This window comes from Anopheles moucheti, chromosome 2, assembly GCF_943734755.1.
Source record: "Anopheles moucheti chromosome 2, idAnoMoucSN_F20_07, whole genome shotgun sequence".
Lineage (NCBI taxonomy): Eukaryota > Metazoa > Arthropoda > Insecta > Diptera > Culicidae > Anopheles > Anopheles moucheti.
The window spans coordinates 23,085,937-23,191,516 of record NC_069140.1 but is presented as its reverse complement, the minus strand read 5'-3'; the positions used below and the strand labels follow the sequence as shown (position 1 = coordinate 23,191,516).

General features: G+C 43.2%; 10 protein-coding genes across 14 annotated transcripts; 7 read left to right on the top strand and 3 right to left on the bottom strand.

Annotated features, from left to right (window-relative positions):
* The first annotated feature begins 834 nt into the window (after positions 1 to 834).
* LOC128298980 (ras-like protein 2) lies at positions 835 to 5,616 on the top strand. Its single transcript, XM_053034808.1, has 3 exons — positions 835 to 1,167; positions 2,884 to 2,971; positions 3,412 to 5,616. Exons 1-3 carry the CDS (start codon positions 1,060 to 1,062, stop codon positions 3,819 to 3,821), a joined length of 606 nt encoding a protein of 201 aa, XP_052890768.1. The 5' UTR covers positions 835 to 1,059; the 3' UTR covers positions 3,822 to 5,616.
* A 5-nt stretch (positions 5,617 to 5,621) lies between these two features.
* Positions 5,622 to 7,265, bottom strand: LOC128298976 (venom protease-like). Its single transcript, XM_053034802.1, has 6 exons — positions 7,202 to 7,265; positions 6,866 to 7,125; positions 6,490 to 6,806; positions 6,348 to 6,423; positions 6,192 to 6,276; positions 5,622 to 6,126 (listed from the first exon to the last, which is right to left on the bottom strand). The coding sequence occupies exons 1-6, from the start codon at positions 7,263 to 7,265 to the stop codon at positions 5,687 to 5,689; spliced, it is 1,242 nt and encodes a 413-aa protein (XP_052890762.1). The 3' UTR covers positions 5,622 to 5,686.
* A 2,293-nt stretch (positions 7,266 to 9,558) lies between these two features.
* LOC128298977 (45 kDa calcium-binding protein) lies at positions 9,559 to 10,747 on the top strand. Its single transcript, XM_053034803.1, has 3 exons — positions 9,559 to 9,818; positions 9,890 to 10,565; positions 10,643 to 10,747. The coding sequence occupies exons 1-3, from the start codon at positions 9,559 to 9,561 to the stop codon at positions 10,715 to 10,717; spliced, it is 1,011 nt and encodes a 336-aa protein (XP_052890763.1). The 3' UTR covers positions 10,718 to 10,747.
* Positions 10,748 to 11,026: 279 nt separating this feature from the next.
* Positions 11,027 to 12,082, top strand: LOC128298978 (nuclear speckle splicing regulatory protein 1-like). Its single transcript, XM_053034804.1, has 4 exons — positions 11,027 to 11,172; positions 11,228 to 11,339; positions 11,409 to 11,622; positions 11,695 to 12,082. The coding sequence occupies exons 1-4, from the start codon at positions 11,056 to 11,058 to the stop codon at positions 12,080 to 12,082; spliced, it is 831 nt and encodes a 276-aa protein (XP_052890764.1). The 5' UTR covers positions 11,027 to 11,055.
* LOC128298974 (3-oxoacyl-[acyl-carrier-protein] synthase, mitochondrial) lies at positions 12,076 to 13,681 on the bottom strand. Of its 2 annotated transcripts, none has more exons than XM_053034801.1 (2): positions 13,568 to 13,681; positions 12,076 to 13,503 (listed from the first exon to the last, which is right to left on the bottom strand). In XM_053034801.1, exon 2 carries the CDS (start codon positions 13,479 to 13,481, stop codon positions 12,093 to 12,095), a length of 1,389 nt encoding a protein of 462 aa, XP_052890761.1. In that variant the 5' UTR covers positions 13,482 to 13,503; positions 13,568 to 13,681; the 3' UTR covers positions 12,076 to 12,092. The 2 variants fall into 2 exon arrangements, with proteins under 2 accessions (XP_052890761.1, XP_052890760.1); XM_053034800.1 differs by having other exon boundaries at positions 12,076 to 13,490; positions 13,568 to 13,669.
* A 34-nt stretch (positions 13,682 to 13,715) lies between these two features.
* Positions 13,716 to 14,725, top strand: LOC128298979 (ribosomal RNA small subunit methyltransferase NEP1). Its single transcript, XM_053034807.1, has 3 exons — positions 13,716 to 13,993; positions 14,059 to 14,302; positions 14,372 to 14,725. Exons 1-3 carry the CDS (start codon positions 13,844 to 13,846, stop codon positions 14,695 to 14,697), a joined length of 720 nt encoding a protein of 239 aa, XP_052890767.1. The 5' UTR covers positions 13,716 to 13,843; the 3' UTR covers positions 14,698 to 14,725.
* Positions 14,726 to 15,060: 335 nt separating this feature from the next.
* Positions 15,061 to 16,091, bottom strand: LOC128303578 (histone H2A.V-like). Its single transcript, XM_053040575.1, has one exon. The coding sequence runs from the start codon at positions 16,068 to 16,070 to the stop codon at positions 15,690 to 15,692; it is 381 nt and encodes a 126-aa protein (XP_052896535.1). The 5' UTR covers positions 16,071 to 16,091; the 3' UTR covers positions 15,061 to 15,689.
* Positions 16,092 to 16,382: 291 nt separating this feature from the next.
* Positions 16,383 to 41,626, top strand: LOC128297063 (homeotic protein female sterile-like). Of its 4 annotated transcripts, none has more exons than XM_053032622.1 (12): positions 16,383 to 16,455; positions 19,453 to 19,524; positions 21,941 to 21,998; positions 22,110 to 23,264; positions 23,390 to 24,476; positions 24,661 to 24,831; positions 25,808 to 25,927; positions 26,134 to 26,259; positions 34,103 to 34,185; positions 34,933 to 37,370; positions 37,505 to 37,673; positions 37,756 to 41,626. In XM_053032622.1, the coding sequence occupies exons 3-12, from the start codon at positions 21,957 to 21,959 to the stop codon at positions 37,819 to 37,821; spliced, it is 5,457 nt and encodes a 1,818-aa protein (XP_052888582.1). In that variant the 5' UTR covers positions 16,383 to 16,455; positions 19,453 to 19,524; positions 21,941 to 21,956; the 3' UTR covers positions 37,822 to 41,626. The 4 variants fall into 4 exon arrangements, with proteins under 4 accessions (XP_052888582.1, XP_052888583.1, XP_052888580.1 ...); XM_053032623.1 differs by lacking the exon at positions 16,383 to 16,455 and adding an exon at positions 16,844 to 17,774 and having other exon boundaries at positions 24,661 to 24,819; XM_053032620.1 differs by lacking the exon at positions 16,383 to 16,455 and adding an exon at positions 16,844 to 17,774.
* A 295-nt stretch (positions 41,627 to 41,921) lies between these two features.
* LOC128297168 (DNA repair endonuclease XPF) lies at positions 41,922 to 45,444 on the top strand. The gene is made up of 6 exons (XM_053032759.1): positions 41,922 to 42,163; positions 42,250 to 43,011; positions 43,097 to 43,251; positions 43,327 to 44,378; positions 44,452 to 44,673; positions 44,746 to 45,444. The coding sequence occupies exons 1-6, from the start codon at positions 41,922 to 41,924 to the stop codon at positions 45,442 to 45,444; spliced, it is 3,132 nt and encodes a 1,043-aa protein (XP_052888719.1).
* A 38,621-nt stretch (positions 45,445 to 84,065) lies between these two features.
* On the top strand, positions 84,066 to 84,642 carry LOC128298281 (NPC intracellular cholesterol transporter 2 homolog a-like). Its single transcript, XM_053034026.1, has 2 exons — positions 84,066 to 84,278; positions 84,365 to 84,642. Exons 1-2 carry the CDS (start codon positions 84,101 to 84,103, stop codon positions 84,640 to 84,642), a joined length of 456 nt encoding a protein of 151 aa, XP_052889986.1. The 5' UTR covers positions 84,066 to 84,100.
* Positions 84,643 to 105,580: the final 20,938 nt, after the last annotated feature.

Genomic DNA, 105,580 nt, shown 5'->3' with positions numbered 1-105,580 from the left:
TCTCCAAACTTCGCCCTGCGGACACCAATACGGTACAATACCATAAAAACACAAGCATAATAAGCTATGATACTATGTTAATAGCTAGTATTACCCATGCTGTTGTGTTTTGCTATGCTAACCGGCCCTTCAAAAAGAAGTGAAACTAAAAGCATTAAAAATGGCCGATGTATTATCAAATAGGTTGAATATACCGAAACATTGCTTGTTTTGCTTGAATATGGTCGTATTTTATTAAAATGTCAACACCTGCAATGAAATTTAAATGAAATTTGAATCCATTTTAATGAAATTTGAATTAGAAACTTACTGTGCAGTAATTTATTGCAGAGTAATTAAATTCGAACAGTCTTCGCCTGCATTCATGCAATGCCTGGCGTCAAATTTTATGCTTCAAATAAGTCATTGGAAAACAATTTAGTTTTTAAGCACTATTTTGCGTAATGAAATAAATAAACAATTTAACATCAACGAAATTATTGACGTAAAAATAATGTATTACAACAAATGAATTAAATAGCAACACCGCAAATGGATCACCATTGTTATGCAGGTCACTGTAAATTTTGTTCAACACTTGTACGCAACAACGTTGTGTACAACTGTGTGCAAATGCAAAAATAGGTTTAATTGGATCTTTTATACCTTACACTGGTTAACTGATAATTTTAGCGAAATAATTAGGAGAACGGCTGTTATATTTATTGTGCACATTTTAGATTTGTATTTTGCAAATAATTTGTAAAGCCAAACACGTCCTTATAAACACATGCAGGTAGATTCGAACGTCAGGCGACCGATTCGGATTATCCGTGCTCGCTCACGGACGAAAGAAGTGGCACTGTATTTTGTTTCCGTTTTGTTGTTAGTAAACGCACCGTCGGTTATTGGTTTTATTTCGATTGTTTTACCCAGTGCACCTGTGTATTCCCCATCCCACAACCCGTGTTTCGTGCTTGTACGCACCAAGTGTGCATGTAAACCAGTGTCGAGCTGCATTCGCGATCACGCCCCGCACAATTTCCATTCCACCACCCAATCGGGTAGGGCTGTTCCAGAATGTCCCGTTACAACCAAACGCATGCAGGCTACGCACAGACCTTCAAGCTGGTCGTTGTGGGTGGAGGCGGTGTTGGCAAATCCGCTATCACCATCCAATTCATTCAGGTATTTTTAGCATTAAGCTAAACATTGCGCCTATCGCAACGATTCCACCCACTAGCAGTCCCGTAAACAGTGCACCATCAACAGTGGCAGCATCTTTTGCGCAAGTTTGTCGGAAACAAGTAGCATCTGTTTTGTTGCATCCGGAAGATAAGATCCACCTTGGATCATAAGGCACGGACGGAACAGGTCGGCTGCGAACGAGAGTATTTCGCTATCGCAGATTTGCTCACCGTGCCTCATTTGAAAGGAAATCGATTCCCTCGGTTCCGTCCATTCACCCCACCTGCTCTCCGACCGGGCGAACAATCTTCGCCCGCGTAATCTCGTTCCCGTGGCGCGTGATCGCGCGACAGAGACAGTACATGCAAATACATTTCACGCGAACCAATCATAAGCTGTAATTCACCGCATAAGTTAAGACGACGTCATCCGGCAACGGTGCGAACGGACCCCGTTGGCAGTGGGGTTGGGCCCCCATCGCATACCCTTCGCTAACCGCCCACATCATTTTTGTTCAATTTCGTCACTCTTCGCGATCGACACATGCTGATGGCCAAGCCAAAGGCAGATCAGCGATACGATTCGAGCAACCATTGATACTACCAGCGGTTGCTTTGCTTTCATCGCTCTTGGGATGGGGTTTTGTACGTGTGCAACCGAAAGCGAAACATTCTAAGCGCGATCGTTGCGCTCGATCATGTCACACCTCGGAAAGTGGCACGCGAAAAGAAATATGGGAAAATGATGATGCTGTCCACCCTGACCATGAACAGCTCGGGGGCGATCAAAACGGTGCGCTTTGACACGAAACGAATGGTGCTGCTGGCGTGTACGAAACCAACGGGGGGCCAACGGATCGCGAGACCTTGTGCAGCAAAAAAGCCATCTCCTTGTGCACACACGCTCATATGAAACCTTGAAAAACAGATGCTAATGAATAGTTTTATGTAAAGGTTCACGGTAAAACCACATTCACTGTGCAACAAGTTGTATCTATTCTTAGTGATGCACCCGTCATATGGTACTTGGTGTGTAATAGAAGGACGTGCTATTCGTTTTGCTGTCCCTTTGACTTAATCTTTCGGAGCATGTACCTTTAGAATTATATTGAGATTTTGCTAAACTACTCATTGTCCACCAGAACAGAGCTAAAATCTTGACCTACTAATGGCGTTCTGCTTTACACAAATTCGGGGTTTACCTTTCAACAGTTGTACAAACATGACTTGAACAACTCATTACACGCACACCATCGATGAGTAATGCGAATGAAAGTGAACGGCCGTTCTATAAATATTTGCAATAATTGTTCATAAACGCTATAAATAGGTACGCCGTTTGGTGCGAGAACTCCGGCACTTCACGGCATGGGGTAGCATGGGCAATGGAATGTGTGGCTGTGAAAATGTTAACCTAGCATGAATTATGTTTCAATCTTCGTGAACAGATCTTCGATTCTGCTGCGGGATAGGATGGGCTGGGAACTGAAACGATGCGGAATATAAATAAGATATCAAATACGCAAACACAAAGCTGTTCTGTATTGCGGAATAGCGGAATCTTCCATGAAATATTTTCCTTGTGGCTCTAATGTCCTGTTTTTCTTACTTTAGTGACTTTAGTTTGGAATATTTTAATGTTTGCTCAAATTTAAAAGTGATCTTTTCTACATAATATGTTACTCACATTTAATTGAATTTCTTCCTTTTCCTTTAGAGCTACTTTGTGACTGACTATGACCCTACGATCGAGGATTCCTATACCAAACAATGCGTCATCGACGATGTACCTGCAAAGCTCGATAGTAAGTTTGAATATATTGTTTAATGTGTGATGTGCATTCAACATGCTCGAAAAATGGGATTTTATTTAAACGTCCAATACCTTAAGCTTTCAGGAATAATGTTTAACAAAAATCTAATCAATATACTCTAACAAATAGCGAAATTATAGCCTAAACAATAAACTCATCCCCACGCGAAATACATAAGATTCTGATGATATTTGACGAAACGATAACTAAAACTTTAAAACCTGGTGACTAAAACCGCCCTTCAGAAGGGCCTGTAAAATCGTCAATTATAGCATTTTTTCCACTTTCAGACAGAATTACACTCTATATTCTATCTTTAAAACAGTATTTCCTTTTAAAACAGTTTCGAGCGTTTAAATGTATATTACCTCTTTAAAAATATTAATCCTTAAAACATATCCACCCTAATGCATTAAATTCTATCTCACCAGTTCTCGATACGGCCGGCCAGGAAGAGTTCAGTGCGATGCGCGAACAGTACATGCGTTCCGGGGAAGGATTCCTGTTGGTGTTTGCCGTAACCGATCACGCCAGCTTTGACGAGATATACAAATTCCACAAGCAAATACTACGGGTGAAAGATCGTGACGAGTTTCCAATGCTGATGGTGGGCAACAAATCGGATCTCGATCACCAGCGTGTGGTATCGCTGGAGGAGGCACAACAATTAAGCCGGCAGCTAAAAATCCCGTACATCGAGTGTAGCGCGAAGCTGCGCATTAACGTCGATCAAGCGTTTCACGAGCTCGTGCGTGTTGTGCGAAAGTTTCAACTGTCTGAGCGGCCGTTGGTGGACGAAAAGGGCAAGCGAAAGAACAGGAAAAAGTGCTGCCTGCTGTAATGTAGCGTGAATGCCTGTTCCATCTGTTTTTACTACCACCACCATTTCCTCATCACTGTACTAGCAGACTCACCCTAGGCTCCTGGCCAAGAATCGTAATCAATGCAATTAATGCATTTTCCGTAGTCAATTCTTTTCAATAATGTGTGCGTACGAGAACTACGTGCGGATCAAACAAACTCGTGCAAAAATGCTAAACACTCGAAAAAACAGAACCCTCTCATTAACCCATGTTTTTAGCGTGTAAGCTACTAAATCGTTAAAGTGCATGGTCACGGATAGGGATGTTTTAAGTGCCAAAGTGCCCCACTTCCTGCTGTAAGCAGGAGCGTAATATATTCATTGTTTGTTGCGGATGGCATATGGTGAAGTTAAGCGAACTACACACTTAAGCCGTGTATTAACTGCCACCCTAACGTCTGGTATTTGTTGGGTATGCATCTGCATTCAATTTTTATTAAAAGCCTTATTTTTTTCTTGCGTGTCTCAAAGCACCGTAATTTTATAATATTAACTATTGGAACGATCGCAACGAAAGCAAAACCAGTCGCCATTGGACGTTGTGCCATAACAGAGCAATAATCTGAAGTTTAAATTATTTAACGTAACGTACAACGTTTTGCACAAATTTACACAATGCAGCACAAGAGATATATTTGCAACTTCGCATGATTTCAATATATATTACACCGTTGATAAGGTTGTAATGTAAATTTAATCCAATTATAAAACAAACACAGATTTCTTATTTTCTTTCTTTTTTGTTGATCTGTTTTGAACGAAGGATGTTTGTTCAATTAATTGTTTTAGGGAAAAAAGAAATCGTAGCGCGAATAATTTGAACGATTAGTAATACTAGTGTTTTCATGTTTTAATAAGCAGCGTGTGAGTGTTTTTTACAGCACTAACTCCAATGCAAATGGAAAAGAGAAAGAGAGTCAAAATAAACACAACAGATATCAATGGCAAACACGCATATATCATCTACGAATTTGAAGGCGTAAATGCGTCACCTATATTTAAACGTATCGAAAGACTTATTCGTAGCTAACTAAGTGTTGAACATTTTGCGACGGAAACGTGGTCGTGGACGAGCTTCATATCTAGGCAGTTAGAACATATACGACGGTTGAAACATGTTTTAGTGTAGAATAGTATGCGTAACCAAGCGTTAAACGGAACAGAAGAAAAGGGGACGTTAGATTCCGCACTGCAGCAAAGCGTTCTGCCCGATCGGTACTGCTGATACGCTCCCTGCTGTCTGTAGCAGGAATCGCAGTTGTAACAACTGGTAGGTGAATAATGATAACAATCGTGTAACATTCGCGTAACTACAGCCAACAGAAACAAGTGTCTAATTAACCAAAATAATAACGAAAACGTTAATGATTAGCTTTATGTGTGCTTCGACAAATGTTGCGACAAATGAAACCTTCGGTGTACCGAGAGAGCAAGGGGCGAGAAGATGGAGCAAAACAGTACGTTCATATTTTATCCACAGTGCGGTCGCACGGGTATAGCTTTGCATCGTAATGTGTTTACACATTAATTTAATCTCTTATTTAGCTAGGAGAGAGAGAGAAAAAAACAGAACAAATCAAATCGGTTCGGTGCTATATTTCCTTCCGCTAAACACCACTTTTCCTTTATAAAAGAATTTCTACGTAACCAGTGATCATAATACGAACTTTATGTTTTACTTTGTAACGTTTCGGCTTTTTTGTTTTAGTGTATCATTTGTCGAACTCTTTGTTAATCAAATATATTTACCGGATTTTAATCTACTAATGTTATACGCATTCAGTGTTCAAGGGGTTTTTCAATTCTTCGTTCACATCCAAACGGAAGGCGGATTGGTTGGTTGTTTAATTTTTCCCTATCTGTTCCACGATCCAATCCACGAATGTGACCACCCGCGTGTACACTCCGGGTAGCTCGGCCCGAGCACACCCGATACCGTACGACACGATGCCGATTTGGAAGTAGTGGAACTTCTTGTTGACGAGATACGGCAACATCAGCGGACCGCCACTATCGCCCTGGCACGAATCCTTACCACCCTCCAGAAACCCGGCACACAGTACAGCATCGTTGAACTGTTTCTTGGAGAACAGCTTCCTTACCTTCTTGTACAGCTGGCTACATTCTGCATTCTCCAGTATGGGAATCTGTAGCTCCTGGAGTACCTGCGATTCGAAACCCGTTTCCTTGGTGCGGCCCCAACCGGCTATGAATGGGTTGTAGCCGGTAAAATCTGTACTGCGCACCGGTTCGGCCATAGGCAGACAGATGGGTTTGATTTGATCTGCAAAACAGACGGAATTTACTGTGAAGCACAATGATCGGGTAACATCAGATCATGGTAAGTACCGTTGAAATCCACCGTATGTGTGAGGTACAATATGGCTAGATCCGAATGTCCATCAAACGTATCGTAAGATGGATGGGAGATGTACTGCAAAGGAGAGATCGTTTTTTAATGATTGAAACTACAAGCTTTGCTCCGTGGATGATCGCACACCGTACCTTGTACACCGCTACATCAATGTGTGCTGACTCCGTTTGATTGCTCGTATCGTGTTCTCCTAGCCGCACCAGGGACCTGCAATTACACGTAATAATTGTTTGACATCATACTCAAATCAAGTCAAAGTTTATTGCAACTTACAGTGAGCGTAAAATACAGTGGGCCGCAGTAAGAACATGCCGATCGGTAATAAGCGAACCTCCACAAGCGAAATCAACGTCGCCAAAATCTCCCGTGTAACCGACTAATGCCATCCAGGGCCATCCGTTCAGTGCGGCCGGTACACCACCGACAATTCGATTGTGCTCAACATCGCTCACACCGCAGCCCCGCTCTGGGGTAAGCAGAACCGCCGGACTGTCGAACTTTGGATCACTTGCCAAACGGTTTTGAAGCATTACCGGTGTCGTGGTGCGAATCGTTGTCGAACGGACCGTGGTCGAAACGGTGGACTCTGGCTGCACAAGAACTCACACTGAGCATCAAACGCATCTCAGTAAACTTCCGCAATACATACCGTGGAGGGACTGCTAGTCTCGGAAGCGACAGTGAAACTTTCGAACGATTGTGCTGTCGTTGGTGGGGCTGCTGGTGGTAAAGTAGTGCTGGAAAAAGCTGCTGCCGAGCAGCAGTAATTGACAAACCCAAAGAAACTCTGACATCCCCGTCCAGCGCCACCGAAAAACCCGAACGGATTAATGTTCAGCTGGTAAGGGATGGGACAGGATGATACGCATACACCTGCTGCACCTGAATTAGTATAGCACGGTTGACCACCTGGAGGAATAACAAAAAAATAAACACACACACCTCATTGTTTAGTTTCTTAACAATTGCGCTTTGATCGTATCACCTTGTGCGATCGTTTTGTGTATGGTCAAGAGCAGGATCACGCAGTATTTCGCAAATCCTGCCATTTTCGGCACCAACAATGCACGTAGCGGAACAAGAAGTTGAATCGGTTAGATCTCAACAGCGACTGGCAAAACACAGCGAAACACACCGGGTCGTTCTGTCCCCCACGAATAAAGACTACACTGACTGATAATCCAACCATCAAGAAGATCAGCACAGGTTCTCCGGAGCTGTAGGACCAGTTTTTATTCAGCATACCTCAAATTATAGCCATTTTTCCTTCATCTCAACACGTTTCGTGCTCATCGCTATCGTTAATCGTCTCCCGGCTTTGGGGGATTAATTTTCGCTTTTTGTAGAGTCGGATAAGTGCCTTTACGATCGTGCTTCAGCAGGATGGTTTACAACCAGTTTCTCATTGTTATTTTTATTTAGCTTTCTTAAAAGGCCCGTAAGTGAACAATGAACTTACCTGCCGTGGCTTATGATCGATAGAGTTATGTATTGGATATTTAAACTAACCACATTAATATCATAAATTGTTTTTCAAATCTGCTATTAAAGTTAAAATTTCAAGACGACGTATTCTTATCTGAAATATTGTTTTTGTCGCTTTTGATTGTTTGTTGTTCGCAAGGAGTGGAAATGTCGTAGGGTCAAATCGGGGGTTAACCAATTATATTCAAGGACAGGTCATGCCATTTAAATTTTGGCAATCGCTCACTGTGGTGGTGAATTGGTATCTGAAGATTATCATCTTGCAAAACGATGTCGTTTGAACTAAACGAAGATTGAATGTTGCGTTCATCAGTATGTGCGAATATTATTTGGCATCAAAATTTGCGAATCTACGTGCGCACTTGAATATCTAAACAGTCAGCCTTGCGTGTAGGACCCAGTAGCCGTGTGCTTCCCGGCTCGGTCAAAGTTCAGCACATCATACAGACAAGGCAAGGTCATTAATCCCTTTCAAAGAAACTCGATCCGAGACTGTATTCCTCCATACTCGGCTGTATCAAATCTCGCATAGGTTCAGCTCCACTTGATCTAAATCTCGTTTCGAAAAAGTCGTTTACGACCACTTTCCTGATGATCCCGGCATCCTCATTACGTGCTCCAGCTACCTTATGCTAGTTAAGGTTATACCTTCTAGCGATCGAAAATAGCCAGAGCGTTGGCATCCATAACACCCAAGAGTCAACGCCGTAGCGGACTAGAGGACGTATCAGAATGCGAAATATGTTGAATATCGAGTCTTGTTGAATTCTTCTGAATTGCAGGATTTTTTAAAACCATTCCTCATAACAATATGTTTCCGCATATCGTTGCCTATGTTGTTACCAGAAATTACGAGCATACCAAGGTATCAGAACTTCTCTCTAGCCTGCAGAACGGCAGGCACGTGCATTGCCTTCCGCGCAATGATCCTTGATCCATTTCTTACCGACCATTTACAGTGATCAGTGGCCAGTGTGCTAATAGTATGGTAGACGAAGTAAACGAATGTAAATGTTATTTAAACTTGGGTTATATATAACGGTTAATTTACTCAAGGGATTCGTCTGCCTTTATTTTATATTAATTGCATTCTATCATAGCATTTTAGCAATATTGCAGTATAAACAACATATAAATTACGGCCGGTAACCATCATAATACATTCTCATTCTGCAACAGCTATCATGATTAAAGCGCGAGCGTGTAAAACCTTCTAAAAGCGCGTCGTGTAGACCATCGGTCACTTATAACAACATTGTAAAAAAATCTCGTATAAGTTTAGCTGGACCATAGTGCACCGTGCAATGAACATTGCATACTTTCCGGGGTCGTTGAGTTAAAAACGCTTCGCGATTGTGTTGTATGTGTGTGTGTGTGGGAGCGCACTGGTGCAACTGCGTACGAACGCTTCGCATGTAGCATAGAAAATGCTTTCCATCGCTCACGCACCTCGCCCGCAGCCAGAAAGAGACGCATAGCAGTCACAAAGCATGCGAGAAAACATAAACATTCGCAGCTTTTCTGCAACAAACAAAACCAAAAACCAGCCAAAAAGCTTTCATCTGCCGTGCATTGTCAGCCAAAAAAGTGTGGGATCTATTCGACTTGTTGTGTTATGCTAAAATTTGGTAAGGTTAGCAACGATGGGATTGGTAAAACTGAACGGTGCAACCGGACCAGGAAGCAGATAACTTGTTCCGTGATCTAAACGACGTGGAACTCGCTTCCCTACTTTCACATTGCAACGTGTGCGACCGCAAACGGGTAGCATACACCGAAACGAGAGAAAAAACACACGAACGAAAGTAAAAGTTTCTGTCCTTCGTTTTCGAACGCGGTTCCGCTTTAAAACGTTCGATGGCAAAACCCGCAAAGTTCTTGCGTAATGTTCCACGCTGGTCGACGCTGTTTCCGGTGGTGCTGTATGTGCTATTCATCCTCTGCATCCTGGTGTTGGTGTTTTCCTCCCGAGGGCAAAGTGATGGAAAGATGCGAAAAGGCGAACATGGGCCCAACAGTGTTGTCTCCAACAAAAGCCCAAACGTGCCCCCGGCCCCGCTCGTGTACCGTAAGCTGGAGGAGAGTGTCGTCAAAGAGTTGTCCGCGGCATTCGCTAAGTAAGAAAATGTTCTTGTTTAGCTCTTGTTTAACTCGGTTAATGAGCTTTTGTTCGCCTTTTTCATTCCAGAGCCGATACGAATGGTGACAAGCATCTGACCGTGCAAGAGTTGGCAAAGTTTATAAATTTTAAAATTCGCGAACACATCGATGAAGCCATTCGTAGCAATCCAATCATGTTTGTCGAGATTGACCATAAACCGCGCGATGGTCTTGTGAGCTGGGACGAGTATCAAAGTTACTGGTTGCGTACCAAAGGCATCCAAGGGGACAGCCACATGAAGAAGGCTATGTTTGATAAGCTGGATCGCAAGATAAAGGAATCGATTGCACGAGACAAGGCGCACTGGATGGAAGCGGCCCGTACCGATCCGCTCAGCTTGACACTGGATGAGTTCCTATCGTTCCGGCATCCGGAATCTAGCACGGTTAATTTGCTGAACCTGGTTGACGACATACTGCGCCAGTTCGATGTGGACGGTGATGATCTGTTGACGGTGGAGGAATTTTCCGACGTTCAAACGACGGATCTGGGCGAGGGCAAAAAGTTCATCCTTTCGCAGAACGTACGCGAACGGAAGGAAGAGTTCGCGAAGGTAATCGACAAAAACCGCGACGGTAAAGCGGACCGAGGGGAACTGCTGTCGTACGTTGATCCACGGCATCCACGCTACGCCATCCAGGAAGCTTCGACGTTATTCTCTCTAGCAGACGCAAACAGTGATAAGAAACTTGTAATGCACGAGGTAAGAGAAAGCATTGGCATTTGTTAGGCGTCTCGGTATGCATTCATAGCTATGTTAACTGTCTATTTGTATTGCAGGTGCTGGCCAGCTCGGCAATATTCATATCCTCGAAGATGATCCATACGGCGGAAAGTTTTCACGATGAGTTTTAAAGAAGGTTCCAACTTTCGAAAGTGATGCATATCTGTGAAATAAATGTGTTATGTTTGTTTTATTTAAGCTATGGTTGAATGTGTCCCCTCTCCGATCCGTTTATTAACAGCATGAGCACATTTTTGATAGCTTTTCTTGGATGGCTGACTTCATATCAATTTAAAAAAGGGAATCTCCAGAACTTGACTTAAAATATAAATTCGAAAAGCAATTCCTACCCCTGTCCAACGAAATTGCATTTCGAAACTAGTTGTCAAAGTCAGCTGTATATTTGGGCGCATTGTTGTTGTTTACGCTTGTGGCAATAAACGGCGGCACTTTCCTATTCAGCAATGCCATGGAAACACGAAAACTCGCAATAGCAGAATTAAAATCGTTTATTAGCGAATCAGAGCGTAGAATCAAGAGCCTGCTAGATAGTATTGGATGGAGTAAAGAAAGTGTTCAACATGCGGTAAGTTGGTTTGCTCGCATATGGAAACAGCAGTTTGAGCATCTTCCTTTTACAGAATGGCATCAAACAAAAGGACGGCGTTGAAGAAGCGAAAGCTGAATTGAACTCACACGATACATTTCCTGCATCCTTTCAAGCTACGAACAGTTCTAGTTGTATTCGACTAGGTAAAGAAATCTATCAAGTTTTGCACCGTGATTTAAATTGATTTTCTTGTTCTCTTGAACGTTTTGCAGATAACCTTAAACAAGCGGAAGCAATATTGGAAGATGTGTATCTAAATTCATCATTTGAATTAGGCGTTCCGCTAGAAGAGCTTGTGAACCGCAACCCACCGTCAAACCTGGAAGATTTGCATGTAAATTTTACGCGAGATGAACGTCTGTCTTTGTATAATCATGTGCTGAAAAACACTACCAAACCACCCGATGTGCCGGAAATCAAGATAAGGTAACAAACAAATAAGATTTTAGCGGTTTCTGCTCAATATTTAATCTTTTTCTATACGTTACTGTCCCGTAGGTTTAAGCGTGATGCACAATCTGAGGAAAAGGTCGCTTCGCTTACAGAAATAGCAGCAATGGAACGTGATGCGCGAAGACGAAACCCGAAACATAGAGTGTCCAAAAAACCGTTAACGTACAAGGAAGAAGTGAGACATTTGATACAGGTACAAACCGATGCTTTGGCCCATCATTTCCGACAATCTTCACACACCAAACAAGGAAACGTTAAGAGCAATGGCAAAAAATCGAAACTCGCCCGTAAATCTCGTTCGCATTCACCCGACCCAGAACGTAGCCACAAGAAGAAAAAACGTCACCGAAGCCGTTCCCGTGAGCGTTCACAGTCGCGTGAACGAAAAAGGCATAAATCGCACAAAAAACACAAGAAAAGTCACAAAAGGTAAAAGAAACATTTTATTCGCCATACTCACCAATACAGAGGCAAGCATTGGTGCCACCGAAGCCGAACGAGTTTTTCAACGCGATTCGACGCCGATTACCTTCCCATGGTTCGGATCGGTTGGCCACATAATGCAAACCAGCCATATCATCTGTTACCTTCTCCAAGTTAACCGTCGGAGGAAGCACACCGTGCTTGCAGGCCATCACAACAAACAACGCTTCCAAATTACCTGCCGCACCCAACAGATGTCCATGGGCTCCCTTGGTGGACGAAACTGCCACAGAACCGATATGCTCGCCAAAAAGTGTTCTTATTGAGCGTGCCTCTATTGCGTCCCCGATCGGAGTGGACGTGGCATGCGCGTTGATATACCCGATGTCTGCTACCGTTCTACCCGCATCGGCAATCGCTCGTCTCATGGCCAGAAGAGCTCCCGTACCATCTTCCCGTGGTGCCGTCAGATGAGATGCATCGCCAGACAATCCGTAGCCGAGTATCTCGGCGTAAATTTCAGCTCCCCGTCGTTTGGCATGTTCCAATTCTTCGAGCACAAAAATGGCTGATCCTTCACCCATAACAAATCCATCGCGACGCTCATCGAACGGTCTGGACGATGCCATCGGCTCATCGTTAAACCCGGTACTAAGAGCCCGCAATCGGCAGAACCCAGCGATGCCCAGCGGACTGATGCATGCTTCCGCACCGCCACACACCATCACGTCCGCATCACCGTGCTGTATGAAGCGAAACGCATCGCCGACTGCATGAGCACCCGTCGCACATGCCGTCGAAACGGCATGGTTGGGCCCACGAAACCCGTACCGTATGCTAAGCTGACCGGCCGGCATGTTGGGTAAGATGCGTGGAATAAAAAAGGGACTGACCCTATTGTAACCCTTCCTGAGTGCCTCGTTTGTTTCGCATATGTCCATCAGATCCACCATACCCATGCCGATAGCCACGCCCGTCCGCTGGCAGGATTCTTCATCGTCAATCGCCGGTGTCCATGCTGCCATTGCGAGTGATTCCTTGGCGGCAATCAGTGCAAATGCGGTAGCTCGCGCCATGGTTTTTAGCTCCGTTTTGGAGAAACATTTCTCTACATCAATATGGCCCGTGTCGATCGTGCCCGCTACACGACACGGAAGTTTTTCGTATTGCTCTCCGACCAATCGGCCTATTTTGGATTGGCCTGACAGAATCGTTTGCCAAGCCGTTTCCACACTGCAGCCAACCGGCGATACAACTCCAAGCCCAGTTACCACCACACGACGTCTGGTCGGCCCGCTGTTTCTGGAGTAATTTGCAAAGGATATTGGATGTTCATGGTTCCGTAACAACAGGAAAAGACTTTTGCGTGCTCGTTGAAAGCAGTAGCTATGACCATTTGTACCCATCATCCTGGGGACCTGTAAAAACAGTCTCGAGAGAGTATATGCGTTAATCAGCAGCCGATAGTCTTGTAATTATGTAATGTCAGCCATACAATTTTTGTGTGCAGTGTGTGAGTACAATTTTACTTAAATTGCTGGTTTTATTCCCAATTTCTGAAAAAACGAACAAAAATTACCGAAATCAGGCCGTTTTCGTAAATAAACACAATCCACTGTCAAAATGCTGCCTGATCTGACAGCTCCATTCAGCAGTTGACTGTTTACAAAATCCGCGTGTTTTCTGTTGTTTAATACGAGTTTCAAGGTAATTCACAGGAATCTAGTACGTTCGGAAATAGTTCTTGTGCGGTGTAGGGTGTTAAACAAAAATGGGTAAGAGACGTTCTGCCGCTGGAGGCTCGGAGGCACAAGATGGAGAGTATGATTTGCCGGCAAAACACATGAACACAAGCCACATCCGGGCAAACGAGCGAAGGTTAATCATCGTTCTCGAAGGCGCACAGCTTGAGTCCGTTAAGGTAAGTGCTGCGAAGCTGCGGCCACTTTTCGTAGATACACTAAAGTTCTCCTTTTGCTCTTGCAGGTAGGACCAGCGTTTGAACTGCTCAACTGTGACGATCATATCAATATATTGAAGAAAAATAATCGTGATCCGGGAAGCTGCCGGCCAGACATTACGCACCAATCGCTTTTGATGCTGATGGACTCACCTCTGAATAGGGCCGGACTGCTACAAGTCTTCATAAAAACGGAGAAGAATGTGTTGATCGAAATAGATCCACAAACTAGAGTACCACGAACATTCAAGCGATTCGCTGGTCTTATGGGTAAGCTTTACAGATGTGGACAGGCTGTGACCACGCTAACTAACTGAGCATGGTTTGCTATACTTTCAGTACAACTGCTTCACAAATTTTCGGTAAAAGCCGCAGATTCGCAGAAAAAGTTGATAAGAATTATTAAGAATCCAATCACCAACCATCTGCCGGTAGGGTGCCGTAAGTTCGCCATGTCATACAGCGCTAATCAGGTGAAGAACGCCAAGGAACTGGTGCCGGAGAAAGATGAACCGATTACGTTGGTCATTGGTGCGTTTGCCCATGGTAATTTGAACTTAGACTACACGGAGGGTGCCGTATCGATCAGCAACTATCCCTTATCGGCCGCATTAACTTGTACGAAAGTATGTTCCGCATTCGAGGAAGTGTGGGGTATAATATAGTAACAATAAAACGCAGGATTACATTCATGACCGGGAGTTGTTGTGTTCTTGACGGAGTTTTATTCAAATCAATCAATTATTTTATCAAACAGACTTGGGTGTTAAAGTTGATCATTCAAAGCACAACCTCAAGGCGACCAAATAAAATCTTAAAAATCTTGGGACAAGCACTCCGGGGATCTTGTAACCGAACGTAATTGTTTTTAAGGCGCTTTCGTCAAGTTCTCAAAAATCGGAAGGGGCGCTTGATGAAAATTCTTTCTGTTAAAACAAACTTGCGACATGCAAACGTGTGCTGTTTCTACCACTGGTAGGGTAGGAATGGTGTCATGTAGCATTTTATTTCAATCACTCTTTCATTTCTACATATCTTTGTTTAACGTACTCGTTCAGTTTTCTATTAGTTCGCCTATTCAGAGTGTAACGAGTTATTCGAGTTACGGGAAAATTCATGATGCTGTTCTTCTATTCCTTCTTTTCTATGTTTTGTATTTTTTCTGTTTCTTTGCGCATCTAAACTAGGCTGATAAATGCAACGTACTCGTTCAGTTTTCTATTAGTTCGCCTATTCAGAGTGTAACGAGTTATTCGAGTTACGGGAAAATTCATGATGCTGTTCTTCTATTCCCTCTTTTCTATGTTTTGTATTTTTTCTGTTTCTTCGCGCATCTAAACTAGGCTGATAAATGCAACGTACTCGTTCAGTTTTCTATTAGTTCGCCTATTCAGAGTGTAACGAGTTATTCGAGTTACGGGAAAATTCATGATGCTGTTCTTCTATTCCCTCTTTTCTATGTTTTGTATTTTTTCTGTTTCTTCGCGCATCTAAACTAGGCTGATAAATATGTACCTAACTATTCCAAGCGCATCGTTCTTTCGTGCTAGTTACATTAGTGTATAGTATGTGTTAGCTTATTTTTGGAAGCGGATGCAAACCTTCCGTCAGGAAGGAATATGATGGTCAAGCATCCTGCGCACCAACTGGACCCTCCTTACTCGGGTACACCCTTCTTGCCAATCAGTGATTTGTGGATGTGTGGAATGACACCACCGCCGGCAATCGTCGCTTTAATCAACCCATCCAGTTCTTCGTCACCACGAATAGCCAACTGCAGATGTCTCGGTGTAATACGCTTCACTTTGAGGTCTTTCGAAGCGTTACCAGCCAGTTCTAGCACCTCGGCCGTGAGGTATTCCAGGATGGCGGCCGAGTATACGGCAGCGGTAGCACCAACGCGTCCGTGGCTTGTCGTTCGGGTTTTCAAATGGCGATGTATACGCCCGACAGGGAACTGCAATCCTGCTCGGGCGGAACGCGACACCGCCTTCAGCTTCACTTTGCCGGAAGCCTTTCCCGCTTTGCCAGCCGCCATTGTGTGGTTTAGATGTTGCAGAAGTTTACCCTCAGTAGTTTACCTTCCGAATGCTCTCGAAAAGATGGGTTCTCACCGTGGAACTTTTGGCGGTAATAACACCGAGCTGCTGCCCTCGAATTGCGCTTGGATACGACGTTTCGAAGAAACTGAACTGACAATTTCATTTTCAAAGCTGGACTATGAACCTGACCGTGGCCTGTATAGTCCAAAAATTCCACAATGCGCAATGACAGCTGTCATATGCCACCAACTGTCACTGAACTACACACACCCATTATATTGCAATTTCCGTCTCTGGATCGTGACTAATTTTTTGCTTCGCAGAAAAGACTGGTGAAACTTTCGATGTCTCTTTAACGGCACGCAGATAATCCGAAGAGCGGTGAATATCTTTCGTGGCTGAATTTGTATGCAAATGGGGGATATGCAGCGTTAACTAGCATAGACAGCCTCTCGGTGGGATGTGTGTGCTGGTTTCTGTTAGCAAAGTACTGAAAAGAAGACACCCCCTCGAAAAAACCTTGAAAAGACGCAAGTGCTAATGATTTTCTCGAGAACTCGTGGTTTCATCCCGTCGCTAACCTATTAGTTCGTCTGCTTCTGGACGAAGTGATTTACCATTTTGTGTGCAATAGTGTTACGATCCACTTGATTTAGCGTATGATTGAATAAAAAATAGTTTCAAAAATCTTGGAAGAGATTGGAGTTGGAAGCAAAAAAAAACCTTTGCGTTTGTGTTGTCTTCTTCTCTTGGACGTAATCGCTAAGAGCCATTACCAGTGCAAGTACTACAAAGCAGGGAAATCAAAGAAGCAGGAAGTGGTGGAGAGAATATCCACCCGATAGGAAGTGGGTGCTTATTTCCGCTTTCTAAAAAACCCCTCGAACGGAGCAACCACTGATGTGTGTGTATGTGCGCATTTGATTCGCGGTGTGTATGTGTGTGCGTGCTGTCGGGTCGGCTGGGAACAAAACGGATGAAAAATGCTTGATTTCGACGAGTAGGCAGCCATTTTGTTTTCCAAGTTGATGTGCACCACTGGCGCGAAAGAGTTGAATAGATACAAGGCAGTATTGAAGTAAAAACGCTAATTCCCACTAAAAAGTCAATCAACCGCTGCGGTCAAATGCGAAAAGAAGGGTCTAACTGCCGTGTAGTAGCAGCCTTTTAAGGAAAATCTAGAGAAATAAATGTCCGGGCGGCGGCGGCTCACTGGACGAAACGAATATCAAAGCGAAGACACCTAACACCCGCGAATTGCTTTGAGGCTTAAGAGCTATGGTTTTGGGTACGGCAACGTAGTAACATTTTTCCCGTGAGCCAAAAAGTCGTCGACGTCTGTTGGATGCATGGGCAAGTGACTTTTCGCAGTCTTGCTAGTCGAAATTAAGCGGCTGGAATTTTTCCGCTGACTTGCAAACATTAATGTGTGCTGCGTTCCACTAACACAACCAACCGCGGATCTTGCTCTCGCTCTTCCTCACGGAGCCGCGGGTAGTTCGTGAGAGGCAGCCACATCGCCGAGAGCCGAGTGCGAAAGAGCCAACAGGCTGCTGTGCGCGCGACGTGCAAGCGAGACCACCCGAAGCGTACAGCGGTCGTACAGTGAAGTTTTCTCATCGCCTCAGCAGTGGCTTGTGTTCGGCTCGGATCGCAATTTTCATCCCGAATTTATGCTGAAAATTGCATTGAACGCACAGGTAAATGGGCACAATCACGTCGTGAGCATCGGCTGTGGTCCAGTTCGATGCAGTACGGTACGATAATAGCCGGTGAGGTTGTGAAAAATCGATGCAAAGTTTCGCCCTCCGTACACCTTGGCGTAGCTGCAGTCAAAGGCGCCCTACTGTATAGAGGGAGAGAGTTGCCCTGGTGGTGTGTTGGTAAAGCGCGTATGCGCCGCCCGCCATATTTGGCTTGGGAAGAGAGAGAGAGAGAAAAATCATGCACTCTTTCGCATCGGGTTCTGTGATAAAATCGTGCCCATTTGGTGTGTAAAAAGGAAAATGCGTTATGAACATTCGATTGTGTTTCAGAAAATGTCCGTTGTGTGCGAAATGCCTACGGTGGTGTGGGTTGGTGACCACGACGACCATCCCAAACGAACCGCAAATACGCTGCTGAAGCAGCAGCAGTAGATGACATATTCCTGTGGCGGCTTTCTTTCTCTTCATGGTTTAGCATCGAAACGTGCTAGTGTGTGCGTGAGAGAGTAGTGTGTACGAGTGAACGCAAGTGTGTGCAAACGTATATGCGCGCGCGCGCGCTCGAGCACCTTGGTGTGAACGTTCCGAAGTGTGTATGAGTGAGTGTTTAATGAAAGGAAGAGAGAGAAAAAATGATGAAAACCTACGTGACTTCGAATCGATGGAACATGCTTTCGTGTGTGTGTGTGTGTGTGTGTGGGTTGAAGGTTGGCTACCATCAGTAGAGTAGTCTCCGGCCTGTTTGTAGCTGATAGTATGCTAGTGTGTTTCACTTCCGATTTCGCCTGGTTTTTTTCTCCGTCTCTTTTCTGTATGAAATGCGGGAGAATGAGTGCGTGTGCGTGTGTGTTGAAGATGAAAATCCACATTCACCCGTTGGTGGTGTGCGCGACCCGGAGCGTTAGAGATGAGATGGGGTTGGCTTTTTCGAACGGAAAAAAGGGCAATGGAACATTCTAGATGCGTAAAGGAACCACAGCTCTCTCGTAGGGACATTCTCGGGAGTCTCGGCATTAATGGGGTACTTTAAAGCGGACACAACGGACGAATTACCCATATGTTGTGTACTTGTCCGGGGAGATTGCAATAACGGAGATGTCCGCACTATTCGAGGTGGTGTTGTTATATAAGATTATCACGGAATCTCTAGACGTAGCGAGTGCCGTTTTTTACATGAGGACACACACAAGACTTTGTTCTGCTAGTGTAATTGCAAAAATTATGCAGACATATGGCTAGGATGTTCTCATGGGAAAGAAACATCAAACATGCACAGAGGAATGAATCGTTTTTAGGGAAATATTGATATGATGATAAACCTCATACAAGGATGGTTGTTTTTGTTGATGTTGTTTATTAGTGTCATCAAGGCCATTGAGTTGATAGAGCCGAGACGCACCAGACAGACACCTTTTCAGATCTGTCAACCATGAGAATACGCAGATTGTCTCTGCAATGTTGATTACAATTGTTAATTTTCTCTTTCTTCCTGGTCTATGATACTTATAAGCGAAAGTTGTGAAGGTTGTCAAAGTAATATCTCCCATTTAATTACTTTTCTACAATCAATACAAGTTTTGTTCTCCAATCTATCATCACCGCGAGTCTTCCAATGTAACGTCTTAAAATGAATGTATAGTTTCTAATTCACAGTTTTCCTATCTGTCCACAGGTTTCTGCAGAACTGTGAGGTGTTTGTGATGGTACACAGCTGACTGGACAGCAATCCTTGAAACCTTAAACGGTACGTATATAAGGTAAACATGTAGGTGCAACTTCGCGGTGATGATGGAAATATCCAACACAACACATTTTTCTAAAACAAACAAGCATCGATACTGAGATGGGAGCGTGGAGTAGATATAATGGAGACAAAGCTTTATCCGATAAGAATTTATATCTGGGGGAATGAACATATGTGAGATGATTGTTGCAACACTGTGAGATTTATGTATATATTAAGCGAAATAGTATGCCAAAGTATAGTATATGGCACGGAAGTTGGGAACACTTGATCCATGATATGTGCACTTGTGGAAATAAAGCAACATGCGTTGACTCACCACTTGCGCTTATACACATCCTTCTGTAAATGAGGCTTGTCCAGTCACAGCCGCCACTCTACAAACCGATTACCGGCGCAGCGTGTGTGTGTGTGGCGTCACAGACAGAAAGTACGAGACGAGTAGACACGGACGACAGGGGTCGTCGCGAATGGCTAGACATGGACAAGAAGAACGGTGTGTCTGTGTTCGCCGCGCAGCAATTGCGGTGCCAACGGTATTCTGTCTCGCGTGTACAGAAAAACGCACACACCGATCACACGTGAGGAAAGAGAGAGTGAGTGAGAGAGAGAGAGTGTGAGAGAGCGAGAAAAGACTGTGCGATGCTGGCGCCGCCGTCTGCGATCCGTTTTGAAAAGGGAGATGCCAACAGTTAGAGCACGCGTATGTGCGGGAGCGAAACGAAAACCGGAATGAAGAGCGCGAATGAAGTAGCTTGGTTTTTCGCTAGATGGTGACACCAACACACACACACGCACGGAGCACCGAAAGTACGCGAGAGACAATTCGAACAAAAGTAAAACAGGGAATGACGTAAATATGACGTATCCGTGCTGAGTAGACACGGTTATTTGAGGTAGTGCGTGCGTGCGTTCGTGTGCGTGTGTGTGTTTAGTGTGGTCACGTCTCCCGCCTGGAACGTTTGCAGTAGGCGAACACCACGGCCCGTGGTAGTAGCAGTAGCAATAGTGGTGGTAACGATCGAGACTGCACCGATGTGTAGAGTGTATGTGTTGGTTTGATTCCCTTTCGAACGCGCATTTACACGGGACAGCTCACAGCGTAAATAAATGTGTGTGCGTGTGAGCAGCGAGAACTGTTCAAGAAAAAGACGCTACAACGCCTGCTCTGCTGCTGCCGCCTTTGCTTGTGGTTGCACGCGGACGGACGGAAAATGTGTTGGCGTGTAAAAATGTGATATTTTTGTGGTTAAAATAGCTTGTTGGATGTAAAAACGGTGTGTACAGTGTTGCTCGTGCCTGTGGTGACCAGTGTAATGTGAAGTAAATTTGGTTCGAAGCGCTAAATGATGGTTAAATTGGATATATTTGTTTAGATCTTGACCTTGAGTGTACATTGATCTTTCGCGTTTCGCGAGCGCGCCTTGCTTTGTAGGAAGTGTGTGCACGGTACTTCCTTCACCATGGGTCGCCCATTTCCCCCATCGGGTGTGCCACCCCCTCGTGATCTTTTGTGTCTCGTTCGCGACGTAGTAAGAATGATCCGTTGAATGAGACATTTGCAATCCTGTGTGTAAGTAGTGTGTGTGTGCGTTCACAGTGCGTTTCGTGTGACGGTGTGTGACCGCAGCTGCTAAATTGCGCGCCCGTTTGTTCGATTCCCTTTTTCATCGCATCACGTTGGATCTTTTTCGCGACTTCGCGTACCATCAAAAGACAAAAGGAGGCAAAGTGTCGTTAAATTGTAATTGACAGGAAGAGAGAACTAACATTCCGTGGGGCGATGGTGTGAATGTGTGTTGTATGACGCCAAGGTGCGATGAGATGAGAACATACAGCAGGCTCTGATGTACCTGCGGCTGGTGATGATTGCTGGTTTCGGACTTTGAGTAAGAGAGAAAGAGAGACTTTAAAAAGGTGTACCCAAAGTATGTAATGACATTGTTGCATGTGTGTGTGTGTAAGTGCGTATAAGCATTTTGCGGAAGTAAAAAGTTCGGAAGCGCGAATACAAATCTCACCATAAATCTTTTAGCTTCTTGTGTTAGCGATTCGTTATGTATTTGCTAAAACCACCCTAGGGAACTTTAAGTTGCACAAAATGTATGACACCTTGAGGTTGCTTACTCCAGAAATATTGAGTCTTCCGTAAGCCAAATGCACTCCATAGCACTGTGTGTATACATGCTAAAACATTACCATCCAACATAACAGTCAATCCTCTTCACAAAGAGATGTAAGAGATATGAAACCATCACGTCGTTTGCCGCGCTTGCTCGTATGGTTTCAGCAATCAAGCGTTGGAGAAAGCTTTTAGCATGCGTAAACCTCCGATACAGTATTCCGCTAGTTTGTTATGAAAAATGTGGAGTGAAAACTACTATGATCTATGCGCTAACGAGGAATTCGGTTTCAGGCTTAGTCCAGATACTATGCAGCAAGGATCAGGATCGACAACGCCTACAGCGGTACCGGTAAGTACCATTAGTCCTAGTCCCGTTGATTCTAATGTGTTGGACTCTGTGAAGATGAAACCCTATCTAATTGTCTCTGTGTTTTTTGATTATCTCTACCACCGTTCACAGGCAAGTGTGCCCCCAGCGCCGGCATCAATCGACAGTATGGACGATCCACCGCCAAGGAATGAGCCCGTCGTCGAACCGGTAAATGGGATTGTGCAGCCGCCCGTAATGCCACCGACAGAGCGTCCGGGCAGGTTGACGAATCAGTTGCACTTCTTGCTGCGCACCGTAATGAAGGCAGTATGGAAGCATCAATTTAGCTGGCCATTCCAGCAACCGGTCGATGCGAAAAAGCTCAACCTACCAGACTACCATAAGATCATCAAGCAACCGATGGACCTGGGCACGGTAAAGAAGCGGCTGGAAAACAATTACTACTGGACGAGCAAAGAATGTATACAGGACTTCAACACAATGTTCACCAATTGCTACGTGTATAACAAACCCGGCGAGGATGTGGTAGTAATGGCGCAGACACTGGAGAAGTTGTTCCTAACCAAGGTGTCCCTCATGCCGAAAGACGAAACAGAGATGGAAGTACAGCAACCGAAAGGTGGCAAAAAGAAACCCCGATCGTTGGCACCACCGGGCACTTTGGTGGGCAATACATCCGTAACGGGGGCGGCGGCAGCTGCCGGCGTCGCACCGAATGCAGCCATCGTGGCCGGTGCGAATGCGGTTGCAGTGGCGGCAGCGGCAGCTGCTGCGGCCCGAGCACGACCCGGTTCGGCACTTGGAGCGGCTGTATCGTCCAGCGTTCCTCCACTCAGTGCGGTACCACCGGGGGTGGTGGGTACCGCATCGTCGGTGGTCGTACCGAGCGTACCACCGATTGGTACCCTGCCACCCCAGACTGTGCCTGGTAGCACTAACACCACCACAACAGCAGGACCCAACGCGGCAGTCGCGGCGTTGACGGCGGCAGCCGCAGCTGCTGCGGCTGCTAGCGCTCCGCACAATCCCATGAGCAGCAACCCGATCGGTGCGCCTGTAGTCAACAAACCGAGCGCACCAGCAAACCCGCCGTACATGGTAAACAGTTCGCAGGCCGGTATGGAAACCGTTTTACCTCCCCAACAACCAGCGAAGGTTAAAAAAGGCGTTAAGAGAAAGGCAGATACCACAACGCCGACTGCAACCGTATTCGATCCGCACTATGGCACACCGATGGACTCGAACGCTGCCAAAATTGCCACCCGAAGGGAATCCGGGCGTCAGGTAAAAATCGATGGAAAACAAATGGTTTTAGATATTGTTTTCTATTATAGTTTGAATGGTATATAGATATGTTTCGTTAACTTATTTGTTTTTTTTTTTAAATTTTATTAACCACAATATTGCAGGACATCGTACCCTATCAAACCTCGACCTACCCCATGTCTCCGATGGCGCACCAAGGAACGACCTCGTCGCAATATCCGCCGAAAAACAAGGAGAAATTGTCCGACGCACTAAAGTCTTGTAACGAAATACTGAAGGAGCTGTTCTCGAAAAAACACTCCGGATACGCCTGGCCATTCTATAAACCTGTCGATGCGGAGTTGCTCGGACTGCACGACTACCACGACATAATCAAAAAGCCGATGGATCTCGGCACGGTAAAACGGAAAATGGATAACCGGGAGTATAAGTCAGCGCCAGAGTTTGCCGCGGATGTTAGGTTAATATTCACCAATTGTTATAAGTACAACCCGCCAGATCACGACGTGGTCGCAATGGGCCGGAAGCTACAGGACGTGTTCGAGATGCGACTAGCGAATATACCGGACGAACCGGTAAACAATGTGGCTCCGCATCATCAGTGCAAGGAAAGCGAGCCATCGTCTTCGAGCGATTCCAATGACAGCGATGATGAGAGCGAGTCGGACGAAGAGTGCGCACAGAAATTGAAGTTACTCGAGAAGCAGCTATTCGAGATGCAGGAACGAATGCGGAAACTGACCGAGGAGGCACTACAGAAAAAGAAACAGAAGAAGAAAACGAAGGACAAAAAGAAACCGACAGTGGCAGGGCCGGGTGGTGGTGCAAGTGGCGGTGCAAGTGATATTAAGGGGATTATGGATCCTCACACCGGACTCGGTATGCCGCATGGCCCCGGCAAAGCAATGCATCAGATGGCAGGTGCAATGGGTCAACCACCGATGGGTGGACCGGGAACGGCACCCGTGATGGCAGCACCTGGGACCAAGGCAAAGGCAAAGGGACAGAGAGCTCCAAAGGCGGGTGGTGTCGCTGGTGGCGCTGCGCCCAATGCGCCTGCAAAACGTACTAAAAATGCGGGTGCCGCTGGAACTAGTGCACCGCGTGCGCCGAACAAGAAGAAAGCATCGCAAAATGTGTCCAACTTCGATTCCGAGGAGGAAGACACGGCCAAACCGATGTCGTACGACGAAAAGAGACAGCTGTCGTTGGACATTAACAAACTACCGGGTAAGTTGAAAGTATACGCTTAAGAAGTATCTCATGTAACCATATGGACGGTGCCAGACAAACACGACATCGAATAAGATAGTTTGAGTCTGTCTGATATGTCTCTCGGTTTCGTTTGTCATGATGCGTAATGCATGAGTTAGCGCTTGTGAGCATAACATTTGAACTATGTTTTCCTCAACAGGCGATAAGCTGGGCAGAGTTGTACATATAATACAAAGCCGGGAGCCATCATTACGCGATTCCAATCCGGACGAGATCGAGATTGATTTCGAAACGCTGAAGCCATCTACGCTACGAGAGCTGGAAAGCTACGTAGCATCCTGCCTGCGCAAGAAAACTCGTAAGCCTTACTGTAAGTTTCCAACTTAACAAACACTGCTACTGAGAAGAGATACCGATCACATACACATGACTGTTTATTTACATTACACACCTATTATGGATTCCTTATGTTTTTATTTTATTTCATTCACCTTACTCTTGGCCACGCGTGTTTAGAATCTTGTTCGCATAATGCATAGCAATATATAAACATTATCTTCACCATGCTATGGGCAATTTTGCATTGGTTGTCTTTCTGTTGTTTGCGTGGCTATAAGCGATGCATTGAACTATACTAGTTTCGCACTTGTACTTTTTGCGTTTTATCGTTCTTCTTTTTTTTATCTTCAACACATCCCTTTTTATATGTTTGTAGTAAAATCGCAAAGAGCATCGCAAAATTATGTCTGTAAAGTTTGATTGTTCCATTTCTTTAAAATCGCTATTACCGGGTTCAAAAATATTTAAGAATTCTTCTGTCGCGGGTGCTTTTTTACATGCAAAGATATGTCTGTGAATGGTTCACGAAACATTGTTTTCCAATATTTGCTATCAGTAGTGTCTGTTAATTGGAAGTTATACCCATTTACTACTACTTCTACTTGATTTCGTACTCTTTCATTATTAGTAGTTCTTTTGCTTAGTTTAACTACACAGGTTACATGTGTGTCGGAAAGTGTTAATGAAAATACTGTGCCCAAACGAGATGAGATTAATGATGCGCCATTTTGGAGTACGTCCATCCCGTTTGTTGTAACTGTATTGTCATTGATGTTGACGCACATATTTTTAAAGAGAATATTAATGTCGGTAGATTTACTGAATAGTTAGCGCTCTCTATCTATGTATGTCATATTATTTGCTACATCTATCGTAGCATTGTCGAGAGTAGAATATGATATATTTTTGCTTAGTTTCTTTGTTGAATAACCACCATTAACCAATTCGAGACAATCATTCCGAAATCGGCTACAATGTATCACAATGTTTTCCCTTACATTTTATAGACAAAAAAGTATCTGGTAAATCCAAGGAGGAACAGATGACGGAAAAGAAGCAAGAGCTGGAAAAACGGCTCCAGGATGTGACGGGTCAGCTTGGCACAGGGAAAAAGAACGCGAAGAAGGGTAAACTCATTTTACTTTGTCATATACAAATTATTTGTGTGTAGCTGTGTTAATTATTCCTAATTTTGCAACACGAACTCGAAGGAAATGAAGGAGGATGATGGTGTCGATTGTTTGCTAATATCAAGTGTATGCTTTTTCCCCCTATATTTTCTCTATTTTGTTTCCTCTACCATATTTATGCGTTCACGGATATCGGAATATAGACGAAGCCAACAAACAGGACGTTGCTCCTTCCGGAGGCAATATGTCCTCCAGCAGTAGCTCCAGTGATTCCTCGTCGTCGAGTTCAAGCGATTCCAGTTCTAGTGATTCCAGCGACAGTGAAGCAGGTTAGGCCAAATCTTCTTTGTTCTAAAACAAAAAAAAAACAAACAAACAAAATGAATCACAATTCTGTAGTATAAATTGATATAAAAGGAAAAAAGGAGAATCAGTGACAGCAAATAATAACTTAATTTTAGCACTTATAGTTGTTCTCAACTCAGATTAAAATTTCAAGTGGGAATATTGGGGGAATATAAGGAATTGTAGAAGAAAAAAAAAACAGCTAAAAATACAGAATCACACTCGCCCCTCTCCATGGCAGGATCGATTAGTAGATCGATTAGATTTGTTTCCGCCTGGTGATTTTTTTAAATCGGGAGTATTTAAGATTGGTTATTCTACGGAGGTATTTATATACGTATCTAAAGCAAAAGGATTGCTGCAAGGATCCTTCAAATTGTTCTTTCGGCGGTAAAGTTCAAACCATTTTGGTTGTTAGCAGATGCAGGCAGTGAGGCGAGTCGTAGTGTGAGAGAAACTTTTATTTCCATTTGAGCTAAATTAGTTTTGTTTGTTCTGCTGATCGAACGCCATTTTACACAAACAAAAAAGGAAAATTTGAATCTGTGTGTTTCTGCTGTGGAGATGGCCCTCTAATTCCTAATTTAGCTTCAGAGAAATGTGGTGTAGCACCGACATATGGATACTGGAAGGATTGATAGGGATCTATTCACTGGACATAACTGAATGAGGTGACACGTTGGTCGGGAGACATTTTTGCGTATTTTAATTGTCGACTCTTTTATATAACGGTCAAACTACGATCACGTAAACATGTGTGTAGTAGGATTATAGGAAGATATTGTATGGTGCCATTAGTGTGGCAGCAAATAATGCATAGGTAGGCAAATACATAATAATACATATGTATTAATCTTTTATCCGTACAAAACCTGTAGCTGTCGTCAACTTTACCGTCAGTCTTATTTGCCTCTACAACCATTGTAGATCCTGGTCATTACAAGCTATGTCATATGGTTGGCTATCAGTAACTTGAATGACCAATAGTTAACCACAACAGTAAACATTGAATGATAGCTTTATATATTTTCTTGGTTTTGCTATGTACCTGCTGGCTGGTCTTCATTTGTCTTGCCCCGCTGGCTGGTGTTCGTGGACCCTTCATATACTTCGCCAAGAAAAAGATACAATTAAAGTATAAAAAATCAATTCCAATCCTCTTTATCTTCATCTATCTTTCTTTTGTAACTACTGTTGTACTGTTGCGGTACCGGTCAAGATATTAATGCGTCAAACAAACTACAACTCTTTTTTTGTCCACAAAACATTTCTTGGCATTTTCATGCGATTGAAACATCTTGCGCGGATGTTTGACGAACACTGCGTTAGAATAGACTATGCACTGATAACGAGAAGTTCTCCTTTTGCTTGATATGTACTCCATCGAACTGAATTCATACAAAGCGACCCAGAAAAATCCGATCAAATTAAATAAATTTAACCACGCATGTGGTAATATGTTGGTTTTAGTTTGGTTGGGTACTTTGAGTATATTCTTTTTAACTCACAATAATTCCAATAAACGTTTGGACAGGGCTACTAAATTTTGAACGTGTTGAATAGCCGTTGCTGCTTTGAACAGTAAACTAAATAATTAAGATTTTTTATTAGTGCAAAGGCAAGCATTTCATTCAGTCAGCTAAGTTATGGATTTTGCTTTAAGTATTCTTATGTTGTGGGAAAAAAAATTAGTGGATATGTGTATGTGTTGTCTACACATTTCAACTTGGTGGTAGAAAATTGCAGTTGATTAAATCATTTTCGCTTCATATTGTGGCAAAATGGATATACAATTAGAGAGCCAAGCTGCTGATCTTTTACGAGAACAAGGAGCCGTTTATAATCGTGCAATAATTGAAATGATTGTTATGAGCTTCTGCGTTTGGTTTTAGACTGAGTAAATGATAGCATAATTTTCAACTTAATTTTCACTTAAAGGCAAAATTGATCGATTCCGTGTGCGTACGCGTATGGTCCACCCAACTATGCTCATTGTCGATTCGTTTTAACAGGCATGTGTTAGACTCAGGTTATAGGATGACAACTACAACGTTTTGTTTTGTATGCATCTGGCGTAAAATCAGTATCAACTCTCTGGGTACATTTTTCGCACATGTATTATTCCGTTACATTTTATGATGATCCACATCACCTCGGTCGGACTAAGCCTCTTGATCGCGTTCCACGCACACCAAACGGTGACAGGAAAGAGCATAGGAGGAGAGTAGCATGCGTGTGAAAGAAAAACGTAATTAGGCAAAATGCACAAACTCAGTCATGGTTCATTTCATCGGAAATTTTGAAATAAGGCGTAAATTGAGAGACAGAGGATCAATAGTTGATAATAGGTAGTTGGCCTAATAAACAAGGATCAGCATGTTTGGAAAAGATTAGTTTCCGTAATGGCCTTGCACATTGAAACATGCGGCGATCCTACAGGGTGGTGTAGTAAAGGGCAGCTAATTAACGAAGCGTAGAAAAGCGTTGTGCTCACAGGTATTAGCGCAACGAATTTATTTTCCTTCCGAACTTCTCCTAGCCCTTGGCAAGTGTGTGTTAGTTTTTTTTGGTTTTAGCAATAGACAAACAGCAATGGCACGCCACACTAACTAACAACAGAGTTGCAGAACAATTAGTTAGCTGGTTTAAGTTTGGTCGCGTTTTTTTTTATATGTTCTAGTTCTAATGATATTTTGTCACATCAGCAAAACCCTCCAATAGTGTTATAGTTAACGGTTAACCACTGAATGATATAAGCAGGGCGTATTTTTGAATATAATAGTATTGTGCGTTCAGGCGTCATATGTATCCCCTTCTCGGAGCTATTGTGTATATGATGCACAATGCGCATATATGTATCATAACATTTTTATGTCATTGTATTCTCCTTTATGTTACCTTTTATTTTGCTTTTCTACAAATCTTCAACAAATTTCTCGTGTTATAAATGTGTAATGTGGTGGGGCAGCCAACAAATGAAATCGTGTCACAATTCTATCGGTTTTCCTTCGCAATCGCGTTACCCGGCAGTGTTTTCATAAATTCGCTCGTGTTTTTCAAATCGTACAAATGCACAAAACAGCTCACAAAAGCAATAGAGATACAGAGAACCAAAAAAGGAAAAGTTCCGCGGGGCCGCGCATGTTTACAACCTGTTTTTACACACTAAATTGAACTCTACCGTGCCTACACCAGAACTTCCAATTGCGTAGAAGGTATGTGTTTATTGTAAATTCTTTTTACCACACCACTCCTTATAAATCAGTATGCGTTTATGTTATGTAGCAACATGAAGAAGAAGGTGAATATCTGGTCAGTGATTGTCTTTAATAGCCCAGCAAGGACGATTAGCGCGAACAGAGCCAGGACAATAGACAGATAATGCTTAGCAAAACAGAATAAACAACAGATAAAATGTATGTATAGTTCTTGTGCGCAATACCCTTTATATCTATCCTCTATCCTGTTCATGATAGCAATTTTTGGTGTTTGTCAGCTTTTTTTATGCTTTCTATTGCAATTAACACTTCTCACCATTAGGACGTGTTGATGAGTGTGGGAACATTGCGAATAGCTTAGCAATGGTTAAACAACCGTTTAGCACGATTTTTCGCGATCGTGAGCAGATGATCATTTATTCTCGATGCCTTTGAAATCGCTGGAATATTGAGAGGGGCGCGCTATACAATTGATCGGAAGATGGTGTGTTTCGTTCAGTTCATTAACGGCACACAGCACTCTCTCAATCATTGCAAGACGGAATGCTCGATGCAATAGCAAAGCAAGTAGAGCATCTTTGGTTTATATTACACTGTTTTATTAAACTGAAACCAATATTACGTACCTAGGAATGTATGAAAATAAGTTGTTTTTGAGGAAATTTTTCGCAGCGTTTGTCTATATTATTGCTTGTGTTTGTTACTGAAATGGGGAGATGTTGAAAAAAAAGATGGAAAAAAGAAGAGCAATATAGCGCTTCAAAGGACAATGGAAAACAAACCCATCAGGTACGAGCGAGAGTGAAAAAGATAAGCAGCAGCAGCAGCAGCGCAGCAGCAAAAAAAGGATCAGGTTTAGAGCGCAGACAATGTGTAACATGTGTAGAATGAAGTGATGATATGTGGATAAGCGCATGTTTAGCATTTGTTTTATATATTAATGTTACATTTTAGAGATGGACTAAACTGCGTAAACGTAAATATAAGGGATCAGAATGCTTTTCAGCTCTTTTTTTGTTGCGATCACATCTGAGATCGGGTTAGGCTCAACAAGTTCCATGGTGTTTGATCCCCTACCAAGTACTTTCAGATGGAAAAGTCATTTACTCACCGGCATTTGCTTGAAGAAGAAATAATTAAAGACAATGTTGATAATGGAACACGCTAAATTAGCACAGTTTTTCTATACGTTCTATTCGTTTTTTTTAATGCTTACTCCGTTGCTCTTTTACGATACATGAGCTATAATTGTTCAATTGCGGCGTTTTGTGGTAATGAGGGACAATTTTTCGCAATAGTTTTGTTGAACAAGCTTTTCGGTTCGGTTCTTAGGTAACATTAGGTAAGCTATGCCCCCGCTGGATGACAGAGTAGAAAACATGTTGTGTAGAAACTTGATGAAAACCTCATGTTTCGCTAATAATAGAGTTGTATCTTGTTTAGAGAATCGACGATTCGGCTGTCGGCAATGCCAAAACCCCATTACACATTGTTTGCACGTGAAAGAGCTAATATGTTGTTGGAAAAAACGAACAAACAACAAAAAAACGCTATCATTAATATGTTCTTATATCCATTGGAGGAGAGATGTGTTTTTACTTCGTAAATTTTAAGTTACGCTTGCGGTTCGGTTTTACGCTACTTACGAAGTTACTTTTTGTTTTTTTTTATTATTATTTCTGTTTTGGTATAAGGAAGTAAGTAGCGCCCGTTGTAATATATTTAAACCTAATGGCACGCAGGCAGGAGCGCAGGGAAAAAAACAGTGTATTTGTTGATTAGTTGCTCCAGATTTGTTTTTTTTTTCATATTGCCTCTCTCTCTCACTCTGTCTCTTGATTTACGTTATCATTTCCTACGGGGGTTGTAAGATTTTTTTTATTGGTGTAAAACGGACAAATAATGTGCTGTTAGCATTATTTAGCTCTGCTGATTTTTTGTTGTGATTGTACTAACTTATGCTTTTACACCACTAAGTTGTTTTCTACCTTGTACGCCCCCCCCATTTTAAATGCGTAAGCGATGGTTTTGATATGCTACATTCGCTAGCGACACGCGACATATAATGGAGTAATAAGGATATGAAACATACGCAAGCACTATGAAATAAACACGAGCACAACAGAGAAGAATATATTACATGGGAAGCGAGTTGGTTCCAGTCGTAGATAGGACAAAGAAATTGATTTTAATTTCTTTTGTGAAGATTTCTTCCATCTTGCAAAAAAAGAAAGAACACTTATGCCCAAATTATTGTCGATGGCACCTCTTTCCACTAACGCTAAAAACTCTCGATATTTTATTAAAAGGCGTTGCCAGCGGCTAACAAAGCAAAAGGAGGTAGTGCTGCTGCAGGGTTGCAAATAGTTCTGCCAGACAAATCCATTCACGAACGATAGACAAAATTTAGTAGAAGTTGAAGCAGTGGTGAGCATGATCATACATATATTGCCTAGGAGTGAAAATAAGAGTTAGCATATGTACATTTTATTTACCCGTGTGGCAATACGGCCACAATTTCGTCTGTGTGTTGTGTACAATGGTGTAAATTTTTTGTTCATCTCTTGTAAAACCATACTTTGGTTATGGTATTATGCGTGGGTAGGTTTTTAGTAAAAGGTACACGATCAACCTTCCCCCGACACGCCGCTGTTCATTGTTGATCAAAATATGCAGTAAAAAAAAGAGTATGAGTAGGTGAGATGGTGTGTGCGTGTGTAGGAGGATCGTCTAATGGATAAAGAACACATTCTTTTGAACTATTCCGTAATGAGTTGTAGAAAAGCGAAACAGCAAAAAATGTGTAATTTAAGGTGTTGTTTTGCCATGGCCGAACAAAGCAATTTGAGATGTGTGCTGTAAGATAAGGTGTGTAGTGCAACATGGAGGAAGGAATTGGAAGTAACAAGCATGTTAAGGTGTTGTGAGACACATGTGCGCAATGTGTAGTACGCGTGTGGTGCTCATTCCACGCTACGCAGCTTGGGGGTTCCAGTTTTGGGTGTGTGGTGTTGCTTTATTAAGAGTACAGTCATAATACAAACATAAGGCAAATATAGAAATAATATACGCGGTAATATAAACAAAAAAAAAAACACTGCACTGTATGTTGAACATGCATGCAAAACTATGTTCTTCGATTTTGAAAAATTGCGCTAAATTCAATAGCTGATACAGAAAACAACAACAACAATGTAAGGTGGAAATCCATCGAGAAACAAGGCTTTTCGCATTTATCTTGTATCATTTTCTGATTTTCCACAATTCGCTAATCGGGCGGATAGAAATGGAGGTTGCGTATGGTGGAGCTGATCGACAGCGTCGAATGTCCGATTAGAGCAAAAGTGAATCGAAAACGCATAGTTAAACAAGAATAGTGAAGTAAAGCAAATTTGAAGAACCTTTGTATGAAACAAATAATTTACCAGCAAAAATCTCCCCATCCCCCCCTATACACACTTGTGGTGTAATAAAACAGAGCGTTTATGGCACACGATCGTTCAATCTCTCATACCCCAATAGTAACTTGACTCAAAATTTTACAAACAAAAAAGATTAAAAATAGCAACTTTATTTTTTTTTGGCGATCGCTATTTGTTTTTCGATTCAGCATCAGCAGCATTATGCATGTCGCGCACTAGTGAAATGTAGGAATAAATTTTGTGCATTCTGATTCTTTAAAAGTCAAGTATTTTTCTCACTACGTCAACGATCGGGCATATTGATCCCTACAGGCACCCGGTGGTATGGTTCCGTTTGGGCTCTCAAGTTAGGGCTTAAATGAAAGCATAACCGTTACACACAAGCAACGCTGGGTAAACAGTGATGTAAAGAAGATTGGACCCCGCCCTCCCCCGTACATAATAAGCGTAACTAAAATTGCAACAAACAACAAAAGCTACGAAAAAACAAACAAACAAACACACACACACAACTAAATATAAATGGAAAATCAAGCATTATAATCGTAAAACTTGAACCTACTAAAAGAAAAAGAATATATATATATATATATAAGTAATAAAAATCGAAACGTAAAATGCTACATGGGAATCGTTTTCACTGGCCGGTGGGATAAATGTCACACGAACAAATTAACAGGTTGCGATCATGGGACAACACAGTTGTATCAATTTGTTGGTTGGTTGTACTTGTTTTCCACTTTCCGTATCACGAAGAGTTCTCTTTTCTCAGTTTCGCATATAATGGCATTGTTAGTTGAATACGATTGTTGTTGTTGGCTGCTGCTCTGGGGGATATGCGCTGGAGTTGTGCGCTTGGTTTATCATTCGTTTGATGAAGTATTGATGTTTAACGACGTACGTCCCACTGCACCGTCCCCCCACTATATTACACACGACATGAGAAATTTGTTGAAGAGAGAAACCGTCCGGTTAGAACGCCTGCGATGAGCGGGAAATGACATATTAAAACAAACGTTGCTATCGGCACGGATGGCGATCGTTGCAGGTATTTATCGACGGAATGCAAAGCATAAACGATTACAGAATTGTATCAGGATCGTTTAAAACTGCGTTTCGCAACAACTATGGTGCATCATTGACCAGTTCCCATTGTAAGCAGCACACTAAACGTTCTTTTATTGCAGAAGCTGGAGGGCGACCACCGCGAAAGAAGAAGAAGGATACCGCCTCTCCGATGGTGCCCGGAGGCAACAGTTCAGCTAACACGGTAAGTAATGCTTGTGTTGTGTTAGAGACAAACAAAAACTGTTTGATCCCCCGCCAGTTGATCAGTTGATTCCATACCATCCTCCACCACCTCAGTCTCAGATAGACGGCAAACAAATGCTTAGCTTGATTTTTTACGTTTTTACGGTAAAATGTTTGTTCTGTGTGTGCGTGTGTCAGTTCTTTCTACTGCAAAAGTAAGGAAACAAAACGTATCCTAACATCTATCCATAAAGAAACATATCTTGATGTAAACCATGAATATTACAAGTTTAGAACAGATTGTTTGAAATGAATCTTCTGATTTCCTCGTGCTCCCTACGTGGTTGCTCCCTGGCATATTCGCATATAGTTTCTAGTTAGTCATTCGTCACAATGTTTATATTTGAAACAATAAATAATTGTTCATTCATACAACTGTAATTGATCTACAAAGATTTTTTATCGTTAAAACGGCCAGGCCGTAGCTACTTATTTGTACCACGTTACCGGATAGTCAGTCCTAGCTACGGGGGGTTTGGTTCGGATAGGATTTTTCCTCGGTCCTATTGTGTGAAGACTGGCGTCGATCCATAAGGATCACAGAAAAAGAAATAGAGTACAAATTTCCCAGTCCACAACCCGGTCAGGTTTGCTCGGGTCAGTTTGCTAATGGTACATTGCCGCTCATAACCATGTAACTTCCTCCGTAGGGCCGAGCATGATGCATATTGACTCTCATTTGTTACCGACATATCCCATCTTCCAGTCCTCTGCTCCAGCCAACGCATCAACACTATCGGCAACGGCAGCGGTATCGCAGATGCTACCGAGTGCTGGTGCCGCCAGTAACACAAACACCACCTCCAACACCACTACTACCACGAACAACAACAATTCCAATACCATCACACCACTCCCGAACGCCGCCGCTCAGCAGCCCCAGCAACATCAGGCAGGCGGAGCCCTAAACCAAACACCGATCGTCGCTGGCCAGCAGCATCACTCACAAATGCACTTTGCGCAACAGCAGCAGCAGCAGCAGCAGCAACAACGGCAACCATCATCAAACCAGCAGCCTGTCATACCGCTACCACATTCATCTCACACTGCGTCCACGTTGGTATCATCAACTTCCTCCACTACCACCTCCTCCTCCTCCTCCTCCTCTTCTTCCGCATTATCATCGGGTGCAGGAGGTTCCGTGTCGAGTATGAACGTTGGAAGTGCAGGTGCCGGTAGCGGCAGCATTAATGCCACTAACAATCCTCCATCAAGCATCGCCGCTAACAACAACGGTACGGCCGTTTCATCCAGCTATGGTGCAAATGCCGGAATGATCGGTCTCTCACAAACGCTGGCCACCGGGCCGGCTGTGGGCGGGACGGTAGTTGACACTGTTCCAGGGCTGCTGCAGATACCTTCCCTGTCGCAACAGCAAACTATGTCCAGTGCCGCCGTTGGGCTCAGCTCACATGCGCTAGCGAATTCTTTAATGATGTCGGCAGGCGGTGCCGTTGTAAATAGTAGTAGCATCGGCGGCGGTGGCGGCGGCGGCGGCGTCAGCGGAAGTAATAACAGCGGCAATCCCAACCCGATCGGTAGTAGTAACAGCAACCAAATCTCTCTACCACCTCCCATACCATCACCAAACACCACCACCTCTACTACCAGCACGATGCTACCTGTGAATAATAATAATGCTTTGACCACCACCAGTACTAGTAATAATCAGAGCAATAGTGCTATCTTGAATAATTCCATCACTGTTACGCAGCAGCACCAGCAGCAAACAGGCGGAGGGCTCAGTACCAATGGAATCGCGACGACTGTTCCGGTCTCAGCCCATGTACCATCGTCGTCCGGCAACACGAATGGCAGCGATGGTGGTGCATTGAGCACAAGCAACGGGTTGATTAACAGTATGCTCGGTTTGCCTGCGTCGTCTCAGCTTGCCTCCAGCCTGGCTGCGATGGCCTGTATGGCGGGCGGTTTGCCGCAGTCCCTGCAGATGACGCAGAGTCAACCGGTGGGTAAATCGCAACAGCACGGTACAGCCCAGTCCCAACAACAGCAGCAGCAGCAGCAGCAACTACAACACGCACAACAGCAGCTAAACCAACAGTTCCGACTCGGTGGTGGTGCTGGTAACGGTCACGGTGGTCTCGGTGGCGGCTTTATCGATCCGCTAGAGCACACGCTGAACTCATTCGAGCAGTCCATTAAGGCAGAGCCGCTGGGATTGAATTTGTTGAACGATATGCCCGCAGCACTGAAGCAAGATCTAACGACCAGCATGCTAACGGCAAATATGGATCTGTGCATGGCGCACTTGCAGAATCAATTACATTCGGGCAACAACGGTTTCGTGAGCGAGTTTAATGGCAACGGGCCGTTGAACGGTGGTACGGGCGTTGGGATGGGTCTTGGTAGTGGTATGGGTCAGATGGTAATGAGCAGTATGGCATCGTCGGCCGCCGCCGCCAACTCGGCACTGATGGGTGGAAACATGCCGTCGATATTCGAGCCGCTGCAGAACTTTATGCGATCCGGTGGTGGACCCGGCCCTTATCATCAGACGAATGCGGCCGGTGCGGGAGCCTCGGGAATGGCTGCACTGGTCACGGGTGTAAGTAACAGCAGCAATGGTGCTGGGCTTGGTAGCAACAATGCTGCCGGTGTGATGCACGATCGATCGATCGATCTAACGCAGGCCGGTAGCGTGAACAACAACCAACTCGTTGGAGCAGGAGGAGCGGGTGTTGCGACCGGAATGTTACCAGCTGGCAATGGTGGTAATTTGATGACAATTAAAAAGGAGGAACCCGGCGTTGGTGGTGGCAAGTTTATGCTAACACCGAAACCGATCGAAGATTTGCTGATCAATCCAAATGAGAAAAAGATGGGCAGTACGCCACCGCCGGCAGATGCGAAGGGAAACATGGCGAACGCGTTTAACAAGGGTCAGGATTCGAAGAGTGTTTGGTCGTCGCTGGCCGCAGCCGTTTCGCCCCAAAATACGCCAACGTCGAACAAACCGAAGCCAGCGATGGACTCATTCCAGGCGTTCCGCAACAAGGCGAAGGAGAAATTCGACCGTTTGCAGCAGCAGGAGCTGAAACGGTCCCAGAAGGAGCAGGCGGAGAAGGAATTAAAACGTCAGCAGGAGCAGCAAAAGATAAAGCAGGAGGAGATCAACAACGGACGGTAAGTACATCAAGTCGCGCACAATACAATTGCATTTAAGCATTAGTTAGGTTTTCAGCATGTATCGGGTTCGTGAAAACTACGCAAAATTTCCCTCGAATGATTTCCATATTGATTCCGTTTAATGCTTTCAGCAAATTGCCAATAGAACCCGTCCAGCCACGAGTAGTGGAAGAGATCAAAACGTCGCCCCAAGGCAGTCCGTCGCCGGGCACACCTACCACACCGCACGCACTTGATCGTTCGGCCGCAAAACGGGCAGAGCTGCGCCGTCTGGAACAGGAACGTCGAAGGAAGGAAGCGGTAAGTGATTGGATCTCAAGCAGTAAAATATCACCAGTATCCTAAAATTCTTGTATCTTCCCTTTCGGCATGCCTCTTATAGATGGCGGGTCAGATCGACATGAACATGCAAAGTGATTTGATGGCCGCGTTCGAAGAGTCCCTTTAATGTGTCTCACTGTGATGATGCGTTCTGTGTGTATAGGAAGAGAGAAAAGGTTTCTTCCGCATTCGGTTTTCGTGTGATAAAGAAATCGACACAACTTCTGAGCAATGGAAATGCGAATGTGGGGGGACACGTTTCGATTGTCGATTGTCATCGCTGCAGCTTAGTGGATCCATCTGGCCTTTGGTGTATTACGTGTACGAAACGATATCTTACGTCAAGCTTATTAAGCGATGTGTTAAGCATCCGACGATAGCTGCTTGCATCAGTAATATTGAACTATTAGCGTTTGTTACCAAAAATAAAGGTAAAGGATAAAGCGTAACACACACGCGCAATACCACCGAATCGTAGGCATATTTGTTGTGAAGATACATCTAAACCAAAATTTGGAGAGATCCTCGGTAGAGCAATAACGCTATCCTGATCCTGATCGATACACGAAAAGCCATTAACTGATGAACGATCCTCGAGATGGGTCGATAATTCTCCTTCCATTTCCTCGTGTCGTGGGCACTAGGTTGTCTCAAAACGGTCTCACTGAATGGTCATCTCTTTGTCATGTTGTGTAATAGTTATCATGGCGCAAAAAACAAAATCTATTTGACGATGAACACAGTCAACGAGAAAAGGCGAATTTTCTTTCAAATTTTTGACGTTGCTCAGTATCAGTACTACTGGGCTTCGGTTTGGAGCTAGGTTTTGAAACGTTGGACACGCGAATGTGTTGCGTACCTAGTGTGTAAAAGATAACGCAGCATCCGTATATATTATACCCCCTAGAAATATTCTATAGAAACAATCAAATGATCCAAACGAGACGAAGGCATTGGACATGGATAGGTAGTTAAGCAAAGGAAAAAAAAGAAAACAAAAATAAACAAAAAAAAATCCCCCCGTAGTTGAGATACAACAGATAGAAATGAACCGCCAAACTCCCCGCGGTGAGTAGATATAGACATAACGGATCAAATGGTGTTAAAGGGTAAGATGGAGAAAGGAGCAGCAATGTGTGCATACTGTACTAGTGTATAGAGATACTTTATCAGTTGTGATATATAAATTAAAAAGAAGGAAAAAACAGTAACACATAACATAATCTTCGCGGATGAACGCTAAAAAGCATCCAAAACCCCTAACGTGTAGGCAATAGAAGGTGTCAAAGAAAAGTGGACAAACTATATATACACACACACACATACACACTGGCAGGTACGCAATATAAGTCTGTACATTGTGAGTTGTGTGAGTCATGAAGCAGGAAATACGAGGAAGTAGGCAGCAAGTGTAGATATAATTTTATCCAGAAGTAGAAGAAACTAAGTAGGAGAAGAAAATACTGAATAAAAGCGCGAATGGTCGTTTTTTGTAGGGCGCGCGCGCAGGAATCATTTTCCGAATACAAATCATCATTTGCAAGATACAGACCATTGACTGCATCTCTCGGCATCGACAAGATGATCGTTCACGAATGTAATATATTTATGTAAAATATACTCACAATTTTGACCACATAACACATAAATACCACCAAACATTCTCCTTCCGCAGTATGTTCTTTTACAGGTCGAAACTCACGTTTGATGAATGCAGTGCATCGCGCGTGTGGTGGGATGAAGCGATTTAAGAGTTTCGCCACGGTATAATGAAAGACATCGAGCAAGTGAACGAAATACTAAAAGCGGAAAGGAATTAAGGCAGTAGTCAGTCCGGAGAATTTGAAATTGAAACATTGCAAAAAAGTGAAACGAGGTGAAATGATTGGTGTATGATCAACTACTCTGTAGATCGTTGTTTTGTGTATTGTCATTTGCCTAAACATGATCATTCGTATTACCATCCGTAGATTAAGCAACATTCAACCCCAACACGCACCAAAATGGAAGAAATAAACATGGAGAGATTGAGTGCGCTTGCAAGTTTCTTCAACTTTGTCGCAAAGAAAGTGATGTATATAGAAACATTTGGCCGCAAATGTAACAAAAAACAAAAAAACGGAATGAGATGGTAGAGAAGCAGCATGTACGATGGATTAAAACAATCTTTTCCGCAGGCAATAACGGTCAATTTGAAGGGTAAGCGTATAGAAAGGCATATATATAGGTAAGCGTATTTATTAGCAGAACAAAACAAACCAAGAAAAGAAAAATGCAACCGAATGGCTCGCCAGCAGAAGAAGCAAGGGCGAGGAAAAGTATGTTGGGTAATAAACACTTCTTTTACGATTTTCTTTTCCTTGTCGCGGCGTTTACTATTTGATGTTTTTCGTTTGCTCGTTCCCAAATTTATCCCGTTTGTTTCCGTTTACCAGTAGTAGTTAGTGCAATATTATATAGACAACCTGTTTAACTAGCGTCCCATGTGGGGGTTTTCGTTCTGTATCGCATGCTGTAAACAGGGACAAGGATGCTAGTAAGTGCATCACTTAATGTAGTGTACTAATAGCGGAGTGTTGTGCTTCGTTCAAGTGCGTTGATTTGTATAGTCGTAGTTCTTACCTTAACGACTATTTAATTTGCACGACCGTCATAGAATTTTCGCTCTGGTTTAGCAGATTACCACAAAGCTAAGAAAATTTATAGTGATTACAAGACGAGAAACGAAATTGTATGGCGTTTTGCACGAGAAACAAAACAAAAACACACACACACAAATTAACCGTAAATGTTTAATTAGTAACCTTTAATAAACTAAGCGAGCGTGAGTGGGAATTGCGATAAGATATTACATTACTCACATCGGAACGAATGTAAAGAGAAGGTAAAACTACACAATTTTTTGCGGTGCAATCGACCTTAAATCATCTCACAGCATTATGATGAAGAACAGGCGTAATAACAAAGGCTACACGTGTTTAGTTCAGAACGATCGTAGATCATAAGCCGGTAGTAGTGTTACTGTTATCACCCTTTTGATGTGCAGCAGATCAGCAGGAAGAAACGTAAATATCTTGGTGACCCTTAAACCGGCCAAGCCATTATATGTATGTCAAACCTAACGTTGATCCACTAAAGAGGGCCTTGTCGATCAGTCGTCATTGTACAGTTGCGTTGTTTTAGATTTGTTTTCATTGGTTTAGTATTGTACTATTGCTTCAGCAGAAGGTGTTTAGTAATTTGCTAAGATTTGTTTTTTATTTTTCATAATTACATCCCATATACCCATAACTACAATCAACATCTTGAGTGTTACTACCCGTGCGATACAGTCGTTAAGAAGTGGTGCCCGTAATATGTAGTGTCAAAAAGAGTATTAATAGTTTCATAAGTTAAGTTACGAGGTTAAACAGCCTGGCCGGACTGTAGCGGGCCTGATTCGAAAAGCAGAAAACATGGAATTGCAAATGAGCGAATTGTACAGCGAGTGGGATGTAATTCGAATGAACGTTGTAACTACCATTGTAGGGTATCGATAGAAATTAGTCATGTAAGGATGGCGTACCGTTGGAAAAACAGTAATTTAAAATTTGCCACAAGCAAAACGCGCGGTCTACAACGACGAGATGGTGCGTCTGCTGGGGACACGCATAAATTAAGGATATAGTAAAATGAGCGCATAACGAAGGAAAGGAAAAACTAGCAGCCAATATTTTTTTCTATTACAATTTGGGTGGTTGGAGGAACGTGTGTACGTTTCATTGAAGAGAAATGTATCGAGGTATCGAGGGAGTCCCTCTTTTTGGCAATAGCGTATACATAAATCGACACAGTCGAGCGAAGAAACAACACTAAACTCTAGCACTAGATGTAAGAAGTTATGATGTGAATAAGTATAAGCTCTGTACACGGCAAACCTGTCCTTTGAAATACATCAGAAAGTCAATAAATTTAAAACTGGGTTTCATTGTCATCGTCATCATGTTTGGAATAGTTATTTCAAATGTAGGACCGTTATTTGGCTTGCTTCGTTTGGCTCTGCTGGTCAGGGTTTGTAAATCGAACGAAGCCGTCGCACGCAGTGGTAAATGTGCGTAAGAATTGAATGCAGCACGATAAACACGCTTTGTTTATATTCACGACCAGTTGTGCAGTAGCCTTCGAAAGCCGGTTACTTTCGGTTTGCTCTTCAAGTGATGCAGTATTAACGTTCATTTTTTGCGCAACATGGACGAAACGGTACTATCGAACAGCCTGGAAAACGATGAACTGGATATGGAGCTCGCTTGCTCTGCGGAACAGGCCGAACAGGAGGAGAAAGCCGCCCAGGAAGCCAAGGAGGATGAAGCCTTAACGGAGATGGTGAATGCAGAAGAGTTTCTGGCGTCGGAAGGTGTCCCGCTGCTCGAGTACGAAAAGCAGATGTTTTTCGACCTTTTGCATACGGATGCGTTGGTCGTTTGTGCGAAGTAAGTGCAGTTTGTTAGTTGAACGGAATGTAGATTTTTCTTCCATGGGAAGTAGTAAACACTTTTCCTGAATTCTTCACTTGCAGGGGCATCTCCTACGAACGGGCGATGTTGAATCTGTTGAAAATTTTCTGCGACACCTCTACGCTTGTGTTGGTCGTGAATTGTTCGGAAGCGGAGGAACAATACTACCGTACGAATCTGGAACATTCGGAGCACATTCACGAGTCGGCTAAAACGGCTGCGGAACGGGAACGGACGTATCTGCAGGGCGGCATTCAGTTTATAAGCACCCGCATTTTGGTGGTCGATCTGCTAAAAAACCGCATCCCAATCGAGCTGATAACGGGCATGTTTGTTGTGCGTGCACATGAAATTGTTGAATCGTGCCAGGAAGCGTTTGCGCTCCGTTTGTACCGGCAGCGTAACAAGGTGGGCTTTATTAAAGCGTTCTCTCGCAACGTGGAAGCGTTCACGTACGGGTATGGGCACGTGGAGAAGGTGATGCGCAATCTGTTCGTGAAGGAGCTGTTTATTTGGCCCCGGTTTCACATGACCATCCAGCGGTCGCTGAAACCGTACGAACCGGCCGTGGTCGAACTGCAGATACCGATGACACAGAACATGATTCTGCTGCAAACGAATTTGCTCGATCTGATGAACTATCTCGTGAAGAGCATTAAGAATTTGAACCGATTCGTGGAACTGCAGGAGGTGACGGTGGAAAACTGCGTTACGAAGAAGTTTCACAAGATATTGCAGGCTCAGCTGGACACAATCTGGCATCAGCTAAGCTCGCAAACGAAGTTGATTGTGGCCGATTTGAAGGTGTTGCGCAGTTTGATGATGTACGTACGGTACTCCGATGCTTTGCAGTGGGGTGTTTATCAAAACTAATCTAGTTCTCTTTTCCCTTTTTACTGCTAATTTCAGCTCCTGTCTCTATGGCGACGCCGTATCGTTCTATGCGCTTCTTAAGCGATATCGAACGACCGAATACGCGCTAAACAATTCCGGTTGGACCATACTGGAAGCAGCGGAAAAGGTGTTTACCATAGCAAAGGAACGTGTATTTAATCGGGAGAATGGTTTGTGTTTACAAAATTCGAGTATTGATTTATTGTCCTTCTTTACTTACATAGCTCATTTATTCACATTAACAGAGTTTGAACCGGAACTTTGCCCAAAATGGAAAGCACTTTCCGACGTGCTGCGAGTCGACATACCGAACGACATCAAGGAAATAGCACGCAAAATGCGCAAACAGGAAGAACGACATAAGTTTATGCAGCAACAGGTGAAAATATTGATTCTCTGTCAGGATTCGCGGGCCTGCTATCAGCTGAACCAATTCCTCACGCAAGGCCCCGAGCGTTACCTGTTCTTTCAAGCGATGAAGAACGATATATCCGTTGCGAAGCTGGCGGAACAGTTTAAGCACATCTCAACCGAAACGGACGGTGCAGCTTTTCGGATACAAGAGTTTGAACCGGTCGCAAGACCGAAACCAACCACTTCGAGTGCATCAGGCGCACAAAAAGAATCCACCAGTAAGGAACCGGTATCGGGAAAGGGTGGATTTTTACGTGAGCGGATCGCTAAAAAGCGTCGTGAAGCAGCCAAAGAAGAGGAAGCTCGTAAACAGAAGGAAATCGAGGAAGAGGAAGCCAAGGAACGGGGTGAAGGTGATGAGAGTGGTGCTAAAAAATCGGACATGGAAAAGGATTTAGCTGCGATGCGTACGGATGAACTGGACCATCAGCAATACTTTCGCGACTCGTATGTACTGACAATGTCCCAGCGTCCTCTTGTGGCGGACGAGCCGGATACTGATCAGTCGCAGTTTGATGTTACCATGCTGGAGAGTGGGGTGTTTGAATCGTTTGTCGAGATGGAACAGATGGACATAACGAGCGTGGTGAAGGAATCGAACCGCCCGTTGGTGTTTATACAGACGTTTAAAAGCGAAACGAGCGGGCTGGGATCGTTGGATCGTACGTTGGAACAGATACGGCCACGTTACATTGTGATGTATCACACGAATGTTACCGCCATCCGGCAGATTGAGGTGTATGAGGCACGGCAACAGCGGCAGCTGATGGCCCGTGTGAGGGTGTATGCTATCATTCACTCGAAAACGGTCGAGGAGCAATCGTATCTCACCTCGTTACGGCGCGAGAAACAAGCGTTCGAACTCCTCATCGAAACGAAACGGGTAAGGAGTTTTTATATAATTTTTTTGGACAGTTTCTTTTCATTATTTTTTATCGCTCCCATATCTCTTTTAGACAATGGTTGTTCCGGAGTATCAGGATGGCAAATCGGAGGACACGATCATGATGTTGCAGAAGAAGCAGGAAATCTCTAGCCGACAGGCCGGTGGTCAGGAGGTTAAAGATCCGTCAGAAATTGTAACACCGCGTGTGATCGTAGATATGCGTGAGTTCCGATCGGATTTGCCCTGTTTAATTCATAGGAGAGGCATCGATGTTGTGCCACTGACCATCACGGTAATTGCCAAAATTACACATTGGCGAATTTACCATTTTACTATTCACCATCTTCGTTTCCCTTTTTTGCAGATTGGAGATTACATTATCACACCGGAGATATGCGTGGAACGGAAATCAATTTCCGATCTCATCGGTTCACTCAACTCGGGTCGGCTTTACAATCAGTGCGTGCAGATGACACGTTACTACGCGAAACCGATTCTGCTGATCGAGTTCGATCAAAACAAACCGTTTCACTTTCAGCGCTACTTTATGGTTCCGAACGCTAGCGGTGCAGGACCGTCATCCGGTGGTGGTTCTACCTCCAACGAGGACATCATGGCTAAGCTGCAACTGCTTACCATACACTTTCCTAAGCTGCGGCTCGTTTGGTCACCGAGCCCCTATTCGACCGCGCAACTGTTCGAGGAGCTAAAGCAGGGCAAAGCGGAACCCGACCCGGATGTTGCCGTCAAGGTCGGTTCGGATGAGGCGGCAAACAACGATGAGCACGAAACGCTGGACGGGTTGGCGAATGTGGAGGTGCAAGAATTTCTGCTAAAGTTGCCCGGCATCACGGCCCGGAACGTGCGCCGTATTATGCGCCAATGCACGAGCTTACGCGACTTAACGCGGAAGACTGAGGCTGAGCTGGAGGAGCTGTTGGGTGGGCAGGCGTCGGCCAAGCAGCTGTGGGAGATACTGCACGTGGTGCACAAACCGGCCAAGCCGGATCCAAATGATAAACCGTATGGAGGGAAGTTTAAGCGTGGTGGGAAGCGGTTTTGATGGTGTAGATTAATGATTGTTTTTTTTATAATGTAAATAAGCCTTCAAATGTTATTGTGGTCATTTTGTCATAAGCATTAATTTGTATTTTTTTGTTTTCGTTAGAACGGTCTGTCCTTATCGACTTATTCTACCACGTAGCCGGATAGTCAGTCCTTGCTACGGGGGATTGGTCCGGATGGGATATTGGTCCGGTCCGTTCGTGTGAAGACCGGCTTCGCTACCATCATGCCACCGGGTCGCCCCTATTAATTTGTTTATCATTTTTATTATTGCATAATTATTTCCAAAATAATTCCAAAATAACGTAAACGCATTTTAGGTATTTTTTTATAGGCAAATCGTAGTTTTTGCTTATTCTTCCAGTTCCAAAGCATGAGTTGCATAGTTATGTTACGCACTGTGTTCATAAAATGTTGGGAAAGAGATGCGATGTGTTCTTTTAGTATTCGAAATAGCGTAGCGGCCTGTTTTTTAGATCAGAAACCCAACGAGGATGTCAACGAATGGAAAGAGATGAAGGACAATTCTCGCTCCATCCGACATACGTACACCATGGATCGAAGTCCAGTTTAAAAGAAAAATATATTTTAACTAATATTTATAGGATGTACAACAAAGAAACATCACGGAATTGAAATGTTTCTTCGAGAGCTGTAGCTCGCGATTTGACTGCTATGGCTCGTAGGCATTTTCCGCAAAATTAAAGAGCTCGTTTGAATGATGAACGTCCTCCTTGGAGTTGGAGGAGTTATTGATTCCATCGCACCGGTGCTCTGGAGCTAGAGAATCAGCCTTTTTCCGGCGAAAGGAAAAGAAGGATAACAGAAAGGAAAGCAAAACACACACGACAGGAAATAGGAAAATTGAACCAAATTGTGTATTCCTCCACTGCGCACCCTTTACCACCACACCGAGTCCCCTGTGCAAAACGGTGCCACCATTCATCGCGGTAAGCCGGAAATCAGAACCATGGGAACGGAAGGCCTGCATGGGTGTGCCGGAGGATGCTCAGTCACTACTGCTCTAACAACCAAGTTCGAGCACAGAATGAGGTGAAATTCTCTACCCCGAGGGTTCGGAATTCATCTACCGCAATGCATCGCTAGGGAAATGAAACTCCGATCTCCGGGGGTACTCAGCATCCCGATGATACACGGATTAATTTTCACGCCACGCGGGACCATCTCCTAGCCTTCGTCTAGTTTGGCGACGCCATGGGGAGAGAGTACTGAATTTGTTTATCCAAAAACAATTCACATATGATTATCGAGCCGTGCCACCCTAGCCCGGGGGAGGGGGGTCAGACACACTTATACCGATTCGTGCTTCTTCACCCATTCGGTGGCCAGGTCAAAGCCCTTTCAACGAGGCAAGGCCTGTGTAGAGTTTACCCCAAGCAGGGATGCTGCACGTCCTGGGGTGTCGTATAAAAATTTGATTATTTACATTTTTATTTGTTCTTGGCGTACGGGCCCCCACCGGAAGCTGCCGATGATGGGGTGGATGTTCGTGCACACAAAGAATTAAGGGTGGAAAATTCGTACAGGGCATATATAGCTTTCCGGTGTGCTACCCATTACCGCAAGGAATGTAACCGGAACCTGGCGAATTCCAAAAAAAAAAAAACATAAACGCCAACAAAGGGCACTGCGGCAATAGTACGCCACAGCGTTCGCGGTTGGTTTTTCGTTTTGGCCGAACCGAACCGACTGTTTGCTGTGCTTTTGTTTGCGATGGTTGGTGGAAGACATCTAGCAGCTCGAACCGATCGACCGGAACTGAGATTTTGTGCCGGTGAGGTGAAGGATGGTTCCTGCGCATATACGGGGATCTCTTTGCACACGAACCAAACCAACGTGATAGATGATCAGTGATGCGTATACTAAATGGGAAGAGGGGAGTCGCATTGGAGCGGGAAGTAGGAAAGGAATCTTTCAAACAACACCCTCAAATCTTCGTTGCTTTCTCCGGATGTCTGTAACTTCCCTATAACTCTCCCCGTTCCAACCGCACGGCGTGTGTGTCCTGTCGCTGTGATCAGGATGGAATAGTTTTTCCAAACCGGTGGAGTGGGTGAAAATGGGAGGCGGATCCCGACCCCGCCTGGGTGAAATATTGGTGTATATTGTTGTTTTATTGTGTTCCGCTTCTTCGCTCTCAAAGGTTCGTACGGTTCAGTTCCGCTTTTTTCCGGGGCATACGGCAATCTCTGCCATCTGAGTGCGTGCCTGCATCTCTCGTACACGGTCATGACGATGACTCATAACTATAGCAGACATATTCGTCCTGTATATGTGTGTGTGTGTGTGTGGGAGTTGAATGTGTGCTGCTCAAGGAATGTATGTCGGGAATTGGTTGTTCGCGTGCCAAATGGGCGATTATGGGGAATGTCCACTAATCAGATTGATGACGCCATTTGTTGCGTGTGCAGCTGTTAAGATAAAGACGGTAGGTACTGTAAATGTATATAATTTTTAAATTTATTTCTACCTTAAAAGAATGGATGGGGTCTTAACCGAGTGGGAACTCTTTCGAATGTGTGGTCGGTTTCTGGTTTATTTCAAAGTAGCACACAGTTCGCGTAACGGGAATTCCCTCTATAACATCGATTACATTTAGTATTCAGTGATCGATTTCTTCTTTACACGCTTCGAAGCACATTGATAATTGAACATTTTACGTTTATTTCGACAATTTTTACCAAAACTTATGTTTATAATATTAAAAAGAATCGTTTTGAATGTTTTTGGAATAAAAATGGAAGTTTAACAAACAAACAAAATCAGGCACTGTCGTAGTGCTTATCGGGAGAGAATCTTCTTGCGCAATTGGTTGATCCGATGCGTCTATGTGTGCTGCTATTAAGCGGTCGATAGATATACCTCTACGTTTCGACCTCTAACACTAATGATCGTACGGCGCTGATAGTGTGGGACGAACGGCATCGATACGCAGCCACACATGCGTGCATGATCCTAATTCTGCTTGTACGTACGGCTTGCTTTTGTCATCGTGCTGAGTTTGTGTTGATCTTATCGTGCTAATCATTTGTTCTGCATTATCTCTCTTGATCGTTGATCTCAATCCTAACAATACGATCGATAGTGCCTCAGTTCATTTCGGTCGGTTGTGGCACAATGTTGCGAATTTTAATTGCCGGTGCACTCTGTCTATTCGCGCGTTAGCTTGCGGGCATGGTTCTTAAGTGGTTTATTCCTAATAGTTTGATCATGCGTTTTAAAAGTTAATAAGTTCATTAAATTTGTCTATCATTGTTAGACAATAGTGGTTTCCCTGAAAAGGTGAAAGTGGTCTTTTTAAACCCACGTGCAAGTGGTAAACCCAATGATCTGGTACAGCGAAGTGTTGTATCGGAGAATGGTGGTTTGTTTTTTTGTGCATATTTGAAAGTTTTTGGCGAAGTGTTTTCAATCTTTGCGTATAGAAAGCCAAACGAATCTTGCGCAAATCAAGTGTGTCAAAAGCTCGTGCTTTTGGATGTGATGTGTTGTGCATTTTTTTTCTGTTAGACGCTTCCTTAGCGGCAAGGGAGCAAATGTGTCTCAGTGTCAGTGCTGTGTGAGTGTGTTCAGTGTCGGTGCGTGGCAGCTTCGCCATGTGCTCATAATCGCATCAGTGTTAAACGCATCGACCCATTCGACTCCATATCAGCCATTTTGTTCTGTTCGCCAGGGACGTGATCGATCGTAAGTACTTGCTTTTTATAGACAGGGGGTTAAACTTTTGGAAAAGAATTGCATGGTTTGATTCATCAACATTTAATGTCAGCTTGGCGTTTGGTGCAGGATGCGTTAGGATTGCCAAATCTTCTTTATACTTAAAAAAATCGATTGTAAGAGAGCTTTTAATTAATCCTAGTTGCTTCTTGGTGCAAAAGGACAATTCCCTTATACACCCACGCGTCGGGTGATTCGATTGAGTGTAACCTTTATTTTAGTCTAAATAAGTTAACGATCTTACTGCTGGTTGTGTAACCGGGATGACCTTAAACACATAAGCTAAAGTAGTATTAGTAGACATGGGGAGAACTTTACGCGAGCGTTCAGATGTTGAACATATTATAAAAATGTAATCAATTAATAAGCCGCCTTGTTTGAACGTACAATATTCAATTATGGAAGATAAGGAACCAAAGTGTATTTTATAAACTACTGCAAGGAAATGAAGAATTGCTTCAATACGAACGCGCCCGCCCGTAGGAAGTGTTTTTCTGACCTCACCAGACACCAGACACCTCCGACGGGGACTGGCCTCCGTCCACCGATGGCGATTAGTCACTCTGTAAGCAATTTGTTTTAATTTATGCACGACCCCTGCTCGGTATTAATCAAATTAACGCCAATTTTGAAGAGCTGCTAATGTTCGGACATTGTCCCGGATGCTGTGCTATCCGACTCGGATAATGGTTTAATTTGTGTTTCCCTGTCCCTGTCCTGCGGATGGATGGATGGAGATGGTTTTGATCGACGAAAAAATAAAGTGCGCCGCGTTACGCCACGTTCGGGTATCGACCGACTTCATTTTCCGATAGCTTCAACGTGGATTTAGAGTACGAGCCAGCACATTGGGGGGAAGCATGCGAGTTGTGAAGCGTCTTTCGTAACTTTAAGATCCGGTTTTCTTGGGCAGAATTTAAAGCATGAGTGCAGGCCACACGATGAACCCCCGGTGGGAGATAGTGGTAGCCCTATCGCTCGCGTTCGCAAAAGCAGTACAGTGATTTAGGAGCGTTTGAAGGGAGCAATAACATTGGTTTTCTTCAGTTGCATTAGCGCCATTAAGCAAAGCCAGCAGCAGTTCGTTCGTGCAGGATGTTGTGCGACGTCGTCTTTTTTTTTTCGTTTGATATCCCGTCCTCATCCAACCGTGCCCCGTGACGTCTTCGGTGTTTGCCGGATAGATGCTGCAGCCCCAATGAATGTCTGGCCATGAATATTAAAACGATTTTCACCGAGGCTAATTCTTATCGAAAGCGTTGGCGATGGGTTGGAATAGGCTGTAATTAACCCAGATCGGGGTCCACCGACACCTATTGTCCGGCGTTGTTCCAGGCGCCTAGGGTTTTCGCGCTTATCTGCTGTGTTCTGGATGCTGGGCACATCCTTGCCCGGCAAACTGCAAGCCGTTTTTTCCTACTGCTTTTTTATATCTGTTTTTAATTTTGTTTTTTTTTTTTTGCAACGAGCGTGCAATTAAATTCCATTTAATTAAACGTAAATTTATCCCCTGGCACGGTTTCCGTCGGTTTCCGCTTTGGGTTTGTTTTGGTAGGTGTAAAAGATGCTCCGGCGAAGCATCCGGAGCAGTTAGAATCAATATGGTAATGGGGATAGGGAATTTCAGCAGCAGTGGTTCTTACTGAATGGGGAAATCATTTGGAGAAAGTAACGTTATTTACAGTTGGCGGTTTAGTAAGCTGGGTTACATTTTGGTTAAAAGTTCAAAAGTTCGTAAGGTAAAATCACATTTATACCTTTTTTTTTAAAGCCACGTTGAAACGAAACAAATTATGAAAATTCTGTTTTTTTTGTGTTGTGAAGTCTAAACATTAAAGGTCGATCTCGGCTACAGTTATGAATTCTTACATCATACATCAAATAGAGTGTTATTTTTACAGAATGAAACGATGCAAGACAAAATATTTATAATATAGTACTTTAACTTCTTCTATCTTCGTCTTGCATAAGCTTATGCCCTAGCCACTGTAGTTTGTTATAGTGTATAAGATAAGAACTAAGCAATTCTAAGGGATTGTGAAAAACGATTACCAAACAATTTATTTATAATAATGAAAACTAATCTATAATAAAAATAAACATACATAGGAAACGAAATAATGTAATTGACATTTGTTTCTAACAATAAAATCCAATAGATCATCTAGGGACAGAAGAAAGAAGAACAGTTGTATAAAAGTAAGATCAAAGTATAAAAATTTTGCAAAAGTAAAAAAAACGGCTTTTCCTACTAAAAAGTAAAATAAAGGGTACAAAAGTATGACTAAAATCAGTCCTTCATGGATACAAATTGAAAATAACGAGAAAACATGTTCCAATTTAGTGGAAGCAAGGATTAAAAGACGCATCACTTGAGAGCCACTGACGTAATTATGCAAGTGGCGCATAATTTAACAGCGCAAAAGGAAACCGGACAGCACGTAAACTTATACGTACATTTAAAAACTGCGTTTTTATTTGCGAGTGCGTTCGTTAGTAATGCTTACTAATTATTTTACTTGGTAGGACGTTAATACGTCGTGCCGTTTCAATACGCAGGAACCAAAGGGAAGCATATTGCTTTCGGGCAAGTTCTTTCGCCTGCTTTTGTAAGGCCAATAAAATACCCGACCATAGTAACATGTATTTCCATGCGAGTATTTATTCTGCGCAAGTATGTGTGCCTTCGAGGCCGGTTTCAGATCTCATCGTTGTGTAAAAGCACTCCCACTGATTGGGTGGATCGTAAGATCAACGAAGGACAACGGATGCACTGGAACGAAATGCAAACAATGCATGTCCGTGTTGCCCGTGTACGCAAACATTCCTCTCGATGCATGTACGGATACGCAGCAACCTGAGAGCAGCAACTGCAACCGTACAAATTGCCCTTTTCAAGTTCCTTGCTGCTGGAACTTTCACGCTACCTCATCCTACCATATCTTCCCCTCACTGACAGGGCTCTTTATCATACAGGAATGCACAGTACAACTGCTGTGTGTGTGTGTCAGTGTTTCATCTGCATTTCGACTTACAGCACTCGGCATACTGTCCTCGCTTCTGCTGACTCGGCAGGAGTTAACACAATCAAATTTGCATGTCATTTTTCTTACGAAACTCGCATGAGCAGCATGTGCTGGCACGTGGAACCCGGTGGAAATTGAGATCCGGGCAGGCGGGGCATTACAGATAGTATCGTTAACGAAAGCAGAAGCAACAAAAAAGAATGGCCCGGGCCGCGCACGGTAATGCGTGTAGATGGTTTATTTTCTTTTAAGTTGCTCCTTCTGGATGGTTAAAGGTTCCGTAACGTAGAACGTAACGCTGGAAGTGTAAATGGGTTCCCATTTCGTCGTGCGTTTGTCCTCTCTTTTTGTCTGACTCTCTGTTCTGCTGGCCCGTGATCATTTTCACACCCAAAACACCCTTGGATGGGGAGGGGACGGGGTGGAATATGTGCAAAATTTGCATACAAACGTACTACTGCTGCTGCTACCACGATACGCAGCTTCTGCACACTTTTCCATCCCCAAATGGGTGGTGGGAAATTCCTGAACCCTCTCGTAAGTACGTGTGTTTGCTTTCGAAGCATGGATGCCCCCGGTCTTAGGATGACTTCGGCGGACGAATGTGCGGACAGTCGATGGAAATCTAGTTATGAACCATCTGGGGCTTCTACGAGGCAGTAGCTGATGATGGACGACTTCTTAGAAATGGGTGTTCCAGTTCCGAGAGGATCATCTGACACGGGGGAAACATAAAGTTATTTTATATTCTCCCGTGTCGTCGACCAGACAAGGTACGTTTGCACCAAGAATGACGAGCTGACGAGGCTTTTACGAGACGTTAAAGGCATTCCTTTCTGCTCTGTTAAATGATGTTTGGCATGCATGAGGGCTCCAGAACGCTGTTTGTTAGCCATAAGCTTTGGCAAAACTGTACCAGCTATTGAACCTAGCTCCCGTGGTGGAGCTATGAATTAAACAATATCTTATACTTTGCAAATTCCAGTTGTGTGTTTTTATACATAATGAAACCATCTCCCCACGGTTATACATATTTTGTTGTATTTCCGAATACCGGAATACCAGCGCATCGGCCGAGAGCAAACTCACGAAGTCTTCTCACGTGTACTCCCGGAAGAAGTCAGACGCTGAAGGTGGAGTTGTTACCAATCTTTCCCCTGTTTGACAGCAGGACGATGCCACGAATCGATACCGGGGGTTGGATGAATATAAATGATAATTTCATTTCCGTTTGCCCTCCTCCGAAGTTCCCGGATGCCCTCCCAGTGATGGGGATGATCCAGCCAACGGGTGGCAGCAAACAGGCCAAGTTTGCTTGGAGGACTGAAGGGAATTAAGACATTCCTGGACGCCTGGCTAGTGATTTTGCAAACGAAAAAAAAACAAAAAAAGGTGTAAACACGCTTGAAACAACGGCACTGGGTACGTTTCTTCGAACCCCGCTTGCATTCCCGTAGCGGGAAAACCCTTCGAGCTTCAAATTTTCCTATTAATTTCGATGCTGCCAACGCTAGCCATGCGGATGGAATTTGTGAGTGGGCGCCGCCGTGAGAGTGGAAAACTCTGAGGCTATAAAAGAATACGCAGAATAACTTTGACAACAGGGCTAAAGATTGATCATCAATATTCGTTAAGAGTGTTATAATTATTCGTAAACCTGAGAATGGTTGAGTATCAGTTATGTACTGGTAAAGTTGATGAGTGTTATTGTTCTGCAAAATTAGTAACAAGATTTTATTCCAATTGAAACCTCAAACTAATCGGGCTTTGAAGTTCGCGGTTTCTACGAAGTTTACTTCATTAATTCAAAATTTAGTGAATAATTTTTATTATTCACTTATTATGGTTTGGTTTCTTCTGTTTCTTTAGTGATAACCTCACGCGGTCTAGAGGCCTGCCATATTTGGCTTACGTTGACTTTATTTAATCGTTGCTGAATTGTCAGTCCTGTGTACGAGATCCGAATGGGGTTTTGTACTGGTCCTGTCGAGTGGAACCGTTGTCTTAAATTAAATACACCACTGGTGGCACCCTGTTAGCTTATCTCTACAAATTATTCTATTGTATCATAAATTGTTACTTAGTGTAATTATATGAAAGATGTTATAAGATTTAATGTTTGCAATATATAACATAAGACGTAGCCATCGTCACAAGACAGAACCGATACCAAATCCCATTTAGATTTTTTATCTATTCTGTTAGTTCTGCGTTAAATATTTCTCTACTACTATTAATCTTAACCGGCATGATCTAGATGACCGATAAGGCCTGAAGGAGTACATCATTGCTAAGAAGCAGCTAGTTCTCAACAAATTCTAGCTACCAGCTATGCAAGTAGCTCTATTAAAGTCAGTAAAAGTCAATAAAATGCCACGGCCAGAAGGTATATTTGGTAGCGGGTCCGGTCCTACATGACAGGACCAGGACAAAATTCCATATGGACCGTTCCAACAAAGGAAGTCGTAGCAAGAACTGACTATCCGACTCTGTAATTGAATTAGTCGATAAAGGCTGGGCGTTCTAAACAAGTTACTAAACTAATAAGCAACTCTTTTTCTTTTCTTCAAACAAAATAAATAACAGAACGATTATGGCCCTGTACTGTTGCATTACTTGTGCAAATGGTACATTATTCTATCACTTCTTTATAGCAATCAACCGAGAAACAAATCTATTCTATCTTTATATTTAAATATTTCAATATTCTGCAGACTTCATCTCATGTTTATTTATTTCCTTTTTTTCCATTTGTCTCGTTTTGCGCCTTATCTAATTCTGGTTAGTTCAAATAAACGCACGCCGGACATCTATTATTCCCAGTTGGAATGCCATTCCATTTCCCCTTCGCATCAGCTCGCGTCTTTCCTTATTAACGCACCGCCTTCCGGCCCTCGGGGGGCCACGGGGCACGGGTGCAATCAAATTTTTACAAATAATAAACAATAAATCTCATTTTTCGTCACTTCACGGTTGATTTCATGCGTTACGTGTGTGGCCTCCTTCCGCCCGACGACTGGTGTGTCGAGATTGAGGAAATTTGTTTCCTCCTTCGCTTCGCCAGCGTCCCACACGATTGCAAAAGGGGATCGACATTTAGAAAGCTTATCAATTGGTGGTTTATTACATACAGCCACGCTACGATTGTTTTCCATCCAGCGGGAAATGGAAAGCAACTGTATCTATTCCGTTCGACTGCAACCCGCAAAATCGGATGCTGCATTTATCGACCCACACCGTGGCCGAACAGGCGGCTTATTTTCGTAACAATTCACCAGCACGTACCGTGACGGATTGGGAGGAAAATATTATCATTCCACCCCTGGGCGATGTGGCCGAAGCCAAAGATTAACTCAGTACAGTAGTCGCCGGCAGGGAGGCGAAGCGAACGCGACTGGACAATCGAACGAATTGGCGCACGGTGTTAAGGGGTGAGAAAAAGGGACACTGTTCCTTTGTTTGTACCAGGAGATGCGGACCAGCAAAAATTAATGCAACAATCGGAAATCGGGTTTGGATGAGATGTCACCATTTGCTGATAACGGGGCCTGCAGCCATGGCCGTCGATTGGTAACGTGTTTGTCACGGTACACGTTTGCACGGCTAGCATGTAGCACCGTCTTAGACATCTGTTAGACAACGCAAGCACAAGATTTCGTTTGAAAATGCGAAGACGCATGGACATGGACTTGTACTTGTCATCTTTTCGTATGACAGACGTTTGTTATGCTACGACGATAGCAATTTTGGGGGTTTTTAACGGGTTTCATGGTTAAGTGTTATGTTATCTTGATTTATATTTCTTTATTGTGTTGTTTTTTTATTAGTTTAACTTTTATACTTATTTTTTATCTTTTTTTTCGCATTTTGGACTATTGTTTTCAACTTTTTTCTATCCTTTACAAGCAAACGAATGTTATTTAATCAGCTAAATAAAAGGGGATGTTCTTTACGAACAAATTAGTATACTGTAGCATACTTAACAAATATGTTTTGTTACCAGCTTAAGTTTAAACGTATCGCCACTAAATCGGTTAAACGTCACTGTAACACTATAGGCAAGCTACCACTAATAATTATTACTTATCATTGAATATGTTAGATATACTACAAGTAATAATTTATGTACCTTTGTACCTATGTATTAATGCATAATGAATAAATTCTATTCTGCAATATTATACAGAAATGGAAAAAAACCTATCGAGCAGCGTTCCATTTATTCACTCGGGGAAAACTAATCCCACCGTATTTGTATGGACCACCGGTGTGATGATGGCGGGAATGCCAATTATTAAGTGCTTGTGATTTCTTAAGCTTCGCATGCAATTAGACGCAATAACTGATGCGCCGGGATGCCCACACGGGATGCCCCGGCACCGGGAGCAATTCAGATTAAGCTACAATTAAATGTACATTTTGCCCCTTGGTTTGCTGCGACTGCTAGCTTAATATCCCTGGCAATCGATACCAACATCGATTTCAGCCCGGTTCCACAACACAACCGGCAGGCCAGCTTAAGGAAAGCAGAAGTTAAAACCAACCTACCGGAAGGAGAAGATTGATTGAATCCTATTAGGGGTATTAGTTTTTTTTTTGCTGCTGTTGTTTCTTTGCGTGTGTATGCCCTAATGTGGATCGATAGTCCTGTGCCGAGCGCCCCTTATCGTTATCATCACATCGCAAATTCAATCAATAATTGCACGTCTACACGGGCCTGTAAGGAGGAGGTTCCAGCTGACAGATTAAACGAAATAGCTCTTCCTGGTTCTTGCTTTCTTGGTCCCGAAACATGCCTAAAAGACTGCATTCAGATTGCCAGCAAAGGGCAGCCACTTGACGTTAAATGTGCTTTGTGTCTGGTACCGTTTTGTTGCCAGGATGGCCAGCAGCTAGTGCTGAGAGTTTTGCATTTAATTGAATCGTTCAATCATCCTCTTTCGCTTTATTTTTTTTAGTATTTGTGATAAGATTTGGATTCTTGGTAGCAAACTGGCTGCAATGTAAACAGTGGAAAAGACGAGCTGAACGTGAAAAGGTTCGGCATTCATTTCCGCCAGAATACATCCATATGCAAGTAATGTGCAAAGTAAACGAAAAACTTTTACTGGAACCATGTCTTGCATTCAATTTTCATGATTGTTTGCCATGTGTGTGTGTGTGTGGAATGAATGCATTTCAGCTCGGACGACCAGCGTACATATATTCCGGTACGGTTGGTACGTGAAAATCAAATACACCGGTAAAACTATGGGCAAAAAAGAGATCTCTCGACAAAAGGAGGACTTTTTTTCCAAACCCCCCGCACACACACGTGAGGCTTATGTGATGCCTTCTTTCACCCTGTTCCGCCACACCCGGTTCCGGATCATTCTCGCATACAGCACCGCACCGGAGTAGGGCGAGATCGCCAATAGAGTGAAAGAGGATTTGAAACATTATCGGATTATTGTTTCTCTACACTTATTACCGGCAGTGCCGGGGTTTGAAGTGCGTTCCGGTTTCTTTCCTGCGGAAGCTTACCGCTCGTCCCTGTCCTACGTACTTTCCCTACGTTGGGTTCCGTAATCGGCCCACGGGTAGGTTTGTTCGTTGGCAGATGGAGCGTATAATAATGGAGATAAATTATTAAAAATAATTCCACACCCTTGGCACTACCGTTTGCACATCCTGTTTTGCATCCATGCAGACGGCATACTGCTGTGTGTGTGTGTGTGTGCTTCGGTTGTCCAGCAGCACTACCCTGCGTCGATCCCAGGAACCAGGATGGATGAGAGGCTTCACAATCGGAGCATCAAACAACGTTAAATTACGTTGTCAAAGGTGAGCACGGGAATAAAACAAAAAAAAAGATACACGAGGCACAGTTAATCAAGTTCGGGAAGGCTAAAGGTACTGCCGGTAAGTTAATTTATGGGTACGCATTTTGATTTAGCAGGTTTGGGTAGCATAAATTGCATCAATTGTAGCATAATTGAGAGCGGCCAGTGTAATCGAGTGCCGTTCTTCACGGATCAAGTCTCTTTGTTTTTTTTTCTAGTGGAAGCAGATTGTTGCCAGTAAAAGTATTTGGTTTTTTGATTATCATTTTAATGATAAGGGCTACTCGTTAAACATTTGAAGGAGGAAAAATATGCGTCTCGGAAAAAAAAACAAACCACACACAATACAAAAATGTGATTTGCAACGTTTTCATACAGTGCCTGATGTAACAGTATGATTTCTTGGTTTTTTGGGACAATAAAACCAAATTGTTCCACTAAGGTATACCTACTTACTGCTTTTCCTTTACTTTATACTGGCATTTTAGAAAGATTGCATTTTTTAAAATGATTTCTACAAGTATCTACGAACATAATTTCTTTTTCAATACGTATAACCGTTTCCAATTCATACAAAAATATGAGTAAATATGAGCAAGTAAAAAGACTTATTTTTTATGAATTTAACTTTGTGATAAGTATTTTGTTTTGATTTCATAATATTTTTCAAACACTTTTTTTACTATTTCATAGTTATCTCTTGACGTTAGCTGTCAAAACATTCCCCAGTTTTCATTAACGTTCCCCATTATTCCCACAAAGAAAAACCTCTTGGCTCTATAGTTATGTGATGGACTGTAGAAGCTTCAAAAAAAGGGTCCTGCCAATGCCTACTACAAATGATCTTGTTCAAATACGCGTTTACGAATTGCTTACACTTAACCGCTTCAGCAGAGCCAAACTGTCCGGGCCCATTACAGCACGGAGTCAATTTTCCTCACCGCGTTTGCGTACTCAATTTGGCCCCACGTTTACTGAAAACTTTTGGCACTAACAAATGTTAAAAACACCTCCATCAACGGGGTCGTCAGTGGTTAATTAACAACAGTACCATCCCAACCATCATGATGGTTGTTCCTGCAATAAAGGGTGCACGGGGGCACCAACCTCAATGGTCAGAACAACCTCGTTACGGGTGTCGTTCGATCGGTGGCAGAAAATATGGTCGTTGAGTGTAATCGATTAATGAAGCCATTATTTACCACCCGGCCTTGTAGGATCGGTTAAAAAGGCGTAACAGCGGTACAAACGTACCACTGCCCAGCTGGGGAACGAAAAAAAGGGTCACTGGAAGGATGAATGGTGGGTGTGGGTGTGCCATTGGGAAAAGTGTGAAGCATCATGAATGAATTCGTCTTAACCGGGGTTCGGCGTTCGAAAGGTCGGCTAGAACCACCGCCAAACCCTGTTCGGTCCCGGTGGTCTCCACCATCGTGGAGAGGGTAAGTAAGATGAAGTGTGCCTTTTATCAGATACCCAACAGGACATCGTTTATTATGGTTCATTAATAATGAAATATTTGTATCATTAAAACATACCATGTGATTTTTCTTTCGCTATCATCATCATGAATCATGTATTGGTATCGATTACTTGCATCGCAAAATTGTATAGAGTCCGATATTTAATTATTTGCTTTAATTTGTGCCTTTCACTGTATTAGATCTGACTGTTTGATTGAAATCAATTCATTTCATAAATAATTAATTGTTCACGGGGGGTTCAGATTAAGGGCATTTGAATACGTAGGGCATTATCAGTTCTACACCTTACAAACAACACACCAGTTTATAATCCCAGCCCAGTTAACGCGAGTGCACGTGAAATGGTTCACAATTATTTGCTTTGACCAAAACATACAAACACACATCCGCAGTTGCTTGGTAAATGACACGGTTTATGTCCCCGTCAACATTTGCACAATCTATCATAGTGTAAAGCTACATGAAAAGGGGACGCATCCAAAACAAATATGCTCTACATTGAGCTAACCCGGTATCGATCTATTTCTTTCTAGTGCAGTAGATGATTACGGGTTCGAAATGGTTATTGTTGATCAAGCATGCAACCGGAGCACTTAATTGGACCATCGACGGTAAACATACGCATTGAACTATATTCCAATAATCCATTGGCGGTATGATTTGATAAGGGTCTAATATGATTCCTTTGTTCGTAACAAATGGTTTAATACTTTAATACCTTTTGTTACATTCGCTAATTTAAATTTTAATTCCTCGGGACAAGATAACAGTGCAGATTATGCATTATTATTATTGTGATTAAAAGCAATAGTTAAATAAGTGAAAAATCTTAATGCATAGAATCTAATACTTGATTTAGGATAATCGTATAACACAGACTATTGCCCATTTCTACAAATTGTATAATAGTATAACAATATAACACATAACAGATTATTTCCTTATCTGTCATTCGTTTAGCTGTCATTTTCTGTCATTTAGCAGTAGGGTTATCTGGTACTTTGAGTTATTCTCACAAAAAAGGCGTACTTATAGTTATGCTACGCACTGTAGTCGGATTTTCGTCTTAATTGTAATAATCTTTAATTATTTTTCATCAACATCTTTCTATGTAATATTACTGTTTTAAGCCATAAATTTAAAAACGCTGCAAATTCAACGCAAACAAGTTATCTATAATGTCGATTAAGCCATGCCATTCGACATAGACCCCACTGTTGCAATCGAATCTACTATCAGATGTGCTAAACGGCAGATCGTCCAATTGCTAAAAACCACAAACAGGATGGCGCCAACTAATAGCCATCAACCACCAGTTGCGACCACGCGTCCTGCAACCACAAGCAAACACTCTCCGTGGCGTAGAACGCAGAACGGCCAAGCGATGATTAATGTGCCATTATGGGAAGCTTTGCACAGGCGAACGGTGAAACAATATCAAACCACAAAAGAAAAACAACTCTTACTGCATAAAAACTAACAGCTTTGGCCTATTCGGCGTAGTTTCGGGGATTTTTTTTGGCGGTAACCTTCATCATCCCGCCCCATTGGTCACTTGAAGAAATGTTACTTTGGGTGACGACGTTTTATCACAACACTTGCAGGGTTTTTGTTTTCGTCCGCTATCGAAACATTCAGCATAAAATGGCAGCATCATTCTAACCTTGGCCAAAGGACGAACTGTTATATTATGTTTTCACCACTGGTGCCAGTCTGTCGCGGCGCCACAAAGTGTTGTGTGGCGTAGGCAAATGTTTGGGTTTGAGGGTGAACTATAATTATGTCCCTCGGTGGGTAATCATTGATGCTGTGGCGGTTTTCCGCTGTGAAATAAAAGGCGGGTGAGTAATGGAAGCTTTCGAGCAGGGGTTTTCAACCGGATGGAGCATTCAGACCATCCATCAGGAAAACAAAATAGCATAGTAGGCGACTTGATAGTATACACACTAACTTGTTTAGAGTAAACGAAAGTTTGAATGAGGTAGTTAGGAATGGTCTTGTAAGTAATTGCCATCTTTTTGCTATTTAATTTTGTAGAATAGACAGCTCTACGTTAATGTACGCAGGAGACACGTAGAAATAAATAATTGAACTTTTGTAGTCGTCCAAAATTTCACCTATTTTGTGTCAAATATCAACAACGACAACATGATGTTGGCAGCTAGAGGGTCTTTCTGTTTGAGGTAACTTCTCCCCCCACAATACCTGTCGCGATTAATAAAACTGGAACTACAAGGAACATATGTAGTTCCGATACTGATTTTTATTAACTATGTGCAAACATTCTAGTCGTGTTCGAGAGGAAAATGCTCAAAAGGATTTTAAGCTCCTTATGTGTCAAAGAATATTTAGGCATGACATTTAGACCAGGCTGGTTCCGGTGGGCCTGTTATGCCATGAGAATGACTCTGGACGACCCTGGAAGAGGAAGGCTCAAATTGAGAAGGAAGCAAGGCCGGAATGTTACGTAGACTGATGACGGCGTTTAATCAGTTTAAAGCAGTTTGAAGGATTCTTGCTGCAAGCCCTAACCATGAAGCGGTTCTAGTGTTGGTAAAGTTAATAAGTAACTTTATATAGCATATCTAGTTCTAGTTATATCTAGTTCATAACTTTATTCTTCTCCCAATTGTTGTTAAACAATAAGTGATCGTATAATTATGTTGTGCACTGTAACATTCGCGGATTCCGTATGTACAAAAAAAATCAAGGTAAACCTTAATGTATTGGAAAACAAAACTATATAAACATAGCAGAGCGCACATGCAATAAGCACTCGAATGATTGATAATATTAACGATTATGTTCCTCTAAATCATTCAATTACTCTGCTCAGCTCCGAAACCCGAACAATTCACATTTTAGCCAACTAAAGAAAAGCAAACAGACACATCAAACAAACAAATTTTCGTTGCATTCCGGCAGGTTTGGTCGATGGAAAATAATAAAATAAAACCACCCATAAGCTTGCAATGTAAATATCTCTGCTCATTCGTGAAAATGCTTTGAATAGATTTTGGTGCCGCTCAGTACGAAAGCAAAAGTGTAATAAAAGCGATTCAATAAAACATACACCTAACAGTACCGTGCCATGTGTGGGGATGTGTTTGCATTTTTCCATGTTATCATTTGCCAGCCCGCCAGCTAGTTGTGTGTTGTGTGCGATTTGTTGCATTTGTGCAGTCGGTGTGTGTTAGATGGTTCCCCAAATAGTGCAACCATCGCCGAATGCTGCGAGTGATGCACAAAAGCGGCAATACAAAAAAGAAGGCAAAATGGTTTTAAAATAGTTATGTTTGTTCGGTTGGCATTTTGTGGCTTAAATTTCCGCAGCGCACAAGCAAGCAAGAAAACATCTGTGGTATCATTGTTTGGGCATTGTGTTTTTTTTCTCTTCTTTATTTTTAATGGAAAAGAGAGAAGCAAAGGGTAAGGAAAGTGCATGCGGAGGGGAGGAACATATAAAATGCAATGTTTTAATTTTCACCACCAACTAGCGCTCCATTTTTCGGTGGAATAACATTAAAAGTGCTAGTTTCGTCAGGCAACGGTTTCTAGTTTTCCACCAAACGCCGGAAGCATGTTGAATGTTTGCTCTCGTCGGGCCGCGCTTTGCTTGGCCGTGTGTGACGTATAGGAACGTGAGACAAATAAAGTTGAAAAATTGCAAAATGGTCCGTGGCTAAGCTGGAAAGAGCTGGGGAAATAACATGGCCATTTTGTGGAATGATGTTGAAAAGTTTCACGTGTTCAGTGGAGGATCAATCCCCTTGGAGGCCCAGGGCGGAATTTTTAAAGTGGGGCCTTTATTTTTGCTACGGCATTATCGGTGTTAGGGAGATGTACTTCAAACATGATTTAACAACACCAGCAAAGTCTCGGAAAGAAAGCTCCCTTGCGTACATCTCAGAGTTCTGTTGCGTAGCCCTGTAAACGGGCCTAGTAAGCTACTCTATATATATAAACGTTTGAATGCGCTAAGGAGAACCATAACGCCACTACTTGGATCACATTTTCTACGATTTACGTACATTTACGATTCCTGATTAGTCCAGCGCCTGCTACGATTTTTCGCCTAAGGTACAGTTTTCAATCGGTTTACTTTACGGAAACAATCAGAGAAATTTCTTTGAAACCTGTTTCGCTCATGTTGAAGATTTAGTCGATGAACAACACAATTGTTTTCAGATTTGCGAAATCAGGAAAGCATGCTTTTCAAGAGGTGACACCTGCAGTGTGGAATAAATTTGCCTATCACTATTGCTATTGCATACTACCAAACCCGTGAGAGCGATCGCTAGTGTACGGAAGATGGATGAAACGGAAAGCATCCTTCATCTCGCTCAAACTTTCCATTAGCTGGTACGAAATTCCATACCAACCAGCTATTTTCAGATTTCCGATACCACGAGAGCATCCACGGAAGAGGTAGCACATAGTACAGCAATTTTGCTTGAAAACCGCCGAAAGGTATGCAATGTTTAAACACTAACTTTCCCGTTGGTCGGGAAAAATTTCTTCGAAAACTACCAGTTTCCGAATTTAAAGTACCAGGAGAGCATGCACGGAAGAGGTAGCTCCTGGTACTGCGCCGTAAGGTATGCAATGTTTATACACTAACTTTGCAACCAACTTATGCAATGTTTATACACTAACCTTGCAACCAACTTGCAATGCAAGTTTGGTGCATGCAAGAAACTTGCAGCAAGATGGCGTCCAACTTCGTACTTGCATGCAACAAACTTGCATGCAAGCTTGCATGCAACAAACTTGCATGCAAGTTCTTGCAAGCAAATTCTTGCATGCAAACTTGCATGCAAGTTTGTATGCAAGTTTGCATGCAAGTTTGTTGCATGCAAGTTTGTATGCAAGTTCTTGCATACAAACTTGCATACAAACTTGCATGCAACAAACTTGCATGCAAACTTGCATACAAACTTGCAGGCAAACTTGCATGCAAACTTGCATGCAAGTTTGCATGCAAGAATTTGCTTGCAAGAACTTGCATGCAAGTTTGCATGCAAGCTTGCATGCAAGTTTGTTGCATGCAAGTACGAAGTTGGACGCCATCTTGCTGCAAGTTTCTTGCATGCACCAAACTTGCATTGCAAGTTGGTTGCAAGGTTAGTGTATAAACATTGCATACCTTACGGCGCATTGCGTTGCAAGTTGGTTGCAAAGTTAGTGTATAAACATTGCATACCTTACGGCGCAGTACCAGGAGCTACCTCTTCCGTGCATGCTCTCCTGGTACTTTAAATTCGGAAACTGGTAGTTTTCGAAGAAATTTTTCACGACCAACGGGAAAGTTAGTGTTTAAACATTGCATACCTTTCGGCGGGTTTCGACCAAAATTGCTGTACTAGGTGCCTCCTCTTCCGTGGATGCTCTCCTGGTATTATACATTCGGAAACAGGTAGTTTTCGAAGAAATTTTTCTCGACCAACGGGAAAATTAGTGTCCTGGTCCTGGTACAATTTAGTTTATACTTTAAAGTCACTAAGTCGATATTCTTCTCTGCATTTAATTTATCATATAGAAACAAATGTTTTATATAACCAAGGAAGATATTTTTGATAAATTTTCTACCTTGTAAATTAATTTTTTTGCTATAAATTAACTTTGTTGTAAAATTTTCAAAAACCGCACAATCGGCACAAATTTTTTGGGCCCCCAACACGGCGAGGCCCTACGCGACCGCCTACTCCGCCTACCGTTTGATCCGCCGCTGCACGTGTTACATACGTACTGGTCCGTCTGTGAGAAGCACTCTGCTGGAGGAATAAATGAAATCCATGGCGTTTTAAACTATATCATACGATATTTATTTAAAATCTAGTAATTGTTCAAGTTTTGCTCCATAAGTAATGATAAGTTATAATGATGATTTCAGCTTCATAACGTTAAACTTTAACTTAAAATATAATTTCAATCAAAGAAGTAGAAGGGTATCCAAAGAGGAAACAGGAAATAACTTCAATACTAATCTAACTGATTTATTAAAATAGAATTAATAGTGTCGTGAGTAAGGTTAAATTTACATATAGTAACAAATGCTCCATTTTCTAGGTCGAATATACCTTAAAATTTGGTATTACTACTTTATGAATTCTTTAAACAAAATAAAGAATAAAGAGCTTTCTAAGAGAAGCTTAACGACGGTTTGTAAAATTTACTTTCAACTTAACGAATACTTTTTCATGACTTAAACCCGAAAGCCGAAATATTGCATTTGCACAAAGATTTAATAATTTAAACCATAATGGCCACTTGCAGTGAGCATAAAGCATTTTTGGTCTTCTTATGCTTCACGTTAGCTCTTCCATGTGCATGGAAGACACATACAGCCGGCTACGTAAGACATAGCGATAAAGTTAACCAACGGTTGGGTCATCGTAAAAGCAATCTTATTCCAAGCAATGCTCTTCTTCAGCATTACATTACATTTACTGCCACTGGCCACTTCCGTAAAATTGCACGCTGAACAGTAACAGCAAAAAAAAAGACAAAAATCCCAACGAAAGAAAAAGATTATCCCAAAACTATGGTTCGAAGGAACTTTCGACGGAACGCACAAGAACAATCTGCTAAGTGCCGATAGTGCGCCACACGACGCCATACGGTTGCGTTCCATGACGCCATCCCTGCTACATTTGCATCCACGGGTGTTGGCCGTGTAGCATCACGCCAAAAAGCTATGCAACGACTTTCACCGAAAGGAAAGGAATTCAAAAGGATAAAGCAATGAGCAAGATGTGTGCGAGCGAAATATTTTAGCAGTGTTTCACTTACACCATCTAGTCGCCCGTGCGTCTGCAAAGTCCGGATCCGGCAGTTTCGGGAAGTCTCCATCGTGCGGTGGTAATCGTACACAGACGGCTTTTCTTCTGTTCGTCACTAAAAATGTCTGCATAAAGTTGCGGCTAAGTAGGTGCTAAGGGCACTTTTTCTTTTCGCCATCACAGTAGCCATGAATTGCAACAAATCGTCACGATGGTGTTTCACCGCGCGACCATTTTCCTTTCTGTGCCGTTATTATTTTATGAATTCGACGTAATAACGGTTATGGTCACTGTGGGGTTAAGAAAGTTTCCTAGCAAAATAGTATAGCTCCAAGCGCCAGCTTTGCATGTAACCATCTAGTGAAGTTGGTGAGGCGCGCGCTACTCATCGCGGTGGTATGGGATAGTTTCAAGTAACTATTCTAAGCTTCAAAACTTTGAAAAGTTAGCGTATGAACAGTGGTTAGACAAATTTGTTGGAAAATGTTGCAACCTACAACAGGCAACATCCTTTACATATGTTAAGCTACACATTTTGTGGTTTCCGATGGGTCCTTTACTTGGCTGCCACCTAACACTAGAACGAGTGCTGTTTGTTAGTAGAAGTTTTTACAAATTACAGCTTTTGAAAGGAAGCTTGATTATGTGGCATCGCCATGTGAGGTACAATTTGTGGGGAAGTGGCTAGTTGCTAGCACGTCGAAAAAAGGAGCTTTTGGTCAGATTGTAAAAGTTCTTACTTACAGCGGAGGCTGGTGGTTAGATTACACCGTAATAATAAATATACAAAATACGCAATGAAGCTATGTAGCTAAAAATTGTACTCCAATTAAATTGTATTCACTTAAATTGTATACCTAATTAATAATTGTATTTAATTTTCCGTCCGTAGTGAGTCAAGCTTAACGCCCTTTCAAGCATTGCAACTATGGATAGCTTAATAATCAAAACGTTTATGAATATTATATGCATATTTCGATTTCGATTCATAGCCAAACAATATTGTTTAGGGGGTAGTGCACTGTGATAGATAAAAAAGAGTTTTTTTCAACAAATGTTCATTGAACTTTCTACTTTATAACAATTTTTTTCCGCAGGAAATGTTATAGTTCCAACGCGAAGTTTATAAAAAATATAACTCGATTTATTTTTATAAATACATATTTTAAAATAGGCCAAAGTGTGCCACCCCCTTAAGGGTGGGGAATTTTCTCTCCCCCGAAACATTATTATTCATAAGTTGATTTGTTCCCAAACCAGGAACGGTGGTCGCGTGTGCCTAATCAAAGGGGTATTTGTTGGAAGCGATACTTCATTATCAACTTCCACCTCGCAGTTTAAATAAACAGCTATTGGTTTCATCAATCTTCCGTCCGGAAATGGAGTATAATTGGAGCGCTAGTTAGTAGCGAGAGGTTGAGCCAAGGGATCGTTTCTGCACAGAGTAAGAAAACGTCCAAAAGTTCTCCCAAACTTCGCTTCCTTGCTGAACAATGGTATGCTCCCCATTTGCAAGATTTGATCAATCAAACCTTCGGTCTCATAAATCTTGTAACACTAACAACTACTCGGACGATATTTTGTATACATAATCACCCTCCGTTTTGGGCTGACGGGTAAGTTGGTACGTGCCTACATCCGTACCTCAAACGCTTATGTGTGTGTTTGCCAGATTCGGCGGTGCACACGGTGGTTAATTAAATCGTTTTCCCCCGTTGGTGGAAAAGATGGCCCAGAGAACGAACGACGCCCGTGCTGGTCTGTTGGTACGGGATCGAGTCACTCCCGAAGGTGACTGCCTGTTTGATTAGGCTACGTACTTAATTAGTATTGCCCCGTGATGGCCCCATACCCGGCACGTACGATCGATGTATCAGCTTCGAACGGCAAACAAACCGAACCATTCCGTACGGCAACGAGGATAAGTCCGGTCCGAATCAACCCGGTGTGTTTGTGTGCCATTCTGCCTTTCCCATCCTATGTGGGCCAATGGCTGACACCACGAATTTCGAATTAATTAATTAATAATATTTTGAACTTTCACTTTTGGGTGGACCAGAATGGCAACAGGGATGGGCAGGCATTTGTTTACAGATCAAACTAGGCATAGAAAAACTAAGGTAATAGAAGGTTGCCTTCCTTCACTGAACGGTGAGCATCCAGCGTACTGGGGCGCATCATCTTTGCAGGACTCTTTTATGCTCAATTTCCTATTAATAGGTTAGAAGAGCGCAAACCGTACATAAATGTTTAAACGGCAAGATTGTTTCTTTTTTTTGTGACAATCTCCAGAAAGCCCGAGTTCTGTCACCGAAGAAGGAAGGCTGTGTTTGGTGCGATACCGCCACTGCTACCAATTGCCGTTCGATAAGATCTTAAGCATTATTTCTTTGTTTACACTAGGCTCAAGTAATGTGATTTTATCCCTTTTTCGCTGGCCGGTGATTGGAGGGGTTGTCAGAACAGGGCAGCAATGAAACCCGGATAATCCACCCATCCTGGTACGTCTGCATGCTCCGATGTAAGCCACCTAGCTCAGCATTCTTAACGTTTCGATTGTTTTCACTGTTGCTGTATCCGAAAAACGAAAAATCCCAAAGCTATTCTCTGGGTGCTTGTGCTACACATCGAAGATACGTACGGCCGGAAGCAGGGTCCAGCGTTCTTATATTGCCATTACAGTTCCTTTCCGAACGATCCGAACGAGAGTTTGAAATGCGATGGATTTAATGTTTGCTTAGGAAAAGTGTGTGGACTTTTCCACATACACACACACACACAAAATGGACGCAAGAATGGCCGTGTCCGTTAAAGGAAAAGCTGAGATAATGCACAGCTGTTGAGGCCACATTGTCGCGCGGGTTGCTTTGTTTGCAATGAACCGTGCGTTATGTGCGAGAACCGGTCGGCCACTTGACGGTGTGAAGTTTTGCACGAGCGGAACAACTGTTTATTGGTGGAAAAAAGGAGGGAAATATGCTGAAAAGCAGAGAGAAGGGGAAAATGATCGCGATTCACACAACGGAAGCTATTGGCTGTGAATTATCAAACCTGTTGGGAGTTATCTCTCAAGTTCAGCTTAAGAAATGATATTTAATACGAGTACATTTACATTTTACCAGCGGGAAACCCTTTGCCATATGGAGCAGAAGTTTATTTTCACATGGAAATGATATTTTCCAAAATAATTCCATTAAAAAGTATATTTAATAAAAAAACGTATGCCATCTAAACCCTAAAAAATTCTTGTTAATTATGCGAAAAGCAAACAATGCAACCAAGTTTGTTTTAAAGTTTCAGCATCCTTACCGGATTTGAAGATTCTTGCCGAGCGCAGAAAGTGATGTAAAAATTTTTAATGATGAAACTGTATCATTGCACAACGTTCCACACTGGCCGTTGTCGGCAAGTTGTGCAATGGATCCAGTCAGACATGTCGAGAACGAACAATAATATCCCACATGTCCCAGTGTGTTGCTGTGTGATTTGGAAAGACAGGCAGCAAATGAGCGGAAAAGTATGGTGCTCGATCTCGTGCGCCATTGCATCCTTGTCATGTGTCCTACGTCGGGGCTACATTGAATTTCACCATGCACCATGCACCCAACCTTCACGATCGAACCCACAACCACAGCAGTAGCAGCGGTGAGTCCTTTACCTTTGAAGGAAGCTTTAAGCTCACACCGACACTGGCCTACTTAGATAGCAAAGTAGCGCTTCTTTGGTGCAGTTTCATATTACACTGCACTTCCTTGCGCACACACTAACGAACGGTGACGCTAATCCAACCGTGATGCAATTTCCCAACGTCGTGGCAGGATCGGCAGGATTCTTGTGCTTCCTTGAGAAACGGGCGTACTTACCCGTTGATACCAGCTGACAGTGGATTTTAACTGATATTAAACCTACATCCAGCGGCGGCAAAGCGGTCGCGTACCGACAGTGGCGCAAGGTGGATGAGAACAAAGTCAAACGTGTAAGTTTTTAAAAAACGGATCCACTTTCACTCCGGCGGGTTTTGAAGCCAACAGGATTCCATGGTGTCGTAGTGACGAAAATAAAATGTCCGGACGGGAACATGCTCAGGCAGTTCGGTTATAATACGATTCGCAAAGAATAAATCACGTTTTTCAATTACGCCCGCCTGTTTGCGTTGGCATTACGGTGCCGGTGCGGTGCCACTGTTCCGACGCTGTGCATGTGGATAAGATTTGTTGAAAATCTGTCGAAAATGGATTTTGATAAAGGTGACAATTCGTGCACAGTGTTGAAAGGGGCAAGGAAAGCGAGTTAAAATTTTCAAAAGCAAACAAATTATGTTAAAGAGTGAAAGGACATTTTGTAGACCATTCCCGTCCAACGAGGAATGTTGACTTTTATGATAGCAAGAGCGTTTTGCAATAAGCACTAACTAGCACTATCTACCGATGTGTATTTGGTATCATTGCCGTCTGATTAAACCGGTTGTAATGTCGATCGTCCGGAAACATTATCGACATTTTGCATTCGCCATCCGATAAGTGACCGAAATTTTCCACCCCTTTTTGAGGACATCCGTTGCGCTGGTGCCGGTAACCTCTTTCCGTGAGTAAGGACCAGTATCACCAGAGCAGCAACACTAAAACGATGCAGATTTCAATTTAGATAGCGTACCCGAACGGCATAACTACTGATTTATATGGGCCATCGATCGTATCTTGCAGTAGTAGTTCTCTCGAGGCCAGCTTGCCACAACTTGCCATAACGAGATAGCTTGTGTGAAAAGCAGAGCCCACTTTTAGTTATGATTGATTATTCAATTAAGTGTTGGTTCAATTCACCTTTATGTCGAACGCTACAAATTAACCTGGAGTGTTCTTTGAATTGTGTATATATTTTTTTGAAAGTTGTCACCAAGAATTTAAATTTGTAGGAAGGAGTTGAACTGAGTAGCGCCAATTGGGAGTTTCCTTCGTGCAACTTCCCAACAACAAAACACCGACAAATGACTAACGAACCCAATTGTGCACAAGTGAAAGCGGTGAAAGGGGCCAGCAAAAAAAAAGAAAGAAAGAAAGAAAAGAGTTCACCCGAGAATAAACGACGGAAAAATGCGCTTAAACCTTGGCCCAAAAACTCTTTTCCGATTGTTAAGATTGCATCTGTTGTTGCCGCTTTCTGGGGTTGTTCAACCGGGAACCCGGGAAGTTTCGCCTTCACAATTCAGGTTCTGCTAACCGGCACGAAGAACCGGACCGGAAGAGCGTTGAGGGTTGTGGGATTTTGCACAAACAATGCTGGCGGGTTGGAAAACTCTTTTTTTTTTTTGGCGAAAACCAGCACAGAAGAAAAGTCAAGTTTTGGAAAATTTGAAAAGAACGTTTCCTAATCGGTTTTGTGCAGAGCATTCTGCAGCAACCTTCGCCGTGGGGGTGGTTTTTACTTCTGTTATCGGGAAGCGATTCCGGTGGCGCGACTATCAATTGCCCTTCAATCAGTGACGATGGTGATGTGGAGGCACGTTGAACGATATTTTCCCTTTTGCAGGAAGGTAAATGGAAATGGAAATAATGGTTCGATGTCACAGTTTTCCTTTCTGACGAAGATGTGTTTTGATAGAAACAAGTTGATTTCTTAACAATGGCATTTAGGGTGAGGTTCTTTTATCAGCAATGAGGGCCAAAATCAAACCCAATTTGTTTGTTTTGGACAACGCGCCGGCAGGTTTTGTAATTTGAAAATATAGTTTGGTTTGTGTAACTATACTTTTTGAATCAAAGAGAACAGACCAAACGTTCATCAGTTAACATGAATGTGATTTGGTTAAAAATGTTTCAACTAAATAGCAAAGGGATGCTTTTGGTGGTATGTTTTGAACTATTCCAGTAACTTGAAGGTGATTTTGGTATGAAGGTTTTGGTTTCTGGACGAGATTTACATGTGGCAGTAGCCATTGAATAAATAATTCATACATAGAAGTATGCACTCTTCTCTATCTCGTAACAATCTACATATCGGTCATTATGCGAGGTAGTTTGAAATTTGTTATGAATCTCACGCATCCAGAAAACCAATCTTTGATATCGAGCGGGATAGTAATCATTATTTGTTTAGCATGTAAAACTTAATTCCACTGGGGAACGGTAGCTCGTTTAAAAAACAAAATTTAAACAATATAGACGTTAATATTTTTATTCCGGGTTTCGTTTAATACGCCGAAAAATATAGGTTATTCGGTTATTATAGGAATAATAAACTTTTTCTGGAACGTTCACTCCTGAAACATGTAAATGTTCAGAAAAAACAGAAAGCAACTAAGTCTTTAATAATAGATTGACATAATAGTAAATTGAACTTTTAGATTTTTTCTCTTTTCTCATGTAAAATATATGACTAAAAGGTCTAACGATACTAATTAAATGTTTTCAATGTCATTTAAGGGTTCTTCTAATGCTACTTGATTGAATACAGAAAAAATGGTTTAGCTTGGTTTGAAATTTTTTGAAATTGAAATGGTATGAAAAGGAAAACAAATTCTATGATATTTGAATTAACACGAATGGAACTTTACTCCTTGGTTTTCTTTCAATATCCTTTTATTTTGTATTTTGAATTTTGGCCATAAATCCAGCATTACCGTAATGCTCGTTTCGTATCGCTTTTGTCTTAGAACGCTTTCCCTTGACCTCGGATTTCTTATTCCTTACCCATGTTCGAATGGTTCCCCAGTGGACCTACCAGCTGTGATATGAGATAAGGCTCCTGTTAGGATGTGAACCAAATTGCGTAAAATGTCTAGAGAGAAACCATGATAAATTGTATTCAACGGAAATGTGCCATGGGATCGGGCGACAGATAAAGGAAATGGAAAACACACGCGCTCGAAAGGTTGTTAAATCTATGTTTCGTTGATTTATAGAATGTAGCATTGTTTTCCAAAGTTCTGTTTGTGATAATGTTCATACAAATTTTAAAACGAAAAATTACAAGTTGATAGAAACATTTTCGTTAAAGATTAGAATACCTTACGGACATGTAAAACCGATTGAAAGATCAATCTTAACTACATGCTTCAACTAGCATGAATGGTACTGTCGGATGCTAGGGTCGTACTGCATCACGTCACGCTCACGGAGACAGGAACTGAATAGTTCCCGTAGACGATGTTAATAAAAGCGCCTGTGTACATTGTCTTTCCGTTGGGGACACATTTTTTCCATAATTTCATCGAAACGTACCATGCTTCACATGCTCCTCCGTTAAAAAGAGCCCGTCCTGTCCAAACATCACTTCAGGACAGCGATATTTTAGCACTAAGTGGACTCTTACTATTGTTTCGAAGGAAGGAACGAAAAAAACAGCCCAAAAGCCCAATAGCCGACAACGAAGACAAACGGTGATGCTTGCCCAATATTCGCCTTTCCGATGGCAGTGGCAAATGCCACACAAAAGTAGGAAACTTGACCATTTTCAAGTTCCATCCATGCAAACAAAGAATGCGCATCACGCGGATGTCGAGCGGCCCGGCTAAACGCTGCGCATCTGAAAATGGGCCCTGCGGTGCTGCTGCCGGATGCTGGGAATGGGCCACTTTTCCGGAGGCAGCTGGTAGGACATCACGGGCAAGCAAAAAAAGACATTCACATTCCGTACCAGGTTACCCTGGTGGCCAGTGGCCACCAGCCGAACCGGATTTCCCGCGAAAACGGCACCCACTTGCTGCTAGTCGGACGGACGTGAAGAGTCCTTCTGTGACTGCCAGCAAATGACCGGTTTTGTGTGGGCTCTTCTTGCTTCGATGCATCGCTACCGGCGTTGCGGACGAGAAGCGGCATAGAAATGAAGGCAACACCAAAAAAAAATCCTGTCGGAAAGGAAAATGTCACTCGTTATGTCATGTTGGTGCTCATGCAGCGAACGCTATTCTTTCGGTATGGAGGATCATAATTAAAAGTGGCCGAAACGGTGGAGACATCTTAGTTTCGGAAAGCGTTCTCCGAACTGTGAAGTGGTGCTTCAGCCGGGAACGGGAATACACCTACAGAACGGATGGCCGATGATGGCTTAAAGCGTTTCCTGGAGGTGGATCGCTCTTTTGGGGATTTTCTTGGCCAAAGAAAAAAAAGGAATCAAGCGATGGGCTTGGAATTGAAATACAATATTTCTGATTGTTCTTTTGATTCGGCCGAAATTAGAGCACCGGTACAAATGGGTACCGGGCGTCATCCGGAATGGATAGCGTGAAATGACGTTAAGCTGTGCTATTTTAAGAGATTGAAGTTTTACCAGAAAAAGTATCTCTGTTCAGCGTTGAAACTGGCCTCCAAGGAGCATCATTCTTTGATCGCTTCTAAAGGTATGTTCAGATGGACGCGGAGCACGAGTGACATCATACAACATTCGCACCAATATTCATCCTTATTTTAGCAATGAGGTCACCATTGAGAGGACTTAAAGGCTTCGAAAAGCCTTGCCACTACACTTCGCTCGGTAGCGATATCGCGGTAGACATGACAGTGATAAACATTTCTTTGCCTGTAAGGACCGAAAGCGCATCATTTGCATACGATTTGCAGCCACATGAAATTTCGAGTTGCTTTCCTTCCTCTTGAAAGCATCCCCTGCTGGATGGCAGTTCGCTCAATTACTTCCAAGAAGCCTCAATGATGTAGGGTGTGGCGTCGAACAAATAAACCCATCCAGGGCTGCCAGCACGTGCTCGTGGTTGCTCGTTTCGGGCATAAAGTCCCACGGAGCGGTGAAGCATAAAGTGCAAAATTAAGTGAAAAGTGTGCAAATTGATGGTGGGTTATGAAAAACCGGCACCATAGTTATATTACGCATTTGTTTTTTTTGTTTCGCTCACTGTCTCTGCATCACCACTACTGGGCCCACCCGTGTGTTATCAACGGTGGAAATTTAGTGTGGAAACTTGACAACGGTCCCTTCTTGCAGTTGTAAACTAAATTATGCGTTCCCTTTATAGGGCCATTTGGAAATGCCAACGAAATAGGCAGTTCTAGGGCAGATGAACGGGAGAGCAACTCTGAACTCTGGCAGAGAACAAAAAAAAATACTGTGCACAGTGATCGGGGATAAATTCGTCTACATGCGGCATAAACACGTTTTGCGAAATAGGATTTTGCTATTAGAATGTTGAAGATGAACACGTACCGGAGAATATGAGGCCTTTTCGGGAGGATTGGCTAGGACATGAGCCGGGACCTTGGAGTCTGTTGTTTGATGGCACGAACTTCCGTACTTAGAAATGATGTGCTTTTGTGACCATAACGTTGACTCCACTGCTCATTGCCGCCTTGGCCGGTGGCTTATGAAGCGTTGAATGTTTTAATAATTGTTTTTATGATAAGATATTCCGTGACGAGATGTATTTGTTTAGTACAGTGCGTAGCATTGCTATAGGAACAATAGGAACTGTTTTCCCGAGTTAAGCGACACTCGAGAAATTCTAACAGTTTGTGTATTTTTGTATATGGAGTTGAATATTTTATTTGTCAAATTTTAAATTTTCTCAGAAATTAGTTACATTTTTATATGGTAAACATAAATTTTGATGAAATATTAACCTAATCGAAATAAACGTAAAAATATCAATTACTATTTCACTGTATAGTGCTAAAGAAGAAATCTATCGCTGAATACATAATATAAACGATATTATAAAGGGAATTCGAGTTACGCGAACTGCTCTGGCACGCATTATTTGCGTAACTCGGGATAAGATTGTATTTATGTAGTATATCGAATCATAGTATTTTTTTATTCAAGAAGAACGGCCAGGCCGTATTGCTCGAATCATAGTATAAAGTGTTTATGAAATACTATAACGACAGCGCTGGCAACACTGCCATCGCCGGCTCGCAGGCCTCGAGCGACCTCTTTATTCGCCGACTTTCGTGCGACACAGTTAATAATTCAGCGTTATTATTATTGTTTGGATTTTTAAAGGTTAGATAGATAGATAATTTAGATGTAGTGTTAAGTTCAGAAATAAATAAATTATATGAGTATATGTTCGATTTCCGATGTATAGAAATATATACTAGTCAATGTTTTTATATTTGAAACAAATTTATATTATACATAACCACGTGCCAGTAACCTGCGTGAGTGCCATTAAAACTGATTCAATCGTAATGTTTCCTTCAATTTATATTTCCACCTATAATATCAATTTTGACTTTTTTCCTTTTTTCCCCAATCATTCGGCTACGCCAAATGCAAATACCGTGTCGTTTTCATTAAATAAGAAGTAATGTGCATTTTCGGTTCGGCAGATTCGATTTATCGATAAAAGTATAGCTCATCGAATGGGACAACCTATTTTTTTTCAACCCCTGGAATCCCTTCAAACAGAGGGGTGAAATGTGTTTGTACTTTCTTTTAAGAGTCATCGGCTTCTGTACAATACACTTGGGAGTTTTTAAAAGGGATTTTTTTTCTTTTCTATCTTTGCTAAGGCACGATCTGTGGGTAAACTGGCACCCAGCTGGTTTATGACCCGCATCCTATAAGGAAAGTCACAGAGCAGAGAAGTCAGTCCCGCTAGTGTGCAGCTTGTGCCCGTGTGTGAGGGTTGGTCGCATACAATTCAATGTTTCATGTTTCGGTAAATCAAATATTGACTAAGCTCTTTATCTTGTCGAATAAAATATGCGTCGCTCGAAGTTGGACACGGGCACGATGGGTACTGGCAAGAACACAGCCACCACCACCATCATCATCGTCATCATTGAAAGGTGAACTAATGTCATTCGTGGAACATAACCCCTTTTCCACGTGGTACGGAAATTACACACGTGGCATTGCTAGCTGTCCGTGCGAACTTTCACTCTGGACATGTGCAAGGATTGAGACGTTCTTCTCGTATTTCGCATTCTCGACAACCGCACCGACAAGCAAAGTGCAGCAAAGTTGACCCCATGGTGCTTGAGAAAGTCGGCCGACCGATGACACTCTGTTGCATTGGTTGCAGCCGATGGTACGGGTTCGTGTGGGTGTCTGTTTGTGTGTCTGCTCCTATTTGAGTCACATCGTTCGGACACATCCATCAAAGCCACAAAATTGTGCCCTCCTTTACCTTAATCAATCCTTCCCACACATGATGGTAAGGGGTTCGTAATGCAGCCCGTAGTTGAGTTCCAGGGTTTTTGTGTGCGGCAAACGAGATCAAACCGGATGTTTGCACTTCTCCGGGCGAACAGTGACGCCTGCTAAGAGATCTCCAGTTCCTCGCAGTGACCGAGTTGTACAGCGGGGTCACCGTGTTGCATTGTCGATGATTTGTTTGACTTTTACAAAGTGAGTTAGTTTGGTACAGTTGTGCCGGGCCGTGGTTTGGTACGGGCTGTACGGGGTTTTGCAGAAACTAGAGCACCTTGAACAAATTCCGTCCCGTTCTATTTGTGGACCAACTGCTGGCTGGCCGTTTACCGAGGGCATGAGTCACATGTTTAATTGACAGGATCACAAACAATACATCTCTGCCGGGCTGGATAGCAACGGGTGACAGATGGGTTGGAGTGCAAGATGGTTGCACCCTTGCTATCTGCCAAGCTGCCATAATTCATCAAGTATTTCATCAAAGTAAGCCCCGAGGATCGTTACAACTGTCAAAGTGAATCGATAGCCGAGCAGAGCCCTAGCGAAACTGAGTTATGAATTTTCGATACAACATTGAAGAAATGAAAGATAAATCTAAGGTAAGGGTCGCTTTTTAGATTAAGTGATTGCTTTTTTGATGGTGTTTGTTTTGCCTTAAAGTGGGGACGAAGAAGCGATTGTTTGCGACTAAATGGAAAGATTTAGTTGTTAGAAAATTGCATTACTAGAGCAGTAGCTTGGGTACAACTGAGTTTACTGATTCAAAGTTGGACAAAAAAAAGGGATAGTGGCCAAAAGAAAACAAAAAAACTTTTCTCCACTGTGGGGAATATACAAATTCAAACACGGCACTCGTCTATCTCCAAGAGAGATAGATTTATGGCCTGGCAAGCAAAAGGGACACGAAACAAAGCAAAAAAAAAAGGGTAGACAGAGGTGGAATTATCATTAATATTCATTTGTTGGCGGCTGGTGGTCGGACGATTCCGTTGGACGACGGGCGATACACAAAGCGAAATAATTTCACTCCCATCCCCCTGTGAGCATGCTGCGCAAAAATACGCATACGCATCAAAAACAAAACGTGCGCTGAATGGTAAGCTAAATGTAGGAGTATCCTTCGCGTATTCCTAACCGAAACAAACAGACGGACAAGATACCCCAAAAAAAAAGAATATCTTAACAAAAGCCAGGATAACGAGTTTTGCCGGGAAAATCTCACGCATAACGTACCGAAAGGTGAACCGAAAAACCCTGTCCATTGAAAGGAAAACATTGGTGTCCTTTCTCAATGGACCGTTGCACGAATGCGGCCAGTTTGATTCCAGCATGAAAATAACTCTCGCCAAGTCCAAACTCCAGTACACGGTCAATTCCATCGAATAACAAACGGGGAAACTGACAGTGAAAGTTTTCCCGGCCTAAATCACTGCCGATATGAAGAAGACGCATCCGAGTGGCCTACCTGTGCCAGTTTTGGACTACTGGGGGGTGTGAAGAAATAAACCTGCCCGGGACAGTGGATTCTTCACGAATCCGATGGTTAGGAAAAACAGAATTGCCATGCATCACCGGAGCAGGTCCTTAATTCTGCGACATGTGGCGAAACGAAAAGGGATCGTTATGATTCATCCTTGGGTCATTTTTCTATTTGCATTGTTAAAGAAGTGCGGGCGTACAACGCACGGATATTGGAATTCAAGCCGGGTTCAAGCCGGGATTGAATATTCATGGAAAAAAGATGCGGCCACTAGCGGTCAATGAATTGGTAGCAAAAACCCCTACCGGTTCTTTTGGACGATCACGCGTGAGCTCATCATTTTCGTAAGGCAAATTGGCAAAAGTTTGACCAGAGACCGGGTGACCCCTCGATTGCAGTTACGATAATTGAAGCGTGATCGTACGCAAGCACATCCTCAGTAAATAAGGGACGGGAAGTTGTCACATTTTTGGTTCGTCTCCTCGGTTGCATAATGTGGTCCCGTTTAATTCGTTTTGTTCAAAAACTAGAAGTCCACTTTGGCGCTTTTGTGTTACGTTTCGTTCACGCGGTGTAGTAATCTGCTGGCCCCGACACTGCTGCCGGTGACTATTTACCCTTAGCAGAGCAAGAGTTCGCCCATGTCAACGGCTTTCTGCTGACCGTCACGAGCACGGACAAAGGACTGGTCTAGGTTGCCAACGATGCTTCAGTGCTGGCTCACACAACCCGGGACAACCGGGCCAGGGTGTCGGCGATGATGCAGAACCCTAAAATGACTTTGTTTATTAGGAAAAGTTTTCCCGTCAACTTTCGTTTATGTCATTTTGTTTCCTCTGGTGGAAAAGTTTTTTTTTCTCTCCCGACTCTACGAGTGCCTGATACAGTGCCTGATACAGTCACAGGGCGTTGCCAAGGGGAGATTCATGCCGGGGGATGAACATCGCGACACGACGCGACGGTGTCCAAGCGGTGCGAAAATGATGGTGGCCGCTGATCCAGGGAAATTCGAAAAGTTTAATAAGATTGTTCTTTGGGCCTACGGGAGATTGTACGATGAATACGGGAACGCTGTGGAACGCTGATTGAACGATGGCGGTACGCTTAGTGGCTACTGATTTCATACATGATGCCGTTGATGCGTCACAAAAGTCACGCACGACAGATGGCAAAGGGAGCGCAAGAAAAACTCAAGAGGTGGTTTTTTTAAAGTTTCACACAAAAACACAAAGCTGTGTTTGTTCTTTGTAAATTTCTCTATGCAGATCCAATATTACTTATGTTCTTCCTTATGAGATTTTCTTTTTGTAATGCAAATTGCTCTTCCAGCTTTTCACTGCTATTGTGTGTGCAATTCAGCCACAATTACATCACTTAAAAAAGATGATTTTTCACAAGAGCACAAGCGAACCTTTATCTCGCTGGGCTGGATGGATGGATGGATTGTGTGTAGATCCACTCCTTCCAATCATCTAGCCGCTCTGACGGACGAAATGATCCAAGATCCACCGATACTTCGGCAAGTCGAACAACTTGTTCGTGCCGTTTATCCCAAACGGAAGCGCGAACCAGGGCGGATTCCGCGTTTCGCTGGGAAACAAATTGCTCTCCGGTGATTTGCCACTTTCGCTCGGAAGCGTTCGCTTGTTGTTGTGTTGTGCTCTGTTATGTTTGTTTGTACTATGCCAGCTTCCGGTTCCTGGTAAGACTTCCGCCATTCGTGCGTTTTCCTTGTGCGTAGCCGCACGAAACAAGACGCGAAACGCGTATTACGCAAGCGGCAGGTTGTGGGTTTGCCGTGAGGGTGGGTATTGTTTTTCGTTAGTCAGCAACTTTTCCCAACAAAACCATACCACCACCACGGTATGGTCGAGTCCAGCAGCTCGGAGAACTCGGGGCATTGGGTCTGTGGCGAGACATGGAAAAGGATTGTGCGACGCTAATGTATACTTTGGGGAAGATTTTTCGACCAAATTGATGTTCTGTCAGGGTGAGTTGGAAGTTGCGTTGGCCGGGTAAGGGTGTGGGGGTGGTAACAATACACTTGAGGCCCGGTTTTTTTTTTTGTTGGTCGGTGGCGGTTGGAGAAAATTAAGAGGTTGTAAGCTTATCTCACATGAGATCTTTCACGCCCGCTTTCACCGGGCGGGTTGTGTATGAGGTGGAACATTTTATGGCCAAGGCATAGGCATTAAAATACTGCCGTCGCGCTGAATATTATTATTTTTGGTCCATTTGCAAACAAGGCGGATGTCGTTTTTCATCCTTTTGTTGGTATTTTACAAACTCATTAGATTGATGGTGCATTTCATCGATTTTGTGCAATGAATAAAAGGTTTCGCTTTATGAAATGAAATTTTGCAATAATTTTATTGTAAGTGAATGAAATGATCCCTTTATAGCACTTTAAAAACTAATAAACAAACATTTAAAAATCTAAAACTATTATTTATTTGGAATTTCGAAGGTGGTAACGTGCCTTACGTTCCGCTCTCCTGGCAGGTCGTAAGTCCCATCTGCAACCAAAGCACGCGTACACGAACGGGCTCGGTTGAGTCCCGGTCGCCTATCAGACTATTAATTTATGACTCAATTTTTCGACCTTTTTGTCCCTTCATTTGGGCGTCGCTTTTAATCTGACGCAAACTGTTCCCAACCTGTGCACCACCGCGTACGTGTGCAGACAGACGTATCCGCATGTATCATGGTGCGTGGTTTATACAGCTTGCAAGCTAGCTCTAGCTACCTACCTAACAAAACAAAAATCACAACAAAACTTTGGGCAGTGTTTTTGTGTCCTTTTGCGGAGGAAATGTACGGGTGACCGTCTCTGGTCAGCCATATTTTTCAATCAGTCATCTTCCATTGGGAGCGAGGCTGCTGTTGTCGTTGTTTCGATGCGTTCGGTTTAGACGTACTATTGTGAAATGTACGCGAGTACGGTAAACGGCTGCCCCCGTGTGGTGGGCTTGTGACGGCCGTAAAGACCATCGGGGTAACCGACGTCCAGAGATTTATTTATGTGGCTGTGTCTCGTACGTTTTACTGGTGCTGTTACCGGTCCTGGTCCTTTCCCTTAAAATGGGTTCGTGTGTTTCAATTCTGCCCGGGTGTTTAATAAACATTGGCTCACATTCTGGTGGTTTCATTATAAAATGCTTACTAAATGTGGTACCATTTAAAGGATGTGGGATGTATTTTAACTACGCGCTTCGATTTAATTGGAATAGATGGAAAAGTGTATTGTTCAAAACCAATTGGCTTGCAATTTTAATGAGATGTGTATAGTATTGCGAATTTCAGAATTAGGAAGCTTAAAAAATCTTTGAAGTGAAGGAATGATTATCAATATAAAACCTCAAATATTCAACATCTTCAACGATTCATGACTCGTAAATTACATACAAGATTTATAAAATTACACAATTTATTTTATAATATTTGAAATAAGAATTTGTATAGAGACGAAATTGCATAACTACAGCTATCGTCTGATTGCGAAGCCTTACTGGATGTAACCAAATCATCGATTCATCAATCTTTGGATATGTCAAGATTTAAATCATGAATCTTTAAAGATTCTTGCATTGATTTTTCAGAGTCGATTTCTAATTTGAGAGACTTATCATTGAAGATTCATATTTTTAACTTACCTTACCAGATTAACCTTAAAAACAACATTATGGGTGTACTTGGGTTATAATAATGTTCAATTATGCCCAAATTATAAGTGTCAAATACACTTTATAATATTTTTGTTGTATAGTTATAATATAAAAGTTAACATTTAAGATAATCAATAATCATCATCTTTTGATCATTTCGAGTTATATCCCCGAATGGTCAGCACGTATATCGATTCCACAATGCAATTCCCGAGAGTAGGGTAATTAATTAACGATAAATTTCGCAATTGATATTTTCATATTCCCTTCGTGTCTTCAACCTCAAAAGACAACTTCTAGAGGGCAAACCAGAACCAGAACATGTTTATTACTTAACAAAATTGCAAATGAGTCATGCCTGATTTTGGAAACCTTCTTAAACAAGCTTCGTGTATAATATTCGCTACTCACATTACCCAACACAGTACCCAAACTCTACATTACACTAATGGGCGTAAACTGCACGCTATCGTCCATGTTTTGGGAAAATTGCGAAAAATTAAGTGCACCTTTAATTTTGGACGACACGGACAGGGCAGGGATTTTACGGCCAGGAACCAGCAGCACTGGGGGATGGAAAAACATTGGCAACAATTGAGCATTTAGCAAATCATCATAATTCATAATAATGTTCTATGCGTTGAAAATTGAAATTGGGTACCGTGCACATGTAAACACTGGCGCACGGGCGATTTGGTGCCCGTAGTTGGGCTGAGAAAATTTATGAACTGTTGGCAAAACCGATAAATTGTAGCCAGAGTTGCAAACTGCGAAAGGTTAAATTGTATACGGTAAGCAAAGGGTGTGGAAATGGATTTTCCGTAAAATTAAGGTTTTCCGTTTCGTTAACCAGCCTGGTTTTGATAGGTTTTGATCAACAATAGTTTTTTTCTAAACAGAATTCTACGTAATTTTGCCTTTCTAGAAATTTCTAACCAAAAGGTTATAGCAAACAACATAAAGTTGATAGTAATCAACAGCTAATTCCACAAACACAATGCTGTAATAAAGTGCTTCGGCTCGTTGGTTAAGATTTGATTTTTCCTTCTTGATAATCGAATTAAACTGCCAGCCAACCGCTTGTGGATCAAAAATAGAACTGGCTTTGTCTGCAGCTACAAGAAAAAAACCGCATCTAGCAAAGTCCCACACCTGGTGTTGAACACCTGTTCCCTGTTATCATTGGCATAGTTTGCGCTTTATCACCGAGAGAGAGAGTCTCGTGCAGGCGTCATCGACATCAAGTGGCACACCTGTTCGCATATAAATCAAATTATATAGAGGAAGAAAAATAAAAACCGTCGTCCAAGATTGTGTCCCTATCGATGAGTTCACCGTACGATGAGTGGTTTTGTGGCGTTAGGCCGTCCGTTAATGTATCACGAGACCGAAGGCGAACGAGCGGCGTCGTTGTATAAAAGCGAGTCCCGGTACGTATTGGAAATCAATCGAAGCGAGCGGTCAGCGGACTTTGGAGAGCTTTCCCAAAGCAAGACTTAACGAAACGAATTTCGTCGGCTTGTGCAGCGGTGCAAAACAAAAACAAAACAAATCATGTTCCGAGCACTGTTCTTGATTGCCCTCGTACCGGCACTGGTGTACGGCAATGTGTCCCGCGCCTGCACGGGCGGTCGGCCACATCCGTTGAGCGTGGAGATACAGGGATGCAGTGCGGCACCTTGCCATCTGGTGCGTGGCCAGAATGTGATTGCAAACATTGATTTTACCACCGGTAAGTTCAGCTTTCAGCCGTTCGATAAATCGAGCAGGTTCGGCGAATTGCAGATTAAAGTTTAATTGGCTTTTGTTTCACTTCAGACCGTGCCGTTACATCGATGACGACCGTTGCCACTGCCACTGCGCTGGGTGTGGTGACGAACTACCCGCTGGGAACGAACGCCGTTACGTGCAACTTCCTTCAGGGCAGCAGTTGCCCATTGTCCGCCAACGAGGATGTCACCTATCGTTTGACGATGCCGATTCTGGCAATCTATCCGCTGGTTAGCCTTAGCATTGAGATCAACATAGTCGATCAGGCCAACCACTCCGTGTCCTGTTTCGTAGTAGACGCACAAGTTGTTGCTGCCACAAACTAAGCGATTGTTCGCTTGCGAATTGAATATGTCTTCCAAAATTCGTTAACTTCCAAAATGTGCTGTGTTTTAGGTATTGTAGAGTAGTAAAATAAATAAGCGATCGTTTAACAATTTTTTTATGTTTACAAATTTGATATAACGTTAATAGCTAATGAAGGAACAAATTGCTGAGGGTAGAATGCTATAACAAAATAGTACGAGCACATGGAGATCATTGCAGCAAAAGATCTTCAAATAATCGTTCCCATAATCTTATCTGATAGAGAACGGATTTACGATGTTCAGTAGCTTACTTAGCAACAGAAGCCAACGCTTTCAAGTATCCGAACATGTTGATTAACGCATCCAACTATTGATAAGCATATTAACTTACACCGGGATGCATCGCTCTTCTGGAGACAAACAATTCTGATTGGCGAAATGGAGCGACAAAGCATTGCAATATTAGAAATATTTCATTTCATAGAGATCATTGAATGACTGAAACGTGGAGGTTGATAGACATTAGTATGGAAAGCCCTCATCTAAGTCAGTGTTCTCAGTGGAAAGTGGTGAGTTGGTAGTTGGAGTGTGCTTTGGCATTGCCTAACTTCATCTTGATGTCTTGAAAGTGAACTCCAATAGGATGGTCAATGAAATTTGTAATAATTCCATCAATTTCTGATTGCTATAAACGATGGACGACGATACTGGACGAGCACTGTACACGAAATGCAGTTTGAAAATCCATCACTACCGTATCGCTGCAACACGGCAGGGTTGTTAACCCTCAAACAGGCAACCCAAGGGCAAGTGCACGAGTATCTTCCACATCTTGACGTGATTAAACGCTGTTTGCATTACGGGTCAAGTAGACGCTCCGCAGCAAAGCATACGGTATCCATCCTAAAATGTGGTAATTAAGACGGCATAAAACAGCCGACCAACTTCACTGCTCCGACCATCCCATCTGCATACACTTGATGTGCGCTAGCGTCGGCTGGTAAATTTCCTTCGACACAGGCAATAATCACCAATTGGAGGAGGATGCAAAACAAAAAAAACGTATTTTGCACTTCACATCCTGCGCTAGCTGTGGTTTGCAGGCCATCAAGCCGAGACAGGGAAAACGATTATCGTAAATATTTCATACGCTAATAAACATGCATGGCTCGTACGCTCCGGTACCGTCCCTCGATAGGGTTTAATCCAACGGTTCGATGATTCCTTTGTTCCCCATCGGCTATGCTCCGGCGTAGAGCTGCTGTTCGAGAAGAAACTGGTACAACACACTGCTCAGCTAGTTGCATCCGTACACGACGCAGCGGAATGTAGCGATGTTGCCATCGGGCACATGTGCCTTACTGATGGTTCTGGCGCGTCGTCGTCGTCGTCGTTTCGGCTCGTATTTCATTATTAGCTTGCGATATAATTTATCATTTCTCAACCGACCGTCAAAATGGGGGAGATAGTTGGATGCTGCACGGTAAACTCCATGAGCAGGTTTATCCGGATGAATGGTTCGAAATTGATACGATTTTCGGGGAACGAGTCGATTACTTGGCTGCATTAAACGTGCGCCTATGAAAGCGATAGTGTACTGTTTAAAATGTGATCTCATTTAACATAAATAATAATTCCCCACCGCATCCCTCCGTGATGTCGCGTCTTGTGGATGTCTTCTCCATTCGATCCGAACGCCATTAAAGGCTCGATGGATATTAGTTCGAGGTGCATCAACCGTTGTGGGCGCTGAAACATGCGCTGAAAAACGATCAATGGCCACGCGATTGTAACCATCTGCCGGTCCCGGCCCTGGGCAATCTCAATCGGACACTCATTAGGAAGCGATTGCCCTTCGGAAAGCCATTATCGCGCACAGGGGCCTTTTGTTTGCATCAAAGTTCGGTGCAGTTTTATTTAACACATGGCCGGCACCCATTTAGTCGCTCATCAACATCAACCAACAACAATGTTGTGAACGAAGTGAATGTAATCGAAATTAAAGTTTTAACTGTTATGGCTCTAGCACATGCTAGAATTGAGGCGAGGTCATTTTGAGAGTCGGCAAAATTGAGGGTCAGTTGAGTTGGTTGTTGTTCTTCCAAAGCCTGCCTAAGCCTAAGGTTTGGAGACATGTGTGCGCTCCAAACCGTACCATACACTTCGAGCGTGGAGTCAATTTTCCGAAATCAATCACAGACCTTTCCCGGCAGCCAGGATCTGTTTTCAATAAGCAAAACAATCTTCCAATAGGTTTTCTACGCTACGCTACGTACAGCAGGCTTACTGCAGCATCAATATTCTACGCACGAACCACAAAAGCTGCTCTCAAAATCGACCAGCGATGAAACATGTGGAGCGATGAAGGAGTAGAAGGAGTCCTGTGAATTCCGTAAACCAATACAGCCCCTTCTACCGTGTAGAGCGTCCACGCAAAGAAACACAAATACCTTCTAGCGTGCAAGGGTCATCTAGAAAAAAAAAGGTCACATTGAAAAGATTCTTGAAATAATCAACCTCTACATGGGTAAGGGTTACACACTACATGTCCGTGTGGCAGCAATGATGAAAGCAATTTATCTTTATCATGAAATGTTGCTCTAACATTTTGATAGTTTCTTAAATGTGTGTGAGTGGAGTTTTCCAGTAGGAAAAAGGTACCGTACTGCAACAGAATTCTTTTTCTTACCTCACCTTTTGGGTGGATAGAATTCCACAATATCAAGGCAAGTTAGAGATGACTTTAAAATCATCCGTATCAATACGGATACGGTGGCAGTACTCGCTACCAATCGATGGATGATGGACAGAAAGTACGCACCGTGCGACAGTGTGGGAAGGGATGGGAAAATGGGCAAATGTAAGCCTCTGTGTTTCTGATTAAATTTCGTTCAGCAAAATTTAAAATCCAAACAACAAAACCTTCCCCCTTTCGCCCAAAGTTGAAGGAGTTCCCGGGCCAAGGATACTGCTGCTGCGATATCCTTGTATCCAGTATTCGAGTTTGCCGGTGGCGAAACCAATTCCCCAGCAGCGCTCATTCCGTTTCTAGGTTGAGGGTTTTGAGCGGCTCTTTTAATGGTTAGTTGATTGGTTGTTCCGTTCAATTAAATTCGTATTCCGCCAGAAACGGATTCTTCTTGCGCGGACGACGAGAGAAAAACCCCCGCGGAGGAAGCTGAAGGGCCAAACAAAATCTTTACGGGGTTTGTTGGGCTCTTTTGGACTTTGGGTCCCGGGGCTGGCAGTGGGAGTTGATTTCATTTTCCTTTGATTGCAGGTAAAATGGGAACCGATAGCCGATAGCACACCTGTGCCGGGGGGCTTCACCGTTTCACCGTGTGCGCCGCGGATTTACTACCTCTCCACCTCTCCAAAGTGAATTAGTTTGTTAGCGAATTTTATTTATTTCCTCGTGCCCTACGGCGGGAAGTGAAAAGGGGACGCGAAATGAAGATGTAGTTGCTGAAACGGATCGCTCATTAAAGGCCAATCAGGACTGCTTTGACAAGGCGTGTTCGGTGTTTTCCGTGATTGAGTACCGGAGGGATTGGAGTGACTGGTTTATGGGCTGCCAGCGATTTGATATCGCTCAATCGGATGGTTTTGCTGATTTATTCGTGAATTAATGCCAATACCACCGTGGGCTGTTAGCTATTTAAATAAATAATGCACAAACACTATTTGATGACTGCAAGCAAGTTCATTTAAATGTATTCTGCAACAAAAGCTCCATGAAACATTGATCCTTCCCAAAAAAAGTGGGGATCAATAAACTTTGGAACTAAATGCAGTCCATGTAGTACGCTACTAATCGGCTTTTCTGGAGGCACAGCGAAGAAAAAGAAACCGAAATAAGAAACTTTTCGCTTTCTACTACAAGACAATTCGACTGCCAAAAACAAAATGGAAATTTATCACCGGCTGAGCGAGCCATTGCACGTTGGAAAGGCCACGATGGCGGAAAGTTTTGTAAAACAGTAAAATGGAGAGCAAAGAGAGCGAGAGAGAATGACAAAAACCAAAAAAAAAAATCCTCATCATCACACATACCTGGTTGTACCAAAGTTGTACAAAACTGCAAATAAATGGCTGCCCGGTCAGAGATTTACGTGCATTCGGATTTCCGGGAGCTGGAGCTGGTTCGTACAACAGTTTGAAGTTTAAATTTATTGAGAGCCCGTTCGGAGGTTGTAGTTTCTTTTTTTTTTGAGGGGTTTAAGTTTATAAAAAGAGTCCTAGAATTGCATTTTAAGCATGCCTCGTCGGAAAAGCATGAGGATTTGTTTTGAGGGCAATTTAAAATAGAAGTTAACGTTTGGTAAATCGATGGTAGCTTTTACCATTGTATTTCATTATCTTCGTTATATTCGTTCGCTTTATTTTGCTTGAACTTAAATTCCTTGTAAGTAATGTAATACAATTTGTTGTTTTTTTTTAAGAAAGTGTGCCCAACAGTCAAATTAAAGATTTTATTACATTGTTAGCCTTGGGCTGCTCTTCCAGAAGTAGCACATCCAGGGTTATCCCTGGTAATGGAGCGTGTTCTCCATCTCTCTATCTCACCCAACAATCACTACTAAACAGGATCGGCTAAACAGATCTACTGTAGGGAAAATGTAGGCCGATCTTTGACTCGTAGCCACAGGCTTTGACTTTCCCAAATCGGGAGCAGATGAGGGAAAAAAAACGTTTGATGGAAAACTCTAGCCTCGAGGTGTTGGTACTTGAAGGAATCGTCTTAAATGCTGGCTTTTTTCGCTCTCTTATGTACCATTCCTTCCGTTAGCCCTTTTTTCCGGTTCAACAACTCGACGAATGAGCAAAATGTTACCATGATTGGCATCATACTCGATCGCTTCCGGGGTTGTTTTTGAGAAAGGGAACTAAAGATGCAACTGACTTCATGCAGCCACCTTCACACCCGCCACCTTGGTGAATAATGAAACGCATGATGTGGAATATTTTTACGATGCGCCGTGTTTACTGCGTGGCGATAAAATATTAAAAATCCCGCTGTACGCACTGATTCCATTCGTACGGGGAACATAAATTCGAAGCAGCATCATGGACAGCGCTGTCTATTGTGGGTGCTGTTATGCAGCTGGTACAACGCATGCAACTTCGTCTTACCGAAAAACCCGGCAAATGTTGTTTAAAAAAACACACTGCGGGGAGAAAACGCCCGTTTCCGGATGAAAGAAATGGGCCATCGTTTTTCACCGATAGCACCGGTGAAATTCACAAGCCGAAACCACCACCATCGCCTGACGAAATCTTTATGAATCTTTTCTGGTGTTTCTGTGCGAGGGTTTTGAATTCCCGCAGGATGGTGAAAAGTAATCTTGCCAGTTCTTCCCGACCCTCGCCGAATGTTTTCCATTCCCATCCCTCAAGGGGGCCGGAAAAGTCGCAACAGCGAAACGAACGAAGCGTAGCATGGGGAGCAAATGAAAAATGAAGAAAGAAAACAGAAGCAGCCAAGGAAGCAACAATCGTTTACTTCCGCTTTCGGTGCTGCGAAAGGTTAGGGCGGACAGGCATTTGTGCGATCAGAAAGCTAGGGTGGAGTTTGGGAATTCGGTAACCTTAGGCTTACCGTTCCTTGCCCGCCAGTGTTTGATGAGCGGTAGCCATTGCCATCCCACGGATGGAATGAAAAGTTTGGGCAAAGTTTCATTGGCCACAGGCGCGGCTACCGATGATGCCGGCCGTTGAGCGAAATGCCCGACATACCGTGATGGTATGCGAGAGTTTCCTTTTGCGAACGGAAAACTAATTCGTTTGCTGAACGTTCCCCGAAGGCAACAAACAAATGCTAAAAAGGTTTCAAATGATGCCACTATCTTTAGCGAAAGCATCCCACACCGAGGCCCGAAAGCTTAAAAGCCGAATTGAGTACGTGTTGAAATTGATAGTTATAGATTCTTGGAAAATGGATAAACTTTAACACTAACCAGAAAGTGGATTGATTCGTTTCGTTACAGTGTTTTACTGCCCATGCTGAAAGCAGCCTTGGAAGCGGTCCTGTGAATTTATGGCAACCTTTTTATAGGTGCGTCCCACACTCGGAACCACTTTAGCCCATACACACCTGTGTCGGTTCTGAAAAAAAAAACGATGCATAGGAAATATACCTGTGTGCCATTTCAGAACGTTTTTCCCGTGTGGCTCCATGGCAGCTCGTTCAAGTTTTCTTGGAGAAGCTTCCAAGGGCAGCAATCTAATCGAGTGAAGATTTTTGGCTTTGAGCAATTGCCAATCGATGTATCCAATAAAAGTAAATCACTTTTTATTTATCTTATTCCACACACCGGAACCGGTATCGGGTGGTGTTTCCATACCGTGTGAGCCACATCCCGAAAAAGGGAATCTCTTTGCCAGCTCTTTTTTTTTTAAAGCGTGTCCCGGTGAAGGGAACAGACGCTCCATGTCCTGTGTGTATGGTGGTAAGATCAGGGAGACTGTTGATCGTTTTCCCCCGTTTGGCGGGAAGTGGGTTTGAAAGATTGAATTTTATTTCACTCCGATTGGTAACATATTCGAAAGCCGCACGGTGGCTTGTAGATTGCTTTCTGATGGGTGGAGATATTGTGCCGAAAATGGTTCCATTATTCACATTCATGGTGTGTTTTTTTTTTCGCGTGGCAATTGATTTGCTGTGGTCTTGAAATCAAATTCGGTGGTCCCGTTGAGTGTGTTGGTTGGTTTGAAAACCATAGAGCGACATGTACAAGTGTGAGGTTGTTAAGGTGCAAGATTGATACAATCTTCTTGCATACAAAGGACTCGTCTCAGCAAACCACAGTTCAAGCGAAAGGTTACAGAGAGTTGGAGTTCAAGAGCAAAGTTCTTGGTCCTGTTCAAGTTGAACTAAAATACGCCCGGGAAGATTCACTGATACACTGGAACAGTCTCATTCAGTACCGAATGGATATCACCTACTGAGGTTCCAGAAAGGGGAAATAATTGTAGATCGACCTCGACTCATTCTACTAAAACTGGAAAAGAATCCAGAAATGTAAAAATTCCCACGTTTACCCGAGAATGTATGCTTTAAGCCTATATGTTCCACAGTATGAATTGACGATGTCGCCGCTCGTGGTAGTAGAGGAGTTCTGTCAACTTGATAGATCGTAACATCGGACAACAATTACTAAGAGCTCCGCACTCTGACTCGTCCAATAGTCTTCTATAATCATCTGTGTTGGACGACACGGCTGGAGAACGTCAAAGTCTTCGCTGGTTTCGGATTATTTTTGGCGTTATTTGTGCGCAGGGCATGTGGAGAAGGACAAAGAACCATAAGCGTTCTGAGCTTGGTGTCCAATGCCGGAAGGATCGATGGGTTCGTGATGAAGTTGCTCGTTGCCTGGAACAAGTTGTGCTGAACCTGTCGGAGGTAGGTTGTGCATCTCTGGGTCGAGTTTTGAGGAAATGGATTGATGAGCTGGCAATGTCAGCTGCAAAAAGACGAAGATGCTTTTAGAATTACACAGGATTTTCGAATTACATTTCTTAAAGTTGAAGTTATTTTATTATTTGAAGTAAAGTATTAGGGTAGGTGATGGGAATTTATTCCAATTTCTGGATGTTGCTCATGCACGATTTTTAAAGTATTAAGGTGCGATTTTTACATACGATACATGAGAAAAGTCTTCACCTTACTGTTAGCGTACCAATAATTAATCTCCATGTTTTGAGTTCAACTCAATCACTTTTAAATTTGAATTAATTACCTAACTTTAAGTGTTGATAGATGGGCAAACAGAACTTTTCAAAGTTGAAATAATGTGCCATCGCTTTTGGTTCATTCGGTTTTCCGTCCTTTCTCAGTTTCCTACTCCAATAAAATAAAATAAAAACAGTGCCATTTAGCTGTGCACTGTCGATGAAGCTTTCTTTCCTCGCCGCCCCTGCACGTTACGTTCTCACCCACCTCGAATGCACAATCTCAGTCAAAGTGTCAGTGGAGCACTATCGGGCACTAAATGAAAAGTTAAATTGATTCCACTTCGACCGTTTCCCGCACCTTTGTCGCCCTGCTTGCAGGGCAGTCCACATTCCACGCTACGTTATGATCGCCAATTTGGATCGATTTTTAAAAAGGACGACTCATTCTTCCATTAGACTTCCAACGCTTTCCACCAAATTCGCAAAACCCGAACCCATCGCACTAGCGAACCATTAAAAGGGATGGAAAAATATGCAACACTCGAAGGGGAGAGGAGAAAGTTTTTTGTTCCAAACATCACCGTTTCGTTATCTTTCGGGAGAAAAACAATTTACGACCGAGCTTGTTCTCGCCTTCATCGACTCGGTTCTTTTTTTTGTTAACGTGATCGCGCATTTCTTTCACGTTGTAACCCTGAAAGCTCCAACGGTCGGTAACGAACGAAAGGTTTTTTTTTTGTTTTTGTGCCAAAGTGCCAAAGTTGTCCCTTGGCGATTGGCCAACTTCACGAAACCGGTGGGAGATATTTTTGAGTGCAATCAAGTGCACTTCATTGGGCGGCGTTAGTTGGCGTTTCCGGTCGATCGGCAAACGAATTGCCCTGCTTAGCCCGGGCACGGTGGCTAATTGGTCCCGAGCAGTAATAGAGTTTAATTAAGACGCAATCCGAGTTGTTCCGAGAGCTTTTCGTTCGACGAAAGTTTTTAATAAAATCTTCAACGGCGATTTCATTTGTGGCTGCCGAGCCGTAACTAATCGCCTGAGTAGTCCGTAGTTCACTTTATCCTACGCTTCAATCCTAGGGTTGTGCAAATTGGCACAAAAAGGTGGAATGTTTTTTACCTGTCCAGTGGCTAGTAAAGGAAAGAAGAAAAAAAAACATAGCCTGTACGATGAATGTCCCAATTGCCTTATTGAAGGCGTAATCCGATCGAAACGGATCGCCTCCAGAATGGGAAGGCTTTACACAGAACAACAACACGGTCCAGCTTTAGCACCACTGTTGAGCTGTTCGTGCGAATGCGTGCTGGCAAGGTGCTAAATGGGGTTTCGATGAAACCTAAGCACTTGCGTGCACCATAGAAGTGCACTTACCGTGTGAAGAACCGTTTAGCTAATCCTTAACATCGGGAACGAAGTGCGATGTATGGAAAAAAGAGGAAAGAAAAGCAAACCGTTGGCCGACTGGGCTTGTGATGGTAAATCTGAGGAAATACCCTCACTAGGGACATTGTGCATTCGTCTAGCTGTCGAGATTAGAGGGTTGCCACAACCAACAAAAAAAAAAGGAAGACACAATCCCCCAAAAGCTTCCATCCGTTCGGTACATGCAAAGCTCTACGCACTGTGACTGAGTCAAACAGCATCCGATCCAACAGTGCCAATTATCGAAACTCGTTCGATGGAATTGCTAGCCTCGTTTTGTTCACAGACACACATGCATATAGTGGATCGTGTTTGCGATTTCATGCTTATTTGCATAAATCCTTCCAAAGGCTTTTTTCGGGTATACAGCAACCATGCAGGTTAACCTTTGGCTATCGCAACTGTGCCATGCAATCGAAGCGCCACGCACGTTTGTCGAGTTGTACCGGAACCGGAGCAGTAGGACAAAAAAGCTGGGACCTCCATTAGAATCAAGGGCTGGTAAGGGTTAGGGAGTTGTTTTTCACAAGGTTTCAGTGGAAATGGTACTGGCAGTGCAAACGAGCGATGGTGTGTGAAACTTTATCCAGTGGACCAGATTCGATTATCAAAGGCGTCAATGTGTGCAGGGTGGCTCCGATAGTAACACCAAAAAAAAGGGCGTTTTGTTGGGTTGATGTGCAGCGGATTGATTGGATCTACACCGTTGCAAGTGTAATGCAATCGTGGTAATAATGCACTTTCGGTCTCTCTTCTACGCAGTGTGCAATAAATCCGATAACTGAATAATTGCGATCAACAGATGGAGTGCCAATTGGCACACTAGAAAAAGCAAATACAAAAAAAGCTCATCCCTTGATTGGAATAGTATTAAATTCTAAATTCAAAACAACACATGTTTTTCTGTGCCACCATTTTACCTACACCACGCTGATAATTGCGCATTGAAATGGAGCTCACACAAACAAAGCGTCCGCGTGCCCTGTCAACCTGTTTGCCAACGGCATCACTCATCAAACGCACATTATGTGGGCTTCTCTCGGTTGGCCCCTTTCCTTCCCCGGGGAAGTGTATCGGGGTGGCATTAATCAAACACCGGTTCATTTCAAGAGGCATCTGCTGCTAAATTAGTGTCCTTGGGAAAGTGGCTGTATCCTTTTCGTGCCCTGCCGGTGTTTTATTCCCATCCAAAGCAGATTGCCATTTTCTTGCCCCGGCGCAGCCATTTGATGAGCTTCCGGGCCCGTGCCAGCACCAGCAGCAGCAGCAGCAACAAAGCACCCTGAGGTTAATTTGTGGGTTTCGTCAAGATATGAGGGTCTGCTGATGATGATGATGATGGTGGTGGTGATGGTGGTGGTAGTGGTGACAGTACACCTGCGTAAAACAAGATGAAAAGGATTAGGCCGTAACTGGAAATTTACGGAAACGGAGGAAAACTTTAACGTTGCCTACAGCCTAAGCTTTTGGATTTTTCATTGTGCTGAAAAGAGCGCGCCAAACAATGGTTGTCTGGTAATTAAAACGAAGGTGGATACGCAAAGAATATCGTTCTTTTTTGTTAAAGGTTTTCTAATTTCATTCATCACATTTTGCTTTATTTTGATCATTTTATTTTCAGATGTCTCCGGAGAGAGAGTGGCGTGTTCCATCTACCGACTAGCAAGGTATTGTGAAATCATTTTCAATATACATCTTCTACATTGTAATATTTTATTAGCTTGCAATGTACTTCATTAACTGGTAATAGAAAATCAGACTACTACTAAGTATGTTTCTGTAAGAATTCTTCAGATAAGCAAATATAATCAAAGTGGAAGGTAAAAGGTAGAAGAATTGCCTTAGGATAACGGACATTCATAAAGGGTTAGGACTTAATTACGGACAAGTTGTAAAATAAATTTTAAGATAGCATTCTTCATCAGAAAATTCGCTGTGATCGCAATTCTTCGTCAGCCATCGGTTTTTATCCTTGTGATAGGTACATATTACATCATTATGCTCATGTTCACCTTGTAGCTTTTGATGCAAGGTTGTTTTGTTGGTACATATACATCGATTATTGTTCCAGTTTCTTGAAATACTAAACATGGTTCAGAAAATTGAGCTGTATTGTGGTAGTACAAGTGGATAAACAATATCAACAATGTAAGATTATTAAAATAGAGCTACCCGGAGGTAAAACTGCAAACCATTGGCTTTAATATCTAGTTAGGAGAGTCAGCGGTTGTGCCTATTGTTTATAGAACTTTTTGAAGTTGTTCCTTATACATTCAGTTATAATACGTTCAGTGCAGTTCGTCCTATTTATTCCGATTTGCTTCTGGTGTTGTGAGTTATGTTAAAAATCCATATAAATTCATAATTAACCTTAAAATCATAAATATTATTCAGAAATTTTCACTACTATTAGTAGAGTATGTATTAGAGTCAAATGTGTGCCAAAAACAAATATTCGAACATCTCTTCCAACAATGTTAAACATCGTGATGCAAAAATACACATCAGGCATTTGAGTTTGAAGTAGAAGCTGAAATACAACGTCTAGACAAAGTGTACCGTTTTCCCGAGCTGCTGCCGTGGAATTTCGATATAAAAATGAAATCCTCCGCTCACAGCAAAAAATAATAACTTCTTCCGCCAGACTTCACTTCGTGAGCACGTTCACTAATGGGCAAACCATCATCTCAAGTGACGATTGAAGGAAAAGCAGTAGCGCCGTACCATGCGCCGGGCCAACAATTTTACGACCCAACCCGGTCCATTGGGGGCGCCAGTGAGATGGTTGCCCTTTTTTTTACGATTTTATCCATCATCCCGGCACTGTATCGAATCGATCGCTGCCGATTGGGCGAGGTGCCTGTCCTGTGTGCGGGACCGAACCATAATATGCGAATTATGGTAAATCCAATTCGAGCCGCTTTATTACAACTGAAGGAGCTCCAAATGATGGTCCCCCCGGGGCGTGAAGCACACGATCAAAAATAAATCGTCCACTCCGGTGCTCCGCACAATTACATCCCGTAATGGGCGTTTGGGATCCCTTCTGGACGATCATAGACTTCGATTCGAACGAAGTTTTTTTTGTTTATTTATGCTACCGAGATGAGTACGTACGATTCGGACCAATTTTTAAATATTTCAACCATATTTTCAACTTCAAATCATTATGAGACAAAATACGAAATCCATCTCAACGGAACGGTTGCTGTTTCATTGCTTCCCCCCACCCATCGAATGGAAAGAAAATTACGCAAGATCAAAATGTCATATTTCTTGATGCTAAAACCCTCGGAACACTTGTTTTGGGCCGGAAAAGTTCAAAATGAGAAAAACTTTTTCCATATTTTCCACCACCATGCGCTTGGCTCACGGCGCGGGTGGGGCACACGATAGGGAATCGAACGCAAACGGCGCTGCGGCTGTGAGGGACGGACAGTTTTGATTGGTGGCGGGATTTGCAGGGAAACTTCCTGCCGGGTTTTGTAAATCAGATAATTAGGGACATTGCGTTGCGCCTTGTTGTGCACCAAAGTCCAGCCAGCGAAACACCGCGTCGGACACATAAAATATTCGCCATCATTAATAATGTTGGTTTGGCGCTTTCCTCGGGAATCAATCATTCGTTTACGGTTACGGTTGTTTTGGAAAGAAGTATTTGCTATGGTGGGCTGAGTCGTATATTGCTGATATTGCCACATTTATCTGTCGGAAAACTCACCGATGTAGAAGTGAATGATGTAACCCTTTTAAGAAGAATTGGCACAATTGAAAGTGACCGTAAACACACGCACATAAAACAAACAAAAAAAAACTCTCCATTAAATCAAATTTTAAAGCTTCGTGCTTTCGTAAATTGGCGAATAATATCAATTTCACTCCTTCCTCAACGAATAAAACGGTAAACAACAATTCGCTCGCCACATTCCATCCCCGAAAATGGTAGCCAGTCACCCCGTGGAAGGAAAGCATTTTACTGTTCAATTTAAAATATCCATAAATATCGGAACGGATGAGAGAATTCAAATTGAGCGTAGCGTGTTACGTGCATTACGATGCCCCTTTTTGCTTGTAAAGCGTGATGGAACAAGGAAGTGGGTGTGCCATGTTGCCTTTCGCTTCTTCGAACAAATTCGTCCAGAGTATACACTGCACTGGGTGTTCGGGTAGAATTTGCTAGTCGACACATTTTTGGCTGATTTTATGACGCTTTACAATGCATCATAAATGTGATAAAGGGGTGGATGGTACCCCGATAAGCTGCACTCAACGAACGGCGGTTGTCGAAAAAAAAAAACGGCTTCCATTCCAAAGAGGACCTTCCTCATTGATGAATGGTCCAAAATCAACAGCGCATTATGCCGCGGATGATCGGACGCCCATCGGTGCCAGCCCCTGATGTGGCTTCGGGTGGCTTCACCGGAAAATGGTGACCGATAATATTATGATTACCATTAGCGCACATGCGAACGTGCGGAGGTATCAAATTCGTTCCCGCCAATACACACGGCCGATCGAGTTTTGGCCCCCGGTGGGCGAGAGGAATTTGCGACAGCGTTTCGTTCGGGGGACAATATTTTTTTTCCGGCCTCTTCGGTGAGCCTGCATGAGAACCGGCAGGTTGCGAGTGTTCGTTTCTTTGTGCGGTGTTTGAAGTGGCCGTGTGGTGCGCCAGGACACACAGGAAAGGATATCCGCTACATTGTTGGTCATCGGGCTACAGCAAAACCACTGATGGTGGGCTTAAAAGGTATTGAATTGCAAAAAAAAAGAAAAGCGCATACATTGACGATGGCAATGGTGATACGATGATGATGATGATAATGATGATAATGATGATGACGATGGCGAAGAGAGCGTTGCAGACAATCATGGCAACGGTACGACAACCATTGTCTCCCTCACGAGCACTAAGCCGAGAGCGGGAGGGTAATGAGACAGGATAATGGTGACGCGACTGCAGAAGCATAAATTTTATGCTTTTATAGCCAATCAATAGACTCTGCCATCGATGCAGTGGTTCGATCGATCTTGATTTGCCACCCCTCAATGCACACAGACACACCCACGGTGAGGTCCTTTCCGTTTGTTTTTTTGTTGTCCACCTTCACACTCTTGATCAGATGCGAGTTCGTTGGGTATGCGTGACGCACGCTGCGAGGGACACAATAGGCCACACTGCCATAAGTTGGGAATGTGTAGAAAATAAGCTGGAAAATCGGCATGGCGAAAACGACGTGCCTGCTGGCACACGCAGCATGGGACCGGGAACACCGCATGGGACCGACGTAAGGTCACCTCAAGATAGAGCAGACACACGCCAAACATGCCAACCATGTTGCCATGGGCAACTACCGACACATCTCACGAAAACGTTCGTTCGTCCCAACTCAGGTTCAGGATTTTTCGGCACGCGCAAGGGAGGACACTTTTGCCCGGCGTCTCGGCGTAATGCGGTGACGCATCGATTGGGTGCGTTCTACGGCTTCGACCCGAATCGATAAACCACAGATGGACGAACCGGCACATTCGAATCCGCTATATCCGCTTGTGCACGGGGCGACGACAATAAGGTTCGATTTTCAAGGCACGATAATTACCTTTGCACACCATTACCGTAACCGATAGACTGGCTGATGGTCCGACACTGCCGGTACCGGACCGGACTAACCGACCGAGCTGAATCCCCGCAGCTTTGGTACTCGTTCGGTTCGGTTGATCTTATCGTGTCGCATTTCAACAACAAAACACAGGACAGGACACATTTTGTGCGGGTGCGGGTTTTAGATTTCGCACGTTCTGTTCCTGGCACGGTTTCCTGGCGACCAGTTTCCGGCCAGATTATTGCGCCAACGGCCTCGGGGATAATCTGGGAAAAAAGCAAAAGCAGAAAAGATTATTTCTTACCGGAATGAAAACAGGAAAAATAAACGTTGGACAGAAGATGTACTGGTAGTGTCCTTGGTCTGAAATTATATTTTCATTCGCTAACTTCCCGACGAGAACTTTGTTGTCTCTGTGACGTTTTCCCCTTGGAGCAGCTACTGAGCTGGAACTGTGATTAGCCACCGGCAGCTAGATTCAATCTGTTTCGGTTGCCATGACGACGAGGAAAATCTGCTTGCGGTGCAAAAATGATTGGTTCCGAACTTTTGGTACGCGTCAGTTAATTACGGCCCGATGATTCCCACCCCGAGGAGTATTGTGTTTGGCTGTGACGGTGTCGGTGTCCTTTTGAAACAAAAGCGATACAGGATGGGGAGAAGGATTGTGTTCCGCAATCTGACACGACCGACAATTGGGGAACCCGCATAGACACAATCAATACTGCCTGTTCCGCCGCGGATATTGATCGGTTGCGGGTGAAGATAATTTATGTCAATTATGATGCAGTAGCGCAACACGCTGGAGGTGATTGAGTAGGAACGATGTTTAGAAATTTTGTGCGTACGATGCGGTTACGATTGAGATGAAATTTAATTTCCCCACCCAGTTTCCGGGTTGTAATTTTTCTACACTGTTGCGTTGTTGTGTAAACTCTCGTTCTTCGAAGTGACAACGTCGACAACTTAAACAACCAGCAACGACTTGCAAGCTGATATTTGCACGTGGTAACACTAATTGGCTTCCTATTGGTCCTTTCCTTTGCTGGAAAATCATTGCCTTTTGCTTGCCGGTTGCTGCAGGCCTTATTGTTAACGATCGTAATCCGAACCTATTGACAAAAGGCGCAGGAGCATCACAAAATTACAGTGAAAAGAGAAACTCGACGTGAAAAGCAGCACTCTGCCGTTGGTCTATAATGATGATCAGGCATCAAATGTCGACTGGAAGATGCTTCGGAGAATTGTGTGGCAAGTTAATTACAGCTGCATTAAGTAATACTTGCTGGAATATTCGATCCCTTTGTGATGCTTATCTTTTGTGCAGAAATGAAGCAGAAATTTTCCATGTTGAGTTGCAAGGTTATATTGTGCTGTTTAACATAAAATATCAAACATCCACATGTGTCGTCTAGAATGGCGAAACAGAGCATTGATGATGGATATATGTTTCAGCATTGTACTATCCCGTAAGATCTAGACCAAGCTAACTTGAAAGATGAAACTGTTCTTGCCTAATGGGAGTTGAAAGTGAGAACGATTAATAGTTATTGCTGACAATAGGAAGGTCATTGGAAGTTAAATATCCGTCAGAAACATGTGACAGCTGTATCGTGAGCGTTAGAATTCTTTATAGTACTGCTAATACTGATAAATGAACTAACAAAACTTTTCTTAAATAAGAGTTAAGTCAAGAGAGATTGCTTAAAATAAATTGCAAAACTTCGAAACACACCCAACTCCGATAATGCTAACAATTAAATATGGTTTCTTGGTGAATTTCCCATAACAATCCACCCCCGAGGCAATCTTCACCACTCAACAAACATTATTGCCACTGGCCTATTGTTTACGTTTCGAGCGACGATCATCAACATTAACTTGATCGAATGTGTCAAAATGTCTGTCAGCTTGCTGCTCACCCCCTGGATCCGGTAACATATGCTCCATCTCCATTAGACGATGCTTCTACACATTAGATAAGATTTCGTTCTGTTCTGAATATCTCATTTTGGGGATGACCCCGCCCTGCGGTCGTGCGGTTCGTAACCGTTTGCTTCTAATTTCCTCCAGATGTTGTGCCGAAATGGCACCAAGAGATATAAAACGAAACGACACCCCATCCCATCCCGACCTCGGGACGACGTCTTGGACGACTGTGAAAGCGATGACGATGATGATGTGTTTACTGCTGTCTTTTGCGTGCTGTGGTGCTCCATGGCTGTGTCAAGGTTTTTCGGTGTAAGAGTGCGATGGGTTAAAGGGGGATCCTGCCCAATGTTTGTTGCATAACCGACAAGCCGTGGGAATATGATCGTGCATTTTTGTTTTGCTTGCCTTCTGGTAGCAAAGGGGAAACGAACGGACTCAAACTCAAACCTTCATTCCGGCGGATGTTTGGGGGGGGGACACCAATTCCAATTCCTTCCCACTTCTGCTTCTGGCGGCTTAATGCGGGTTGAAGATTGTCGGTTTGTTGCGTGCGACACAAACCTAACCGGCTTGCTGCGATGTTGGTTGCTTCGTTATTTCGATGTTATTTGCACTGTCGAAGGTATCCTTTCATCTTTCATCTCAGTGCGCGAAACAGTCGCCTCACAGTGTCGGCATTTAATTTGAAACATCTTGCGTAAGATCCTTCGCCGGGTAGTGCACGGTTACATGCATCGAAGGGGAAATATTTTTGCACAAGCGTAAGGGCTTTATTGTAGTTTAGAGTAATCATTCTTGGAATGCAATAGATGATGTCTTCTTGAGGTATTTCATGCGCACACATTGTTCCGTGACATTACACAGGCATTCTTTCAATAATTATTACAATGTACCACGATACCACGATGTACTCCGCAGAGTTAGGGTGCAAATTTCCAATCATATTGTGCTCACTTTCTCCATAGCTCAGGTTTAAGCATCAGAATTGATGGCAAGCATCTCCGTCTTGACCAGCGCTTCCTAATTACGTTCTTCCCCGAAATACAATGTCGCCGGTTCCGGCGCTGTATGTAATGAGCCCAAAACCCTTGAGTCCAACCGTGGATGGCATCTTGCTTGTATTCAACATCGTCCATTAATCAGCATCTCTGCCCGGAACGTCGTTCCGGGAACGATACTCTTCGTAGAAGGAACTATTCTAATGATGGTGGTTGGTGACACTGAGCTAACCGCAGACAGGCACGTCCATTCGGGGAGCTGACGTCTTCGTGACCATCGTACACCATCGGGTGTAAAGGTGCAAAGAATCACCATCACCACACAGCACCATGAGCAACCCGGACGAACTATTGACTGTGCATTCCGGCCACGTACACAGGGCCCATGCTCCAGACTTGTCACCATTACCTTTTACGGTGTTGCATCATAAAAATTCAGCCCCGGCCAAGACGTTTTGGACGCTTTGGAGAAAGAAGATGGTTTGTGTATTATTTGTCACCACATAAAATGGCATTCGTGATGTGGTTGGGGTTGGGTTTTTGTGGGCCTGGAATTCCCCAGAAAGGCTTCAAACGTCTGCCAAGGGATCGCATCAGCAATCTCGGCAAAGAAACCCAAGACGTGCATGAGTTTGCATGCGGCTGGGAGGAACGAATACCCAATTCAACGCCACCACGTCGTAGCACGTGTCTTATCAACCATCTTCGGTTGGATTCTTGCACCAACGGCATGGTGTCGGCGTGTCGATGTCGTTTGCCTTCACAGACAGGCGCCTGCCGGTGCTCTTGTTGGGGAGAATTCTCCCTCGGGAATTTTTGTTGACCATCCGTTACCTGCCGGGTGTTCTTGCTTGGTGGATGAAGGTTTCTGTCGAGCCCAGGCTGTCTGTGTTCCGGGGACGCTGGTGATGTTGTGATATGTCACATACGATTTATGAAACGCGTGTATCTCAAGCTCGAAAAATGGCCACCTATTGTTTCTGTTTTAACATTAGTAAAACCCGCTCGACGAGACGGGATGTTTTTGGAGGGTGTTTTCCACCAATTCTGTGCAGGATTTATGACACCACGGGGCAGCAATCATAGGCGCGCTCGTTGGGACCATGGCAACATTATGGTCACTCGTCAATCATTAGAAATTAGTTATTTCTCCACCGGGGAGGACACTCACGGAACGGAATAGTCGATCAATCAAAACGACACTGGAACGTAGAGTGCGCGGATGTGTATTCCACCGAGGACAATGGTGTTATTTTTGCATTGCGTGAAATAAGCACTGTGCATAATGCACATAAATCCCTTGCCAGCGTGCAGGACCACGCACATTCTCGGAAATTTAATTAAAACCAACATTGCTTTTTTTTTGTGTCCACGGTAGAAGTATCCGAATGCCTCTGCTTCGGAGCCACATACGCACGGGTGGTGCATGTTTCAATGCGGTGCAGTAAGCAAATTGAATTCAATCCGTGCTTCTTGTGTTGGTGCGTTGATGATGATCATGAAAAAATACCTACATAAACATGAAATAGAATTATAACACCCATTCTTACATACTATTGCGTGATTGTGCATTATTTTTCCATTGATGCTGTTTGTTGTGAGGGGGTGGGGTTTTGTATTGAAATTCCTCCAGGCAGTGGGGCACTTTTTGGTGGATTTGTTGATTCCACCGGTCTCCGCATCCAATCCATTCCGTCGTGTCCCTTTTCGCTCCGTGCATTTCAATCCCGATCACAACGCCTCCCCGCCATCAAACAGCCGTGGTGGTCAGAGTGTTTATGATTATGGTTGACGCTTCGTTGGTGGTTGGGTCGTGCGTGCGAATGGTCCTGCGGGGACAGATGTGAACCGTACGCACGTGCACCGGACCCTTTCCACTCGGTGTTCTGGTTATTTATTTATGAAATCACTGTAGGCACGTACACCCATAATACCTTCCCCACACACACACGGCAAAGTTTTCAATCTCAATCATCATGGACATGGGATCTCCGGATTCGTTAAGGAACGCGGACGGATGCTGGAGGGGTCACTAGCATCCAAAAGGGTAATCGGGAGTTGGGAGATTGTCCCCCCCTTAGCACCAATTGTTTCGTGTCGCCGTAGTTCACGCACATTGATGGAATGGCAGGTAATGTGCCCGGCCTTTTCCGTGTGCCCGGAAGGCTCCGGATGGCATTCTAATTCATGATAGCTTGTGCAATGCACTCAAATATGCATTCGGATTCGATTCCTTTTGATGGGTGAACGGACTATGCGGCCAATGCAGAATTTACTAGCCCGTTGCAGGCGTTTGGTGAGGGCAAAGCGATAAACGGTTGACAGTGGGGATGGTGCCGTGCACGGTTGGTGTCCAAACAGGGGTGGGAAGGCATGATGATTCAATAATGCATGCTTAACATAAATTGTTTGACGAGCGGTCACTTTAATTTATGAATTTGGAATTGCATTATTGGGGTTTCGCGGCGCGCGGTGGGATGGATGGAATTATAATACGCATCGCAGAAGCCACGCATTTGCGCACCATCGATGGGAACGTGTGGGTATTTCACAGTAAATCCGGTGCAGGTGAAATTAATAAACTTCGCCTCACTGCCACAGGAGCGTTGGTTGAATAATAGAATTTGTGGAAATTACTTTACGGGGTTTAATTATAAAAATATGCTCCGTACACTGCTCACAGTATCATAAAGAATTCCGCAGACTGATCCGAAGCTAATAACTCATCTTCCATTCCCTTTGGCAATCAGTTTTCGAGCCGATTAGAAACGTAAAGTCCCTCCCACTGAATCGGGCGAGACGAAATATGAGATCAATTTTTCACTTCTTGCAGCAAATAAAATACCCAACTCAGCAGATCGGCAAGAACGGTCCTCGTACACGCCCAACACCCTCTCGTTAATTATCCTTCCCAATGGCGTTGCTGCACGAAAACTGCTCGGCCATAAATTAATGCAACAAATGTGATTAATTCAATATAAAGTTCGATTCGTTGTGCTGGCATTGTTTCTGCGCATCCTAAAATTTCCTTGGCAAGTCCAGCTTTTGTCTTCGAAACGCACCAAGGAGATGGGAAGTTTTGGTCCACGGCCGTAACCCGGAATCCCGTTTGACAGGGAGCGAATAGAAGCGTGCCGCCTAAAAGACGTCGCGCCACCGTCGTCTGCGTCTGAAGTTGGCTGATATTCGTGTCGTTCGTTTGCTTGATGGTGTAGACACGTGCGGAATACTGAGTAGGCGGAATATGATGTCCTGCCCCCGGTGTGTGTGTGATATTACCAACGCATTACCGGAGCTAGCAGTGACAGTGCACAGTGCCGTTC

Coding starts and splice junctions, on each gene's coding strand:
- LOC128298977 (XM_053034803.1), top strand. CDS start 9,559: ATGGCAAAACCCGCAAAGTTCTTGCGTAATGTTCCACGCTGGTCGACG. Junction 9,819..9,889: donor TTGTCCGCGGCATTCGCTAA/GTAAGAAAATGT, acceptor TTTTCATTCCAG/AGCCGATACGAATGGTGACA. Junction 10,566..10,642: donor AGAAACTTGTAATGCACGAG/GTAAGAGAAAGC, acceptor TTTGTATTGCAG/GTGCTGGCCAGCTCGGCAAT.
- LOC128298979 (XM_053034807.1), top strand. CDS start 13,844: ATGGGTAAGAGACGTTCTGCCGCTGGAGGCTCGGAGGCACAAGATGGA. Junction 13,994..14,058: donor CACAGCTTGAGTCCGTTAAG/GTAAGTGCTGCG, acceptor TTGCTCTTGCAG/GTAGGACCAGCGTTTGAACT. Junction 14,303..14,371: donor GCGATTCGCTGGTCTTATGG/GTAAGCTTTACA, acceptor CTATACTTTCAG/TACAACTGCTTCACAAATTT.
- LOC128298974 (XM_053034801.1), bottom strand. CDS start 13,481: ATGATGGGTACAAATGGTCATAGCTACTGCTTTCAACGAGCACGCAAA.
- LOC128298980 (XM_053034808.1), top strand. CDS start 1,060: ATGTCCCGTTACAACCAAACGCATGCAGGCTACGCACAGACCTTCAAG. Junction 1,168..2,883: donor TCACCATCCAATTCATTCAG/GTATTTTTAGCA, acceptor CTTTTCCTTTAG/AGCTACTTTGTGACTGACTA. Junction 2,972..3,411: donor TGTACCTGCAAAGCTCGATA/GTAAGTTTGAAT, acceptor CTATCTCACCAG/TTCTCGATACGGCCGGCCAG.
- LOC128297063 (XM_053032619.1), top strand. CDS start 21,888: ATGTGGAGTGAAAACTACTATGATCTATGCGCTAACGAGGAATTCGGT. Junction 23,265..23,389: donor GAAGGGAATCCGGGCGTCAG/GTAAAAATCGAT, acceptor ACAATATTGCAG/GACATCGTACCCTATCAAAC. Junction 25,928..26,133: donor GAAAAAGAACGCGAAGAAGG/GTAAACTCATTT, acceptor ATCGGAATATAG/ACGAAGCCAACAAACAGGAC.
- LOC128298281 (XM_053034026.1), top strand. CDS start 84,101: ATGTTCCGAGCACTGTTCTTGATTGCCCTCGTACCGGCACTGGTGTAC. Junction 84,279..84,364: donor AAACATTGATTTTACCACCG/GTAAGTTCAGCT, acceptor GTTTCACTTCAG/ACCGTGCCGTTACATCGATG.
- LOC128298976 (XM_053034802.1), bottom strand. CDS start 7,265: ATGGCAGGATTTGCGAAATACTGCGTGATCCTGCTCTTGACCATACAC. Junction 7,126..7,201: donor ACACAAAACGATCGCACAAG/GTGATACGATCA, acceptor TTATTCCTCCAG/GTGGTCAACCGTGCTATACT. Junction 6,807..6,865: donor AGACTAGCAGTCCCTCCACG/GTATGTATTGCG, acceptor GTTCTTGTGCAG/CCAGAGTCCACCGTTTCGAC.
- LOC128297168 (XM_053032759.1), top strand. CDS start 41,922: ATGGACGAAACGGTACTATCGAACAGCCTGGAAAACGATGAACTGGAT. Junction 43,012..43,096: donor GTGTTGCGCAGTTTGATGAT/GTACGTACGGTA, acceptor TGCTAATTTCAG/CTCCTGTCTCTATGGCGACG. Junction 44,379..44,451: donor TCCTCATCGAAACGAAACGG/GTAAGGAGTTTT, acceptor TATCTCTTTTAG/ACAATGGTTGTTCCGGAGTA.
- LOC128298978 (XM_053034804.1), top strand. CDS start 11,056: ATGGAAACACGAAAACTCGCAATAGCAGAATTAAAATCGTTTATTAGC. Junction 11,173..11,227: donor AAGAAAGTGTTCAACATGCG/GTAAGTTGGTTT, acceptor TTCCTTTTACAG/AATGGCATCAAACAAAAGGA. Junction 11,340..11,408: donor TTCTAGTTGTATTCGACTAG/GTAAAGAAATCT, acceptor AACGTTTTGCAG/ATAACCTTAAACAAGCGGAA.
- LOC128303578 (XM_053040575.1), bottom strand. CDS start 16,070: ATGGCGGCTGGCAAAGCGGGAAAGGCTTCCGGCAAAGTGAAGCTGAAG.